This window comes from Centroberyx gerrardi, chromosome 18 (assembly GCF_048128805.1).
Source record: "Centroberyx gerrardi isolate f3 chromosome 18, fCenGer3.hap1.cur.20231027, whole genome shotgun sequence".
Taxonomy (NCBI): Eukaryota; Metazoa; Chordata; class Actinopteri; order Beryciformes; family Berycidae; genus Centroberyx; species Centroberyx gerrardi.
The window spans coordinates 19,077,567-19,221,745 of NC_136014.1; the positions used below are offsets into that span (position 1 = coordinate 19,077,567).

At 42.3% G+C, this 144,179-nt stretch overlaps 7 protein-coding genes across 8 annotated transcripts; 4 read left to right on the forward strand and 3 right to left on the reverse strand.

Annotated features, from left to right (window-relative positions):
• Positions 1–19,395: 19,395 nt before the first annotated feature.
• kcnk13b (potassium channel, subfamily K, member 13b) lies at positions 19,396–28,059 on the forward strand. The gene is made up of 4 exons (XM_071924924.2): positions 19,396–19,732; positions 22,048–22,254; positions 22,288–22,838; positions 27,904–28,059. The coding sequence occupies exons 1-4, from the start codon at positions 19,396–19,398 to the stop codon at positions 28,057–28,059; spliced, it is 1,251 nt and encodes a 416-aa protein (XP_071781025.2).
• A 10,157-nt stretch (positions 28,060–38,216) lies between these two features.
• On the forward strand, positions 38,217–50,263 carry LOC139931400 (26S proteasome regulatory subunit 4). The gene is made up of 10 exons (XM_071924890.2): positions 38,217–38,265; positions 40,081–40,177; positions 40,848–40,972; positions 41,553–41,738; positions 42,100–42,228; positions 42,954–43,050; positions 45,206–45,395; positions 46,205–46,356; positions 47,125–47,279; positions 48,606–50,263. The coding sequence occupies exons 3-10, from the start codon at positions 40,913–40,915 to the stop codon at positions 48,738–48,740; spliced, it is 1,104 nt and encodes a 367-aa protein (XP_071780991.1). The 5' UTR covers positions 38,217–38,265; positions 40,081–40,177; positions 40,848–40,912; the 3' UTR covers positions 48,741–50,263.
• A 3,827-nt stretch (positions 50,264–54,090) lies between these two features.
• LOC139931398 (calmodulin-1) lies at positions 54,091–67,573 on the forward strand. Its single transcript, XM_071924889.2, has 6 exons — positions 54,091–54,217; positions 59,286–59,316; positions 60,216–60,359; positions 64,844–64,950; positions 65,460–65,595; positions 66,496–67,573. The coding sequence occupies exons 1-6, from the start codon at positions 54,215–54,217 to the stop codon at positions 66,522–66,524; spliced, it is 450 nt and encodes a 149-aa protein (XP_071780990.1). The 5' UTR covers positions 54,091–54,214; the 3' UTR covers positions 66,525–67,573.
• A 22,071-nt stretch (positions 67,574–89,644) lies between these two features.
• On the reverse strand, positions 89,645–96,494 carry LOC139931405 (breast cancer metastasis-suppressor 1-like protein-A). The gene is made up of 10 exons (XM_071924904.2): positions 96,296–96,494; positions 95,950–96,040; positions 94,997–95,124; positions 94,083–94,162; positions 93,555–93,651; positions 93,331–93,420; positions 93,124–93,188; positions 92,971–93,010; positions 92,442–92,571; positions 89,645–91,917 (listed from the first exon to the last, which is right to left on the reverse strand). Exons 1-10 carry the CDS (start codon positions 96,429–96,431, stop codon positions 91,800–91,802), a joined length of 975 nt encoding a protein of 324 aa, XP_071781005.1. The 5' UTR covers positions 96,432–96,494; the 3' UTR covers positions 89,645–91,799.
• Positions 96,495–105,341: 8,847 nt separating this feature from the next.
• LOC139931396 (NF-kappa-B inhibitor alpha) lies at positions 105,342–108,114 on the forward strand. Its single transcript, XM_071924887.2, has 6 exons — positions 105,342–105,626; positions 106,144–106,249; positions 106,439–106,646; positions 106,848–106,936; positions 107,093–107,353; positions 107,620–108,114. The coding sequence occupies exons 1-6, from the start codon at positions 105,391–105,393 to the stop codon at positions 107,647–107,649; spliced, it is 930 nt and encodes a 309-aa protein (XP_071780988.1). The 5' UTR covers positions 105,342–105,390; the 3' UTR covers positions 107,650–108,114.
• A 1,959-nt stretch (positions 108,115–110,073) lies between these two features.
• On the reverse strand, positions 110,074–114,105 carry LOC139931397 (proteasome subunit alpha type-6). The gene is made up of 7 exons (XM_071924888.2): positions 113,931–114,105; positions 113,311–113,405; positions 112,381–112,462; positions 111,921–112,076; positions 110,999–111,177; positions 110,648–110,742; positions 110,074–110,278 (listed from the first exon to the last, which is right to left on the reverse strand). Exons 1-7 carry the CDS (start codon positions 114,004–114,006, stop codon positions 110,221–110,223), a joined length of 741 nt encoding a protein of 246 aa, XP_071780989.1. The 5' UTR covers positions 114,007–114,105; the 3' UTR covers positions 110,074–110,220.
• Positions 114,106–133,100: 18,995 nt separating this feature from the next.
• Positions 133,101–136,303, reverse strand: LOC139931415 (protein FAM177A1-like). Of its 2 annotated transcripts, none has more exons than XM_071924919.2 (5): positions 136,174–136,303; positions 135,510–135,722; positions 135,204–135,270; positions 134,633–134,730; positions 133,101–134,504 (listed from the first exon to the last, which is right to left on the reverse strand). In XM_071924919.2, exons 1-5 carry the CDS (start codon positions 136,240–136,242, stop codon positions 134,292–134,294), a joined length of 660 nt encoding a protein of 219 aa, XP_071781020.2. In that variant the 5' UTR covers positions 136,243–136,303; the 3' UTR covers positions 133,101–134,291. The 2 variants fall into 2 exon arrangements, with proteins under 2 accessions (XP_071781020.2, XP_071781019.2); XM_071924918.2 differs by having other exon boundaries at positions 135,504–135,722.
• Positions 136,304–144,179: the final 7,876 nt, after the last annotated feature.

Here is a 144,179-nt window from a genome sequence, read left to right on the forward strand (position 1 = left end):
TTCACCTGACAGGCAAGGGCATGAGTGTGTGTGCGTGTGTACATGTGTGTGTGTGTGTGTGGGTGAGTGGGTGGGTTCGTGCACACCACCTATGCCCCTTTCCTTTTCTTTCTGCCAACTGTCAAAGTACGCTGTTGAGTGTTTCATTTAAAAACCGCTAAAACTGAAAGTGGAATTGCTCTTTAGGGCAGGAATGGGCGATCCTATTTCCTGGATCACCTGGTGTAGTCTTTGGTTTGAATCGAAACCTGCACACTCTCGGCCCTCCATGACACATGACTGCCTGTTCTTGCTTTAGGGTAATACAATTTCAAAACTAAAATTCAATTATTTTATCGCTTTAAAACCTAATACAATCTATAATTAAATTCCAGACAAGCATTTTTTTTTTTTTTTACCACTTTTTAATATGAACATGATTTTCTGTGGACACAATTCTTCACAATTCTGCACACAGAAACATCAAAAAATGGCATTAGTGTGTTGAGTCAACAATATGGATAAAAGTTACATGTGTTAATGAGTCTTTGTCGGCGGATTCAACTTGCTTCTTTGGCAGGTAACCTACTTGTTTTCATTCAGTCTATTTTATTAAAAAAACTTGGTGAAACTGGTAAGTTTGAATAGGTGATATTCTGGCCCCTGTAACCAGCTGACCAAAAATAAAATGTTTCTTATGCCCTGTAGTGCAGAAGCAAACTTGTTTCTTATCTTCAGCCTGCCATTTCCAGAGTCCAAAATGTCACAGTAACAGAAATATCTTGGCCAGAGTTGTAAGGGTAAACTAACAGTAAGGTGTAATGTAACAAGTGTATGAAAAGCCCTACATCTAGAATATACAACAATAATAAAACCAGGAAAGAGTGTGATGTTGGTGATGCATAATGAGATACACCTTCGTTGCTTGTCATTACCTTACTATCTGGTGCACTGTATGCATTTGACCACTAGATGGTGACAGTATCCTACACACTTCTACTGAGCGGCTCCACTGGATCAGCAGAGGGCCGACTGCCTGGAGTGGAGTCGGGTGGACAGTAGATCATCAGTAGTCTGGAGATTAAAGCATGCAATCTTCTGATCTCAAGCTTGCTTCCCTAACATTATACTTACTATACTATAGCATTACATTTAGGAGGATCAAATAATGGACATGACTTATTATGACAGCACAACAGTTTATTTAGCACGCCAATCCATCTGACACCCCCTCCAAAACCACATTAGCCAGGAATACAACACACAAAAATACAAAAACTAATTCTAATAATCACAACTTTTCAAATGTTTCAAAGTGCTAAACTGCTAGTATAACAGCTAAAAGTTTGAGCTTAAAATTTTGACCTTTAATTATAGTGCCCTCATTAGGCCAATCGGTGTAATTTGTAAGCATAACTAGATGTGTTTGGCAAGTTTTGTGTCAATTGGACTTATGGTGTAGGAGTTAGGGCCTTTCAAAGATATACATTTTGACCTTTAATTATATTGCCCACAAAGAAGTATTTTTTTAAACACCAGGACACAGTGCCAAAATGCATCATCCCTCCTCCAAGTTTCCTCCAAATTATAGCACACACATTTGGCCAATATCAGTATAATTTTTTAAATGCTGGACCAGAGTGCGAAGATGCATCATCACTTCCCAACTCATGCGGAGGTTACGTATCTGCTGTGAGTGGTTTTTTTTTTTTTTTCTACCAACACCTCATCTTAACCTTGACCAAAGCTTCTTTCAGCTGGCCATCAAGAATTTTCGTAATATATCTTGTGAACATTGAATGAGAACACTCTTAAACTGATTGGTTCTTCCTCCATGACCAGTGACACAGTGATCAATGATAAAAATCTATATTCAGCTGGTAACATTAGGCTACCTCCTCTGCTGAGCTGAAGGTACTTCCTCATTCTAAGAGACCGATGCCATTCAAGTTTCCTGTGCTGCATCCATGACTGCACGACCATGATGGCTGTCACATGTCTAAAAGTTTAGTCGCCTTATGTTCATAGTTTTGACTTAAATTATGTTTGGTTGGTCTGAGACATTATCACCATCTTTTCTCATTTTCACAGGTCAGATATTGTTTCTCCAGTGATGGAAATGTGGAGTGAAGGAGCAGCACTCCTCCCTTTGTGCCATTACATGCCAACATGATGACACTTCAAAAAAGAAATCTAGCAATTTTTGTCAGTTTTGCCACTACGCTTCACTTGTCTGTCATTTTTACAAAAGATTTAGTTGGGTTTTTGTTTGTCTGTGTTAGTATTAGGGAAGCATGTCAGTCCCTGGGGTACCAGCATCATTTCAGGGTGAGCTCTTGTTGTTAGCCTAAGGCACAGTTTCTACTTGTTGGGGAACTGCCAAAGCCCTCTTTTTGTGTCTAAAACAGCCAAAAGACACTAAGCATTCCTCAGTACACACTCCTAAAAATGGCAGTCCTCCCCAAGTTTCCCCATTGTACCCATATGCCTAACCCCTAACACTAGAGAGGCACCAATACCAGTTTTTCTACATGTCCATAATGAGTACAAAACCAATCTATTACTTTTATCAAACGATATTAACACTATTCATTTAGAGTGACTGGGCAAAAATGATAAAGATATCATACATTTTCTCCATTGGAGAGATCTACCATGACTTCTTACATGCTGCATGTGTCACTTATTGGATTTTAGTATTGGAAACACTCTCCAATACTCTTACTTAGCCGCTGGTAACAATCAGATGTCTGATATGTGTAGCGGCCTCCATATTGGACAGCCATGCTACATTTACATCCACTCATCCACTCAAACTAGAGGCAGTGCTTCTCTACTGTTGTCGCACTCACAATACCTCTCTCTAAATCATCCTTTCATTTTCTTCCATACATCATGTTTCCTGCCCTTGTGACATTTCCTTTTTTTGTCAATCTCTCTCCCAGGATTTACCAGCTCCTAAATGTAATTTGATATATTTTCTCTGGTCTCTGACTCACATTCTCAAATCAAATAAGAATAAATAATAATTTGCAAATCATATTTCACTAATTCGTGTCTCACCCTGCCTCGCATTCATACAGTTACATTCAAACCTTGGAGCTCCCCAGTACAACCAGTTTTCTATTGGTGGACATTTAGCAGCTCCAGCAGTGGGGAGTTGTGTGTCTTGCTCTTGCTCGTGTCTTGATGGTAGCTGCCGAGGGAGGGGAGAGTGTTACTCAATCACTTTCCCTACCCAGATCCCAGATGGTCCGGGTATTGGAACCGCTGACCTTCTGGTCACAAGAACATCTATAAAAACACACCCCTCTCTTCCTCTCTCTTCATCTCTATCTCTGTCTCTTGTCCTCTCAGTTCTCTTGAAGCATGAATGTTAAATCAGCATGCAATCAGTCCCCACTGCCAATTACTTAAGAAGCTGAGAAGCTTTGTGAAGACACTTCAGACTCCATAAGCCAATCATGAGCCTTATTTGCTCCCTCAATGTCACTAAAAGATGTTAATTAGGCAGGCAGTATAGGTGGAGGCCTAAAAATAGCTATGACACAGTAACACCATTGCTAAATGTGCTGGGCCTACATATCGGCTCCTTCAGGAACAGGGGCTTTGGAGGATAAGGAGGAGATCAAAATAGCAGTCACGGCTGAAACGTGAACTGGCTTAAACAGTGCAATCATACACACATTTTCATCACTCATCATGAGAGCAATTTTTGGTCCTTCAGCGGCCCAGGCACAGCAGACTAATTTCTGTCTGCCTCTAAGCTCTTGCTCTCTTTCTCATCATAATGCCTTGTTATCTTGTTCAATCCTGTTTCTGTTCATCTTTCATCCATTTCATTTCTATTCAGTTCTTTGCTATATTTCCCACTCACTCACTACATTTTTTTTTGTTTCAATTCAGCACTTCTCTGCAACCTCCTCTTAGACCTAAACTGAGTTTTAGAGCCAACTGGTGTTTATTTGCCAAACAGCCAGTTTATGTTTGAGTGAGGCTGACTGTATGCTATAATGGAGCCTGTAGTCGAGTGCATGGAGTATCCCAGTTATCTTTTTCTCCTCTTTCTTTCCCTCCTCATTAAACCGCTGGTATCACTTTAGTCTGGTTTCATGATAAAGGCAGACTAATTTCAACATACTGTCATGTACTACCCGTTTTGCCCCTTGTACTCTGACACTTTCCTCCTGACCCAACCCTACCCTCAAACCCGTGGACCACAATTTCACAGGATGGTTACCATGACACCCTTAAAAAGAGCAATCAGTGATTGAGTTTATCTTCAGAGGCCTTTGACAAGGCCACAGACCCCCCTTCCCTCCTTAACACAGAAGTGTCCGGCCATTTCTCCCCCCTCCTCCCAGGTTGCCAGGGAACGGTGACTCCTTCAAGTTGTGTGGGCGGATGTCTGGACAAGTGGAGGGGTGGATGGAGGCAGGAGAGTGAGGTAGGGGGAGATGAAGAGCTGCTAGCACTACTCTCTACTGCCTTTTTCCTTCTAATCCCCTTGTGGTCTTATTGGCCAACTCACAGTGTGAGCCCAATTAGACACAGGCTTTCTCTCACACTTCACATCTGTGGATTTCTTTGCTCCCGTTTCCACATTATCGTACAATTGTTCTGCATGTGTATGTACATATTCATGCCACTTCGAAGAGTTCACAATATAGCTAATGAGTCACTTGCTTCATCAGAGGAATCTGTGTGTCGTTTCGATGTTCTGCTCTATTGCATGAGCAAGTAAGCAACAGATTTTCTCATACCTTGTTATGTTGTTCAGTCCTGTTTCTGTTCATCTTTCATCCATTTCATTTCTGTTCAGCTCTTTGCTATATTTCCCACTCACTCACTACATTTTTTTGTTTCAATTCTGCAGTTCTCAGCAACCTTCTCTTAGACCTAGACTGAGTTTACGAGACAACTGCTGTTGATTGCCAAACAGCCAGTTTATCATCAAGGAGGTACGTTAATCTGGCTGGACTACAATTAATCTGGGTTGACTGTACTGCTCACATACCAAACCAAGTGGTCCTGTCTATCTCAAGAAGTAGAGCATGAGTTAACCATTAACCAGCAGCAGTGACAGGGTTACAGGCTCAGTCCACAATGGGCCACCCACACCAAAAACATATGCACTCATGATACTGTAAGGCACATTGGATAATAAGCTCAAGTTGCACGCTTGTTCTGTATGTTGTGCACTACAGCACTTTTGAAATAATGCAAATCTTGCTCAAAACTCCACTAAACATTAACAGTGTGCTCAAGCATCAGCAGGTACTGTAGCAATCTAAATTAATAATAGTGGGCACAGAGGTGACACTGCTGCCAATTTTCATGTTGCACAACATTAAGATGATCAGCAAGCTTATATATTTTATAATTCCTACCAACTTTAAAAATAAATGTCCCATTTATGCCTGCCAAAATATGCATAATATGGAGCTACAATGTTTTACCCTGATCAGTTAAATTTAGCAGTTAAAGCAGCTAATCCCAAACTTTTTATTTTTCTAAAAATATGTTTTGTTGATTTAATTTCGCAAACACTTACAAATGTAACTGTAGAGGAAGGGAAATACAGGGAAGGAAGGAAAGACCTTGTTGTGTTGTGACATTGTTGTGAGTATAGTACATCTAGTGAGCACTTTCCCCTTTTGTCATATCAATCCAATAGCCTGAGATCCCTCGGTCCCTGAGAAGGTTTATTGCAGCACGGCGCTGGTGGCTAAATGCTGAGAGACTGGATGGGAAAGGAAGAACTGTTAATTTGCAGCTCTTGCAATGCCAGCACAATCATTGTGGGGAAGGGAGGGGATGGGGATGGGGATGGGGTGGGGGTGGGGGGGGGGTTAGTGCATAGACTGCTTCCATTCTAGCTGATGATGATGCTTGGCAAGTGTAAAGTAATAATGCAGCTCTGCACTGTAATTGATTTGTTAGCGTTTGATTACTTGTTTATCATTCAAGAAAAGGCTGTTTGAAGCATGTCCAAGCTGCTATACGCATCAGTGTTTGGTTAATGCAACATTTCTGGCCTAGTAGTGTATTAATGACATTTTAAATCTCATTCAAAATGCATAGATATTCTCAATTTGAACTCTAGAGGGATTTTGACTGTCATGCTCCAGCATGTAGTTTGTAATTACATATGTCCATACCAGTCTTTGCTGTTCTATAAGCATATTGTAAACATAAATATGTTATTCTTACAAGTTTTCACTACAGAATTTCCCCTGCATTGTTACTGTTTGCATCATGGCATGCATTATAATAAATTATGAATCTGGTGTTTGTGTTTAGAGATTGTTATTAATTATATCATCAGTCCAGAAAGTATCAAACTCTTTTAAGTTACTTTGCACATTGTGTGTATGAGAAGACATCATATAATATTCTGTTTATTGTCATTATAAACCACTAAAAGTTCTTAGGGTTAGGGTTAGGTATTCCTTGTAAGCAATACTTCAAATAAAGTGCTATCCAGTCTTCCCTCCAGTCCCCAGTCCTAGCAACAACCTTATTCGTTATGTTGTGTAAGACATCAAAGGAGATCTTTTGGGACTACTACTCCTTTCACCTCATCCAATCTGTTAGTGGTTGCTGCAAGGCTTGCTGTTGACCTAAAACAGATTACTGCACAAGCCTTACTTACACACACTGATACACACATTACATCTTTGTAGGAAACCAGCAACAATGAAATCCTGGTCAACATCTTTATTGCAGTAGACCAAATGCAAATGGCCATAGTTTCACTTCAAAAAGAACTTTCATGGCCATGATTGATATAGTGAATGTGTATGGATAGTGCTGGTTGGCTGGTCTCAGTGAGGCTGTTTGCCAGCTGATGTGACGCCAAATGGGAGTCAGAGTGTCCTAAGCTGGAAATGTTACTGAAAGGAGATGATATGATTAGCCAGGTCTCTAAATTCACAATGACATTGAAGGCAGGCAAGGATAATAGGATACGTCGCAATTGTGTGATACATTTGATTCATTAAAAAACATCTCACGCCTATAATTTGCTATTTATACTTTACAAAAGAGCCGTGTTTCAGTCCTGTACTGATCTTCGCCCTACAGGACTATTCACATTAAGAATGGGGAAGGAACCATTGTTACTGCACATGGAGGGGATGAATTGGCCCACTTATCTTTTTCCACATTCAACAGGAATCACTATCATCACTATTTGAGCTAAAAGCCACTTCTTTCATACAGTATCTGGTATATTGATTCCTGCTTTAGGCTTAAGTCTGTTGAACACAAACTGTCAACTCTGAACCACATGAACCACACTGGAAGGTTCTTGTTAGTAAAACTGTAAGTGCCTGATACTGTTGGTAGTAAGCCAAGCCTGCTGAGCATTTTATGTTTGGTTTTGGTCTCCTGTTTTTGTCTATTCAGCTCGGTTTATTTCTCATTTTATGTCTATGAGTCTATTGTGGCCTCCTGAGTAATGCTGAAATACTTATGTTGTTCATGGGGGGTGTATTATGCAGGAACACACACACACACACACACACACACACACACACAAAACACTTGCACAGAAACACACACGCATAAAGTGTACAGAAGCACACACACACACACAAAACACCTGCACACAAACACACAAAAGCATAAAACAAGCGCACACAAACGCCCTCTCTGATGGTCGCTCTAATAAAGTGTTTATTCTGCTTTGCTTTTCGCATTTCTCGGTGTAAATGAAGAACTCACACCATCTGCTACCTCTAAATTAATATCAAATTATCAGCATCAGTCCTCAACACTTCTGCTGAGTAAAAAGCAACTTCGCATTACCTCCTACCATACATGGGTTTTACCTAAAAACCATGGTGATGGTATCTATCTATCTATCTATCTATCTATCTATCTATCTATCTGTCACTTTATGACTCTGTTGTTCTCTCTGCCTCCCATCCTCCATACTAGCCCATGCTCTTTGACAGCCAACCCCACCCACCTTTCACCAACCCTTCAAACCAAAGGCAACTGCCACGAAGTGAAAAGCAAAAGAAGGTGCACCTTTCTGAACACATCATCATCATCAACAGTCATTTTTATGACTTTTATAAGACAAAAACAGTGTGACAGTGTGAACTTTGTGTAGGCCTAATCATGATTAGACATTGTTTGTCATGGCATGTTTGTCGTGTTTTTGTCAATGAAAAGACTAGCAGAGACTAATTTGATTAAGCTGTTCTATCTCCCTTGCCTCTCTCTGCCCCCGTCCAACTCTGACACACACACACACACACACACACACACACACACAATTGACAAAATGAGAGAAATAATACAAAAAAATGTGACAAACATTGATGCAAGTTCGACTAATCTAAAATGTCTAAACATTTAAATGACTGAAAATTTGCAAGAACTAAAAACAGATGAATGAATCAAAATTAACAGTTAACAAAATTAACCAATCCTTCTCAGATGATCATCAAATATTTTGTGTGAGCAGGTCCAGTTCAGTTTGCCTAACCAGGGCATAATTTGCAGAAAAGTGATAGAAAAAGCTCTCAGTTCAATACTAATGACTATGTAGTAGTGTACTGTGGCAAGATGAAACGCAGGGGAAGGCCAGTGTCAGAGACCAACTCTGGTTGGTTGCTACGCTGGGCGGAGTGGTACAACATGGGCGGGAAATGCTGCTACGACAGAACATCAAAAGGCCAACCACTGGAAATAACCATGGCAACCAGGCCACCCCACCATGGCATCACCAGGGAGGCAAGACCGCTGTGTGTGGTCTTTTAGGATGTTTTATAGCACGTCTGCTTCATTGGTATAAAGGGAAGATAAGATAGAGAGAGGCAGGCGGGCGACAAACCCTTTTAACTTCAACCTCTGATTGTTTGTTTACATGTAATTAGTGGGCTAATTAAGACTGACGGCCCTGGGGCTCATGACATCCATTAAAAAAAAAACCCTTGTACAATATCAAAATTGCATGGTCATCATATCTGAGGACAAGGTTTTAATATCTTAGTTCCTAAAAAAGTTGACTTAGGTTTTCATTTGACCACAGTAATGAGCCAGGACTCAGACTGAACGTCACAACATCACATGTAGAGACCATTGCTACTGCCATCTCACTATGCAAATTAAAAATGCTTGATGAAAAAGGGCCAAATCTGTTTTGTAATGCAGGGCAGCCATCATTATTTAATCACTATTTATTATTTAATCACAATACTTCAATCAACCTTTCAGTTAAAATAGTTCAGCAGAAATTAAGAGTTGTTTGTGGCCCACCAGGGGATCCACTATTGACTACTGATGGATCCACTATTGTTGAATTCTTCCAAATGCAATGCAAACAACTTCTTCAAATTTAAATTGATTTTATGTTACGGTCTCGGCATCAAGACTGGATAGATTCTGTCTGGATGAAATCTTTTTTTTTTATTTTCTGGGGCATTGACCCACTCTTCTGATTTAGGAGGCATATCATAAGATATCAATAGTCATCAATGCTAATATTGGTATCAGACTAAAATAATGTAGCAGAATGTAACCATTTCTAAAATCTGATACCAAGAACTAAACGTATCAAAAATAAAAGCAAACTATTTTTGATACAAATACCTCTATGTAAAAACTGATACTGATACCAAATGATTTTTTTTAACAAATTGAAAATAATACAAAGAAACACTATACTGTATATACTGTATATATATATATATATATACACATATATTTATAAATTGTATAAATTAAAGCATTTTAATATTTTAAGCCTATTCATGTTTTTCCAAAATCCAATTAATCATTCAGGGTAAATGTTTATTTATAATGTAATTAATTACTATTTGTTACATTTTATCTTTCTCACGACACTAAATCCCTGTTATGAAGTGTGCCATCTCGTGAATCAAACTTCTGTTGAGAAAGTGCCCTGAGATGAAGTAACGGATACTTGGGTTCACACCCAGTGTCTGCAGGAATCTGCCCTGCTGAAGTGTCCTTGAGCAAGACACTGAGGCCCAGATTCACTAAATAACTGCATAGGGAGGAGTGTGTGCTACATTGGCCAAATCAGTCATTAGAATTCACTGAGTGGGCAAGCAAAAAGAGAATTTTCCTATGGGGATCAATAAATTATCACACTGTCATTGTTATGTGTTATGCATACAGTATCTATCACATCGCTGACAAATTGACACAGTGTTGGAGGCCAGTTGTGGCCAGTTTTACAGATGTTGTTCATGGTAGTAGGTGCTGCATCTTCTTCCTCCTGGGGTGAGTCGCATGCAGTTGGGTCAGTTGGGCAAAAGACAGTGTTTCTACCAGAGGACTGAGTTTATCCAACCCCACAGAAACATGTCAAATGAACTATTCTAGCTGGAGGTGTAATAGCGAGGAAAACAAATCTTATTAAATCAATGCAGGTCCCCCACTGCCACTGCAGCAATCATTGACTTAATTTGCACACCACTGCTGCTTCCAGCTTGTTGTAAGGAAATAATGAGTTGCATATTGCAAGCTCTCCACATGTTAAAAGGTGAGCTTGGCACATGTGATTACACATCCAGCATGTGTTTGCTGAGGAAGAGATATTTAAACATTCCTGAAAGCAATGTTGGACAATCAACTTTGGAGCGGGAGACATTTTGGAACCCAGCTTAGAGAAGATATTAAGAAGCAATTGCACAGCGATTTCTTCTCTTTGAAACATGCTTCTAATGTGTGATATATCTTTGAAGGATAAACGCTTTGATGTAACTCTGAAGTTTGCTTAAGAGCGGGCAAAGAGCACCGTTATCAGTGTGAGCTCATTTAACAGGGCATGGAAGGAGAGGGCCACAGGACGATTCTGATTTGGATAACAGCATTTATCAATAGAGATACATGTAATTACCTCCAGTGCTGAACAGGACGGCAGAGCAGGAAAACAGAGGGATGACCTTATACTCAAACCCCCGGGACATCAATAACACACATGGAGAAACTACTACACAAAAAACATTCTCAAAAATAACCCCCAACATAAACCTGACAAACCTACATCAAAAGCACAAAAAACCCAACATATATACCAATAAATATGAGCCACTACAGTATCATATGTATTAGTTTGCAATAATACTGTGCTGATGCATGTAGGCTAGTCCTACTTGGCATACTGACCAGCTCCAACTATTAAGCAGATCCGTTCCTTACCTTAAAATCAACTGAGACATGTTGCAGAATTAAAAAACAAAACAAAAGAAAACAACTTCAACAGAGCTGGACAGTGAGATAGTGAATTTATTCTAATTACATGTTACACCACCACTATCAGACCGACCACAAATCAATTGTCACCGCCTTTCAGGAACCAAGTAATTTCTTTGACATCCTTGATAGCATGGGGGCCGAAATGAAGGACAGGTCTTTCCAATTTATCGTTGTTATTACAGTACAGCTCTTCCGTTCCTCCGGCCCATCACTGATTCTCAAATGGTGCGAGCTCATTATCCCGCCCAGACCAATTACAGCGGACCTAAGAAGCTGCTGCCTCCACTGGCTTTGTGAGAGTCACAGTGCCATTTCCCCTGTGATTCACAACACACTGCAAACGCTGCGAGCATCAAAGCATTGGAGATGAAGGCTGATCTTTGGGCCTTTTGCACGCTCGCCAACACACACAAACTCAAACACTTGCACAAACCGACGCACAAAATAATAAACTCATGCACGTGGACAACCATATATATAAATATGTAAAGAAATGCACAGAGGCATGTACACACACAGACACACACACACACATATAAGCAGCCTCAGCCCTTGAAGCAGTTAGTTGGCTCAAACCTAATCCCAGCTTTCCCTGTCTGCTGATACGACTCCTGTGCAGCGGAGATGAAGCCTGCTGCTTTTCAGTGTTCAGTCCCACACAATGGGCTAGGTGGCGAGGATTGAATCCTTTCCAGAGCAACACATTCAGACATCTGCATGAGAAAGGATGAAAGTGGAGGGGAGTTTGTTCGGGAGAAAGTCAAACTAATCATATGAAGTCGGAGCAAATGTTAAACCGGAAATAAAGTACTTTCCCCCACACACCCAGCTTTATTCTATTAACTTTCAACCAATCAGGGTCAATCTGACATTTTCAAGCTTTTACAGACACCAAGAAAGTTCACATGAGTTCATTTAAATATATTAAAATATTAAATATTCAATTCTCTTTGCAGCATTTTGCATTTCAGTATATATTTATGAGCATGCAGCAATGACTCTAGCTTTGAATCACTATGTAGTACATATTTGGTATGTATACTCCTGCAACAGTACACACACTCAGTATACTCCTGTGGCAGAGTTTCAAGACTGGGATGTACAACTTTTTCATCCAATATGGCCGAATCCCATCAAAGTGAAATTTCACTGTTGGTTTGCCACATAGAACAACTCAAGGCTTATGGCTACCAGAAGGTCAGGAAAGTGTTTGAAATGAGACTGACACCTAAATTGACACAATCTGAATTCTGCTGGTAAGGTAAATCCAATCTAGCAGGTACAACTACAATTTCACCCAAGTCTGGGTTGAAAAATTGGTTGAGGAAGGTGGAGAGAGAGCGTCAGAGATAGCACACACACACACACACACACACACGCACGCGCACACACACACGCACGCACACGCACACACAAGAACGTGCAGAAAGAGAGAACATACCATTCTTAAACATTTTTCTCTCAAGCAGACCTTGTTGATGGAATATTGACTTTCTCTGAATGTGTACTGTGAGCTCGTGCACTTTACTGTTGTTTACATACTTTATAACCTAGTTTCTAGTTACCATGGTTACCCTGTGCTCAGTGATTGGATGTCGTCCTACGAGAGAGAGATGTGTACTGTTAGAGGATGCATTCAAGAAAAGTCCATTGTATCTCACGGGCTACTTGAAAGAGAATTTGATTTTCATTTGCCATTGTCTATTAAAAAGAAAAACAAAACTCGTAACTCACTCTCACTGACAAAAGCAAAGCCAATATATTAGTCAGAAGCAGAGACAAACCAATACCGATGCTGGTGTTGGAAGCTGGGCTGATACCCAGCTAAAATGGTACAGTGGTATTACATAATTTCCCATGTAATGAAGGCCAATAGAAAAACTATTTGTAACATGTCAAAAATCAAAGCAAAGCAACTTAATTCTCCGCCTTAGAACAGCAAGGATGCTACGCAGATCTCTCCAACAGAGAAAAAGCCAAATGACTGCTAACTGATAGTCCATATTGTTCAGTACACTGAACAGAACAACTTGAGAGGAGAACACAGGCAGGTCAGAGGTCAAAGGTCAGGGTTTCAGCTACAGAACAGCGTCCCTGCAGCTGGTGGGAGCCAGTGTCTTGCTTAAGGACTCTTCAGCAGAGCGGATGCAACCATAGACCTTATGGTGTGTGTGTGTGTGTGTGTGTGTGTGTGTGTGTGTGTGCGTGCATAAATCATTAGTCCACAAGCCTAATGGCGCTGCTCATAAACCAGTGCAAAATGAGGTGAAGTGGCCACTTACAGATGTAGAGGCTGATGACAAATGGCTGTGACCTTGGCAGACTGCATGGTAATAATTGTAGCCAGGAGTCAAGCTGCAGCCAGTAAGGAAAAAGTCACAAGTGAGGCTGTGACACATCATGCACAGCGAGATTTATTACAACTGGAATAAAAAACAGATTGACCAGATTGTTGAAAAGTTTCACAAGGTTACAGTAAGTGTGTTTACTTCTAGCTCATATTCTGGTTAAGGTGCTTAAATTCATCTTCATATCTTGCTCATGAATATTCCCTTATACTTCAACAAACAGAACATTCCAAATATTTCCATGGAAACAGATCTTACACAGACCAAAAAAAAACAACAACAGTAAATGGTATAAGGTGTTTACATGCCTTGACATCCCATATAAATTAGCATATCCCACATGTCTTATTTAGGCATCTCATAATCAATATAACTACTTATCAGAGTTACTGTACTCAATGTATTCCATATTCATATTCCTTTTTACAGGTATATGGATAGGACAGTTACTGCATGTTTATTTGAACAGCTTATCCCAAATAGGACCTTATCTGAGATACGGGTCATGTTCAGAATATTACTCTTCATGTAAATAGACTCATTGTGTATGTGTAACACTTCATTGATTGCTATCAAAGTAATAATTGGCTCGGCCACAGCTTATATTGCAGAGCGTTTAACTCATCAAGCACTTGCTATCAGGATCCCTAAAATAACAACCTGCCTAAGGAAATATGAGGAGCAAACTGTATCCTCTTTTAAGAAGCAACTGAAAAGCAATTCTGTACATTTGCATTTAATTTGTTTTTGCTTTCATTATGCTGTAGTAGTATTGTTAATTTGATGCTGCAAGTGCAATATAGTTTCTGAATTTTGGCTACATTTTGATGATGATAATGACATTAAATAGAATATAAAAATGACATATGGTTTTGAACTACCAGGGACTACTTTGCCTGTTTCCATAGGAAGTAAAAGTTGAAGACAACAGGAGACTGTGTTTTTCAAATTTATGAATAACAACTGTTCAATACTAAAAGGTCAGTTTTGAACTCAAGTCAGCAGGGCATTTCTTCCCTGTGCTATAGATGATTGTTTGTTGATATGATTGATTTGTTCTTGTATTCAATCTTGCGACTTTAAGAAAAGTGCTCTACAAATGCAGCAGTATATACACTGTACGCTTATATTATGCATTTCACAATGTGTACTCTCATTTCCAACAGCAGCTTGGATGGAAAGAAAGGAGACAGATAGGGGACAACATCAAAACTCCATATACTATGGGTCAGATATATATCTGTGTGTGTGTGTGTGTGTGTGTGTGTCTGTGTATAAATAAGCAAATGACATGCATGTGCACTTACAAGCTCATGCATACCCAAACACTGTCATAATTAATCTCCTGCAATCAAGAATGTACACACGTGCACAAACCTGAATGCATGTGCACACAGAGTCCTATTAGAAATCACAGGGTTATTTATAAATCAGCATTTTATCCTTTTTTTTTTTCTTTTTTTTTTTCCAATTTACAATCACTTGAGCCAGTTTCCAATCTAACTGAAGTAGAGTGGAGTTCAGTTCTCTTCATTCAATCAATTCATAATGTGTGTTGAAACAAGAAGTCATATACTACTGATAAAGCATTGATTGAATCGAAATGAGCTATCTGAAGTGAACAGAGGGAGGCTTTCAGAGTGTAATGGGGACTAAACAACACCCGATGCCCATGTATCTAGCAATGTTATGTTAATGAAATAACCAAGGCCTCAATAGTCCCCAGTGCTTCCTGATATAGGAATAGAATAGTAAATAACCTCATGTTTATATGCAACAAATACAGCTAACCCTTTACTAGTATTGCTTAGCAACAAAATCTAGTCCCAGGAAGGAAAAACTTAATCACTAGGAGCTTAAAAACAATCCTTTAAGGTCCTTTTTTAAAAGAGTGAGGCTGTAGATCCAGACAGAGAAGTGGGAATAAGAAAAAACATGCTTGTCCTACACTTAAAGATTCTCATCCAAACCACTTTAGATTGTCACTGAACCAATTCTAAACAGATCTATTTTCTATTTTTGTTAGCGTCTGTTAGGAAGTTAGTCATGTTGATGGACGTTTTCACTGTCAGACAGACAGAATTCATAACTTTTTAATGTAACGAGCATCAAGAGAAACTGGAAGCATCAATTCGCCTGGGAGTTAGAGCACCTGCTAAATTAGGCTGCACTTTAAAGAAATACATGTGGACAAATACGGCTTAGTGTTTCCACAGTAATGAGACTTGAATTTGAAGCATGAATCTTTAGAGGCCACACAGACCATATTCAATGACCCAGAACCAAGTGGAAAATAACTATCTGCTTGTGCTGTAGTGCTGTACTTAAGAAACGGCTTCAAGGTACTTGTATATTCTATTGTAGGGATACTTCTCTGTTACATTTCAAAAGAAATAAATTTGATTCCACTCCATTTACACCACCAGCTAGGAGAAACCCTTAAGAGAAAGACTTTACGTACAAAGCCTTTTTAGCATTTCATAAAAATGCTACATGTTTTTACTTTGGGCCAGCCATCTTTAAGAAGAAGCAATCAGAGAAAGAACACAGCTTTAACTTCATAAATACACAGCAAAATCATCAGTGGTAATTTAACCGATTTATCTAATTTAACTCCAATCAACACTTGTCAACTCCACATAATTGTCACTGAAAAGTCAACACACATTTGTTGTGTCGTGTGGCTTTGGTCCGATCTTGAAAATCAGTCATGATGCCAAATCATGGCTGTAATCGCCCCATAAAGTCATGTACACATGTAAATGTTCCAGTTAGATTTTACTTTCATCAGATTATTATTCTATCATATTTCCTACGCGTCAACCATTGTCCACTCCTCTATAACAGGGCCACAAAACCCTCACTGCTTTCACCCTGACCGACTGTATCTGCAAAACCTCTTACTAATCTCCTCTTTTTACAACTGCCAACCTTCAAACACACACACTCTGGTTACCTTCCTTGGTCACTCTGCTTTCCAATTTGCTGCACACAATGAGCTACAAAAACCTCTACGATTTGAAGTCACCCCTGTAAAAGCTTTCAAAAGCTTTTATCATTGACCGTGTAACAGACACCAGCAACTGCTTTGCCTCCTCAGTTGTTAAGATTACACTGCATTTTGTGCTTATGTCCTACTGGTTATACTTTTATTATCCTGTGTTGTCACAGTTTGTTATATCTCACAGTGTCAAATGTCTTGTTTTTTTGTTGTCTTAAGTGTTGTTTTATTCCCTTTTCTTGCCAGGCCATTCTTGTAAAAAGGAATTGGTTATGAATTTTAAGATTTTATTTGTTTCTCTCCCATAGTATAGGGCAGTCAGATCCATACTGGTGAACATGAAAACCTCTCCGAAAAAGGAAGAGAGAACTGAGACTCAAAGACGATGCTGTGAAGATGTAAAATCTGAAAATGATCCTCAGATGATGAATGAGAAACTGTTTCTGAAAATGTTTCTGCCAGTTCATTCTCTACAGAGCAGCTCCAGATTTTACATCTCTACGGCATCACATTTTTGAGTGTTAAGTCTTTGGCTTTGGAGAGAGCTGTTCATGTTCACAAACAGGGATTGAACTGTCCTGTAGTGTATGAGATACTTTGGTTCTATAGTATACAAGATATTTAAATTTATAAAAGCAATGACATGCCATTTTTTTTTTTGCATGGACTGACACTGATTGGACAGCTCAACAGCATAAGAACGACACACATGAATGAAAAGCAGTAAGTGACCTGCCTGCCTGGTTAAATACAGGCTAAATTTAAAAACATAATTTTCCCAGCACATTTATCATGTTTTAGCCCAGAGCCAAGAACAATCACTGGTAGCTGTCCACGGTCCTGAAATGCTATTTAAAATGAAAAAGGTGGCTATTTTGTTGTGCAACATTAAATCCAGATATACAGCAGCCAGAAAATGATCCTGAGGATACAAAAAGGCAACAATTTATAAAATGGTTGAATTAGAAGGTGTTTGTTCAAGCATGAACTAATGTTTAAGTAATACTAAGTCATGAAAAAATGTATTAATGTTTACTGAGCTATTAACATAGTTGTAGATGCTGTAATTACATCCTGCCCATAATGTTCTCCCCTTGCTGCAACTTCTTTTTTTGTTTCTAGTTAACTATTTATCAATGCTTCACATTAGTGCTCATAATTCAAACAGAAAGGCTGTTTCACTTTTCTTGAAGTTGTGCTTATGTGTAGAAATCAAGAAGTAATGTATTTACAATGCATGACCACATTTTCTTTACTTTAGTTACTGTTTTGCTACATGCCAATCATTCTTAAGTTCATGTTATATAAAGAGTGTGAAAACGTGTTTCATTGATGCACACCCATCAGTCCTCTATATTATAACTCACATTAATAGATATGTATGCTTCACTAATGGTTTCTTTATATTTGCAGACATGAACTCATGTTTACCTTAAAAAAAAAAAAAAAAAACATTCTACATTACCTGTAAAGTGGCAGCTCTTCCTGCCCTACCATTAGATTACTAGTCCATGTTAAACATTAGGCTGCTTCAGGATTCGGTAGCAATGTTGAGTCAATTTCTCAAAGATACTGTATGTATGATATTTAATAATAAATATTTACATATTTACAGTGTTAATAATTAGCCTAGTTAACATGAGCATAGTTTTTGGCATGCTTTTCTAATATGGTTTAGTAAAAAAAGAGGAAGTTCTGGCAAAGTGAGAACGTTGTCATGAACAGGACGTAGTTGCAGCATTTAAAACTGCAGTAAGTGCCTTAGTTAAACGTTCAACATTAGTTCATGCATTCCCTAACATGAAAGTTAGGTAATGCATTTCACCTATGAAAAGACTCGCTGCTTCTCTCCATGGTCCTGAAGTGGCCTTGGACACGTCATCATTCGTTTCATTCCCAAATTTACAAAAATAGCTCTTTTGTTGTCCGTGTGATTCTGAATAATTTATTTTGAACCCTTGTTCCGTGGTGACATTTGCTCAAATCGTCCCCGGGTAAGCATGAGCAGAAGCATGAATCCCTCATCCCAGCTTCGAAAGGTCAAGTAATATTGATCCCACTATGCAAACGCGTTCTATATTGTCAAATTCAGACCTCCCAAGTTGGAGTCATGTCGAGCATATTTGGGCGAGTTTTGTCTTGTTCTCAGCTTCGTTTCTGGTGCTGTATTTAAAAAAAAGAAAAAGAAAAGCCGAGGTGAGGAAATTGCTGAAAGAAATTTGGAATATTTGGCAAGCGAATAATTTGGGGGATGAAGGGGGCTCATCCTGCAAGTTTGTCCATGTGCCGGTGGTACATTCGCGGTGCGTAAAACGTGCGCTCTGGGGTGGGGACTCAGAGGCAAGAGGAGGATCAGAGAGCACAGCAGCACAACACGACTCTCTGCATCCACAGGTTGCAGCGCTGCTTACCTGCCTCCTGTCTTAGCAAAGCATCTGTCAAAGCATCTTGTGACGGATAACTCTGGTTATAATATAATAATATATATATCTTCAGCAGAGGTGGGTGACGTTAGAGGATGCGTTTGGCTGAATGGTATGGACTTGGACTGGGCACAGATGCTCATATAGGGAACGAGCAAAAATGCCAAGCGCACAGCCTTGGACCAGCGGAGGTCAACTTGCTCCAATTGTGGTACGACTCGACCAGGCTGCCTCTCCAGACCCTTTAACTGTATTGCGCAGGAGTTCTTTTCTTCTTCTTCTTCTTTTTTGGTCGTGAACGGGCTGCTTGTTAACGTTTCTTCCGAGGATTGTGTGTTTGATTTGAGATCACCATGCCACAGGTCCTTCGCTGCACCTGCACCACGGTGACAACAGCAACATAATGGCATGTAGGAGCGGTTACTGCTGCGGCTCCGGTCCACTAAACGAGGATAATGCGAGGTTCCTGCTGCTGGCTTTGTTCATCATCATCTATCTCCTGTGTGGGGCCGCTGTCTTTTCAGCGCTGGAGCAGCCCAAGGAGCGCGAGGCGAAGGAGCGCTGGGCGCAGCGGTTTGAGCATTTCAGCCAAAAGTATAACCTGAGTAAGAAAGACCTGAATAACTTCCTCAGGAACTACGAGGAGGCGAACGTAGCGGGTATCCGCGTGGACACCATCAGACCTCGATGGGACTTCACCGGCGCCTTCTACTTCGTGGGAACTGTGGTTTCGACCATTGGTGAGACAAAGACATAAAAATAAGTCGCGGATTGCAATAACAGTTTCGTGTTGCTTACAATCAATCACAATCCAGTTTATGGACATGAGCAACTCTCCACCAAAGCAAAATAAGCCGAAAATAAACGATTGACTTTTGGGATTCATACAATTGTTCACGTGTTTCAAATTATATTATAGATTATTCAAACTATATTATATTATATTATCCGAGTCAGAAAATGCATCTTTTGCCCCAGAAAATCACCCTGACATGGATGTCCTACTGACACGGTTACCTTTTCTATCCTTTCCAGTTCATTCGTAATGGAGATGTAGGTCTGTGTAGATTCGGGCGCACGAGCTTTAGGAATAAAAGCACCAAACTTCCATGCTGTGAAAGTCAGTTTTTACAGACGAAGAGTAACAAGAGTAACATATTTAAAGGCTGAAATTCAACGGTAAAAAAAAAACTTTAATTAGTAAAAAAAATAACTTGTTTTTTCACCTTGATGATGAGATAGGCCTATGTTTTTTTATTCAAATCTTACATCCGGGCCTGCATCACAAGAATAAAAGTAAAAACTGTAAAATCTAGTCCATTAGGCTTTATTGTTGTGAGTCAGGTAATGGTTCTTTGGAAGAAACTTCCACCTCAATTAGCACCTTGAGAAACAATCAGCATGTGGCGGCAATCAAATCTCCCCCAAGAAATCAGCTTATTGTTTAGTGGCAATGAGTCATGTAGCTAGCAGAGTATGTTTTTTTATGACATGAGATAACACTTCTTATCTTTGCTGTTCTGTAGCTCAGCAACACACAGCAAAGAGGCTCTAATGCTGCATGAATTTACATCTACTATACCTGTCAACATTATCTGCGGTTTGTACTAACCCATCTAATCAGTCTGATTCTGAAATGGGAACTAAAAGGTAGCCATATACATGTCATGTCACCAAACATGTACAAAAATTACTGCAGGTTTTAAAATGTACTGTGCAAACGTAGCATGCTGAGGAGGGTGAAAGAGAGAGATAGCGAAACACAGAGAGAGAGAGAGAGAGACAGAGAGAGAGAGAGAGAGAGAGACAGACATTGATCATTGATTCACCCCTGAGCAATCAGTGTTAAATGAGGGGTGAAAGGGAGACATCGCTTGGATGGACTGGTGCAGTTGATGACAAAACTCTCACTTTAATTCCCATTTGCCAGGCTACAGCAGACCCAACAGATGAGAAGTCCTAACCCCCAACACCAAACACACACACACGCTGTCATCTCTATGGATAAAGCCAGTTTGAATGTTGAAAGTGGGAGATAGCGAGGAAATTGAGGAGTGAAATGACCCCATCGCTGAGTGTTGTATTTTTGCATATTAACTTCATTGCATAAAGCGATGCCTATGAAGTCCACGAGATCGGCGTGGGTGTTTGGATCAAGAGAGTCACTCCACAACTGCACAAATGTTAAAAATTTACATTCAAATTATCACCCAGCAGCCACTGCAGGGTCAGACGTGGCCCTTTGTACATTCCTTGATGAGAAGGGTAGCTACGATTTTCCACTTGTTTTAAGATGTGCTGTATAAACCCATTGACCTGCAAAATAATTGGGGAGGATTCAATAAAAAACCTAAAACAAAACAAATCAATACTTTGGGACTGATTGTACCGATTTGCATGGACTGAAAACACATCACCTCTTGTGAGTGAGTGTGAGAGTGAGAGACACAGAGAGAGAGAGAGAGAGAGAGAGAGAGAGCGTCACCAATAGCAACCTTTTGCTGGTGGAGTGTGGCAGACACTACAATGCTTTTGCATTGTGGTGTCTGAGTAGGGGTGTTCACTCAGTGACAGGAGGAGGGGGCAACAGTAATTAGCCATCTAGGTCAATGATAGAGAGGATGTGAGCTCAGTTCTTGTAAAGGTAAATCAAATCAGCTGGAGCCGATGACTGTGCTCCCCTCCTCCACCACACATACCCCCACTTCTCCAAACAATCCATTCATTCACTGGCACTTGCTTTACCGGGATGCTTTGTCGGTGTATGTGTGTGTGTGTGTGTGTGTGTGAGTGAGAGACAAAGAAAGAAAGAAAGAAAGAAAGAAAGAGAAAAGAGGGACAATGAGAGAAAGAGATTGTATCTTGTGTTAACGTAATGCTTTTATGTGAAAGAAACACACTTTTATTCTTCTATTCAAAAAATGCCTCCTGCTTAGAGCCATACATGCTAAGGGCAACAGCAATGCTTTATAGCTGAGGAATTCAAGTAATAGTAATATGTATCAAGAGACCCAGGAGATTTCCCCCCATTGCTTTATCTTCCTGTGTGTCCCAGGGTTTGGGATGACCACTCCTGCCACCATTGGAGGGAAAGTCTTCCTGATGTTCTACGGCCTCCTCGGCTGTGCCGCCACCATCCTCTTCTTCAACCTCTTCCTGGAGCGAGTCATCACCGTCATCGCCGTCGTCCTCAAGTCCTGCCATGAGCGTCGCCAAAACAAGGCCGTACTTCCACAAAATGGCCGCCGTACTTCTGAGGGAAGTGGTGGAGGTGGAGCTGGGGGAGGTGCAGGAGGCAAAGGCGAGGGTCTGGCTGGCTGGAAACCCTCTGTCTACTGCGTCATGCTGATCCTCGGCGCGGCGGCCATCTTGGTGTCCTGCTGTGCCTCGGTCATGTACTCGGCAGCTGAGGGTTGGGGCTACCTGGACTCGCTCTACTTCTGCTTTGTGGCCTTCAGCACCATTGGCTTCGGAGATATGGTGAGCAGCCAGCGGGCTGCCTATGAGGGCCACGCCACGGCCGCCTATCGGCTGGGCAACTTCATCTTCATCCTGACCGGCGTCTGTTGCATCTACTCCCTCTTCAATGTCATCTCCATCGTCATCAAGCAGGTTCTCAACTGGCTGCTGAGGAGACTGGAGGCCCCCTGCCGCTGTTGTTTCCCCGGAAGGGGGGTTCACCACCCGCACCGACACCCCCGACGGAACGTAGTAGCACCGGGCCACCTGCGTGCCCGCCGAGACCCCTCCATCGAGACGGACGCCGTCAACGAGAGTGAGACTGACACTGGGCGCAGGATGTCCGGGGAGATGATCTCCATGAGGGACTTCCTGGCAGCCAACAAGGTGAGTGCTATGGGCTGTCAACACAAATTTCAATATTTGAATTTCAGTCGAATGTCAAAAAATCATAAATTCGAACCCCAACCTGCCCATCGAATATTAAAAAACACATTTTCATCTAATTATTTACTGATTTAGTAGCTGATTGAACTGAACGCATCACTGGCTCCCCATGACTTGATTCCACAGACTCTCATTCTCTGCCGCTCTCGCGATTTCTTCTAGTAGCCGGTTAATTTGTTTTTAGCACACACATGCTTGCTAGCAGCATAATGGCAGAAAACTCCTGACTACTTCTTCAAGCGATGCTTGGAAGATATTTGGATTCCCCTCAGTAAAAGGCAAGATTCAGCAGAACACCAACTTAAATCTAAAAAAAGGCTGCATGCTGTGAATCAACTCCGGGTAAAATCTCCATCGGTTTAGAGTGCTTTGTCCGTTCATTGCATCCTGCTTTCATTAGTCAATTTTATGTAAATTTTATATAATATATTTTACAATATTCTAATTTCAGTCGAAATTGACAGCCTTTGAGTGCTGCAGGGTGAGAGCACGATGTGGTCCGCAGCTTGTGTGACATTCCATGTCTCTGTGCTGTAGTGTTATACCCCTTTCTCTGTAGTCCTTTCTACTTTTTCATTGGCTGTGTTTACAGGAAAAATCAAATGTGTGATTACACACAAATAATCAATTATTTCCCTGATTGAGAATAATTTGATTAAAATTGCTCATGAGTAGTAGAAAGAGAATGTTCTGTCAATTTTTCTGTTTCCATGTAATATCACATACTGCAATCATTGATTGAATATGTCATTCACCCTCTCTTGTATAAGCTACATGCCACAGCAGTCATCTCCTTCTGTATAAGCTGCAGTCAAATTGCTCATGTGGAATATTGCTCCATTGCATCTATTCTGCACGTCTGTCAATATTGAAACTCCTCAGTGTGTCAGAGTGACAGCTGGATTTGAATAAAGAGCTGTGAACATAACATAATATAACATTAATAATAATGGTGCGCAAAACCTACCAATAATCATAATTGTATTTAGAATAGAGTCTTGGTGTGTGTCTAAATAATATGGAACAATACACAAGGCAGATGGGCTGCCTGCCGTCCTTTAAATCTATTATCTAGTCAAAGTTTGTAGACTACCAAGTCTGATGTGATCAGTGATAGTTTAAATCAGAATAAGTGTGATGTATTCAAAAATGAGTAGGTGATGGAGGGTAAACAAAAAGGTATCAAACATTTAGTCATACTTTTTATGATTAAATGTTTGATAAGGTTCGCTACATACATGTTATCTGTAAAAAAAAGCTTGAACACCAATTGTTATGCCCCATCCTGGGGAAGCCAGGGCACCACATGAAAGGTGGAAGCCTCCCTTCAGCTCGCAACACCAACCCGGGACACGGGACGGAAATACCGCAATATGAGTATTTATTTACAAAAGAATCAAAAGGAGAAACAATAAAAAAAAAATAGGAAGCAAAGTCATCAGGTGCGAGCCACAGCCAAAATAACAAGCAAACTATCTGGGAGAAGAATCCATGTAACCTAAGAAAAGAAAAGAAACCAAAATAGGTACATAAGTCTAGTTTACCTCCCTAATTAGAGAAAAAAAAACAGGAGAAGAACAGGAGAAAGAGGATCCCAAACAGGAGAAAAATAATTAACACAAATGGCAGCTCGCACCTACAGCTTCCAAACAAAGACATATATCAACTTACATGTCCGAGTGGTCAATAAGTAACAACCTAAGAACGTAAAGAAATACTGATCCACGAGAGTGGAACAAACTAATATGCTATAATCTCTGAGTACTAGCAGGGACAAAACCAGTCAAATGGGTTGGGAGTTCTGCTCCGATCTGCAGGTCCACTGGCACCGCTTTTACATTCCAATCTGTCACTGCAGAGCCAATCACCTGCCGGCACACCTCCGCCCGTCTCCCACGGTCCAGCGACCTGTCAATGACTGGCGTGCAACTCAGACACACGCACACTAAACAGACGCTCAGGAAGAGAGAAAGAACGGAAGAAAACAGATCCACTGACTAGGGTCGTCGCGGTGGGCGGTGTTACCGGTGGCATACGGTCTTGGAGTCCACACCGGTGTTATTAGCCCCACACCGGGTATACTGTTATTTTGTATTTTGTAAAATGAAAGCACATATTCAGAACTTCCATGTTCAAATTAGGCTACTAAATGATAAAAGGACATACTAATCACTAATATCTGATCACTAATGACAGATTAGGATGAATAGGATTAATTATTTGTCCTTACCTAGTGACAGTAATTTGTCCAGTACAATCACTTTAGTAGCCTAAAGAAGGGCAATATGCCAGAATCTGCACTGCACTCACATTAACTCTCTGAGTGTTGAGCAGTGTTATAAATTGATTAAAAAGTGTTAAGGCAGTGGAATGTCCAGTCTCCCCTCCGCCACAAGAAAGAACAAACCAAAACTTAGATCAGTTCTTTCTTTCCTTTTCCCGGACGAGCCCCCATTTGTCACAAACTGGCTCAGGGAATGCGACAAGGAGGGAGTCCACGCAAGAGGTTTACTTAAAACAAACATAATTTATTAGAACTAAGGTTCACACAAATTAACAATGGAGTGTGTAGATCAGCATGGTCAGCAATGCAAGCAGTGCATGGATGTGTGGTTGATGTGCTGTGGTGGTGTTGAAGGCGCAAACCAAAAGGGAAGTGATGCCGAGTGGATGTCAGCTGTAGGAAGGGAGAGACAAAGTGAACACATGGGCCAGTTTATATAGTCCAAGGGCCCAGGTGAGCTTAATCAGCTGACGACCCTCCACTGTCAATCAATTGTCTGCTGAGGTTGGCCAGGACAGCCTCCAAGACAGTGGGAGGGGCGTCACACCGTTTACAAATGCCGTTAACACACGTGAGTTTGGAGAGGACGTAGTGACGCTGAGTTTGACAGCGCTTAGACCCCCTAGTGGCGACAGGCGGTATAACCGGTATGGCCGGTGTTGAGGAGGGAAACAACACCGGTGTCAAAATGGCACCACCGTGACAACTCTACCACTGACCACAAAATTACAACCACGGTCGTGACACCTCCCTTCCTGAATATCAAATATCCCCCGAAATGTTTGATAAGGAACACATCAACAGGCAAGGAACTAGAACCAAGATAAACTTCAACATTCTGCAAGAAACAATGCAAGGGCTTCCTTCTCGATGGTACTGTAGTTTAGCTTGTGTTTGTTAAACTTTGCAGAGAAGTAGCAGATGTTAGGATCAATACCCTACTTGTCTTCTTGCAGCAACACCGCATCTACACCACACGCATTTGCATCCACCTCCAACTTCAAGGGATGCGCAAAGTCAGGGGTAGCGAGGACAGGTGTGCTGCAGGGCAGTGCCTTGGCAGAATCAAGTGGCCTGACAAGCAGGAGACCAAATAAAGTCCTTAGAAGGACTGACCAAGCTTATGAGAGGAGCAACTACATCAGCAAAGTTTTTACAAACCCTTGATAATAACTGCTCACCCTGAGAAAATAGCGGAGTGCCCGTTTTGTCTGTGGGACGGGAAATCTACACATATCTACACACACCTAGCTGAAATCATTTACTAACGTTCCAGGACCAGAGGTATTTGTGTGGTGGAACAGAGCACAAGAACACGGATGGTTCCACCAGGCAATCTAAGCCCTGAATTTCTGAAACTTCTGACATAATCTGAGCAAAAACCTTGGACATAAAATTTGTACCTTGATCCCCCTTTGATCCCTTGATAGTTTTTGGTAAATCAAAGGTGGAAAAGAATTTGGTTAAAGCCTTCACAACAGTCCTGGCGTAAAGCGTGCGTAATGGTATGGCTGTGGGGTAACATGTAGTAGCGCACATGATTGTCAGGATGTACTGTTGACCAGGTTTAGATTTAGGTAATGGGCCGACACAATCTAGCAATATGTGCTCAAAGGGTTCCCCCAATGACAGGGATGAGGTGCAATAGTGCAGGCGAAACAATCTGGTTGGGCTTAGCAACTACTTGGCAAGTATGACATTAACGACAGTACTTCATTGACATCAGCCTTTAAACTGGGCCAAATGAATTAAGGGAGGACACAGTGTTAGGTTTTTTTAACACCTAAATGACCAGCAGAACTGTGATCGTAAGCGAGACTCAGAACTTGGTAATGGTAGTCTTTTGGTACCACCACTTGATGAAAAGAATACCATTCACCAGAGTTAGGAGTCCACTTATGCATCAACACACCATTGTCAAAGAAAAAAACATTAGGTTGAGTACTATTTTTCTGTGCTACAGCAGATGACATACATGTAACCAAGAAACAGTCGCTCTATGGCGCACTGATAAATGTACATCAAACGACAAGTCTGCATCATCAGGCAACATCTCAACAGTTACAATCCCAGATTTATCTACTGAGCCTAGCTGAGAATCTTAACAGTCCTCAGGCAAAATCCTAAAAGAATCTGATGGATCTCCTATATGCCCAAATTTTCGGGCTTGCATACATGACAACTTGTGGGCATCGGCATGGCAGTTTTAGTGCCGTTTCTAAACTTTTGTCTGTAGGCCTCTGGCACAAGTTCATATACACATGAAACAGTAGCTTAATTCTTAAGGCTCTGGTCAAAAACTTCAAGAAGCTTGAACAAGCTTTTCCCACGAGTTTACATTGCAGTAACCAGAGACCAGACTTCTCTGGGCCACCGCAGGGTAGCAGTGATTCGTTCAAAAGCATTAAAATATGAATCTCTTTCAGACTCTTGAAAAGGTGGAAAAGGTGAGTGTGTGTGGGAGAGTACATGTCTGGTTCATGTTGTTAACAATTCTTCAATGTTTGTCTTGTTTGTTCACTTAAAAAGACACACCAAAAGAGAGCCAAAATGCCATCTGGTAGCTTTGCATCTCATCTGGTAAAGCAGGTGTGCCTACCGCCAACGCACTGTAGAAATCCTTGTCTCTCGTGGATTCACAGGATCAGGTAGCACTACCAAAAACAGACTACTTTAAATATTAAGTCGTCTACTGATTTCTTCATTTCTGCCCTCCTACAGGTGAATCTGGCCATAATGCAGAAGCAGCTATCGGAGATGGCCAACGGACACCCACGCCAATCCAGTTCCAGTTCACGCCAGAATGGTTTCTCTGGAGGGGTGGGCGCCCTTGGCATCATGAATAACCGGCTGGCAGAAACTAGCGTGGACAGATAGAGGAAACAGACTTAATCCATTTCAAAGGATGCAAAGGCCAAGAGGGAAAGACTAGTATGGACAAACAAAACCAAAAAGGTTATTAAGGCTAAGAACTACCTTCCTTGGAAATTAGATCTCGGTGGTATATAAGACTGAATACATGACATAGCTTTTCCATCACTTGATACTGACAAGCAGGCTGACCCCCATGGACTATATGTTAGAATCAAACCATCGCAGCCTGCTTTCTTGAGAAGAACACAGATACATGAATGATGCATGATAGTCCACTGGAGTCTAACATCTGGATCAGGCCCAATGTGCCGGTATGTTCCCCATTAGAAATTCAGTTTCCATGGTGACAGAAAAGCCTGCCTAAAGACCTTGTATCTAAGCTTTAAAGACCTGATGCAGCACATAGTACTTCACACCTGACCAAACCTTCAGCTCATCTAAGGTACTCTATAATTCTCACTCTGTCCCCTGCTGCCTTCATACCTGTCACTAAAGAGGACATTAATAAGAAAAACAGCTTTAATAATAGGCTGACAGTCATCATGCAGTAGTCATATACAACAGATCATCATTTAGAAAATTAAACTGGCAATTCTCTAGCACAGATCAAGAGAAGTAGAATTCATGCATTGTTGAATGTTCATCTTCAAGTCAATACAGAATACACCAATTTACAAGCAGACTATCAACGATACTCTGTGATTCACACAGTGCAGGACTTAGCTGAACATTTCAGTCTGTGAGTATTGTCCTCTCTACATGAATGAGTAGAGGCACACATCTATATTATATCCTACATACTGAATAATTCTCTATCTATGGCACTACTTTTATTCTTTATCACACCAGACAAAAACAGACAAAGAACCTCATTACAAACCAAACAGACCTATCTCTGGCTGAAGAGGTAGTACTCCGTTTCAGAACAGAAACCTATTATGTGAGACTGCTGTTTGCTATTTGGTTCGCTGCACATTATTCAAGCAACACAATGTAGCGCGGATGCAACCAACAGTGGACATTTTCACACCCTGACCTTGTCTAGACTATCATTCCAGGCCTGTCTGCAGCTGATATTTATATTAATGCAGTGAAACAAGTTGCACTAGGCTATTTTATGGGATTTTAGCTCAGTGTTTCAATGGAGGTGTTAGGCTTATGTTTTTGTTTGTTCTATTCTGGATCCACAGCAAGTGCAATACATGAAAATGACAATAGGCAGAGAGACAAGTCTGTGAAAAACAGCATGCGGGCTTGTGGGGTGGTGACTTGTGTGAAAGCTGCAAGCAGCACAGAGGGAGAAAGACTTGGGGATACTATATTATGCATGGTTGGAGATGATATAGACCTCTTCATGCTCTTTGTAGACGCGCCTGAGAAGATGCTGAAATTACAGGGTGAGACTCCTTCAGGCCCCAGCTCTGACGTCACTAGCTAGGCTTTAGTGTATTTCACTTCAGTGTGTCTGGTTTCCAGAGAATAGAAGCAGAAAACCAACCTTCTTCCCTGTTATCTCAGTTACCCTAAAATGGTAACAACAGCCAGCAAAGAAAAAATGTGATACAATATTTTTGTATGATTTGCTATGATCATTTCCAGTGGTTGTAGAATACTATATCTGTGAGTCATCTGAATGTTGCAATATCCTTTTCAGTTCACAATACAAACTGAGAACATGGTGGTGAGATCCAGATGGCTCACAATGTTAGCAAAACTATGCTGAGCTAAGTATGTATTAGTTTGTAAAAAGAAAGAAACAAAATATGATTGCTGCAGCTTTAATTCATCCATTTCAAACAAACTCTATGTGACTGTATTTAAATATTCTACTGTTGAGAATCCATTTCAACAATTTGTAGAGTAATGCAAACATTGTCCAAATAAATCAAACTCCACTTTGTCTTGTTGAGTTTGTGTGTTCACATAAGTATTAACATTTCCTGAATGCTATTAACCACCCACTAACCATAACTTGTGGTTATTTCCATGGTCTCATGACACAACAATGATAACAACAATCAAGCTTAATTTAATGACATATGGTCTCCTTTTGGCCAAATTGCATGAAATTTGTTACACGTTTGAAATGCCTTCTCAGACAAGGCTGCCAAGTTTGATAATGATTTTGCAACTGCACTTTGATCTGCAAGCTGTTTTATGCACTCCAAGATTCTTAAGGGCTAGACCACACATCATGACTAAACTTTCAATTTTGACCAGTACATGGTCCTTAAGCCTTTAAACCAAATTTCATTCAATTGCAGTGACTGGATTAATATTTACTGTTTTGTGCCCTTTGCTGCATTCTCTATGGGTTGTTTTCAGAATGCCATTGCAGTATTGCTTGCTTAACCTCTCTTGAACATGTTTACCAAGATTTGTGTTGATTGTACGAATGGTCATTGAGTTATAGCCACTTTTGTGTTAGGCCACACCCCATTGTCAAGTTCATTAGTTGATGGCGGCCATATTGTTTATCCGAATGGACCCGTTTATAGATCATTTGAGTATTTTGGTCCCTTCTGCATGTGTACCAACATTAGTGTTGATAGGTCTTTAATTGAAAAAGCCTTAGGAAAAAGCTGTTGCTAATGCTAATAAGCAAAAAATCCAATTGACTTTGGGCCAAATTTGAAGAGCAAGGACAGCTGGAAATGTGTACCAAGATTCTTGTCAATCAGACTTACAATGTAGGAGTTATGGCCTTTCAAAATTTTAAATTTTGAACTTTAATTATAGTGCCCCCATCTGGCCGATAGGGGTAGTATTTGTTGGGGGGGCACTTGCACACAATTTAAACCAAGGCTCGGATCTACTAACAGCATCACAATTCCAGGCACAATGCAAAAGCGATTGCGGGTGCAATTGGTCCCACCTGTGCAAGGTACACTACATTGCCAAAAGATTTGACACCTTCTTATCGAACATCTCATTCCTAACTCACAGGCATTAATATGAAGTTGTTCCCCCTGTTGCTTCTATAACAGCCTCCACTCTTCTGGGAAGGGTCTACTAGATGTTGGAACACTGCTGCGGGGATTTACTTCCATTCAGCCACAGGAGCATTAGCGAGGTCGGGCATTGATGTCGGGCGTTTAGGCCTGGCTCGCAGTTGGTGTTCCAATTCATCCCAAAGGTGTTCGATTTAGGTCAGCGCTCTGTGTAGGCCAGTCAAGTTCCAAACCATTTCTGTATGGACCTCACTTTGTGCACGGCAGCATCATCATGCTGAAACAGGAAAGGGCCTTCCCCAAACTGTTGCCACAAAGTTTGAAGCACATAATCATCTAGAATGACATTGTATGCTGTAAGATTTCCCTTCACTGGAACTAAAGAGCCTAGCCCAAACCACGAAAACAGCCCCAGACCATTATTCCTCCTCCACATTCTCCTGGCATCTGCCAAACCCAGATTCGGTCGTTGAACTGCCAGATGGTGAAGCATGATTCATTACTCCAGAGAACGCGTTTCCACTGCTCCAGAGTTCAATGGTAGCTAGCTTTACACCACTCCAGCCAATGCTTGGCATTGCAGATGGTGATCTTAGGCTTATGTTCGAATGTTCGGCCATGGAAACCCATTTCATGAAGCTCCCAACGAACAGTTCTTGTGCTGATGTTGCTTCCAGAGGCAGTTTGGAACTCAGTAGTGAGTGTTGCAGCCGAGGACAGATGATTTGTACAAGCTACACACTTCAGCACTCACCGGTCCCGTTCTGTGAGCTTGTGTGTCCTACTGCTTGCTGCCTGAACTGTTCCTCCTTCTAGATGTTTCCACTTCACAATAACATTACTTACAGTTGACGGGGCCAGCTCTAGCAGGGCAGCAATTTGACGAACTGACTTGTTGGAAAGGTGACATCCTTTGATAGTGCAATGTTGAAAGTCACTGAGATCTTCAGCACGGCCCATTCTACTGCCAGTGCTTGTCTAGGGAGATTGCATGGCTGTGTGCTTGATTTTATATACCTGTCAGCAATGGGTGTGGCTGAAATAGCCGAATCCACTAATTAGAAGGGATGTCCATGTAGTGTATTTACTAAAGTAGGGCACACAAATGAGCAAAGATGTAAATGAGCAGAGGTGCAGATAGATAATTAGGATTACAACTGCGCAAATATAAGGGCCAAACAATGCGCAGAATAGCCCGATTGCTGCAATTTCCCCTGTGGGCTGCAACTTAATGATGGACAAAAGAAGAGCAAATTTCTCTCCAGTGTAGCTGGAAGTGTTGGTGGCAGAGAAAACCCTAAAGAGTTCTCAGCTGCAAAGAAGAGATGTAAAAAGGCAGTCTGGGATGACATAACAAATAAAGTGAATGCAGTTGGGCACCAGAAGCATGATTTGGCGGAAGTAAAAAAAAAAGTGCTAGTATGATATGAGGAGGCAAACCAAAGCCAAGCTTGCCACAAATAAAGCCTCTGTGCGAGCTGCCGGTGGTGGCCTCTCTGAAGAAGTAACGCCATCAAAGGAGCAAGTGCAGGAGACCCTGACTGAGACGCAGGTGACAGGTGTGGGTGGGATGGATACTACTTGTGAAGGTATGGTTAAATATAGCTGGAGAAGTCGCACACACCTTAAGCACAAATATTTCAGCTGCATTGTTTTCATCAAGGCAGTGTCGCAGAGACATTGCTTAATTTATGTCAGCAAATTGAGAGACATGCATACGACTTTTCCTTTTTGTATATTTAGGTCTAGTGAGTAGACATAATGAGTGCACTTTCTGCTACTCTTGACAGTGAGGCTTAAATGGTGGATTTTTAAGTTAGCATACTCATTTAAACATAATTATAATAGAGATACAATCTAGTGAGTGCATGTTATGTTCTGTAGATGACTGTGTCACCTTGATCTTGGAGCCGGTTCCAGAGATGGATTCGGGGCCAGGGCCAGCCTCGGTGGAGCCACCCTGTGTGCAAAGTAATTACACATGCTTTACCTAAGTCTGCTGCCAATTTATATAACGACTTTCCTTTATTTTGCGCCTCAGCCTTGGAACACCCACTAATGCATATGCAATTAGGCCAAAGTGCAAAAAATAGCATACCCAGATCAACCCATGATTTCAAGTGCAAACCCCCTGTGCACTGTCTTAACACATGAGATAAGGTTTTTGCGCCCACAATTCATTGTTCAGTCCCTCTAGTGAATATACCAAATTTGGTGATGATGAAGGGTTGACAGGTTATGGCCAATTATGCATTAGGTCACACCCTTTGTGAAGTTCATTGGTTAATGGCGGCCATAAGTTTTATCTGAATGGATACGTTTATAGATCATTTGTGTATTTAGGTCCATCTGCATGTGTACCAAATTAGGTGTTAATTGGTCAAAAACTGAAAAAGCCTTAGGGAAAAAACAGTTTTTCAAAAAATGCTCTCTTTTAAATCTATTATCCAGGGAAAGACTGCAGACTACCAACTTAAGTCTGATGTGGTCAGTGATAGTTTAAATTAGAATCAGTGTGATGTATTAAAACATGAGTAGGCATATTCACTGAGAGAGAGGATAAACAAAGGTTAAAAAGTATGATTAAATGTTTGATAAGGCTATCTTGTCTATACAAGTATGGGCTCTATTTATGCTCCCCTTTTTGTTGGCTGCATACATGTTATCTGTAAAATTAGCCTGAATACCAATGGTCTTACTCCATTGCTATCACCCCTTCCATAGTCCTTCTAGCGACTGAGAGGTGTAATTGTCCATACATTTACATAACTGCTACCCTACTTTTCAAACAAGAGGAATGAGCTGTGGGCTGTTGAATGCCAAAATCATGCTCTCTCACCCAGGGATTTTTTTTTAACTGGACCACATACAAAACCTGAATTTTTCCACTTGATGATCATTCTAAATTAAAGAGCCCGTTTTGCATGATGTCTTTGTCAGCCCAAGAATATTTTGACAGAGAAAATGGGATGATTCCACATTACAATGCTAAAAAAAACAAAAGAAAGGAGTGTGTGTGTGGGAGAGTAGATGTCTGCTTCCTATTGTTAACAATTCTTCAATGTTTGTCCCATTTGTTCACTTAAACAGACACACCAAAAAAGAAACAAAATGCCATCTGTTATCTTTGTATCACATCTGGTCTCATCTTGTGGATTCACAGGATCAGGTAGTACCAAAAGCAGACAGCAAATATTGAGTCGTCTACTGATTTCTTTCTCTCTGCCCTCCTACAGGTGAATCTGGCCATTATGCAGAAGCAGCTTTCGGAGATGGCCAACAAACACCCACGCCAATCCAGTTCCAGTTTACGCCAGAATGGTTTCTCTGGAGGGGTGGGCGCCCTTGGCATCATGAATAACCGGCTGGCAGAAACTAGCGTGGACAGATAGAGGAAACAGACTTAATCCAAGGATGCAAAGGCCAAGAGGGCAAGACTAGTATGGAGAAACCAAACGATAAAGGTTATCAAGACTGAGGACTAGCTTCCTTGGAAACGAGATCTCGGTCGTACATAAGACTGAATATATGAATAGATAATATTGCTTTTCCATCATCTGATATTGACGGGCAGGCTGACCCCCATGGACTATATGTTAGAATCAAACCAACACAACCTGCTTTCTTGAGAAGAACACAGGTACATGAATGATGCATGATAGTCCACTAGAGTCTAACATCTGGTTCAGGCCCAATGTGCTGGTATGTTCGCCATCTGATATTCAGTTTCCATGGTGACAGAAAAGCCTGTCTAAAGACCTTGTATCTAAGCTTTAAAGACCTGATGCAGCACATAGTACTTCACACCTGACCAAACCTTCAGCTCATCTAAGGTACATCTAAGGTACTTTCATACCTGTCGCTAAAAAGGACATTAATAATAAAAAATAGCTTTAATAATAAGCTGAGATGGGGTTTCTCAGTTTTGTGCCGAACAGTAGTCATTATATAAAACAGATCATCATTTAGAAAATGAAACAATCAATTCTCTATAGCACAGATCAAGACTAGTATTTACGGATTGTTGAATGTTCAACTTCAAGTCAATACAGAATACTACTTTTATTCTTTATCACAGCAGACAAAAACCCACAAAGAACCTCATTACAAACCAAATAGACCTATCTCTGGTTGAAGAGGTAGTATTCTGTTTCACAGCAGAAACCTATTATGTGAGACTGCTGTTTGCTTCGATGCGCGTTAGTCAAGCAACACAATGTAGCGCAGATGCAACCAACAGTGGACATTTTCACACCCTGACCTTGTCTAGACTATCATTCCAGGCCTGTCTGCAGCTGATATTTATATTAATGCAGTGAAGCAAGTTGCACTAGGCTATTTCATGGGCTATGTCATAGGCTTATGTTCTTTTTCTATTCTGGATCCACAGCAAGTGCAGTACACGAAAATGACAATAGGCAGAGAGACAAGTCTGTGGAAAAACAGCATGCGGGCTTGTGGGGTGGTGACTTGTGTGAAAGCTGCAAGCAGCACAGAGGGAGAAAGACTTGGGGATACTATATTATGCATGGTTGGAGATGATATAGACCTCTTCATGCTCTTTGTAGACGTGTCTGAGAAGATGCTGAAATTACAGGGTGAGACTCCTTCAGGCCCCAGCTCTGACGTCACTAGCTAGGCTTTAGTGTATTTCACTTAAGTGTGTCTGGTTTCCAGAGAATAGAAGCAGAAAACCAACCTTCTTCTCTGTTATCTCAGTTACCATAAAATGATAACCTAAATAACCAGCAAAGAACATTTTGTATGATTTGCTATGATCATTTCCAATGGTTGTAGAATACTATATCTGTGAGTCATTTGAATGTTGCAATATCCTTTTCAGTTCACAATACAAACTGAGAACATGGTGGTGAGTTCCAGATGGCTCACAATGTTAGCAAAACATATGCTGAGCAAAGTATGTATTAGTTTGTAAAAAGAAAACAAACAAAATATGATTGCTGCAGCTTTAATTCATCCATTTCAAACAAACTCTATGTGACTGTATTTAAATATTCTACTGTTGAGAACCCATTTCAACAACTTGTGAAGTACTGAGAACATTGTCCAAATAAATCAAAGTCTACTAGTGTTTTCTGACAATGACAATGACAGACCACTGACGAGATATTCAGTAAGTGCATTCATAACAGTTGAAAATGAGACAAATAACACTGAAATGAATCCTTGAATATTATAATAGCAATTAAAAATTAACTTTAATCAAGCACCACCCACCCTTAACAAATACATGTTGTTGCTATGGAGAAAATCACACCTTCAAACAGAAATATATGATGCACAGACTGCAAGAGAGTAGCTCGCCAATGCTCTCTCTTTTCACTGTAACACACAGATACACACACACACACACACACACACACACACACACACCCACACACACACCCACATAATAGCCTGATGGAGTATCGGAGAATATGTGCCTACATAGATAATAATAGCTGTTAACAGACGCTACCCGGCCACTGTGTATGTGTGTGTGTGTATATGTGTCTGTGTGTGCATGTTGTGTGTACATGCATGTATGAAAGCATGTGTGTGTGTTATTGGGAAGCCTCAGACACATGCAGCCATACAAAGACTCTTTGTTGAAGCTCCTCGCTGAGTCACGACAACTCCCAGAGAGTTACTGACACCGCTGCCACGTCCGCCGCATTGGATACAATACCAAGTACACTCTGAGGGAACAGTGATGTGGGATTTGACAATGTGGGTAATTCTACACTGCTGAGGAGGTGGGCACACTGTTACCTCACCATTCATGTGTCAGTGGCAATCAGGCTAATAGCTGGATATTAATATTATATCCACAAGAAGGTGTGAAAACTCTGTGTACCTGAGTATAGGCCTATTTTTGACTACACTCTGGGCAATGTTGAGAAATTATGAAAGAGGATATAACTGCTTTATTAGCACAAATATGACATACTAGTCCTGTTTGGTGGAAAATGAGCAGTGCTTTACATCTCCATCATCCCCCTTGTTAAACTGAACAAATCAGCAAGTGACTAGTACATTATAAGCTACAGAGACAGTAAGCAAACTGATATTGGCTTTGCATCCAGGTCAAAACTCAGTGGCTGAAAGAGCCTGAATGCATCAATGCCTCTACACATATACAGACATATCTGACCAGGGGGATTAGCTACACAAACACTGCCAGGCCTGCCTAATTATTTAATTACCTTAATGCCCTAATGTGGATGGGTGGAACGTGCTTATTTGAATAAGTATTGAGTCATTATCAATGGGAGTGAGCAGGCTAAATAACGAGAAAGCCAAATTAATGTGACAACTTGAGGTGTTACCTTTATGATTTACAGTCGAACTCACCTTTTGTCTTGTTGACATTGCAGGAAGTCAGTTGGCAGTTTGATTGTTGACATACTCAGTGAAAACCCATTACCAATTCATTATCAGCCAACTTAAGACATTATTAGTTGATAAGACGTGAACCTGCACGGCCTGTAAGAGTGACATCTAATGTAATGACACTGCAGCTTCTTAGCTTTAACCATAGACCGTTTTACTGGCGCAACATAAAGCATTTTCACGTGTGATGTGTGTCCTACTGAGTTGCCGTACGCTCTGACGTCATTCCAGAGCGACAACCAACAATGGTAAGTGAGCAAGCAATTTTCTGTTGGGCTCATATTTTCATTACACTAAAATGTATTCTTTGCCAATAATCCGTTGAATATTGTACTTAAAACGTTAAGTTGCATACTGTCACATTGTTTCAAGTGTTTGATATCTTGGATGCGAGTGAACGGCAGAAATAAAAGTATATTATAGCTTGCTAGGTGATCGCTAGCTAACGTTAGCTTTTTGCCCGGTTGGCAGCAATCGTCCCATCTCGGTCACATAAGCTAAATCATTCATTCGTTGTTGTGACAACTTTCTCCCTCTTTTGTAAAATGTTTATACTTGGAAGCCGTTATCCATGTTGCTACTGAGAAAGTATGCCATAGCATTAATAAACGAGCTAACTGCCAGGCTATGACAGTTAGCGAGACGGCATGAGCTAAGTTGCTGTAACAGCTCTGTCAGTGTAACGTTAGCCAGCGCTAACTAGCTAGGTATTTGGCATGGGGAATCAGTTTAAATACATGATGTACTAGTACTTAGGTCTTAGCCTATATGTACACATGTGTCTCATGAATGACGATGTATGTTTTCTCAGGGTCAAAGCCAGAGTGGAGGCCACGGTCCAGGAGGAGGCAAGAAGGATGACAAGGTGAGAATGACACAGCTTCTGCTAGCAAATGTTAAAGCTATCTGGTCCCGTTTGTTTTGGTAGCCAAACCATGAACTTTTCAGTGGCCTGTGGACTGTATACATTTGTTTAATTATCACACTGAATCATCACGACAGACAGAATTACATTTGCAATTATATTTGATATTTAGAGAAGCTTTAGTGGTTAAGTTGCTCGTTGGATGGGTTTCACATCTGAATTTGGGCAGCACACTGTGAAGAACACTGCAGTCACCACCTCGTATTTCATTGCTATAAAGTCAAAAGCATCTTCTCAGTAAATTATGGCACTACACATACAGACAACGACTTGTGACAAGGGAGATTTTCCAGCACAATAAGTTGGCCTCCTTATCAATGCAAACACACATACATACACACTGTCTAAATATCTGTAGAGTAGCCTCATGGGTCGCTTGTAGGGTCACTCTATCTTTTTCAGATGGCCTTGTGTACATCCTATTTTTGTGCTGAAAAACTGCAGTTGTGTCCTCAATGTGGGTTTCTAGTCCACTCTTTAGTTTTGGGCAGGTGTAGAAGGGGGCAGGGGTTCTGGGATGGCCCCAATGATAACCCCAATGACACCTGTTCCCATCCTTCTGTCCTCCGAACATCCAAGCTAGGTTTCTACATAGGTGCTCACCCTAAATAGCATAAGGGATGGTTGCATCATATCCTGTGTATTGGTAAATGTCATAGTTTGACATTTACCACCAATAAAGTTAGATAGAGAATTGTTTCATTTTCAGGCAGTGTGCTAGTTCAGGAAATCTGATACCCAGCTCAATGGGAGAGACGAGGAGCATAGAATGATACACTCACCGAGCACTTTATTAGGAACACCTGTGCACCTTCATATTCATGCAATTATCCAGTCAGACAATCATGTGGCAGCAGTGCAATGCATAAGATCATGCAGATACAGGTCAGCAGCTTCAGTTAATGTTCACATCAAACATCAGAATGGGAAAAAATGTGATCTCAGTGACTTTGACTGTGGCGTGGTTGTTGGTGCCAGACGGGCTGGTTTGAGTATTTCTGAAACTGCTGATCTGGGATTTTCACGCACAGCAGTCTCTAGAGTTTACACAGAATGGTGTGAAAAACAAAAAATTTCCAGTGAGCGGCAGTTCTGCGGACGGAAAGGCCTTGTTGATGAGAGAGGTCAGAGGAGAATGGCCAGACTGGTTCGAGCTGACAGAAAGGCTTCAGTAGCTCAGATAACCACTCTTTAAAACTGTGGTGAGCAGAAAAGCATCTCAGAATGCACAACACATCGAACCTTGAGGCGGATGTCACTTTGGTAGCCGGTTTACATTGAGCTAAAAGCTGATACCTACCCAGTATTAGTAAGGTGTTCCTAATAAAGTGCTCGGTGAGTGTATGTTTGTGCATATGTAGGTCATAGCTTACCAGTATCACAACAACTCGAACCATCTAGGCTATGGTCCATTTGTTTATTATAACCTGCTGAAGCATTCAAACGTCATTGGAACAATACGGCTGTAATGTTTTCGAACTGTTGTGCTTCAACTCCTTTTCTCTCACTCAACCAGCCACATATACAGTCTGTTAAATGCTTGTTCTTATGATTGGCTTCTGTTTAGGCCTCATTCAGAAGGGTTTTGTAAAGAGTAGATGCAAAATAAATGACGTTTAGGGGTTTGGATATTTCATATTTCCCTTTTAAGGTTATCAAAAAATAATGTATGTGGGTCAGCTAAAAAGGTAAAGACTGCACTTGATGCTTTTTTTGCCTACTCTGACCCGTGTCATCCCATTATGCTCACGACAGGACAAGAAAAAGAAGTATGAGCCTCCAATCCCCACCAGAGTTGGCAAGAAGAAGAAGAAGACCAAGGGACCAGATGCTGCCAGCAAGCTCCCATTAGGTAAGGAACTGAAAAGGCAAAGAATTCTGGAGATGTATTCTCTCTCTTTCTCTCTCTCTTTTTTGTAGTTGCCACACAATGTTCCTTCATTTGTAATAGAGGTTTAGCCTCTATTAGGTTCTCCTACCCATTTTCCGCTTACATCTTTCTTTTCTACTGAAGTTTGTCTCAGGCTTTGACTTGTATTGTCACATGGCGGTGTATAGTAGCTTATTGGATGGCTCTGACCAGAATAGATTTGTTAGATTTTGATTTTGTAAGATTGTACCAGGCAAATATGCACAAGGCATGGAACAGCAAATGAAGTGAAGCTCACACTCAGCTATATAATAGTGTCCTATTTTAGCTTATACATTACAGGTAGCTTTAACAAGACAGGTGCTCTTGTTCATAATTCCTTTGAGCTATTTGGCATTTTCCCCTGCCATTCCTGCTAGAGAGACTGAGGTAGTCTCTCCCAACTACTCCCAACAATGTGTTATTCAAGGAAAAGAGAATGAATATATATATACAGTATATATACTGTATATAACACAGTCTGAGAAAGCAAGCAAGAAAAGTTCTGATATATAGAATGGCTGTGATTGGATCCAATTTGTGTTTATCCAACATTCTTAATGACTGTGTTAACATGTGCTTACCTGTGTCTGTCTGTCTGTGTGTCTTTCAGTCACCCCTCACACCCAATGCCGTCTGAAGCTGCTAAAGCAGGAGCGGATCAAGGACTACCTGCTGATGGAGGAGGAGTTCATCAGGAACCAGGAGCAGATGAAGCCCCTGGAGGAGAAACAGGAGGTCAGCTTCTGCAACCTCAGTACCACACTAGCCTTTTCTCTGCACATCTGGGCAAAAGAGAGGCAAAATCCATTTTTAATAGTTAAAAACAAACAAACAAGGAGCTCTTGACTTGTCCTGCAGGCATTGTCTCTGCTTTTCAGCTTGTCTAAGGGAACACTCAAACGTTTTTGGCCACCAAGCTCTTTGCTCACACAGTTCCCCCTGTGTGTCCAGTATTTTTTGTTGTTGGCTATGGACACATTTTCTGTGTCTAGCTGACATTTGGCAAGCATTTGAGCAAACATCCTTGCTATTCATAGTATTCTGTTACATCACCACACGACCATCTTGGTAGGAAAATAACAGGTGATTGTAATAAATTAACAGGTGATTACAATCAAATGACAAACACAGCCAATGAGCTGTGTGTATTGTACAGTGCCATATTGGTAGGAAATGCATGTGACATTATGGGAATACTATGAATATCATCATCATCGCAAGTCAGCTGTTGGCAAAGTAGTGCATGCGACATAATGCACCTATTCCTTCAAGCTGTTCAATATCTTCCCACATAATCTGTTTCCCCGTTTTCCAGGAGGAGAGGTCAAAGGTGGACGACCTGCGGGGGACCCCCATGTCAGTGGGCACCCTGGAGGAGATCATTGATGACAATCACGCCATCGTTTCCACCTCAGTGGGCTCAGAGCATTACGTCAGCATCCTGTCCTTCGTGGACAAGGACCTCCTGGAGCCAGGCTGCTCTGTCCTGCTCAACCACAAGGTAATGGTCAGGGATGCTGCTTATTTTAGGTTTCTGGCTTGGCTAGGGATTACCTTTTAAAAATATGTTCACTTTCATGTAACTACCATGGCTAAATAAAGTCTGATTTAAGAAAATAAAAAGGAAATGAACACAGCCATAAAACTGTTAACTGGTGTGTTTCTCACTGAACTACTTATTATGGAAAAGATTTGGTTTTGCATGCTGAAACCACCATGTGTCTCAATAGTAGCCAAATACTATCATACAATGCTGTCAGACACATCAACTGAAATTTTCAGAAACTTCACCCGCCTCTATTAATTATTGTGTTAAATATAATCGCAAATTGTCATTGTGATTGTCTGTGTGTAACCCGTAGGTGCATGCTGTGATCGGGGTGCTGATGGACGACACTGATCCCCTGGTGACGGTGATGAAGGTGGAGAAGGCCCCACAAGAAACTTATGCTGACATCGGAGGACTGGACAGCCAGATCCAGGAGATCAAGGTACAACACACATACATACATACATACACAAACACACACTGGTCTCTGGTCTGAAAATTTGAGACTGGCCCGAGCCAGTGCTTTACAGTTTTTCCAAACCCAAACCGAGCGCAAGGGTTAAATAGCTTTTGAGAACCCAAAGCTGAGTAGAGCGCAACATTTCAAACCCAAGCCACACTAAAAACCCAAGCAGTTACGTGAGAAATTCACTTAATTGTCTGATCCAAACCCGTATGGCCCAATGAGGACCAATTTGGTTCGACATACTGAACGTTGGAGAATAATAGTGTTAAGAGTCAAACCTATGATCACAGTAGTCATTCTTGTATATTCTCTAATTAGGATCATTTGTAGACTTTTAAATTATAGTGAAAATAAACTATTCCTCATTTTGATGGGACCCGTGGGAACCCCATCCAGAACCCCTGGCAATCCCCAGACTGTTGTCCATTATGTGTTGAGCTCGTGAAACAAGTTATTAGTAGTGCAGGATTGAGAGATAGCATTGTTTGGATATCAACTGCATCCACCTTGTTATTGACAGATTTTTTTGAAAACATTAGATGGAAAACGATATCTGTCCATTATCCACATGCTAAATATCAACCATTAACCTACTGATTATTGCATGTGATTGTATTGGTTCACAGTTTGGTTCACAGTTTGGTTCACAGTGTTTTCCTGAGACACTAAGGCTGACTGCTGTTTTCTGTTGTTTTTCATAGGAGTCAGTGGAGTTGCCCCTCACACATCCAGAGTATTATGAGGAGATGGGCATAAAGCCCCCCAAAGGAGTCATCCTATATGGACCACCTGGCACAGGTGAGTGCTTTCACTAAACATGTTACCGACAGTTTTCAAACTTTCAAAAGGTATTAGTCTAACCTTCCAAAACTGAGACAGTTTCGCGGGGCTACTATGTAACCTACAGTATTTTTATTCACCCTACCTCATGTTGTAGGGACTCTGGAATGTAACAGCATTATAATGGATTCATACAAAATTTGGATTGCCCAAGCCGTTTCGTGGAGGCTGAAGCAATCAATAAATTCTTACTTTCAATTTTCAATAATCAGTCATCAAAAATTGATTAGCATTCATAGACAATCATCCAAGATTACATGTATGCGGCAGTCCACCCACTACTGCTTAGGAAACGCAAATATCCTATTTTATGAATATGTAGTATTGGAATTATACATAGCCTAACCTTTAATTTTCCAGTTCTGTCACATTAGTATCAAATCTTTTTCAACTGAAACCTAGAAAAAGGTGTAATCATGCGGGTTTGACAGCATTGGCAAATTCCATTTGGCCATTAGGGACCTTTTTAAAGGGCACTACAACAGGGAAGGTGAGAAATTATCACCAACCTACTGCAGCCTACTGCAGTGTATCTACTCTCGTAGATAAGAGCGCTCTGTAGTTTCAGAGTCAGTGTTACACAGTTGTAATGATTAAAAACACTAATAGCACTCCTTCCTGAGCAATTCTCTTATGAAATGTGCCAAGTTGGAATGTACGGCATATTATACTGTGGGTAGTTTCATTCAAGCCATCTAATTGGTCATTGGACATGTTCCATCTGGGCTGATAATTTCCATATCGGTTGCTATGCCAACTCTTAGGGTAACCATCGAGCTAATTGGGGATCTTCTGTTTTTATCATGGTGCTCTGGTCCTCAAAAGGCAAATTCAGGTCACTCAGTCAGGACTGAGACACTTCTCTGCACCTAGCAACCCCTGAGAAAATCATTTTCTACAAATCATGCCTGTTCTTTATTGAGCAGGATCTAATTAATAAGAGGAAGTACATGTTCACTTATTAGGAAATCTCTTTGTGTAACCTTTTTGTGTATTATACTGAAACTACACATCATAATCGCTATAAACATATAGAAACAGAGCTGTGTTCAAACCCATATGTAAAGGTAAGGGACAGAACCATTGGTGGGCTTATCCAACTGGATTTTAATTGTCATGTGTGCGTGTGTCTTAAATAACAAAATATGTGACAGAGGTCAAGACAAAGATATCATATTTTTATTAGAAATATTACATATCACAATAAAGAATGCCTTCTAGGGTATTACTGCTATAAAATTGATCGTATTATTGGCCACTGCTGCCATGAGAATATGAGTGTGATCTTCATCTCACAAGTGGAGGATCTTTAATGTCAAAAGCATAGAAGTACAACAATTACACATAAAAGCAATGCAGTAAATATTGCAGAAAATGCAGATTGTCTCATTTCTTTTGTTGCCTGTTAAGAATAGTTTTGTTGTGGAAATAAGCACTTCCTTTTTTTTTTTTTTACTCATCAGTGTGAGTATATGGTAGCCATAAGGTGAGAGATGTGAGAAGAGGGTGTGATGTGTGACCTCTTAATTAACTGCTTGTAAGTGTGGATTTCGCCTGCAGGGTTTGCAAATTTAAAGACTAGATTTCCAGCCATGGAAAATACATGAAAAATAAAAACTGATAAATGCAATAAATTAGATTGTCACGGGACACTGGATAAGCCTGGGAAAATCAGGCTTCTCTCATTTCTCCCCTAAGCCACAAGAAATGACATTTTGTTCATAATCTCTTCCCTGTACCCTGTTTTACTGATGTCCAAATTGATCTGTGGTCATGAATTCATTTAAATATCTCAAAGATTGTAACTGTTCCGTGCCACATGCTGGTTTTCAGTCCTAGCGGTTAAGTTAATTGCATTGAGCTAGTGTCCCAGGTCTAAATCAGTTCCTGTCAGATGGCTAGAATGAAAACCAGCAGTACTCAGGGGGTCCTGAGGACTGGAGTTGGGAACCACTGAATCAACCTTTGTTTGTTTTTTTCCATTGTTTTGCCAATGGATATATATTCTCATGCCAAAGACGTACATCAATTAATGCATTATGTCCTGGAAATGTCACAGAAAAAGATTTCCTGAAATGAGTGATAACCTTGGCTTGCATTATGTGCTCTCCAGGTAAGACCCTGCTAGCCAAGGCGGTAGCCAATCAGACATCGGCCACTTTCCTGCGCGTGGTGGGCTCGGAGCTGATCCAGAAGTACCTTGGAGACGGGCCCAAGCTGGTCCGAGAGCTCTTCAGGGTGGCAGAGGAGCATGCCCCCTCCATCGTCTTCATCGACGAGATTGATGCCATCGGGACTAAGAGGTAGAAGGGCGTCGGTGTGTGTGAAAGTGTGAGACCGAGGGCATGTGACAGACTGAGAGCACTGGAACAGAGTGATAATGTATCACCATGTGGTGTTGAGGAGTCACAAGTAGAGGTTTTGGTGTGATCGCACAATTTTTTTGGACATGCTTTCATATGTATAATTTGCCTTCATGTATAATGGTTTACTGCATACTGTAACAGTTCAGCAGATGAGGTTGATTTATTGCTGCAGGGTTATTCCTCATCCAATTAAAAGTGATTCTGTTGTGAAAATTTAACATATCTGATGCAAACGTAGCTAATCTCAGTGCATGTTCATTAATCAAATTTCAGCATTCACATTATCCAGAACTTTCTGCTTATCCCTCCTGATCTATTTCAGTTAAGTCAAGTTGATGCAATAGCCTAATGCAGTTGCTGTAGCAATAGCCTTTTCCCTTTTCCCTCTCTTCCATGGCAAGACAGGTGGGAGTTGCCAGGGCCAGAGGCAACTGAAAGTGTGTAGAAGCCAAAATCAAAAGCTCAATTTGTCAGTTTCTCATCCCTGTAGGTAACAAGATACAAATAAACAGTGATGTTGTTAGGCAGGATATTGGCTGACTTAAATGAATGAGCTTCTAGATGACTTAGGCGGGATATTGACTGGCTTAAATAATGAATGAGCTTGTGGACTTGCGCAGGCCTTTTTACATCAGCCATATGGACACGGCAGAAAAATAACATTTAGTAATAGACCGCCTGTGTGATGAACCAGGTTGAGAATGTGGAAACCACGTTAATGTTTCTTTCCTGTCTGTGTCCTATAGGTACGACTCCAACTCAGGCGGGGAGAGGGAGATCCAGAGGACCATGCTGGAGCTGCTCAACCAGCTGGACGGCTTCGACTCGCGGGGAGACGTCAAGGTTATCATGGCCACCAATCGGATAGAAACCCTGGATCCAGCCCTCATCAGACCTGGTCAGTAGCTGACCACTCTCTCTATTCAGTGGTATCTCTGTCTCGATCTGTCTGGGTGTCTATCTAGGTATCTACCTATCTAGGTATCTCTGATTTACATTAGTGAAATGGCTTTTCATATTTTGGCTTTCACATCATTTCACACACAGAGATCATGTCAAAGATTTTTTTGTTTTGCTTTGAAGATTGATTGTGCCTGTTTTCTTAAAATCTCTCTCTTTGGTTAGAGCTCTCTTCAAAGCCAGATGTAACAGCACAAATAAATATTGTGAATTTGCCTTTTGCGGAGTCTCTCTCTGCCTCTCGAAAATCTTTTTGTTTTGAGACCTTGTTTTGCTCTCTGACATCCTTTATTTTCCCAAGAAAGAAAATAAAATGGACTTGTATGTTTTAAGTGGTTATTAGTGTACTAGAAATGAATATACTATACGCACTTCTCAGTGCAACTTTATTAACCTGTCTTGCTCTCATACTTATATTCCAGAATTGCATTAAGATGCTATTAAGTTTTTGCTTGTTTGGAAAACCTTGTAATTTCAAAAGTTAATTATTGAGTTAACTTTAATACATGTTCTTAACAGCAATGTATTAGGGACTTTTAGGGAATATTTAGAGAAGCACCAATCAGGTTGTCTGGGACTGATTCTGATGAAATGCTTATTATTATTATTATTATTATTATTATTATTTTATTTTTATTTTATTTTTTTTAATCATTTGGTTTCATTTGGTTTCCCTCTATCATGTGTTTCGTCCTGTCCTCCTCAGGGAGAATCGACCGTAAGATTGAGTTCCCGCTGCCGGATGAGAAGACCAAGAGGAGGATCTTCCAGATCCACACCAGCCGTATGACAGTAGCAGACGATGTCACCCTTGATGATCTCATCCTGGCCAAGGACGACCTATCAGGAGCAGACATTAAGGTATGGGCGAAACCTTCGAGTCACAGACGAAAACTGGTTCTCCCTCTGGTCACAGTGGCTGGTGGATTCCAAAATTAACTAGCCACTCTCACTGTTTGTTCTTTAGAACGGAGAGGAACCTACAAACGATAGGTGATCACTTTCAAAAGAGGCTGGTAGAGAACAATCATTTACCAACCATAGCCAAAATGTACCAGCATTGTGTGTGTTTTTTTTGTGGTTTTTTTCTTAAGCTAGGAGATTGTTCCCTTTCTTTGTGCCCTTTGTTTACCACACCTGTCTAGATGTAATGGTATTTGCAGGACTATACTCTCTGGACATAAAAGTGGGTTAAGGTACATGTAAGGGGGTTTGCGCAGTTGAACTGCATCCTGGCAATCGAGATGCATTCTGTCTGTGCTCTTAATTTGCTCCAGCCTAGCTCTGTGACTGCAGCCATTTATTGATTAGGTTCAAAAGGTGTTGGCAAAGAGCCAATCCACGCTGGGGCTGAACAGAAGGGGGTGAACTTCTATTTCATTACAACATTAAGCTGTCTGAAGGAGAAACACCAGGGCAAGGTTTCTGAAGTATTCCAGTGTTAAGGTTTGTTTAACTGTAGAGAGTGTTCTGTTTAATTGTAAGCCAGTGGACAGCGACAGTCACAGCCTTAAGATGCCTCAGGGAAATCTGGTCCAGAGGGTTTCCATTTAGATCTTTACCTCTCACCAGCACAACTCTGCTGCCCTCTTGTGGGATCTTCCAGACTGACACTTTGAGCAGATTACTAGCAAGTGGTTGGTTCTTAAACTTCATACATCTATGGTCTTGTCCAGCTTTAATTTGTTGACCTCATGAATTTGAGTGGTGCCTGTGGCAAATAATTATTAATTGTAAATTACATTAGCTGGTAAAGTTCTTATGAAAAAAATGGAAACGTACGATGGCGCTATTGGCTCTTTTTTTTTTAAATAACTTAACTTTCTGTGAACTAAAGATATAGAATATACTCTAAATCCATCATTTTCAAGTAAATTGATAGCAATTGCAGGAAGTACTGAGAGGTTGCTAACTATCTGTCGGCATATTTCATTAGTTTCCTTCACTGCTGATGTTTATGCGTGACTTACCAGATGGGATTTTGCAGCGACCTGAAAACTTGAACCAAATGAAAACACGAAGCGAAACATTGGGACTGCTCCTGTTTTTTTTGTCTATTAGAATGTGTGATCACAACCAGTTTCACAGCATTAATGGCAGAATGTTTTTCACTTAAAGGTATGTATCTACTTTGAGATCAAACTTGAACAATATTTTTTTCTCCTCTCCTCTCCCCCTGTCCTGCAGGCCATCTGCACAGAAGCAGGCCTCATGGCTTTACGAGAGCGCCGTATGAAGGTCACCAACGAGGACTTCAAGAAGTCCAAGGAAAACGTCCTGTACAAGAAGCAGGAGGGCACACCGGAGGGGCTTTACCTCTAACCTTTAAACTTTTACCTTTCTCTCACCCCTCCCACCCCTATCTGCCATCGCCGTGTGAAAGAGAGGAGGCAGCAGTCGTATTGTCTGTCTTCCCAGAGAGAGTTTTGATATATTTTGTGCATGTTATGTCTGGCTTACCCCACTCTCTTGTTACCGTTATGTGATATGACAATAAATAAAACAACAAAAAAAAACAACACTTTGACTGTAAAGAATCTGGTCATAGTTTATTAGTCATCGCTTTCATCCATTTTGTTTACTGAAGCAATTTGGCTTGCAGAACCCTCTCAAATCTTGTTTGTATAGAGGCGGCATCTGTTGACGTCTGCTCCTTATTAGATTACTGTATATTGAGTTCATCTCTGTACTTTAATAACTTGAGATAATTAATCACATGAATTATTCAATTAGTTCAATCTCTCTGTTGTCGCCCTTGGTGTCGCAAACAGAATTAATTGTGGCATAAGTCAATATGCAAAGTCATGTGGTTTTCCTTACCTCTGTATTACTCATCCTTTATTTCTCCCTCTCTCACTCACTTTCACACACACACACACACACACACACACACACACACACACAGTATGAAGTACCTGTTATTTCTTATTGCAGAAATATGCAAGAGCCCAGAAATGAGATAAAGGAAAAGGCCTGAGGGAACTGCCTGTCCTGATGCTGAAATTAATTCCTCCCTCCCTTTAAAAAGAAATGTTCTCCTCTAATTACTAGAATATTCCATATGACTCCCACACACTTGACAACGGCGCAGATGCACATAATTAAATCTTGGGGTTACAGAATGAGAAAAACTCCCGTACTGTAGCATTTACCCGGACATCGCTTCCAGGAGCTGCATAATGTCAGTGCACTTCTCGCATTAGTGTTCAGTGTGTAAGGGGGAATGTTACTAGGGAATACATGGTCTTAAAGTGAATTTTAGTGCCTGTTTGGGTTTCTGTATGGGGAAAGCACATTATAATACATCCACGGCTGGGGGAGCCGGTGACTTGATTTCGGCGTATTCAAGAACGGCCCTTAGTTATTCCAGTGTGGTGAGCTTAATCCAGCTAAGCCGCCCTCGCAGTTGGTCTGCAGTTTGACATGTAGAGAACAGCAACATTGATTTAATTCCTCTTGATGTGGAGCCATGTGTAACTCAGTGCTCAGCAGAAAGTGGCCCCATGCAGCAAGCATCTAGCCACTTACAGGATCCTGTTTGGGCTCGAGTGAGAATGCCGCCGCCGCTGCAGCCCCCCTCCTCGGAAACTCTCTCCCCTTATTAAATCAGTCACGCATTTCAACTGCAACTCGCACATCGCAGCACATTCAGGAAATGGTAATAAAAAAGAAAAAAAACACCATTTAAATCAAGCGTGCCGTGTTGGGCCAGGGAGACGGGGTGGGTGACAAGGAGAGGGGTGTGTGTGTGTTATAATGAGGCATTTGCCCTGTCAGCTCCAGGCAACTCTTGGTCGGGTATTTCTAAGCCGCCCCCGCAAGCACAGAGATACTGATGGGGGATGATAAGGCAGGGCTGACCATGTTGTTGGCATTCTCTGAAATGTCACATTCACATTACTATTCATTCATGTTGATGTGTACAGATTGTGCTTTACTAAACGGCGCTCTGCTTAAAAGCGAATAAAGTTATTTATTATCTTATTATCGAGATCATAAATTATCTAACATATCTAGATTTGTGTGCAAGGGCTTTCTAAAGAAATCCAAAAGGAAACCTAACTAGGTAAAATACTGTTTTGATGGCAATCTTATTATGGCATTAGCTAGTAAAAGCCAATCCTCGATCTAAACATAAACAAAGCATGAAATATGTGACAGCCATACAGAATTTTAAAATACGAGGGTATGAAGAGCCTCGTTTTCATTTGCATCGGTTGTAAATAGTGGTAAAATTGACAGGTTTTAAGAGACAAATGAGCCACAATACACACAAAGAATGTATTTGCCATGCAGAACCTAGTATCGAATAATCTTTCTGTATATACTACAAACTGATATGCTCAAGATCTTGTATGGGGGCTTTAAATTTAGTAGCCACCTTTCAAAACAAGAGTTGTGCAGTCTGCCTCAGCATGACTGATCCCTATCGACTGCTCTTCTTCTCTTCAGCCTCATTTATCCTTTAAAGGGGCAGCAATGGCCTTAAGGTTAGAAAAGTAGGCTTGTGACCAAAGCGTCGCAAGTTCAAATCCCCAGGTGCGCTGGAAAAGGCAGGCAGGGAGAAATGAACTAGAGATGCCCTGACCTCCTTCACTGGAGCTGCTCAGACTGAATAAACTGGGCAGCTCGAATGTGTGTAAGGCTGTGACTGGCCGTTGCTGGAAAGAGGGCACTATCTCGACTTCCCTGGATAAATAAAGATTAAAAATGTACGTGTGTGTGTGTGAGAGAGAGAGATAAGCTTAGCACTAAGGAAAACCATATGTAACTTTGTACTTCAGCTGATAGTCATTTCCATCTGTGAAACAAAAAAAACTGATTGAGACAAATTCAATAATGCATGTGATTACTTATGATGAATTATTTAATATGTTAAAATGAGTTAGTCTGAGTAACTTGACCTGGTGAGAAGACATCAAGCACATAGCCTGACCTCTAAGTGCTGAGCTGCAGAGATTTGCTGCATTGTGCTAAAACTCGGCCTTTCCACAGTTGATTTGGCCACATAAGTATTAGGTATCTTCATATAGATTCTTGAAGAGTTAAACAGCATGAAAATTTTGATTTTTGAAACTTTCATAAGCCATCACAACTTCAAATACAAGTTTGTTTTACTTCAATGTTTACAAACAACTGCAATGCAAACAAACCTTTTACAGCCTTAAATAAGTAGCTTACAGGTAAAACTCAAGCTTTGTGTGCATTGTCAAATCTTGCATCAAAAGGCTCAATGAGTCAGTTTAGAAGTGAAAAGTTGTCTTCTGGCCACTAATTTCTACAGACGTCACTTTTTTATTTTTTTAAATTTAATACTTCAATCAGTATTCTGCCTGACTGCTATGTGAGCAGTTGTTCAATTCCACACTTTGCCCACTGGGTGGCGCTTTTGTCAGCTGCGCCTCACTCTCACACGGGCTTGAGGACTTGTGTGTAGATGGCAGACAGTTTATTATAATTATGACAACACTGTGATACTATCTGCTTTACCAAATTTTTGCGTCGTCATCCTATCTACCGAATTTCATTATTGAGTTGTATTCTCGAGGCGCAGCTTTGTCAGCCTGAGCCGTGGTGTGTGACCTGAGAGTGAAAGCCATGAATAAGCTCTTTTATCCTTTACTACCCCAGCTGTGTGCAGCCTAAATAAGCACAACAACCCTACCGTGCTTCATTCTTAAACTTCACGTAGGCCTAACTAGAAGACTTTCTGGTAGCCAATGGCAAGTCTCGCACTTCCCATATCGAGCCTATCAAACAACTACCCTGCACTAATAAAACCTGTCACATTTTCCATCCCTCTCAGCCAACCAAATTTGAACCCATGAGATAATTAACGAGGCAGTAGAGAAACGACGGTTAAAGATGCGCTGGTTTTTTAAGTTTCTTGTATTTATATTTATTATATTTCCATCAAGTGCCACTGCCTGGTGCAATGCAGGTCCCACGTAGCCAATCGCTGCTGCCGATACATGGAGTATAATATTGCGGGTCTGCAGCGGCCAATCAGAAACGCCATCACATACCGGCACAGCAAATTCTCCAGTGTCAACCAGGCAGCTTCCTACACTATTAGTATCCTTCCGCGGCGGTAAACTAGTGCGCTGTGTTGGGAGAATCCAACTCTATTCTGAATTCACAAAAAAGGCCAGATGTTGTAGATGGCAATTTCGTATGAATATTTTCCATACAACTCTAACGAATTCATGTTTTTATATGAAAACCATCATTAGAACCATGAAGTGAAGTTGTGAGGTCTCTCAATTATCTGTTCCCACTTAAAGGTGCAGTCTGCATTTTTTTTTTGTTCAAGTCTATGAATTTGAAACGGGCTATGGTTTTCAAAATTGTTTCATATGGTAATAAAATCAATAGAAAATTACATAATAATAGATTCTTGTCCTAGGAGTAGACCTTTATTGAATAATCTGGACTGATAGTTGTAGTTTTAACTGTCTTAACTGTGGTTTGGAGCTATGAATGTAATGTTTATTTCTCTATGCTGTTGTTTGTGGTCTTTTTAATGTGTCGTAACTTATATAAAACCATGTGCAACATAACTTAACGTAACCTAACCTAATGTACACCCTCTTACAATTCAGCATAATTTGGCTGTTGATTCTCCTTGCCATGATAAGGATGAGAGGGCTAGGATAAGGATGATAGCCTTCTTATTGATCATAGTAATAGATGGTGATTGGTTATGATCAGGTAGTGGTAGATGGGTAGGAAGTTAGCAGACCAGCCTGCACCATATTCAAGTCTTACTAGGCGAGTGACAATTACCAAAACCCGGAAAAACAAATTAGTGTACTCTCTCAATCTATCTACCTATCCTCTTCTAGACCTGTGACGATGATGAGGACAGTGATGGTTCAGCCCAACTACAGGCAATTGTATTAGCCTATGTGAGGTTAATTAGGGTGTTTTTGAAACCATTTTGCTTAACTAACTATTTGGGCTCAAGTTGAATTTGGCCCCTCAGTGCTATCTATGTTAAACTGGGATAAATGCTCCCAAAGGCCTATCATACAAACTCTCAACTTGCAAGTCATGGTAGCCTGCAGTTTACTGTAGCTACACAAAACAGACCTGCAGTGTTGTACTAGTAAATAGAAAGGTGTGGAAACTATGACCTCCAGTCGGTGATCATCATAGGGCAAACACGCACCATAAACCAAATCAGTTACATTTTTAGAAGCATTCATTTATGCATTTCTTTTTTCCTTAAAATACGTTATCTATACATAACTTCCATCAGTTTGATAGTGCTTCCAATGATGTAGTCTATAGCTCAGTGAGTTGAGCATAACACTAACACTGGGTTAGGGGTTTGATTCCCCATGGAAAAATGTATGTAGCCAACTGTAAGGTGCTTTGGATAAATATGTCCACTGAAATGCTATTTATTATGTACACTCTTACTGTAAATCATAGTCAAGACTTATGTCAGCCTAAAGAAGTGGGTAAACTGAGATTTTGGTGAGTTTACAGTCCACTACATCCCTACTCCTATAGTAAAAGTAAGAGTTTCAGGATGCTCAACATGCACTGCAGGCGTTTTAGCCAGCGTGATTGGCATGTCTCCGGCTGGAGGCCTGCGCTGCTGCAACAGCGCTGAATTGAAATAAGGAAGTGAGTGATCAGTGCTAGTGTGGCGGAGGGATACACAAGGCAATCCCCATTCTGGCCACGGCCAATATACACACTCCTAACCCGCTAGTGGAACTCCATCTAAGGAACGACCACACTCCTAGTCTGCTTCCATAGACCAACAAGCACACAACCCATCCGACATGGTATGTATCCTCATTCATTCTGAATAGTTAGGAAAATGCATTTTAATTGTAGAAGAGATGTGACGGTTAGAAGTGTAAGCCTGGTGTAGCTTACTGCCTTTCTTTCCCTGTATTTGCGACTCATTCATTGATTCCTCTTATAGGCTATTCTTTTACGCAGAGGAGACAGAAAACGCCCGCAAAGCTCATATTTTTATGGTTATTTAGTTACCGCATGGGATAAAGTGAAGCCCTAATATGGATGATGTTTTATTTGGCTTAGTGGATTTATTTCTGGGACGATGCTCCTCTTCAAAATGGGACAGTATTTCCCTATAACTGCGCAATTCTTACGGCATTATTGGCTATATGGCTATATCGGGTCATGTTGCTGGCCCATAGCTGCATGGTGCAGATCGAATTAATTCTTGGACTAGATTTAATGGTATCGGGATAACTAGCAAGCTATTCTGGGTTATTACAGCATAATTCTGCAGCCATAAGTGCATTAGGCTACATTTTACAATCCGCCTTAGGAGCGCAGGCGTGTTGGGAAGCCTACCTATTAGAAAGATCGGACGAGAGCCCCATGCTGACATTTTTATGACAGACCGAACATGTTACAATCCATCTGTTTGAAAGATATCCATGCTTTATTGTCTGTCTGCTGCTGGTCAGCCGTGTGTCTGAACGGACACTTGAGGCGAGTGCATGAAGGGCGCTTCTCTCGTTTTGAGGAAACGAGCTGGCTCCATTAGGTTTCCCTTTTTCTAGGTTGCACCATCTTGCTGCCTGTCGAGCCGAGCTGTGCCATGATGGGGAATTGCAACATTGTGTCTCGTCAGTTTTCCGCAACGGAAATCGACCATATTCTGTAATTGCAAATGTTATATATACTGTATCGCCCGGCCTGTATGGGCTGCTTCGGAAAAAAAAAAACGATATCAGACGCAGTTCCGCCTTTACTGCAGGCACTGAAGGTTTATCTTCATGTTATGCTGGCTGATTTGGTTGCCTCTTTGCAAATTTTCGATGGTATGCAAATTCTGTGCCAGTGTGAGTTGTCTAAGAAGCTCTTTATGGCTCTGGCTACCACAAAACATCAACAGCTGTAAAGTTTGGTCGACTTTTTCCAAACCAACCTAACGCCAAATATATGTGGATATGAATATTACAGGACCCTCATGCTGCACTCCAGCCCATATATTTTTTGTAAGGCTACACATTACTCTGTAGTGGCTAAAATGCCAGTAAATAAGTATGGATTCCATAGGCCTCAGAGACTTGTGAAATAAAAGGTGAATTACCGTACTCTTCTAACCAATTTCACCAGATGTTTGAGACACACACACACACACACACACACAGTTCTGTGCTGACATCTGCATCCAGCTAATGAAACAGAGTCTTTCCACTAGCTACGTCACATAAGGAGAAGTTACCCAATGGAAATGATCTGGAAGTGGAAAAGAGGCCTTCAAGCTAATCCATTGATTATCAACCTTGATGGATCATTAATGGCCCAAGGGAGTCAAGAAGCCATAGACCTCTTTTCCCCCCTCTGCTGTGATCAAATATCCCATATATGGTATCGAGCTGCGATGCAGTTTCACGTTGCAACGCCGCGCAGTAATTGGAGTGTAAAGCAGAATTGTTATGGAGTTAGCCTGCGTATCAGCATCTCTGAAAAGTTTAATCCACAGGCGTAAGCCCCTTGTCCGCATCAATACACCCATTGAAGTGGAAACAGCCTCCCCCATTGAGGTGGAAGTATCGAATAAGTAGTCGAACCATGCTAAGGCCCTATCCTATTCCTGTTACGCTCTTGTTTGCTGATGCATGTTTAGTAACTCGGAGGACATCTGATCCACTGCAATGAATAATTGATATGCTTGGTGGCCACCCCTAGCCATGTCCCATGTTCCCAGTGTGTAGAAGAGGTAAAGTGCTCCCTATGGTGTGGAGGAGTGCACCCAGCCGCCTTCCACCACCAGGCCATATGGTGGACTGGCCTTGCCCGCAGGGTGCAGTGAGACTGGTGTTGTTTACACCCATCTAGTCTCCCTCCTCCCCTCCAGTCACAGCCCGGCCCAAAGCCCCCTCTGTCTTTTGTCCGGGCTCAAAGAGAAGAGGCGTTCAGCACTCTGTTGAGCTCAATGCCCCTATAGAAAGGGAGTGTGTGCCTGTGTTTGTCACACTGACTCTTTGTGCGTGTCTGTGTGTCACTGTGAATGTGTGTGTATGTGGGAGTGTGTGTGTCACACCCATCTGTCAGAGTGACAGCTGGCTTTGCACCTTTTGCGTTGGTGAATATGGAGTAGCTACTTCAGTAATTGTTTCTACACCTCACACTAACGGACCGGCAAGTCACAGGCACATAAAGCAACGGCTTGGAGTTGTTAAAGGACAAGATATCGGTTGGCACCATTTTGCATCCCCAACCAAATTAAACTGGGTGCTTGCTGGGAAGGAAGCAGAAGGGCGCTATGACATCAAGTAAGAGCAAAAGATACAGCTCAGTGGCCCAGTGAACTGCTGCCTTCCTCAGCCCCGCTTGGAGCTCTGCTGGGGCCGGCTGCCGGGCAACAGTGGGAGTGGTTGACCCACTCGTGCCAGCGAGCCACTGCCAGGATCCCCCCACCTATTCCTCTACAAGCTGTCGTTAAGGCTGGAAGCCTGGCAATGTACAGCCCTCTCCATAGGACAGCGTGGACTGTGAATCAGAGGGAGTTTCCTCTGAGCAGTGTGTCAGGGAAAGAGAGAGAGAGAGAAATAGAAAGACACACAGAGGGGAAAGGCCTCGAAGAGTAGGAGTTGGTACAGGCTGAGTTCCAAGAGCCAGGGGAAGAAGGAGGGAAAGGGAGAGGAGGAAGGGATGGGCCGGTAGTGGGCCTGGTGGCGCAGCAGCACTGTGAGGCCCAGCAGCCTGGGTCGTAGCCAGGGGAGGATCCATAGCACTGAGTCACCAAACCCCACACCCAGTCCTCTTAGAGAGACAGCAGGAGACAGCAAGGCAAAGGAGGAGAGACACAGCGAGAGATGCACACCAAGACAGAGAGGGAGAGCAAGAGAGAGATAGAAGGGAAAGGGGGGGGAAGGGGCACAGGAAGATGGAGAAGGCGCTGTAAGAGCAAGGAGGAGAGAGAGAATATTGGTCAGAAGAGGGGGCATGTTAGCAATGTCGATCCCCCCCTCCATCCCCACCCTTCAATGACAGCAGAGTCGTTTTGTCTCTTGACATTTCACAAATCTCACAGATGGAAATAGAGACAGGAAAGGGGGCAGGGAGAGAGAAGAAAAGCAAAGGCTATTGTGTGCAGGACAGGTTATTGAATCATGTCAGCTAATCGTATGAGGGCCGCTGAGGTTATCCATGAACCCTCGCTGGCCGGATCGATCCCTCCCGTGGCTACTACTCAAGCCAAGAGCAGCAGCCTATTGTTTTGTAAAGGCCCAAGCTAAAGGGCATCTACCCGTGTGTCATGCGGTGATCTGATAAATTCTATCCGGTCTAACTGAATCGAGTCATTACGCAACAAATTCAATTTTCTGTCTTGATTTATAGAATAGAAAACCCTCTCCTCCGCACAGAGACTTGGCAAGGCTCAGGTCCCCACAGCCATGTGATATAAGTATGGCTTTGTTATTTGGCGTGTGCTTAGCTGTATCCAAAGCCAGATTGCTTGTGCAAACACATAAACACACCGATGGGCTGTAGGAATTTGCTTTCAGGCAGAACTGGCTCCTCTGACTAATTCACAGGAAACATGGGGATGGAAAGTAATGGTGTTGAGGAAGAATACCATTAATAGGGACTGTGTGTGTGTGTGTGTGCGCGTGCGTGTGTGTGTACACATGCATATGAGATGCACAAGAGTACATGTGCGCTTGTGTGTTTGCGTAGATGTGTGTGCACGAGTGTAAAGATTCAAATACATCTGTGTAAGTGTGTGTGTGGGTGTCTGTCCATTCGTGTTCGTCTGTGTGTGTTCCTGTTTTACTGCCAAGCAGAATGACGTCAGTGGTCTGTTAACAATAATAATAATAAGCTTCTCTTTTCTCAAACGGGGAAGGGAGGGCACCTGTGGGAGGTGCCATGTGTACCACAAGCCTCGCATTCACACTTTACTGCTGAGGATGTTTGTTTGAAATCAGTGGCTCCTTCACAAAGCGCGATCCGTCTGTGTTAAATGCCTGGCAGTGGATGCACACTTCCAAGCCATTTAAAGCCTGTGTGAGTCACTCGCAGCCATTAGAGAGCCTAGCTAGTGGAGGGAACAGGCTGGGAGGGGAACCAAACCGCGCCAACCCAGCAGGCCCTTTTCCCTGCTGGTGGGCAGCAATAGGACCATGGAAAACACTCCCATGCTGATATGTCCTGAAACAACCCCGCCTAAACATTCTCTGCTGGCCTGGAGACAATCCTTTATCCTTTTTATCACATTGTCTCGTTGCCCTGCAGTCCCTCTTTATTAATGGACCACTTGTGAAGACAGCAATATATTCAGTCATTCTACTCTTTGTACATAGTGTGAGTCAGTCTCTAGAAGCCACTCCTCGGGTGAATGACTGGAAGTATTAGCACGTCGTAAAGGCAGTTTCTTGCAGTCTAACAAACAAATGAAATCTTTCAAAAGTTCCATTATGTTTGAGATATCTTGTTAGCTTCCAATGGGCATTCGGGTCTTCAACTATTCTAATGGCATTTCTAGGGACAAAATCATTTGAGCATGCTCTAATTCTGCTTAGAAAAGAATGACATTTGCAAATGATGCACAAAAAATAAATTGCTGCATATGTCAATCCAAATATTGAAAAAAAGGATTTCATTTGAGGTATCATCATCATCGAAAAAATCTTGATACCCATTGGAAAGCCAAGAGTAGATTCTGGCTGAGGCCTCTGGTGAAGTCTCAGCACTGAGGTCGACCGACCCCTGAACACTGCTCTCAGTGTTGAGATGTTTGGTTGGTGGGTGGGGATGATGTGGGCTGTAATGACGAAACAGTTTGGTATTTGGAATAATTGCGTGTTGAGTAACTTGTTTGTTTGTTTCCCCCCCCCCTCCCCCCTTTTTTTCCAACCACAGGCTGACCAACTAACAGAGGAGCAGATTGCAGGTAGGAACAAGAGAATTTTTGCTGCCTTCCCTCCCCTCACAACCCACAGTTTACTGACTTTTGGTGGATCAATGACAACCTCACTTGTGTGTTATTCAGTAAAATCTCTCCATCGCATGAGAGAGGTTACAGAGGCACCTCTCATTAGCTGTTCTGTTCGCTTCTACGTCAACTGACAGAGAACATCATGAAAGGGAATATCGGAGAGTTTGGAGGCCGTCTTCCCTCGGTAGTTCATTAGCTTTTCAGACTGCACAGTGAAGATGCACAGGAAATGAGGAGAAAGAAATATTTACAGCATAGCATGAGTCAGGACTCAAACCCATGCAGCCACAGCGCACAGACAGTTTTCCAGGCGAGCATGCAAGTCCGCCTTGTGATATTCTTGATAAATAAAGTGATGTGGGCTTTGTACTAAATCTGGAGGCTGTTCTGTTTCTTCTTAGTCAAACCCCCTCTGCAGCTAATTAGTTTGTGCTAAGGCTCCAAGGCTAATGCTCGCTCTTGCCTGCACTTCAGATATCGTACCCTGGATGGGCTTCTAGGGCCCTTTCTTTAGAAGCCCGCCGGTACCAAGAGACAGCTCATACACACATTGAAGTACTTGGAGTGAAATCTGTTAGCTTTTTTCAACTTCCAATCTTCTGCTTTGCTGTCTTTTGTCACAGTATGAGATAAGATTCCTCTATAGCTTTAGAGCTCAGCACATTTACAACTACAGTTTAGTTCACACTCGTGAGCCAATTTATAGACAGCCATCCACTTAGTCACCACAGCCACTGTAACCACATCCCTAAAAGGATTGATTAGCCTTCATGACCTGACCATCAGGTCCTAACCTAACCCATTTTGGTAACAGTAATGGTAATCTAACCTCTACCCCTACCCCACCCCTGCAGAGTTCAAGGAGGCTTTCTCCTTATTCGACAAGGATGGCGACGGCACCATCACCACCAAAGAGCTGGGCACCGTCATGAGGTCGCTGGGCCAGAACCCCACAGAGGCCGAGCTGCAGGACATGATCAATGAGGTGGATGCTGACGGTCAGTATACACACGCTCGATTGACCCACGATATAAAAGCAGAAGCGACAAAGCCACTTCTGATTGGTGCAAAATGAGGAAGCTGTAAGACACTCATTTCTGATTTATCAGAAATATATAAGTGCTGTGTCAAAGAGGTCACATCAGGTTGGTGCCAAATAAGGAAACAGAGTTAGACAATCCCTCTTGATTGGTCCCAGATGAGGAAGTTGAGATAGGAATCAGAAGTACCTTTATTATCCAAATACATTGCTAATATCCTAATTGCTAATACTTTTCACACAACACAGATTTCCCATTGCACATGGTACACAGATAGAACCTCAAATACGGTGCTAATAGGACAATTAAGGACATAACCACTCAGTCATTCCAAATTTGTGCCCAATCCTAAGGGACAAAATGAAGACTGGACTGAGTCATCATGAGGTGCTAGAAATGTCCTTATGTTACATAGGCAGTAAGGATTTTCAGCTATCTGGTGGATCTTATTCACTCTAAGTGTGCAAAATATGTCACTCGACTTGTCTTGAAAGTCCATTTCTGGGTCTATTCACCGGGGAATCTGTTTAAACTCAACAGAGTGGAAGGTAAGCAGTTAAACTGTCCTTGCAACGGCTTACCAACCTGCTTAGTTGTCATTTTAAATCTATAGTTAGCAAGAGGGAAGTATTTAATATTGTGTCAACAAGGGGGATGTCATCCCTTTGCCATCAGCCATCAAATTGGCCCTTCACTGTTTACTCTTCCTTTTTCTTTCAACTGAATGAACTACAACTGACACTCCTAACTGGAGGACAGTAACAACTATACACTTGTCACCCATTCCCTTTCCAGTGGCATCATTTCCATCGCATTAATTTCCTCTAACTAGTACAAGCACAAGATGACAAGGACAAGAATTTGGGAGATCAGTTTAGGTCTTGAACCATATTTTCAGATTCACATTTTTCTGCAGGATTTCAATCATAAAACCTCTGTTACAAATGCGCACGGAATTACACTGAGCGTCCATCACCGCCCCATCTCGAAACACATTTCAGTGGTGTTGTTGCCTACCTCCCTCCCTCTGTGCCAACTGTCCGCCAACTGTCCAAGCCAACTGTCCAGCCAGCTACTTTTTCAGATGACGTGTCCCTGTTCTGTGTCAGCAGTTTAGTCACTGTGCGTTTCACTCCATCATAGTTGACAATGTCAGAGATATATATGAGCAGGAGGTGCTGCCAGTGCTGGTGAGTAGAGCGGGCTAAGTGTCAAAAGGCTGTCACAGTGTTGGCACCAGTGCTGAGAGGCCATCAAGGGCCATTATTCAGACAGACAGACAGATTCTACTTCTACTCACCCTGTCCTCCTATCCCACCCTCCTCTATTCACTCAATCTCTTTCCTCCACTGCGCTACGACCGAGAGAGAGACAGATATGTAGAGAGACAGATAGGGAGAGGAGCCCAAGGAGTTGGCTCGTAGCTCACTACCTGGCCGTCCTTGGGCTTTGGGGTCGGGGAGGTTAGCTGTCAGTGGGCCTCTACCCCAGTGGTGCGCTGTCAGCTTATAGGATTTCGTAAATGGGGCCACATTGATCAGGAGAAATCAATCGCACCGCAGCTTGGCAGCCCCTTTATTGAAACGTCCTCCCACTACCACCCCCCCCCCCCCCCCACCCACCCCCCCACAACCCCCCCCCCCCCCCCCCCACCCACCCCCCCCCCACACACACACACACACACACACACATACACACACACACATAAACACCTCCCCCCACTTCCCTGTTACACCCAAGTGCAAGCACGTACACTCAAACGTACACACACAAACACACACGCACGCACACACACACACCATCACTAACATCCCCTTGTTCTGCCTCTGCCTCCCTTGGCTGATGCAATCTAGGTCAGACAGCAATGAAGCTAGTAATGGAAAATAAAAGTGGTTACATAAGGCCTCTCTGCGCTTTGCACATCCAGTACCCACATAGGCAGCCATGGGTTGTCAGCTTGCCCATTGAAAATCAGCTTTATTTACCAAACAAGGACGCTGTGGCAATGAATGACAATGAATGAAAAACAGGATGGTTGGCTTAAGCCAGATAAAGAGAGCTGTTAAAAGGAATGGCCTCTTGGCTATGTGATTAAAGCCAAGGCACAACTTATCAACAGCATGGATGATGGTATGAAATTATCTAATAATGGGTCGATTCAAATCATAGGCGAAATTGCTGCCGTTTATCTTAGAATTACACAGACTGGGATACTAGCAAGCCACAACTGCTTAAATTTATACAAGGCTGTCATTGTTCCACTTGGCAGGCTTACAGACCCAGGTAAAAATATATTTGAATATGGTTTCAAGTTAAGATGTGCTTCAATTAAAACACCAGATGCATTAACATATAAAAATAACTTGCAAGACAAGTTAAATGATTTAATTATGGATTCAATATTTATTTTGCCCAGGTCCAGACCAACATACTACCTTTAGCCCAACCACAGCATTCGTCATCATTACACAAGCCTGCCATTCTAACCTCAGGCACGCAAGGTTGCTTTATAACGCAGGAAAAGGATGACCACACACACAAGTGCACCGAGATGCCTCAGTCTTCTATAGTTTGCGTCAGCACCTCTTATGTGTAATCGCACCGTCTCCCACTCGGTTCACTCCTTATATTCTCTCCTCTCCACATCTCTCTCATCTCCATCTCTCTCTACCACCCACTCACTCCCTCCCTCCCTTTCTCTCTCTTTCCCTCCCACCATTTTCTCTCCCTTCCCGCCTCCCTTCCACCCCGTCTTCATCCCTCCTTACTTCTGTCCCTCCCCTCCTCCCTCCTCCACAGCAGCAGCTGGCCTAAGGTTCAGTTGAGCACAGCAGATATCACTCAAGGGCCCCCTTCCTTCCCTAGTCATTGTTCCTCCGGTGATGGTTTCCCAGCGGTAGTGCTGCCCTTCTTGAAGACTGGGACTTCCCCTCCACCCTTCCTCCCAACCCCCAGTGGCAGCATGTGTTCCCTCGGCGCTGCTGGCTGTCTCTCTGTGTTAGATAACAGGTCCTTAGATCGTTACCCCGGGCCATTAGATCACCATCTGCCCCATCACATTACCGCTTGTCTGCTCGTTCACACTCTCTCTCTCTTCATTCTCCCATGCTCTTGTTCCCTCTTTCTCTCTCTCTCATCCCACCGAGGCTTGCTCTTTCTTTGGTTAATCCGAGTGTAGCAATCCCCCCCCCCCCCCCCCCCACCCCTCTTTCCCACCCCAAGGCTAATCCTGCTGGGTGCTTTGCCCTCAATGTCCCTGACCTTCCCTTCAATCCTGACGCAAATTTCTCTTTTTTTTTTCAGCTGTTAATTGTAATACAGATTCCCCCCCTCCCTCCTCCCACACACACACACACACACACACACACGCCTACCTGCCTCTTACAACGCAGCAGTGATTAATTCCTTTATCACTACAATCCCACCCACTCGCAACGTCTCCAGGTCTACATGAAAGCAAGGCTTACCACCATCATCGAGCTCACCACCACCACCACCACCACCATCCCTCCCTTCCTCCCTCCTGTGGGTGAGATCACAGATCCTTCCCCCCTGTCAAGAGGGCCTGATCCCCGGGTAATCCTGCCTTGACAACAGCAACATGGATATTGATCCCGCCACACGCATACACACGCCACCGACACAGCGGCTGCCATTTACCACCACCAGTATCACCACCTCCGATTCGTCTATCCGACTTCTCCCCCACACACACAGACGTGCGAACGCAGTGAAGCGAAAGAGGGATGAAGAGAGGGACTTTGAGGATGGAGAGAAGAGGTAGAGATGGATGAAAGGAGGGTAGGAGGGAGCATCTGGATTCTTGCAACCTCCCCCCCCCCCCCCCTCCTCCTCATCCTTCCCCCTCCCTCTCCAGGCAGGGTTTGTGACAGGGGGAGCAGGAGAGACGAGCCTTTGATTTATGGAGGCTCGCAGAAGGCCAGGCTGTATGTCTGCATTATGGATGACTGGCCATGGGTCCTCCCTGCAATCCTGCTGCGCTGTGTATAACATACGCAACCTCCTCCTCCCAGGGCTTCCCTGAGGAGGAAGGGGAAACACACACTCGTACACATACATCCACTTCCTCCGCCCCCCCCCCCCTCCTGCGGTAGCTGTGTTTACGGCAGGAAGGAAGGTGTATACAGAAATGATTTGAGGGGTGTTTCCCTCTCTGTCTCAAGTTGCACTGTCATTGCCAGGAATGACTCTCAAGCGGCTGGAAAAATGATGTCCCATAGTATAATGTAAACAGTAGAATTAGGTTTCACACATGGGGGGGAGGGGGGGGACACCTGAACATAAGGACCGGTGGACCGAATGAATATGTCAGGTGCTTTTCATCAACTAAATGCTCAGTTATTTTTATCTGTATCTCAATTTGCTTTTAAGTAATTGCAATTTCAGCTGATTAAATGTGCCTGTGTGATCTCCCGTTCCAGGTAATGGAACCATTGACTTCCCTGAATTCCTGACCATGATGGCCAGAAAAATGAAGGACACAGACAGCGAGGAGGAGATCCGCGAGGCTTTCCGGGTATTTGACAAGGTAAACCAGGTTAACACTTTGTAGTGCTAATTACAGGAAGTTCACACAGTACAATGGCCATCAGAGGAAATCGTAGGAATTTCATGCTTGGCAAGTCCGTTTTATGCAATGTCACAGGTCTAACTTTTTATATCCATTTTTAAGATTTTTTTTATGTGACCCCAGAAAGACTAGCTTACTGCTTTGGTATCAGCTAATGGGGGATGCTTTAAATAGACATTATGACCCTTAAGAAATTTCACACTTAAGAAATTTCACACTTGCCTTGACAACAGCAACATGGATAAATTTCACACTTGACAGGCCAGTTCAATACTAAATAAAGTCACCCTGAGGTAAGAAACATCGTCATCAGATATACCCTAGTGTTCCTGACTTCCCGTTCGCTTGGTGCCTGTTGCTACGTCGGCTCATTAATCGATCTGGTGGGAATTCTTTGCCCCGTCGCTCATCAACCTATGGGATTTTTGCATTTCTCACATTTGACGCCGTGTTGTGTGCGTTTCCAGGACGGAAATGGCTACATCAGCGCCGCAGAGCTCCGTCATGTCATGACGAACCTGGGGGAGAAGCTAACAGACGAGGAAGTGGACGAGATGATCAGAGAAGCAGACATTGACGGAGATGGACAGGTCAACTACGAAGGTAAAAAAAAAAAAAACAAGGAAAACAACAACCAGGGGAGCTAAAAGATGGGTGTTTGTAGGAGATATTTCTTTGAATACGAGCTTGAGGAAAGGAAACTAATACCGAATTTTGATGATGCACATAGTTTTAGTGTCTAGTCCATGGTCTGATCCTTTATTAAAGAGGGGGACCAGGACACTTCATTTTCCAAGCTGTGTATTTCTCTGAGGGCGACAGCAAGCCGCGGAGTGCAGGACAAGCCAGCCACACGTAATATTAGTTATTAGATAGGGGCTATAGATGGAGCCTACTGAAATAGAGATGGGAGAAAGCCATCCTTCTGAATTATCATCACTGCGCCAGGAGCCTTTTCACTCTTTCTTTCTCCCTGCCTCTCTCTCTCTCTCTCTCTCTCACACTATCTTTTTGCCTTCCCCCTACTGTCGGTCCCTCAGCGCATTACACGAGAGACTGCGCTCATTTTCTAGAAGGCTGTTGATATATTATGAACAGTCCATAAGTCTTGGCTGAAAAGTGCCCTACTTTTACACTCCCATTGTGCTATGAACAGAATATGTACTGTATGGACGATGAAAGCCCTCCCTGTTATTTATTTATTTATTTATTTAGTGTGTGTGTGTGTGTGTATCATCATTGCTCCACAACTGTAACCACAACGCAACAGCTTTTTAATCAAATGGGCTTAATGAGATGAACATGGAAGCCGTTTGGAAAGGGGACACTAATTAGGATGTGTGTTCTGAACCTGCTCAAGTTGATTAAAAAATTAATAAAGCATTTAACAATTTAGCAGGTGACTGCCCCTCCTGGCGACGGGCCAAAGTCTCTGCCCTAACCCTGATGTCCTGTTGTCTTTTTGTCCCATCTCTCTCTCCATCTCTCTGTCCCTCTCTGCAGAGTTTGTACAGATGATGACTGCAAAGTGAAGCTTGCCCGCCCCGTCCTGTCCCCTCTTAGAAGAAAAAAAAAAAAAAAATCAAAATGTTTTACTTACCTCTTGGAAAAAAAAAATGTTCATTTATTCATACTGTTTCTGTATAGAAAATAATTGAATGTTGAAATAAAATATCCTTCTGTCCACACAGGAAAAATATAAAAATATACAAAAAATATCTGCATGAAAATGATGGTTAGTGATCCTGTCCCCTCCCCCCGGAGATCAGTTTAGCATCAGTACTTAACAAGAAAAAAAAATAACAACAACCCTGTAACTACTACCTTCAAACTAAAGCAAAAGCATTTGGCGAACTCCTTCCAGTTCCATTTGCTAGTGGTAAATGTCTGGGCTGGCCATCTCTTCTCTTCTTTCTCTCTGTTTTCTGTTCTTCATGCATGCAGCTTGAGACCGGAGCACTAACCCCCCGCCCCCATCCTCCCTCCGGGCTACCAGAGCGTGCTGATTCCACTATAAGCTGTCCTCTTGTTGGTTTGGTACAGTTTTTTTGTATTTGGAGAGGAACCCTGTACTGTTAAGATGAGAGAATATACCAGGTTCTAACTCAAGCGTAAAGTGGAATGGGACTTAATTGTATGCTAGATAAAAAGAGAAAAAAAAACAATGTACAAAAAAAAAATACATTTTCAAATGTTTGGCATGTTCTTTTGTTTTTGTTATGTTATTTGGACGGCCATCTTACTAGTTGTGCGTCCTGCCCTTTTCAAAGGGGGGGGACATAAGAGTCTTACGGTGAGCTTTTTCTTTTTCTTTTTCTTTTCTTTTTTTGCTGAGATGGAGTGTCTGTCCTCTTTCTGGCAAGAGAGAATCACTGGCCTTCACTTTTTTCTTTTTCTTCTTCTGTTTCTCGACTCAGACACGAGCATAGTGAGGGGTGTACTGTGTCCGCAGCGCATGCTGTTCAGAGTGTCAGCACACCAGTCTTTGCGACTGTTCATCTGAGTTCAGTTTACATTCATTCCAAGTTGTACATGCTAGTCTTTATTTTTTTTTTTCAAATAAAAAAGACCATGAACTTTATCGTGTCTCATGTCATGTCGTTATTCTGAGTAATTCAAGTCTGATGCCCGATTGTCTAAGATGATCTACAAAGATAGCATCACAGCCTGTAAGATATGGGTCCAATGGCGTATTGTTTACCAAATAGACAAATGTGTCAACAATAAATCATCATAAGCATCATTCTTTCAATCTGTTATTTAGCGTACTTGATGCTGAGCAGAGCTAGCTGCAGAGACAGGTAGGGCCTATATATAATACTATGTGTTCCATTACATGGCAGGGAGGCTGCGGAGAGAGAGAGAGTAGCTCACAGGGGAGGGAGAGGCAGCAGAGCAGTGTTTGCTCTCGCTCAGCCGTGGATATACATACACATCTATGACGCCTCTCCTCTCTCTCAAGACCCAGCTGGTTGCTAAGCAACAGGAGCATGCTGTAACTGGGGTGTCGGGGGTTTTTGAAAAGGCAAGTGGGAGTTTGAATAAACCCTCCTGCTGCTGCCTATGACTCCATGTTGGCTTGTCCTAGTAAGGCAAACCAGGCCACAACTGGCGTGTTAACTTTCCAAAAGCACACGCATACACACTTGCACACACACACACACACACACACAGTACAGGACAGACGGGCAGGTCGCAGCCATGCCTCCAACATGATGCTGCCTAAAAGTCCAAAAAGTCAAGTAACTGCCACATTGTTTGACCATATTTGGGCTGTGATTTGACCATGTTTGGAAAGGAGTAAAGATAGGCTGAGACGGGCCTCCACCCACCACACACACACACACCAGGCTAGTCTAAGCATGAAGCTAACCAAAGGTGAGCATTTCCCTTCATCACACCCCTACACATGCACACGCAGATAGTCTTAACATAGAAACATCTTTTGTTTTACATCTAGATGGGGGATTCTACTTTCTGTCGAGGAGAAAGTACATAAAAATTCCCTGCATTCCTGATACGCTCATTATCTCTGTAGATCTGTTTTGAATTATATGTCATTTAGCTTCGGTAGAACGAGCCTGGACAACATTAAACTGAGGTTAAATGAAGGGTGGGCAACAACGACCAGGGTGGGAAATTACTACCACTACTACTACTGGTAGTTACTGGCAAGTTTGCTGTCAATTGTCATGAAATACTTTGGCATTCCAGAAATCAATTTGGCTTGTCAAATAGTAAAAGTTAGTTTTCCTCCCTAATGAGGATGCTGTCTGAGCTCCTCTCACCACATCAGATCACTGTGGCACTACCCACCCCACGACTGCAGCATAAACACACACACACACATACATTATGCAAGGCTGAACACATGCAAGGTGCACATGCCTACACTCTGACATACACATATCAACCCATACAAACACACACACGCCACTGAGCAGAGGACAAACCCACTGGGACGTGGCTTCGCTGGTAGGTCCGTGCCGCCGCCCAACACGTCAACCGGCCAATGAGGCGAAACTAAACACGCCCTGTCGACCAATCCCTGGACAGAGAGAGAGAGAGAGGGGGGTGTAGTTACAGGGGTGAGGATAGGGCGCGGAGTCTGTGGGTTCCCTGCAAAAGGCCTCCCCTCCTCTCGGGGGGGGGAAGGGACACCTGAGCACCCTGGGGGTTAAATTAAGCACATCAATATTTCACGTGTAAATGAAGCAGCACACTGCGGAGGCAGTAAGGCGAGAAGGATTGACCGGGCAGAGAGACCGGGCCCTATCACGTATCAGCGCCCCTGGAAAGAACAGGCACACTGATGAGACGCCCCGTGAAATACAGCAGGAGTGTGTGTGCGTGTGTGTGTGTGCATGCATGCCTCTAGTACAAGAGTTTGTGTGTGTATGTGTGCATGTGCTTGTATGGGTCAATGTGAGTATGTCTATCAGAGAGTAGGTGTGTGCATCCTGCATGTACTCAACCTTGCCTAACATTGTGTGTGTGCATGTGTGTGTGTGTGTGTGTGTGTGTGTGTGTGTATGTGTGTGTGCACGCATGCTCTGTGCATGTGTGTGGTGACACGGAGCCCTGTTTGTTGGTGTAGTTGCATTAGCAGGTTAGGGAAGTAGACTTGATGAGGTGAGCTGAGCCAGGAACAACATCAATATGGGGAAGCTTCTAGCACTTTCTACCAAGCACACACACACACACACACACACACACACACACAGTAGTAGCCATTGTAGAAGTCCATTAGCACTAGCCTATTCTTTTTTGGATGTTGTTACACAGAACTGAACAAGCATATTGTAACTGCCAGGCCATTTCTTGTGCCTTCTGTTGGCTGTAAAGACGATAATATTTTAAAGGGAACAGACCAATTCTCTCTAAAATGAAAGCTAGTGTGTAACAAGCACTGTAGTACAGAAAAGGGAGTTTTATGAAGGCTTCATCTTTGTGTACGCACATGCATGTACACACACAAACAAATACACATCCACATTCAAACACGCACTTCGGCACACACATACACACTACCCTACCCTAGAGCTCTCTGTATTCCTTTGTCTCTTGTGTATAATGACTGCCTGGGCCTCACCTGGGGGGAACACAACAACTTTCTTCTTTCTTCATTATTGTATTTGATCTTATTCTTTAAAAGCCTCCCTTTCCCAGTCTTTATTTCCCTGTATTATTCATGCCGAAGAAACAAAGACACCTACAGTAATTAGGTCGTATGGATTTAGCCATAATGTTTTTGCAGCCTCGCTGCTTATTATGGGCCTTGGAGGGTCATTCTCACCGTGTTGCGCTAATGACGACTGTAGAGGTGGTGGAGCAGAGCGCTGCAGGAGGCTCGGCTGTTCCTGCTCCTGGCACTCTGCGTCGAGTCCCCCCATCGTATCCCATCCCAACACAACCCAGCTAGCTCCCCTCTAAATCAGCCCCGCGCCTTTTCAATTACTGGGAGCAGCGTGGGTCTCTCACTAACTCTCTTTCTCTCAACCTCTAATAGCCCCATCTCTCTCTTTTTTATCTCCCTCTCTCTCTCTCTCTCTGTCATTCTCTCCATCTTGTTTTCTCTCTCTTCTCTCTCTCTTCTCTCTCTCTCTCTCTTTCCCCCTCATTACCTTGCTCTCTCTCCTCTGCCTGCCCCGTTTGTCTTACGGTGCATTTTCATTTTTATGGACTCCCATCACTCTTCTGTTTTTTATTTGATTTTTTTTCCCCCAACTCCCTTTATGGTGCGTCAGTGTCACCGTCACCGTCTTTGGGCTTTTCCTCATCGGTGCCAGCCCCCCCCCCCCACCCCCCCTTCTATTTACCTAGAAGAATAGGCTCATCCATCTTTGATTGTTGTGAAATATTACGGCGGTGTCACGACAACCAAGCCTCCCCGAACCTCATGCAATATTCAGAGGCGATGATATAAGATTCCTGCTAATGAAAAAAACAGCAGGCAATACAAACAGCCCTTTAATAACAGCCTGGCAGAACAGCCTGCTCCCTGTTGAGCTCTGAGACTGCACTCTGTCAACTGCTTGTGACCAGGGGCTGTGAGACCCATACATCAACACCAGGACCCTGGGGTGCAGGCACCAGCACCCATGGTTCTCCGCCTGTGCCAGCACCTGGCTGCACCGTGAGGCCCGCCAGTCTGCGCCGTGGGGCCCACCTGCACCGCGGGGCTTATCTACGTCACAGAGACAATTATGAGCATCGTAGGGACAATCTGTAGCACGGAATTCACGTCCAGCCATGCTAAACCTCCCTTTGAAATGCATATATTGTATCGGGTATAGTAGGGATGGGAGACATTGTCAACATGATGCTGAGAGGGACAGTAAAGCTGTGCATGTAGGGAGTTCAAGCGGGGGAGTTTACACCTCCCCCGCTTGTGCTCTGGATACCCCTTGCCTTGCAATACACACACACACACACACACATATATATGCAAACACGCACACATCTGAATGCAGAACAAATGCATACACATGCAGAAAACAAATACACCCACTCACTTGCATACAAAGACACACACACACGCACACACACACACACACACACACACACACACACACAACACACATGGGGAGGGGGCTGACTTAGTGGCAGTGGATTGCGTCAGCGTCAGCAGCTCTTCCAGGGGGATAAACCCCCGGGCTGAGAGAGAGAGAGAGAGAGAGGCAGAGAGAGAGAGAGGCAGAGAGAGAGAGGGGGGAGGGAGAGAGAGAGAGAGAGAAATAGTGAAATACATCAATGCAGAGAGAGCGATACAGAAAGAGACAAGAAGGAGACGCAGAGAGAAGAACAAGAAGGAAGGAGGCAGCGAAGGGGGAGGGAGGACAAACGAGGCAGAGGGAGTGGAAGGAAGGAGGAGGGAGTCAAGAGGAGGAGGAGGAGAGAGAAAGTGCTGAGCTGGGATCCTCCTGCTAGGGATTTCCTCCTTCTGATGTATTTCCCCTTTTTTTTTTTTTTTTTTTTTTACCGCAACGTAATCTTTCCTGGTCGTCCTGGTGTACATTCCCTGCCAATAGCCCAATGCTGCACACCGCCGCCATCACATCAAACACTGCTGCTTCAGACCTGCTGAGCCTCGTCCTGCCCTGCCCTGTCCTGCCTTGACCGCATTTAAACTCACGGCCAACCGCCGCAGATTGGCACCAGCCTGGCACCGGAGAGAGGGATGAGGGGGAAAGAGAGGGAGATAAGGGCAAGAGAAGGAGGAAGGGGGGGGGGGGGAGGGAGGGAGGGAGGGAGGGAGGGAGGGGGCGAGGGAAAAGGGCCAGTCTTGCAGAGGCAATGCAGAGGCAATAGAATGCAAATGCAACATAATGCAGTGGTGTTGGTGAAGTGGAGGCATTGCAGATGGGACAGGGCAAGGACGTCCAAGAGAATACAGTTACGCCAAGCCCCCACTGGGCCCCGAGTGATGGTGTTTGAAATGCACCCTAGACCTTGATGGACGTATGAATTATGTGTTGGTACGCAATGGAAATGCGTAAGAGTAGCCGCAGATGAAACTGAGAATGCCCAGAGCTTGTTGTGTGGCACAGCATCTAATCTAGCTTCTGCTCCCTCCCTGCTGTACGCACCGGCACACACGCACACACACACGCACACACACACGCACGCACACAGACACATGTACATGCCCACACTAATGTACAGACAGACGGAGACACACACGTACCCCACTGTTCAATTATTCACAATCAATATACGCAACGTCTGAACAAAACACAAACACAACAGCTCAGATGTACCTCGACACAAAAGAAGTCATTACTATGGATAGGCCGGGGCTTGAGTAATGTGGACACAGCAACCCACATTGACGTAGTGCAGAGTAATACAATTTTCAGAAGTAATCTTGTTTCAAGTCTTGTTAGACTGCGTACACTCAGAGACTCACAACACCACTCCCTCTCCCCTCTGCTGCGAACAAGTCTGGAGAATGTTCCCTTAAATGTTAACGTCCTCCTTTTCTGATTTAATAATTCAATAAAGCTAAACTTAAAATGGTCTGTGCTCTCTCTGGGCTGCCAGGAACAATTCAATTAGCCAGACAACGTGTTGTGACAGCCGGATTTATGCTTAGCTCCCTTATTTGTACGTCTTGTTTGTGTAACCCCCCAGCCCCAACCACCTCTCTGTCTTTTTCTCTCTCCCTCTATCTCTCTCTCTGTCTGTTCTTCCTGCATTGACAGTATATTTGAGTGCCAAGCAAGCTGAGGCAACTAGCCGACTCAGAGTTTTTTTTGTCCTGCTGTGACGAGCCGGCGGTCACATTTTGTGCTGTGGAAAAAAAACCTGCTGTCAAGTGGTGGTTGGGAGAGGCAGAAAGAGCTACGGGGCTATGTGATGGGAATGGAGAGGTTCTCCGCACTTGTATAATATCCTATGTGAAAGGTGCTGACAGGCGACAGTGTTAGAAGGGCAGCACATTCATTCCCAGGATGGGTCAGTCAGCCAACCATCAGGGAAGGCTAATCCCGAACTGTGTTGAATGACAGAGGGCCGACTGTCAGCAAGTGACAAAGCCTCGCTCTCTCTCCGCACCACACTGAGGCTCCATCACACAGCAGCCCCGCCCTGCTGGGACATGTGTCACATATGAAGCCCCGGGCCTGAAGCAGCAGCGGGAAGTGAGCATAGGCAGGTTTGAGTATAGCCAAGACCTTACATGACCTTGTATGATAACCAATACTTGAGTCCCAATCTATAGTTCAAGTTGTAAACTGTCAGTCGTACATATTATTTGTTGTATAGTTCATTATGCTAAGGATAAGGTAAATAGAGATAGGAAGAGAGGAAAGAAGCCCGAACGGCCTCAAGATGTTGCTGTAATTAATTTGTATTTACTTGCATTTTCAGTCTGAATGTGAGCAATGTAAAACTTGGAGGAAAACTTAACCACATATTGAGTGGCAAGAAGCATCAGGTCAAAAAGTGATACTGATACCACACCTTCCTCCATGAGTATATACACTACCAATGAAAAGTTTGGACACACCTGATTGAATGTACTATGTTTTTCATTATCTTAAAGCCATAAATATATATAAATAATGAAGTTGATGCCTATGTATGAATTTCATAGGCAAAGGGTGGCTACTTGGCTAGTTTTGATGTCTTTACTATTATTCTAAAATGTGAAAGATAGTAAAAAATAAAGAAAATTTGTGTGTCCAAACTTTTCACTGGTGGTGTACAAAATAGATACAGTATATATGAACAACACTCAAAAGTTTGATTTCATTATCAAAATCAACATAGAGTGTCTCAAAAACAAACCTATCCAAGTCCAGCATTTGTCCTACTGCGCAAATGTGATACGTGGGCCAAGCAAACCAAACAAACCCCATAAATAGCCTTTGTATGACACAGCATTGTGGCCTCGGTTGTATGTAATACGCGTGTCCGTACATGTGTGTGTGTGTGCGACCACAGAGACGAGGCTGATAAGCAGCAGTGTCTTCTCCGCTGCGTCCGCCCACACAGAGGCCTAGTCACCAGGTGGGCGGCTGGCAGTCCACTCTCATTGGCCAGCTGAGGCCGCCCGGCCACTGGAAACACAGATAAGATGGTTTTCCCAGCCAAAAGAAAATGATTTCCATCTCCTCATCTCCCCACACACACATCCCCGCCGCAGCGATGAGTAGGGGCTGATTCAGAACAAGAGAGAGAGAGAGAGAGAGAGAGAGAGAGAGAGAGAGAGAGAGAGAGCACATTACCTTGATATAAATAGTTATGCCATCATCCGCCTTTGATGAGTCTTTGCTGAGAATTTAAAGTGATGGTTAAGAATTTTAAGAAATGTATGTGATTCACCGTGAGCTGCGAGGCCTGTCAGCCCTTGACTCAGGCTTTGATTGTTTAGACAAATGGAAACAGAAGCTGTTAGCAGATGTTAGTCAGTGGGGTTAGAACAGTTTCTCTGAAAGAAATCACATGAAGCACCATCAAAACAGTTAAAGAGCCTTTGGTTGAACAGAAGTTGATTCTTAGAAACTGAACAACTCCTTTGAACACTTAGAGCATTAGTGATTCATTGCAAATGAGAGAAGCACTCTTTCTCTATACTCATATTCATAGAACTGCACATGCTCTAAATGGCTCTATACTGCTATGTGTGAGCAAAAATTACTGGATAAATCCTCAAATGTGCTGTGAGAGCAGCCTACTGTCATTCCTTGTGTCAAAAAGAGTGAAAGAATATAATATTAATGACATAAACATAATCAAAAGGAGTAGTGGGTTGATTTTCCAGTCGATTTTGCAACATAGGTCAATGGTTCTCAATGTGGGGTCCGGGGACCACCAGGGGTCCTTGAGTGGTAAATTGATGAATTGTTGAACTTCACCATTATTTCATTTACAAGAAGTTAACACAACTAGAGAATTAGAATCTACCAACAATACAGATAGTCATAGAATTCTGGATAAAATCATATCTAACAATAAAAATATTTGGGTTTGGGTCTTTGCTTTGTGTCCGAAAAAATCTCATTAAATGGGGGTCCGTGGCACTAATGTGTACTAAATTAGGAGTCCTCGATATGAAAAAGGTTGAGAATTACTGCCATAGGTGACACCACACTCTGGATTGTGGATCAGGAATTTAACGGGAAACAGTCACATTGGTCAAACAGTCGTGAAAACATCACTGTCCTACACTGCCTTGTGCTGAGCAGTCAGGAGGAGGCGACGACTGTTGATTTATGACTTCTTCTTCCCCTTCCTCTCTCTCCCTTTTCCTCTCTAATTACTGCCTGGCAAACTAATGAGGAGGATTCTCTCGTTAAATACAAACAGCAGCCTGGCCCTTAATTAGCAGCCTCTCTGGCTTGTTTTTTGAAAACACTGTGGCAGAGAGCAGAGCATCTAATAAAGGCCCAATCCTAGCTGACATTCAAACAAATAAAGGCAGCGCCAACGAATATCTAAATGGTGGGAGAAATCATCAAAGTGTGTGTGAGTGTGCGTGTGTGCGAGTGAGTGTGTGAGACCTCCTCTTGCTCAATACTACATCACCACCGGCTGGAAAGGGAGAAGAACATTCTGTGAGAAAAGGAGGAACAACTTGCTTTGAAGAGAAACTCTGGGAAAGAAGAGCTTCGCTGGAGAGAGGACTAAAGGAGCTGGTAACCAAGAAATATAAAATGTGGAGAATGTTGAAAGAAAATGAGAAGGATGGGTCAAGTTGCTGCAGCGCTGCGCTGACCAGGATATAATCAACCACCAAGAAAATCCTGTAGGTCAATGGAGCGCCTGGATCAAGGAAGAAAGAAGAAAGAAAGAAGGCGAACACCATGATGACAAAAAAATAGAAGTATCCTTGACAGCAAAGCAAGCTTTGACAATCGTAGGACACAGGATATGCAAACAAAAGTTCATATGTCATCTGCATATTTCAGTACAGTTTGGAGACATCCCGCCACATGTCCCACAATTCCTTGCTGGCGAGAGGCAGAGGTGAGCGAGAAAACACCCTTTATGTGTGGATTGTATATGGATTGTGTCATTGCGGCGGTGAGCTACATAGAGATTATTTTTTAACAAGTGGCGGTAAGAAAGTTGCATATTGAGGATGTCTCCAACATGCAGCGTCTCTCCAATTTCCGTTTACATTTTGCAGAACTGATGCATCAACCTTTCCTGTGTATTCTTTTTGCTACTCCCAGCTGAACAATTTCCATTCAAACAACAAAGCAGTGAAAAGAGAAACAAAGCGTGACACACTTGAATTAACGCTGTAGGCTGCTGGTTCCAGGTCACCACAGCGAGCTGTTTACATCCACAAACTTCATTAAAACTGGGATGTTTAAGCTTAGTCGATGCAGCGAAAGCAGAAGGTGAGGAACAGAAGAGGAAGAAGAGGGTGCAAGTGGCAGAGACTCATCAAGAATTCATTAAATAATGGATTATTATTGGATATATTCTCAGATTTTTGAGTTTTACTTGGGGATGGAAAATAAACTTTTTTCATTTTTTTAACCCATGCCAACTGATATGCAATAGAGTTTTCTGTAGTAGTGTAGAAGCAATTGCACATCAATATGCCATCGTGTGTCTTGCGCTTTGTTTTGCTTCCTTGTGTTTCATTTTGTTTGCACACTATATTGCATCATGTTGTTTTGTGATTGACTGTTAGATCTAGGTAGGCTCGCTCTCTGTGAAGTCCTTTGAGACATGCTTGTGATGAAGGGCTACATAAATGAACCTGACTTGACTTGATACACACACACACACACACAGCAGCAGGCCATGGAAAAGCATCAAAGCATGCTGTATTTAAGTGCCCAAGGGAAACTAGAGAATAATGGAGCTGCTGTATTTAGTGTGTCAAGAGCCCAATCTAAGCGGACACAAGGCTGGCCCAGTGAAGCCAGTCGAGAGCTAATGGAAGGTCAAAGGCTAAGCACACGTAATAACAGATGCATGGATTGTCGACCTCAAAATATCCTTTTATTCTACATTCCTCTGGGTTATGGAGTGTTGCTTTGTGTTCCTGAGAGTACACCTCTCACTTTTCTCTCACTTCAACCAACCCGCAACCCTGCTCCCTCCCCGCACAGCTTGGCTGTTTGCTAAATGCCACTGAGCTGAGCGCAGAGCCTGGCGGATGGGGGGCGAATGAAAGAAATGCACTTCATCCACAGTTACCAAGGAGACCTGACTGGGACTTTAAAGCAAAGATGAAAACCTGAGACGCCTGCAGCGGCGCGCTGAAACTCGCCACCGCCGGCCGAGGCGTCTTCAGTTTCCGCCACAGCACCTCTTGTCAGATCTCCCCGATGAGGCCCAATGACAACGGCTCGGCGGCTCTGCCCGCTGAATGACAAACGGCCGCGGGTCGATCGGTCGGGCGGGGGCGGCCTGCTGAAATCGCAGAGGTAATAACTGAGGAAGCTGAATGGACTGCTAATGAGACACTGGATCCTAAATGATAACAGAGTGTTTATGAGAGGTTACCTGAGATGGCTGATTAATAATAGACAGGATATAGCCTGGTGAGTGCGGCCGGACCGGCGGTCAGAGCTCAGCTCCGGGCTGGAGCAGTGACAGGCCAACGTTTAGAGGCCCCCACTTAGCCTCAGGAGAGGGGCAACAAGTGAGAGGGGCAAACAAAGGCCACTGGGCACCGGGCCCTGGCCAGCAAGAGGCACCAGGCATGACCAGGGTCACTGACACAGAGCGGTGATGAGGTGGATAATGAGACCCAACAGTATACTGAGCCACAGACAGCATCATATCACAGCAGTCGGCAAATAAACAGTAATTTAGGCTATATTTCTTTATATTAAGGACTTCTGTTCTATTCTCAGCAATATAATAGGTAAATAATTACATTTGTAGTTCCAAATATATGTCCAACGCACTCCAACCAAGCTTTAAAAAAAGGAGGATTTGGTGTTTGACAGTAGAGGACAGTAGGTAAACATATTTAATCACATTTACACACATTTGTAATTATTCCAGTCCCAGGAGACTGCAGTGTGGCATCACCACTAATACCAACTATTTAGAGAGGTGATCTTTATCGTAGTGGTGTTAAAATAGTGAAATTGATCCTTGGACACTGTGTTTGGCTGCCAAGGTGGGGATGGTGATTTTGAAGTTGATATTGAGCTGATATATAATTGTGGTATAGTGATGAGTTTTTGCCTATAGGTGTTAAGTTGGGTGGTTATGGGTAGCTGGAATTTTTGATTGATGCCACTGTTGGCCCTGCCTTGATGAAACAATGATGATGGCAGGTGTACTTAATAACCCCACCAGCAAATCCGGCACTCAACCCAGCTACAGAAGTGCTCACCAATATTATTATGCCATAATAAGACATAGTTACATCAGATGGTGTGCAGTTATAATCGCCTCAAAAGCAGAGCAAATTCATTTCTATAAAAAGCCTATTGGAATGATTTGGACTTGAAAATGATTGGATGATGGTGAATTCCATTAGTGGCTCCTCTCTCTCCCTCTCTCTTTCTCTCTCTGCATCTCCCTGTTTATACAGTCTCTCTCCCTCACTCGCTAAACCCAAGCCCATTAAAGGTGAGTCCTTTTCACAATAAAAGCCCTATTTACAACCTTCCTCAGCCCCCTGCATTAGCTCGCTGACAGATAAAGGGAACACAGCGTTTCCTTATAAAGAGACGCGGATGCTTCGGTCTATTCATTTCGGCTTTAAACATGCATGTGGATGGATGGATGGCTCGGGTGGAAGGGGCCATCCCGGCTCTCAGGGCGCTCTGTCTTTATGTATGTTCCAGTGCGCAGTCTGCAGGGCTTAACACGCACCCCGGGGCGTCGCTGAAGCTCAATGAAGCCAGCTCATAAAGACAGAGCAAGCGAACAATGCAGAAAGTCCTTTTTTCTCCCTCCCTCCCTCCCTCTCTCTCTCTCTATCTTCTGCTTCCCCTTCTTCTGAGCGTTACATAAGAATGGAAGATGCAGGCAGGAGGGCCGGTGCTGTTGCAGCCGGAGGTGAAAGTAGGCCTGCTAAGCCAAAGGGGTGTTAGGTGTGCGTGTTAGTGTGTGTATGTGTATGTGTGTGTGTGTGTGTGTGTGTGTTTGTGTGTGTGTGTGTGTGTGTGTGTGAGGGCCAAGAACAGCCCAGCAGCGACAGGCAGGGCTGAGGCAAATGGAGCCACTGCTGGACAGGAATTTCTATTTACTTATTCATAAATAGAGTGCTTGAGGGCTGGTATTCAACACATTCAGATGAAGTGTGTTTGTCATGTTGGTGGAGCTGTGTATTTGTGTGTGTGTGTGTGTGTGTGTGTGTCTGTATGTATGTATGTAGGCTACACATTTTTGAATGGGAAACAGGTATGATCTAGATCACACAATTAACAATGAACCCCGATGTCCATGTCTTCCCAATGTCTTCCTAATGTGTATAAACCTTAGTATTATTATTATCGCCATTATTTTCTTTATTTATTTTTTCTTATATCTTTTGAATTAATAGTTGAATTAATAGATTAATTAAGCTGTCATGTTTGTAGCTTGACTGACTTTAAAGTTTAAAAAGAAAAAAAAGAAATATATATATGTTTCCTTTCCCCTATCAGCCTATATGATAGAGACAGGACAGAGACCTAGACAGAGAGAGACAAGGAACACAGACAGATATGCAAACTGTATGCAGGACGTGACCTCTGCTCCTCTCAGAATGGGAGCTTCCCATCACTTCGGCACATTCTTGAATGACATTACCTCGCCCCGCTGTCCCAGACACCAAAAGCTGAACCTGTAATAAAACATTGATTCACCCCTGCAGGGCACAGAAAGGCTCTGGGCTGGGCCGCACCCCCCAGGCCCCCAGCAGCCTCTCTGGAACAACGCAAGGCTTTTACCAAAGACAAGAGGGCCTCATGAATATTCATGTGGCCAACCCTGCTCGAGACGCTGCAGAATTCGCTGAGATCAGCGCTGAGAAATCCCCATTGTGTGAAAACACACAAGTACACTCGTGCTGTACAGTATGCATGCGCGGTGCTCTCTCTCTGACAACCCACCCGCCCACACACATCCAAATGTCGAAACACACACACGGACAAACACACATACACTCAAACCCACCCACATGCTTTCACGTTCACACAGTCTGGCTGGTGAATGTTATGGACCACATCTTCACTTTCCCTTCATGGGGTCCACTGGTTTACACAGCCTGATCGCTCACGTAGTACATCCTAATCTATCTATCTATCTATCTATCTATCTATCTATCTATCTATCTATCTATCTATCATCTATCCAACATCATCCGAGCAACTTGTACGTCAGCTATCATTGGCAGTGTGCGTCTCTTAGTTCTAAGTTTTTTAAACTGAGTTTGCATGAGGGAAAATGTAAGTCTCATTCACAGAAGCGTAGCTGAGCTTGTTGGATCATTTGTGATGAATCAGTTTGTTTCCACATTCGGACAGCTCTTCCTCTTGTTCTTTTACATTAACATTATCAGGCTATCAACCACATATACTAGAATTGTAATGACGGTGACCTGTGCACAACTTAATAAATTGATTTGAGAAGGCGTACACTGTGTTCTCACTCGGGCTTGTGAGTCAGTGCTTCTCATCATGTCCTCAAACGGCTTCAAACCACGTGTGCAACACCTGCCTCTCAGCTCTGCAGCAATGGGACAGTGAGTAACTACAGTACGACGTAGTAGCTTGCAGCTATAGCAGCTTAGACAGTATAGCAGCAGACTCTTGATCATAAATCAAGATGACAACCAATCTGATGTCAGCTTTGGAGTGTTGTGACGAGGCCAAGCCCATGGGTGCAGGCATTGACAAGCACCCTCAGAGTGCTGCTGCACCCCGTGATCCTCTGGCGGCACTGCTCAGCTCACAGCTTCTATGTTCATTTGATATCAGTGAATTGTGGGTGATGTGGAGTGCAGAATACACAGCAGCATATTTGGAATTTAATGCATTGTGTTTAGACTTCTTTTACACTGGACTAATTGGTGCGCCTTAAAGGTCCTCACGATCTCAGCTAGCATAGCTCAGATGACAGTTTGAACATATTAATTGGATATGGAAGTTTTAAAATAATAAGCTGTGACATTTTCATTTAAATTTTGCTACTCTTTATCACTGATTGATATAATAGCAATTCAAACTATATCCAGTTCATGAAAGCTTTTACATTTGCTGTTCTAAACACCCGGTGTCTGGCAGGTTTTTCCGGGACCAGTAACAACAGTTTGTTTGGAATAAATAAAATCAGAACTGGGTAGTTAGCATGAGCAGCGATAGCCACCATGGCTAAACTAACAGAGAAAAGAGCGCCAACTACAGAAACTCAAACTCCATGAACAGAAAATCCAAGGAGGACTGTTTGATTGACAGGTGATCTAAGTGCAGTGCAGAAACACCACAGCAATGACTGCATAGCACCAAAGATGTTATGCTGTGATAGTGGAAATGCTATCTTAAGGATGAGTTTCATTAAATTAGAAGAAACCAGAAATAATACATGAAAAGATTGGTCATCAATGCACTAAAATGAGGCCAATTGGGGACAACGCCAATGAAATACAGACAAATGTGGTGGATTATGGTGTGGGCAGTGCAATCCTGAGCCAGTGCACTCCTTCGCCGTGACTCTGGTCTGCATATCTGTAGACAATGAATGCAATTTACTGCAGCACATTCCAATGGCGTTATGACAAATGCTAGCTGTCTGGATATATTTCCGCTGAAGGCTTTTTGATTAAACCTAGTCCTAGTCTGAATCATTTCTCTCAGGGGAGAACTGCATTGTAATGAGCATTTTAGTCTTGGGCCGGCTTTACTCCAGGTCTGTGAAACCCCAAGAGTTCTGCTGGCACTCCAGCGGAGGAGAAATATGAAATGCTGTGGACTAACAACAACAGTTATGATGCATAATGCAAATGCATGCACACATATTTTATGATGCTACTGGCTGAATATAATGTTATCTACCTTTTTACATTTAGTTTTACAATATTAGGCATTTAAGAAGTTGTAATATTATGGGCTGCTACACACCTCAATGAAAACCAAGGTGGACAAGCACTTTCTTTTCAGTAGCACTGTTTCCTTTTAATTTACACACAGATCTCTCAAAAAAACAAAAAAACAAGCAAGGGGTCACACACTGGTTAAACTTATCTCGACATGAGGGAAACTCTCTGCACTTTTAAAATTGTTGAACTTGGGAGAACCTGCATTCTCGATGTTGTGGGTTTCAATCTGGTCAACAAAACTCCGTCATGTCTTCTCTCTCTCCCTCCCATCTTTCCAGGCACTCTCTAGGGTGAAGTATCTAATAAAGAAAAATACTTTAATAATAACCTTCAGGAATAAACAATAAAAACTCTATGAGTAACTGTTCTTTATCATAACTGTCCTTTGCCAAGTCATAAAACCTAAGTCAGGGAGGGAAAAATAAGTGTCTTGTAAGTTCTGGCTTTGGCCGTAGCAACTTGTCAGATAAAACACTAAAACCTCTGTAATTGCCAACCTCACCGATATCACAGTTCAGCTGAATGTTGCTCCTCTTGGGAAGGGAAATGTGCATCATCATATAGCACTGGTGAGGGATTTAGAGCCCAACCACTTAACGCTTAATTTATAAACTAAAAATGTGGAGAGGGATTGGGATTGAGGAGCAAGAGAGAGCAAGAAAGAATGTGTGTGTGTGTGTGTGTGTGTGAGAGAGAGAGAGAGAGAGAGAGAGAGAGGGAGAGAGAGAACATACAGTATGGAGAAAGTGATGTAACATTAAAGAGGCAGTTTGAGAAGAAAGAGAGAGGAGAGAGAGAGAGAGAGAGAGAGAGAGAGAGAGAGAGAGAGAGAGAGAGAGAGTATAAGCCTTTTACCACGCTTTGCATTGCAGTGTCATCCCCTGACATTCGGGTCTAAGATTCCCGCCTGCTTCCCTCCCTGCACTCAGCGCCACAGCACTTCCCCCTCTTAAACTCTCCCTCCAGTTTAAGGGAATTAAGGACGCTTCAATTCCTCTCAATGGAGCCGGCATGAGCCTCAAACATCAGTCTCTCTCTTTTTTTCTAGAATATTCCTGGAAAGAAGCAGTTAAGCATATGTCCGAATATCTGATTTATAATGTTCTGGTGTGACACAGTAATAAAAAATACTAATAAACTTTATTTATATAGCACTTATTTAAAAGCGGAGTAACAAAGTGCTTTACAAGAAGGAATATAAACCACGAATGATGAAATACATAATGAGGAGATATAAGTAAGAAGCACGAGCAAGAGAAAACACATTTAAAGAAGAATAAATAAAAGAAAATCAGATAAAAGAAAGCATAAGAAAGAAAACAAGATTAAAAGCGGCCAGGATCAAAAGCAATTGCATAAAAGCAAGTCTATCAAAGAGCGTTTTAATACTGGCTTATTGCCTAAGTTCCTAAGGCTCTACAGTTTAGGAGCATTGATGGCAAAAGCACAATAACGTTTATTCTTGATTTTAGACTTGTGTTATTTTATGTGAATATGCATGAGTGGGTACAGAGCGTCCACACTTCTCAAAGACATACAGCACAGGGCACAACTTCACATCAAGTGGACACAGAGTGAAAAACACCTGAAGGTATCTTAGATTCAGTGACTGTATTTATGAATGAGAGACAGACAGAGAAAGGAGTGCATTAAGTGAAATCATCCTGACCCGTTAAAGTAAAGTGTTGGGTAAAAGCAGCCCAAGGCAGCAATCTTTTCTGGATATGATTCTTTGGAAATGCTGGTTAAGTTTTCTTCCCCCCTTCTCTCTCTCTCTTTCTCACATCCCAGTGACCTCTGCTGCCTATCAAAAGCCCCGTGTGTGTGTGTGTGTGTGTGTGTGTGTGTGTGTGTGTGTGTGTGTGTGTGTGTCCCTCACAGAGTCAAGTATGCCACTGTGACATGTGGGAGTCTGATTATCTGTACCCAGGATGTCTGGCTCTCTAGGTTTGAAGTACCAAGCTAATTAGCTTTTGCGGCCGTGTCTGTGTGTGTGTGTGTGCATGCACATACACATATCCTTATACATACAAAAAAAAAAGTGTGTTTACATGTGTTCACAAGCATGTGTGTTTGTGTGAATGCTTATTTGTGTCCGTGAGCATGCGTGGGTGTGTGCATGTGCGCGTGCACGTGTGTCCACATGCACTCAAGAGGCCAGGCAGGTCACCGAACAGCAAAGCACCTAGGCCCGATAAGCACAGAACAATCTCATTAAGGCTGGCCTATCTCCAGCCTCCCCATTCCCTTTTTTCTGTATCCAAACACTGGAAAAAACAACAAGCGTTGGAACTTGTCAAAGGGCGCCACCAAAGGTTTTTTTTCATGCCTGAAAATGAGTAGAGCGGGGAATTCCTCTGAGGAGATATTTTCACAAACCCAGAAGATGAAACAGAGAGAAACAGAGTACCTGTCGGCACGATGTGCTCTGTCAGCATCCTGTCAACAGCGCACAGCCAATTAGGACTGCAGCCAAATGGCTGGGTGAGCTTTCCGTTTCTCACTTCACTGATTCTGCGTCCAGCACACACTCACACACACACACCCACACATACACACCCAGATATGCACTGAGTTATACACACACACACACAGTAAACAAGCCCGACACATTCAAATATCGAAACACGCACATATGTGCATGCGTTCACACACACACACACACACACACGCACACACACACACACACACACACACACACACACATACAGTAAAGAAGCACAACCTGCATCCCAAAAAGAGAGGAAGCCCATATCTAAATTCTGATGCAGGAGAATCGCCCTGACCAGCAAAGCCTCTGTAGTCTCTTATCCAGTGGCTGATGCCAGTTGGCCATTTGACTACATTTCCATATTGAGGCTGGTCTGGGCGTGTGCCTGCTAGGGTGGTGAGGGGTGTGTGTGTGTGTGTGTGTGTGTCTTTGGGAGGGATGATGGTCAACTTGATACCTTGTCTGTAAAACCATAGCTACAGTGTTGCCACTGGTCTGGTAGCCCAGCCAGACACACAAATACAGACAGGGAGAAAAACACACACACACATGCAGTCATCCTTACTTACGCACACGCACACTCACAGGCAATGCCCCTGTCCGCCACTACTATGCTACAGTGGCTCCCAGTGCTACTTTCCATATCAGACCTGACATAATGAGGAGATACGGTATGGTGTCCGAGGACAATGGGTGTGGAGGTGGAGGGTGATACCGCCACCTCGTCTGGTCAGCTAAACACACCCGACACAGACTGTCCCGCAGGCCAGTCTGAGCTCGTCACGTTCAAACTAAGCTAAGTCAAAATCTTCAGAAACCAATGCTCACAATGCCTTTTCTCTCCATTTTAAGTTAGGGATAAGGCCTCCAGTGAGGTTAAGGTCCGGTTTAAGGTAAGGGCAAAGTTTTTAACCAAAGTGGTAGGCAAGGGGCAAAGGTCAGTGTTGCAGAGTTCCAGTGTCTTGGGCAAAAAGTAACGATAAACATTATTTATACATGTATGTCTTCAGTGTCAGCTATCAAACAGGATGGTGATACTGATACATTTAGAACTGTATTCTGTTATTTTTCTTCACCAGGCATTTGACAATCTTCTCATTAGGTTATTAGCTTGTAGCACTTATTGCATTGGTTTTAATGAGGAATAGTAACAATGCTGTGATATGACTTATGACATCAGAAGGAGAACTGTACTGTATATTCCTCCCAGTATCATCAGTTGCCTGGTGAATAAAAACAGACAAACAGACAAACTGAAACATTAAGGACTCCCTTCAGGCCTCTCAGACTGTGAGAGGTCTCCACCATGCTTTTAGTGAGTTACTCCATAGATTTTCAAGAACTCCACTGAGGAATGCCAAAAAATTAACATGATGCATGGTGAACAGCACTCATCTTTGTCCATATTGCTGGTGCTACCTGATCTCACTGTGGTTTGCATTACATCATTTTTAATGACTTATAATTAGGTAAATAAATATTTAAATAGGTAAATAAATATTTTATCTCCTACCTCTCATGATTGGAGAAATTGATCAAATAAATACTTAAAGGACTACACCGACTTTTTGGGAAATTGTCTCGTCAACTTACCTTTTATGTGTTACAATAGGAATAGCACTAAAATCATCTTGTGTCTCAGGTAGATGTGTGTGTCCTGTGCACATGCTAACACATTAGCATACAGTAGGTTAAGTGCCTGCAGGCAGCTAGCATTGTCTAATGTAAGAAGATAGACCTGTTAGTAATCCAGAGTTGCCGTTGATTTTTCTCTGCAATTCCTCCAAGTTGGCAGTTAGCCTCTTGATCCACGGGCCAACTTCTCAGCATAGTCCTTTAAGATGTACAACTAAGGGAAGACTTTGACATTTTGAACTTTAGCTGGACATTTTTCTTTACCGGACACTTTGTCACATTGTTGGAGAAAAGTTACTCCATTTGTCCTCGAGTTTCCCTAAAAATGAACAGCTTATTAGCATTACTAGCGTTCTTTTTTGAAACCAAAGATCACTGCTGGCTGCAAGCAGGAAAACCGGGCACATGGAACAAATGTGGGGAAAATGCATAAACTTTTATCGTACAGTGTGGTGAACAGAATTGGCCAACTAAAATTCTAATTTTCAAGGTATTCCATTAGGTGTGGTTGTCTTTCCACTGCCCTGTCCCACTTGGAATTGCTCTGACACCATGTCAGGCCAAGGGTTAAAGAAACTCTTTACTAATGCAAGTTGTACCCAACAGTTCCAGGAGGTTTTGTCTTTGATGAGTAGAGTCTGGATTAACATGCCAACTCTGGTATTAAAATAAGTATATAAAATGTTACTGACACATTATCTAAACCTCAACGTTTCCACAATTATTGCAGTAAATTCAGTTTGTTTTCAGTGTGGAGGGAAAATGAAGCCTGTCTCCAGTGAAGCAGCAACTCAGTACAAGAAGAGTCTAGACAGTATAGGATGAAGACACGGCTATACCCTGAATGCTAATGGCGAATTCTAGGGCACTGCCACAGTGCGATGGACACACCTAGAGAGGCGATACCGGGCTAATCTGGAGCACAGGTTGCCTCACTCTGCCACTAGGCCAAAAATAAATGACCCTACAGGCTGCAGCATTGTCCAAGAGAATCCTCCTCGCTCTCGGTTTGTTGCTCTGTGTCTCTACGTTTCCCTCTCTCTCTCTCTCTCACTCTCTCTCCCCATCCATCCCGATGATGAGCAGCTTGCCTCGTGCCTTTGATGTTAACTTATGGATGTATGCATTTAGCATTCTCTTACACAATCAGCATCAAACGTATACGCCCACGCATCGGCCGGCACAAAGCACACACATGCATGCACAAAGAGATACACATACACAATCTCCCCCTCTCTCTCGCATACACGCTGACACGCACACATACATTGCACAGAGGGGCAGGGATATAAGTAATTTAGCACAGTGTGACACTTTCACGGTCTAATTAGCCCCAGTGTTGCAGTAAACACGTCCCAATGACCCTCCAGTTCTGGTTACTCATAAAGTATAGATGGGGCTGAAGATGGCCCGGCCTCTCTCATCCGTCAGGACCTGACTTATCACAGCAGCAGCTCCCCAGAACCATCCAGAACCCCAGGACAAGCTTCCAGATCCAACCAGCGGTGCAGTACGTCCTCTTCATCATCACAGATAAAATCAGAGACAAGAGAGCAAACAGGAGAAACCTTTACCCTTTCTTGTGTTTGTGTGCTTGTGTGTGTTGGGGAGGGGTAGCGAGCTATGCGAGAGAGTGCGTCTGTTTCTGACCATATTCATACGTACACAAGTGTGTGTGTATGCGCATTCATGCGAATACGTGAAGAACAGACGGATTCAAAGACAGCTCTAGAGAGATGCTGCATGGTGTGTAGAGAGACAGACAGCCCTGTTGCCTGCTGCTGTTGCCTTTGACGCGGTGATGGGGATTTTCCTCTTTCTCTCTCTCTCTCTTTCCCTCTCTCTGTTGCGGTAGCAGACGTGGCCAGCGAGCTGTGATCAAACTGTGCCTTCATCCCTCCTCTCTCTCTCTCTCATCAGCTGGAAGGCTTCAGCAGCAGGGTGCCCCAGATACACAGACCACCTCCCTCCTCCCATCTAGCGCAGCGCTGCGGCCACTCCACAGTGGAGCACTACTGACACCTGCTGGCCGGAAAACTGGTACTGCAACGTGTAGCTGCAAAGAGGCAGTGTTCGGTGGTTTGGAATTGGGGACTTTCAAATAATTCCTTTTCAAACACTCATGGTATCGGCCTACTACAGCCATCTGGTACTCCAACTGAATTCAAACAAATTTAATGCATTTAAAAATACCATTTGACACAGAGCTGGCTTTGGAGTTATACCTAAAGGAGAATTTTCCCCAATGGTCCGATGAATTCCTTTGAATTTGTGGACATACAGCCACATCTGATCAATATCACCCAATGGCTGAAAGAGTTAAAAATGTATTAGATCAATCAATCTCTACTTCTGGTTGCAGTGGTTCTGGATGAGGTATCCGCACAGGCCCCGGGTCAGTCGAATGGACAGTGAGGGGGCAAGAGAGCGGTAAATCAGTGTAGATCCTGAATCGATCCCAGTATGTGGTGTTAATCTAGTGAGTGGCCCGCTGGCAGAAATAAGTGACTGAAAGGTTGAACAGCACAGCAGACTAAAGAGCCATTATCAAATAGGACCAGCTCAGCATTTTTCTTCCAAATAAGCCACTTTTCGTCACGGTCCCGTGCAGCTAGGGTTCAGCGAACCTCGGGGTGACTTTGGGTTCAGCATTGTCAGGGAGTTCTGCCTTTATACAGCGGAGCATTATAGAAGATTGTATCTGGGGATTTTTTTGCAAACCAGGCCAAATCCAATGGGAGAGTTAAGTTCTACTCAAAGCTCTGATACTTCTTATGAAAAGCTCAACTCTCCTTTAAGTCCAAGAAGAGAAAAATCAGCTTGATGATACCCCCAGCTTGGTTGATACTGTAATCACCTAAATGCATAGATATATCCAATTTGCTATATATGCAGGCAGATGGCAGCTTCTGAAAGTACAATAGCAAAAACAGCAGGCATATGACTTCCACTCAAATTAAGACTCTGCATATGTAGCATGCTGAATTGTATTTCAATGTGTAGGTTAAACAAGGCTCTTTTCAAATGATACAAATGAAATCTTTTATTAGCTGTGCATGCATTGGCACAATGTCACATGTATTTCTCTTTACCTCTCACACAATGTGGAAAAAGAACCGTAATGCATAAAAATGTTGTTGTTTTTTATGCTAGGTAAGTAAACACAGAATACAAATAAAAAAAACATACTTGCAAGAAACTATTAAAAATTCTACTTTACAGTTGATGTCAACGCCACATTAGGCTTCACAGACACTTTAATATCTTTAAGTTTATGACATAATGTCCCAAGTACCTCTCATTACAATACTGTTGGCAGGTAATACTTTGAAACAAATATGCAATGTTGAAAATATGAAGCACCAAAAATACAACATAAAGCAACGTCCACTTCATCAAACCAAATGTATTTACACATACAAACATTTCTCTCAACCTGCTTCACAACCAATAATAGTTTAAGGTTCCATAGGACAGATTGTACACAAAAGAAATCCCCTCAACATCGCTTTCTCATTGTACTGTTACACACAAATGTTGAAGAACATTTATAAAGACAGCAAGGATGAAGACAAAGGGGAATAGGGAAAGAAAAGAGTTGGCTATCGAGGTAAGGAACAAAGCCAAAGACAGAGGACAAGGAACAAGAGATACTTTTGATTTTCCAGCATCAGATGTAACGTTTCCACTGCAGGACTTGACAACCAATCCTTTCAGGTATTTTATTCGTAGCAGACACGAAATAAGAACAGAGAGGACGAAGAAACAGAGAAAAATGGCACTATGAGAGCTGCAAATTTGAGCCTGGCCTGACCCGAATCCCCCACACACCAAAAAAAACAATGACCATCCAAACCTGTGGAGTATAGCCTGAAATTGTAAATGATCCTCTTATAAACTACAAACAACATTAATTTGAAATTAATATTTTGGAGCAGGAGCCCGACACAAACCCAAGCAATTAAATGAGAAATTCAGCCCGACCTAAACCCATCGGGTCTTGCCATAAATGTCAAGCTCTAGGCACTATCAGACACATGGCAACGTGACAGGAGACAGAAGGAAGAGGGCTACAGGGCCGAGATCACAGTGAAGTAAACACCAAACACACCATCATCTTCATCAGCATTATTGTTATCAGCTCAGCTCTGTTCTAAACAGAGGGTAAACCCCACTACTGTATGCTTGTAATACAGTAGGCTTCTTCGATTTTTTTTTTTTTTTTTTTTGCTGAGTGCACTGGGCTGGACTGGGTTCTGAAACATTAGATCATTCAATCATTTAGTCCAGTGGCACCCCAAGTGGAGCCCAACGAACCCCTTGAGGAATAGTTTAATCACATTATTTTCACAATAAATTCATTCACTCGAAGTTGATTGATCATTGCTTTTCACCCTCCCTTTATAGTATCGACAGTTGTGCAATTATGTACTAAATCATATCAAACATTTTTTTAGACTGGGCTCCCAGGGGATCTTAATGCAAATTTATTTGGGCATCTTGGAGAGTGTAAATCAAGTCTACCCGGTGCGTCTGGAGGGGCGAATCAAACGCACTGCTGACGGCATCTTCACCTGGATCATACGTGCTTAATACAGTAGATTTTCTCACTCACTCACTCATTGACCCGCTTTGACCCGCTTTCAATCCTCTTACTGCTAGCACAGTACAGAGTAAGGCTTCACTGCATTGATAGTTCAGGACTTCTTCAGCCTAGGCATCGTCTTGTCTCAGAAAGGCACGCGACTCAGCTCCGCGGTTCACAGTTCACAACTGCTCCGTTTTTTTCCCCTTTTGTTTTTAGCAGCACTTTGCATTGATCTCCGTTCCAGAGAAAATGACACTTTGTGACCTCGTCGAGAATATCAACATACGTACATATTTACAGAGAAGATCGTCTCCTTAGACAGCATCGAAGGGTCAGTTGATATTTGTCAGTTGATAGATAAAGTTTTTTTTTTGTTACTCATAGGAAGAGGGTGTGAGGTGAGGTATATGTATGTGTGCGTGTCAATTTTATAGTGAAAATCCTTTTGGGATGTGTGTGTGTGTGAGAGTATGTGTGTTTCTGTATACATGGCAAGCTTATAGCAAGATTCCATAGGGGGGAGAGAAAGAATAAGATGGTGGATGGGGTAGTGTGTGTGTGCGTGTGTGTGTGTGTGTGTGTGTTTAGGAGTGCTTAATAGTGTATTTGCCTTTCTGCAGCTGGGAGATGTAGAGCTTGGACTTGGTGCCATCCAGTCGTTTGAACCACACCTCGTCGTGGTTGATGGTGGTGATGATGGCACTGCAAGACACACACACACACACACACACACACACACACACACACACACACACACAAACAGAACAATGTTAGAACAACGCAAAACTACAATCATCACAAACAATATCCATTGTCCATCCACTCTTGATACACACACACACACACACACACGCACGCACGCACACACAGAGAGAGAGAGCAGGGCACAGAAAGAGCAGTGTGTGGAATAACAATCACCAAAACCAATACTCTTATTGTCTCTCTTTTTTCTATCGACACACACACACTTCCTAGATCCATCCATGACAAAGCATTTCAGTTTAAAAACACCACATGCCCACCACCTCTCACTCACACAGACACAATGTGTCATAAAAGCCATTCTTTAACACAATACAACAAATTTACAGATGCGAACACACACATCATTTAGTGTCAAAGCTTGGCTGATGTCATTAGCTGTAATTCAAAAACATCTCTCACTCACACACACGGCAACACATCCAACCCCCCCACCTCCTACACACACACACACACACACACACCTAGTTGGGTACTCGTCCTTCCTGTTGATACAGATGGCCTGTCCTCTGCAGTACCACTGGTTGTCATAGAAGAGTCGGCCCTCCTCGGAGCGCGCCACATGGTGATGCCTGTCAGGCTTAACGGCAGGGGCTGGAGGGACCAAAAAAAGACATATATAAATAAAGGGGGTGAGGAAGAGGAAGGGAGACGGAGGAAGGAAGGTGAGACAGAGCAAAGTCAGAGGAAAAAGAAAATACAGAGAGAGAAAGAACAAAAAGTAAAGAGGAAGAGGGAAACGGGAGGGAGAAAGATTAGATTAGTAGGGGAAGTAAAGCAAGCATGCATGCAAAATACACAGACAGACAGTGCTGTTGGGTGGGGAGAAGACAAATTTCCAACATTAGCCTCTAAATAGCAGTGTGCAACAACTGATTCAACAGTGAACTTTTGTACTTAAGTCTTTGAATCAACTCTTCCTGGCTAACTGCGGGTCGATATCTGCTCTGAGCCAGATATTGACTGTAATAGAGGAGGAGGAGAAACTCTTACCGTCGACCTTCACCCTGTGCGGCCCTAGTGATGCCATCGCCTGTGAGAGGGGATACAGACGCAAACTCAAAAGGTCAAACTACAACTTCAAGACAATCGATCAGTATAGATACAAGCACCCATTCACTAGTTTCTCCGTTTTCAGACTGATACCTTTCTTATTGCAGTCCAGTCTTCAAGAATATCCAGGTCTTGCAGCATGTAAACAATATAGGGACGTGATACAGAGGTTAAGGAAAGCGCACCCTGAGGCAGCAGAAAACATCTGTCTAAACGGCCCGTCCTTGAAGTGTTACACCAAAAGTAGTGGGGATGAGAGATGGGAGGGACGAGACAAGGACAGGAGAAGGAAAAGGATATCAGAAACGACAACGGGCTTCTTCTTCTTGACAGGGCAGAATGGATCTTTTTTCTTATTTTTCCGTGAGTGCAATCCATCATTCCACAACTCTGTGAAGCAGAAAGAACAGATTGGAGAAACACTGGCTTCCATGTCACCTCCGTTTGTAGTGCATTTCATATTGGTACAAGGACATCCGCAATGAGGAGTTTAGATCTTTTACTATATATCTAGGGTATGGTACCTGAGGTAATGTCAATACTGTGCCTGTCTTCCTCCAGTCTTCTTATCTTCTCCTCCAGTTCGCTCTGTACCGTGTCAAACAGCAGCAGCTTCTCACTCTGGGAGACAGAAAGGAGGGCAGCAGGACACTAGTCATCCAACACAGATAGAAAAGTCAAGAATATTCTCCAAAAGCCAAGACTGGTGTTGAATTCAACCCTATCAGATAGTGGATACTGTTCAAAATTCAGACATTATAGCGGATTTTCTAAATTGTATTGTTGGTGAAGATAAAGAAGCGAGAAGCATGTGAACAGGACAACACAAAACGGAGGAAATGATGCAGGGTGGGAAGGAGAGAGAATCTCCATAGGAAATTAATGGGAGTTGTGTATCAAAACAATTGAAATCCTCAACAGAAAACAAAAATCACATCCCTCAAGACTCTCTAAAATCATCATCTGTTTGAATAGAAAAATGCAGTATTTTGGTCTTGTAAAATATACAGCTTTTAAACTTAAACCCCACGTAACACGACTTGACCTCTCACCTCCCAGTGTTGGCAGGCGGCCTGGATCTCACACTCATACTTGTTCTTCACCGACTCCAAACACAGCTCCCTGTAGATCCCTGCAACAAACAACAACAACAAGTGGTAAATCAATCCTAGTCATCCAGTTGGGACCTGTGCAGGGCACGACACAAGAAAGATGAGAATTTTTTTGCCAAGCTACCGTAGCCTCTAAGAAGCAGCTTCATTAGTTCTGTACTATTCCCAACACTGGTATTTGTACCAATGCCAAGAGCCGCTCCGCTTTGCCTGTTCTTTATGGAAACACACACATGGAGTGAGGGCACAAATGTGATCCCCCAAAAGAATTTAGACCGGGAGAGCATCCAATTATTTTGCTTTAGGGAAGCAGAGAGCAGAGAGAGCAGGTAAGCCACTGGAGTTATCAAGTTTGCTTTAATTAGGCGCATAAGACCTCATGAAGACTCGACAGTAAATTCTGGCATCCCAGAACCTGTAGAACCAGAAAGCCTTGAAACTCTAGTGAATCATCCTTATTGAAGTTTATGTTCGCATAGACATAACCCTTGTTTCTAAATCCTCCTACTATAAGACAGCTGACATGTATAGGCTATAATCAACTTTTCAAAAAAAGGGCCCAAATCAGATCTACATATCACTGTTGTCCTTCAAAATCCTTTTCCCGTTTTAACTTCAGTTTAAGGATTCCCTGCTCCTCTATAGTTTGAGAAAATTCTACCACCCTTGGTCTTATGAAACCCTTTCAAAAACCCATTGGATAAACTCCCAAATGTATGGTGGTCAATTTGAAAATAAGGCTGTTTTTCTTACTTACTATTAAGGTGACATTTTGGAGATAAGTAAATTTCACTGGACAGCGACAGTATGTATGTATGTATGACAGAGAAAGCTGCAAGGTTACTTGGACCCACCAGCCACTTTGGTCCTGATCTGCATGTTCTCCTGCAGGTTGGCTAGAGGCTCCAGGTATTCTTGGGCACAGCCAGCCATTACCTCCTGCAGCTTGATGTCCACCTGGCTCAGCCGCTCCTTGTACAACCTGGACAGCAAGAAATAACAAAACTTCAACTTCAACCATTTCACTCTATAAAACCTAAACTGGATGAATCCTCATCGTCATTATAAGCTTATTGTGTGCATACTAACTCACCACAGCGGTGATACAGAAGAAACTCTGATTTTTAATACAGAATCTCACTTCCAAATGATGGTTTGTTACTTGAGAACATGGCTGGTAGAGCAGACACACTGAGAGCAGCCAAACACATAATTTACCAGCATTTGATTGGTGGCTGGTGTCAATATCTCACCCTGATTACAATCTGATACGCCTTTCCCACCAGACGAAGGGAACACATGGGTTGACCGTCAGTGTGAAAGGGTCTAGCCGGGTAAGCCAACCCCGCAAAAAGACCCTGATCAAGATCAGTGTTGAGAGCCAGGTCAAACTCTGCTCCGTCTGGTGTGAAATTTCAGTGGTAAACCTGTGTCACTGTGTGTAGAGCATCATGTTGACCACCATGTTGAACACAGAATGCAAACACAGCATAGGACATTCCTGCGTACGAGGCTTAGTCTGAATTTCCTTTTATATGACATGGACCCCGATCAGCATGCTGTAATATTCCCTAGGTTGTGTGTGTAAGAGGTATAAGGGGGAGGGAGGGGGATGCTTATTGGAGAGCAGCCAAAATAGGTCAGATAACAACCACTCAGCAACATCTCAGAGACCCACACCAGTCCTTAGCCCAGAGTTTAGGAAAAGTTCAAATCCAGTCCAGCTGTGTTCAAAGTGAGTCTCATTATCCATTCAACTTGGAGAAGAGCAAAGAGAGGTTCATTATTTTTTGAGGAGGAAACTTACTGTTCTTTCAGGTCTGTGAACTGCTTCTCCAGGGTGGTCATCTCATCCAGACACTCCATCCGCCTCCTCTCACAGTCTTCATCATCCATCTCTGTTCACATGGAAACATGAAAGCTGTAGCATCACCTCCATCTCTTGTCTCCACACTCCCAACTGCATTCAGCTTTTGTATTCAACCATCAACATCAACATGCCATCATCCCCCCATCACCATCTCCCTGGTGAACATATCGGCTAATTTTCACTAGGACCCGCATACTCTGTTGAACTTAAAACCGACAGATAGCATGTTTATTGAAGTTAGCTGTGGACTGGTATTTTAGGCCTAGCTTATATGATTTCCTACCCGAGCTGTCTCCATCTTCAGACACGGACGAGCTAACGGTGTCCTCTTCGTCTGTGCTGCTGCCGTCTTGCTCGGGAAAATCCACCTCCATTTCTTCGTGGTTACTCTCCTTCTTCTCCCGGGAGTGAACCGGCATTGCGACTTTACAGATAACCCGGTATGAACGGGGTGGCGAAGCGGTACGATAATTTACCCCAAAATAAAATAAACAGGCAAATAAACAGCTCCGACAGCTAACCGGCTAGCTAGCTCCACATCAAGACAGCTGGAACTGCAAACATGGCCACCCGCGACCAATCACAGGAGTCTTTACTGAGTCTGTCCAATCAAATGTTGGCAGGGCTGACCAATCACTGAAGGGAGATTGTAGGGATTTGTAGTTCTTTTGCCCCAAACTTGTACATATCTACACAGGTCTGTGTAAAAAAAACAGTAAGATAACACCCCATATATTGTGATAAAGAATCGGGTTACTCCGCCAAATACTGACTGTTGAAGCCTTCCTAAGCGAAGACATTGTTATTTTTACGATTTATTTATGGGTATAAACTCTGTATTATAAAATGTCTATTGTGTATATAATTGAGTATAATGTGTATTCTTTGTTTTTTTTTTTTTTTTTTTTTAAATATTTTCTGCAAATAAATGTTCTGATTGAGGATATTTTTGTTGAAATTACAATCAAATGTGATCAATAGTTCATATAAAAGTTCGATTTTACAGATACATACCCATGAAATGCAAAACTTAAAATTTTGATGTGGTCTCTTCATTTTTTCCAGAGCTGTATAGGCTACACATTAAACCACTGACCCCAATTTTATAGGATTTTGTCCCAAGAAACCCCATCTGATGTGTGGAATGGAAATTAGCAGAACATGGATCGAGGTACCTACAGAGAAAGTGTCATATGTGCTGACTTGTGTTAGAGAATATATTGGTCCAGCAGAGAGCAGTCCAGTCTTCAGCACTCTCCTATGTTTGCTGAGACTGGGGCTGTTTGGACAGGAGGCATTGAACAGTCAGTCTAAAGGCAGTAAAAGGAGCACCTAAAGCCCTCCATGTTGCACTTCTGGAGGAATGAGGCGGAGGGTCATCAGGTTGCCATAGAGGGTGTGGGAGGTGTCGTCTGGGATGAAGTTCAGTTTAGTCCTTATCCTCCCCACTGTTACTATCTCCAGGGTGTCCAGGCTTTGCCCTACAACAGAGCCAGGTTGTGCAACCAGCTTGTTAATCCTGCCTAGTCTGAGGCAGCAGGGTTACTTGAGTGCTGAGTAGAAAAAAAAGGGGGGAAAGGAAAATAACAGGAGAATAATAAAAAGAGGAGAACAATAGAAGAGTGCGAGAGCTACAGCAACAGTCATCCATTATTAGCTACTAGTGCCATGTTGGCAGTTGATTTGTTGATCACCTGTAGATGGGATGATAACCACAATGGAGAGAGCGAACCACATGATCAAAACATATGATCAAAACAGTCATCCTGATAAATTCTTTCATTGTGCTCACTTATAGGGAGAGAAATAATCATGACATTAAACCTTAATTTACTGGGGACCACGGCACCTGGAAGCCTCTCAAGGACCCCTGGTGGCCCCCAGACTTCATTTTGGGAACCGCTGTACATGCAGTAAATACGACTGTCATTTCCAAGAGTTTTGTTACACAAGTCATTTTAAGCAAGATGATGGCACTTGAGGAGTATCCCATTGCCTGCAATTCAGATTGCAACCACAGGAGGGCAATAAAGACCTTCGCTAAGTGGTAAAATTGTAGCTTCTCAGATCTGGATTATTATCTAACCCTGAAGAATATGATTCATCCCACAAATATCCCTAGTTCGTAATTGAAACTAGAAAAATACACGATAATGATGTAATGATACAATATCAAGTGTAAAAATCACAATGATCAAAGAAACATAATTTAAGAATGAATGAATTAATGAATGAACTAAATGAATGAACTAAATGATTGATTGATAATTTTTATTTCCAACATGTAAAAAATAAAAAAACAGATAAAAACAAAACAAGAATAACAATAAAATGAAATAAACAATAAACCTATACAACAAACTCAATAAACAAATTCTCATAAACTAATAAACTAATGAACTAATAAACATAATCTAACAAACAATAAACCTATGCAACAAACTCAATAAACAAATTCTCATAAACAACACAAATTAAATATTACATGTTCGAAAAGGAGTAGGAAGAAGTATACACTTATTTATTCCTACCCCTTTCTCAACTACTCATCCATAAACTCATATATACAATTTATAAACAACGTGATTGAAGGGGGATTAAAGACAAAGGTTAATGGGGGAAAAAGTGAACATACATATAGGCCTACTTCCTAAAATGCACATATAGTCTGTGATGTCATCAAGAGACAAAACCGGGAGCTGTGCGAGAGAGTCTTATTTATTGCTCTTCTTTGCTTTGTTCTTCTCTCCAAATCTAGGCTGAGCTTTCCCAGACCAAAGGAATAGCTTGTTTGAATTATTTTTTAGAGTGGATTTTTGCCTTCAAGAGGCTACGTGTGATAACAAGCATGCTGACAGAACACGGGCCCTACTGAAACCTCAAAAAAATGGAAAATTGGATAGAAAAAAAATGAAACAGTAAAAGGCTTTGCTCGGTTGATTGTGGTTTGCCTTTGCCTCACTATTTCCGCAGCGTGTAGCACACTGCCAGTCACATCCATTTTCACACTGCTACTGTGTCAGGAAACTTTGGTGGTCTAATTTGTATTTAGGGCAGTAGAGAATGTACCTTTTTATAATATTAACTAGCAGAAACTCTGAGGTGTCTTTGTGGCAGATTTTATAGTAATGAGCTGTTCTCATGGTCTCATAATTATTACAGTGCAGAAATAGAAGAAATAGAAGAAAATCAATAAAGTCACACACAAAGGAAAGCAAGAGAAACTCAAAGACGAGAAGAAAACCAAACTGAGAATCACAGCATATGATCAACTGGAACACATTCCAGTCTCTTCCAATTTGATCACTTAATCACTTAAAGCTAAAACTAAAACTGCTGCGTCCAAAGAATCTGAAAGTGAGGCTGATATTACCAAACTCAAACTCCTTGTCTACCTTACGAGAATTTATCTTAGCACAGTGTTATTTGCATTGTTTTAACTTTACTTTGCATGTGCAGTCAAATGACAGCCAGCCCTGTAATAACTATGCATAATCAATGTAGATCTATGGCCTCTAACCATGCTTCCTTTTACGCCTTAAGACAAGGCTGAGATGAGATGATATACTTCAGAGTTCACAGTCATGCAGGCTGCATACTGTCCATCCTTTCGCAAGAGGTTTTTTCTGCTGATAGCAATTTTAGGGTTAAGGGTAGGAAAATGCTTTACATACTTGTCATACATCTTGGTAATCTATTCTCCAGCACAAAGTCAGTGGCCAGAAACTTATAGGAGTGATTTTTTGACTTTGACTTGACTTTTAAAGAACGGGCAAAGGGAGTAGTGCAGTCTTGCTTCCCACAGTTGAAAAACAACAATGATAAATCAAGTCGTCTTCATCCTCCATAGATTTGAAGTAGGTCATCCACGCTTTAATCTCATTTTATTTCGAGTACTGCAACTCCCTCTCTTCCTGCCTCAGTTAAAAGTCACTCTCATGTCTCCAGCTTGTAACAGAATTTGAACTGGTGCCAAACAAAGAGACCATGTGTCCCCAATTTTAGCAATCCCCCCACTGGTTATTATCACTTAGATTAGGAACTCATTTTAAGATTTTACTGATAATACATAATTAAAGCTCAAACTGACCCCTATAGCTACATTACAGACCTGTTAGTTTCCTATGAACCAGACCACAGCCTGAGATCCTCCGGGCCTCCTGACTGTCCCTCAGCCTAGACTCAAGACTGAAGGTGATTTTGCGCACATAGGGACCCTATGTGAATTGACCCTGTGCCTGAGGAATTCATATTTTAAATCATGTCTTAAAATGCATCTATAGACTTTTAAGAGATTATTTAAAACATGATAATGCATCTATAGACTTGCTTTTATGTATTTGTTTTTGATTTTGCCAACTTTTAATCTTGTGTTGTTTTGTATGTTTTTAAAAAAAAAATCTTACTTTTAGTATTTTGTAACCAATTTTCTTTCTTATTCTTATTCTTATTCTTATTCAGGTTCCAGGCTGGTTAGAGCAGCCACCTAGTAGTTTAAGGGCTGCTGGTTCAATTCCCAATGCCATCAGTGCTCAATTCTGCCAAGGTACCGCTGAGCAAGGGCCTAACACCTTATGGTTATGTGTGATGAAAACTAGCAGGTCTTTATAATACTAGTTATATATTTACCTGATGGGCCTTTGCTTGTGATATGCCATTATTGTTATATTTATACAGTAGCCTTAAATGTAGTTTTATGCTGCTATCATTGGACCTAATGGTGATATCATGACCGTGAGAGATGCCTGGAGGCAATAGGACAGTGGGACAACGGATCATATCACCTGTCTTCCTGTGTGTGTGTGTGTGCGTGTGTGTGCATGTGTGTGTGTGTGTGTGTGTGTGTGTGACACCGTGGGAATGCCTGTGGAGCGAGAAAAAGAGGTATTACCCCTACTCCGAAAAACACCCACACTTCCCCGAAAAAATATGCATTTGCACATTCAGCACGAAACCCCAACAACAAAGGGGAGTCTCTGAGAGTTTTCACCTCAGTTTCAATCAATAGCTTTTGCCTCTGATGTGCACTTTTTTAGTAACTTAGTTTTCCAGAAGCTAGCAAGAGAAAGAGATTGAAACAGTCTATTGTCCCACCCTTCGCATTCACAAAAAAACCCCACCAACATCAGTAAAGGAATAACTTTGTTCTTTTCACAGGTATGGAAACCTGTTTGAACGGCTTTTTTCATTTGTTCTGAGGAACTCAGTACAAAGAGAGAGACATGATCTAATGTTTTTTCACAAATTGCCTCACTCCAAATATTATCGTAGCCTCAAGTGATTCATTCACACTGTATGATCTTTATTCATTTCTAGCCCTTATCACTCTCATCCTATTCATTCAAACCATGTCACATGTAATAGAGGATAAGATAGGCGTGCACACGTTACGTCACACATGTTGCATGTTACATCCAATTACATCAGATAACCACCCTATGAATGTTTTCTTGCGATAGCATGGCTGTGGTGAAGTCCCTTTGACAAAGAACAGCCATATCATGACTTAATAAGTGACTCATATCATTAAACGTCCAGTATGCCTCCCTATTATTTAATACAGGCCATGGAAAATGGACATATGTCAACTTGCCATATTAAAATACTCTTTTTCACGTCGAGCCACACATCACTAAAACAGAAAGTGGGAGTAGTCACTGTAAACTTTGGGTGTAGAATTGCTGTGTCACTAAGCCCACACAAGCAAGGTGCCCCTCCTCTCAGAATAGAAAAAGGAAAGTATTTTTCATCCAAATCATCAAATCTAGCTTTGAGTTTGACTGTCAGTGTCCACTTAGTGATTACTGAACTACTGGAGTAATATCTTCCTGTTCAAACAGAAGGCAAGTTGTCCACAACTTCTACGAAGCTAAAATGTGATGTGATCAATCTATTTTTAGACAAAGTTTACAAAGAGGAACTTGTCATATGTTATTGGAAAAGAGCACAGGAATCACATTATGTGCGTTAAACTGACTGAGATATACTGACTTATAAATAAGTGATAATTGATAAATCAGCTGACTGTATGACCATGTCTCAGACAGCATGGCCTCTGTTCAGAAAAAACACAATAAAAATATTGTATTACTGTATTACTGCTTGAGTAAACTTAATTTATCTTATGCTTTTCAAAATGTGTTTGGTCAGGTGTTGCAAAAATTCAGATTCAAGTGTAAATGATAGATGCTTTCCAGAAATTACTGAATCAATGTTTTTATCATTATTACTTTTTTTTCTCTCCCCTTTTCCCCCAATTCCCCATTAAGACGGATTTGCCAGGCCTTCGTTGTAAATAAGAATTTGTTCTTAATTGACTTGCCTGGTTAAATAAAGGTTAAATAAATAAATAAAATGTCAAAATCCTGCATTAAGTACTTGAATACTACAGTACCCACCACTTGAAAAACTTAGCACCTATTCCTGTAATATGATTGTTGTCATGAAGGTTAAGCTCACTATGGAAAATTATTGAAGTGGTTAACCTTCAGACCTTTCCTCAGAAGATAGTAATCTTGTTATGATTATGTCATCTGCATTTTTGAAATACTGAACAAAGATTAAGTAAGTTATTCTTTCTCCAAAATGGATATACAACATCATGGAATAAAACCATTCGATTTCATTTTTTGTTCAGAGATCTGAAAGTAGGCTGGGTGGGACGTATGTTGGCGTGTTTAGTTGGTCAATAAGGAAAATCTCCTGAGAATTTCAGGAGTGTTTCTTAGTACTTCGCCAACAGGGTGTGATGCTCCCTCAGGCATTACTGAGTCAGATAACTGGTGCTTTACCAACACACAGATAGAGGGCAATATACTTTACACTGAGCTGGCTCAGTGCTTTCCCAGTGGTCGGTTGTCCATGGCAACCACCAGTAAACACAAGGCAAGTGGAGGCAAGAGCACTTACACAGTTCTACATAAATTTCTCAAAGACGTAAAGTGGAAGTCCCAGTATTTCCCGTGCAGGGAAAATATTTGACCATATATACACACTAGTGCACGATTTTGGCAGACATGTTTGGGAGGGGGAAAAAACAGACTGGAAGTACAATTTGTCCCCAGATGCCTCATTTCTCATGCCTCAGAGATGAAAGAATGTGTGGAATTCAAGGCCTATACTTGAGACATACAGAGTGCGCCTGCACAAGTGACGTTTGTCCAACATGACGCACATTCACAGACTGAGATACATTAGATGTTACATCACATCCCTGCTGGGTGTGTATGTGTGCGTGTGTTTGTTTTGTATAGTGTCATATCAAACTGAGTATCGCCCCATAGAGGTGTGAATGCTTTACTGCTCTTGGATACGGTTGCTATGTTTTAGTGGCCCTATCTCTTTGCAGTGCAAATAGAGGCGGTCCTGGGCTTTTCATTTCAAATGTCAGGGGAACACACAGGTAGGAGCTGTCACGCACTTTGCCACGACGTTATGCAAGAAACAGGAGTTTCCTCTTTGAGGCTCAGCTAAACATTTGGCCATGGCTCCGATGTTGTGCAAATTAAAAGCTCACACAGAAAGTTACAGAAATCATTCATTTTTCCTCAATACAGGGAATGCACTGGGTGTAAACTGTATACAATGAATGTTTGGCAAAATCCCCAAAAATCCACAAAATTCCCACCAAAAAAGCCGAGAAAAGCATGACCTTTTTCTGCATTTCTTAACACAGTGGTTTCCAGGACCTCCAAACCTAAGGCGTACAGTATTTCATTTCCAGAGGCACGTTAAGCATTTGCAATACTAGAAGGGTAAGTCCAGAACATCCTATTGTGGAACATGCAGTGTTGGTTTCATTAGGGAGTCTCCATGAGGAAACTTTAGAATGTTTCCTCCTCCTCTGCGCTCAACATCCTGTGAAAATTCGCCCTAAATTTTAAGCACGTGTATATTGTGTAATTCCTCTTGTCTCTTTCTTCTCCCGGCCCCTTTTGTAGTTGTTGTCTCTAAGTTTTTGTTGTATTTGTTATGTGCACCAATTCCCCAAGGCAAACTTAATTTACATGTAGGTCAGCTTGCTGGTTTAACTTGATTCGTAAACCCTAATTATGGTTCAGGGTTACAGTGACACATTTGGCAGACCTGGGCATAATAAAAATATTATTTGAGGCTGTGTACGTGTCTGAAGAGGACAGAAAATGCACACCTCAAGTACTTAAAATGTGAGAGAAAAACAAAATTCAAAGGCATTTTTCCCTGAACTGTGAGGGAGGCACCTGAGTCTTTTCCAAACCCCAGCAGCTCAAACTAAGTGGAATGCATTTTTCTTCTCGCCCACTGGATGCTGTGAATTCAGACTTCTCTGGAAAAGAGAACACAAGTCTGATTGATTGGCTCGACTATTCAAGCTCAATAATGACAAATGCCGGAAGTTTTGTGGTAGCTGCCAGTAGGAGACTTTGCATCTATGATGGAGAAATAATGTGCTTTCGCTAATAGATTTTGATTTGTTCATTGTATGGCAATGACAACCACAGAATACAATGTAGCTGTGTAGGATATGGAAATGATAACAGAATGTGGTTAACTATGTACACAGTCAAAAGCTTGGACACACCACATCAAAACTGTGAAATAACACAAATGGAATTATGCAGTGACCAAAAAAAGTGTTAAACAAATCAAAAATATCTTATATTTTAGATTCTTTAAAGTAGCCACTCTTTGCCTTAATGGAAAGGCAAAGGCTTTGGAAAGAAATTCATACATAGGCATCAACTTCACTATTTATATTTATCTAAGAAACAAATTTCAAGCATTTAAGCATAAGCCTTTAGATCAAAATGGCTTTAAGATAATGAGAAACACAGTACATTCAATCAGGTGTGACCAAACTTTTAACTGGTAGTGTAGATGTTCATTGCACTTTGAGTGTGAGAAACAACCTTGAATTGATCTTCACATTGAACACATGACTGTCTCTCTCTCTAGCCGGCTTTAAATGTGGCTAACTAGGCCAGTGGCAGTGAATGGAAAATATGCAATGTCAATGGGTTACCCAGTTGAAACCGATAATTTCCCCAAGTGGAAGGGAATTCTTCAAGAGTGTGACAGGGGCCGTCTCTCATTCATGCCTATCTTACCTCACTCATTGAAACAAATCATGACACGGCCCCTAACCTACATCACAGGTGAGAATAGGTGTCTAATAGGAAACTACAAGTTTTCATTCTGAGACTTTTGGGGGGGATTTTTGTCACAAAAGCACGGCTAGATGTGATTTCCCTACTTTTACAAAGATAAGTCAGCTGGAAATCCCCCGCTTGGCTCCGCCCATCGAGCGCACAAAACCCAGGCGCCTCCTCCCTCTGCACCGCACTCTGCTGTGACCTTTGAAAAGAGGAGCCGTGTCGTGTGAATAGTCACAAACTTAACATGGACGTCTACAGAGTGTCTAACCACAACCAAATGGATTATAACTTCGACAATATGGAGCCCAAACATGGGAAAATGTTGCCTTGCCAAGACGACCGTTTTGACAGCGGCCTGGATTCCCTAAAAGAGGACGAGTTGGTTAACGACATTGAGGAGCTGACTATGGACGACTGCTCCTTTGACACTCCGAAGGATTACGAGCCTTGGAAAACTGCAGTGACAGAAGATGGGGACACGTAAGTGGACTTTATATATTATAGTTGCACAAAAACTCTGCAAACCTAAGAATTACGCTCCGTGAATTAAGTTAAATCGGGATTTTGCAAGAGTCCAAAAACTTTAAATATGCTCTGAATGCAAAATCTATTGCATTCAGAGCATAGTTAAAAACCTGCAAAAGTGCACATCAAAATGTTCGAGTTTGCACGAAAACAAGAGGTCTTTAAAAGTGTGTGTGCAGCGCGTACGCAGACTGTGTGTACTTTGGCAGAGAGCGCAGGCTGGGCGGTGCTAAAGTCCGCTCTGCGCATTCAGGAAAGTCCCTGGCACGCTGCCAGTAACTGATAAAGCATCAGATGTGTCAAGCCACAACTGGTGGAAATAACCCGACAAAACTCCATTCTTGCGAAACGCTCTACTGCTCGGGCTTTGTTCTTTCTTACTCGGCTGTAACCACTTCCCCCGTGCGTATTTTTGAAGCGCACTATTTTAACAAACCCAATTTTCTCTCTCTACCTCCCCATCAACCCACAGGTTTCTCCACTTGGCCATTATTCACGAAGCCACTGAACATGCCATCCAGATGATCAAGCTTTCTCACAAGCAGCCCTTCCTCAACGTACAGAACCACCAGAGACAGGTAATAACCAAAATCAAGCCCAACTGATTGATCATCATTCAAAAACAACATACACACACAAAAATGTGATATTATGATAATTAATCAAATAACCCACAGCTTGATCAGTGTGGGTATAAACACTGCTCACACTCATATCAGATAATTAATCTAATCAATCATCTTCTCCATCCTCCCTCCCCCCCTCAGACTGCACTCCACCTGGCAGTGATCACAGAACAGCCCCAGTTGGTGGAGAAACTCCTGAAGGCCGGCTGTGACCCGCGGCTGGTCGACGACAGCGGGAACAGCGCCCTCCACATCGCCTGCAAGCGGGGCTCCCTCGCCTGCTTCAGCGTCATCACCCAGAACTGCGAGCGCCACCTCACCTCCATCCTCTCCTTCCCCAACTACAGTGGTGAGTATTGGCTTTAGATTAGGTCAGTTTTTGGTTACTGCTCACATATGCATAAATACAGTCCAAATACGGGACTGTAAAAAAAGCACACATCAAATATGTGAAAACACGCATATACACACTTTTTTTTTTTTTCATTTTGACAGTGTCTACTTCTTGAATTTGGTTGTTAACTGACTTATTCTTTATTTTCCCTCTCAGGACATAACTGCCTCCACTTAGCATCCATCAACAGCTACGTTTCATTGGTGGAAAGCCTCATTCAGCTCGGTGCAGACATCAATGCACAGGTAGGTGTCATTAAAGTCCCAAGCACCATGCAACCTATATATCTAAAGAAAGTAGAAAAGAGGGTAACCAAAGAAGAATAAATGCAATTCCTCAAAAGGCATGTCAGTCACGTGCAAAAGGGATCTAACATTATTCCCTCGTGTTGTTTCGTGTAGGAACCATGCAGTGGTCGGACGGCGCTCCACCTGGCCGTGGACCTCCAGAACCCCACGCTGGTCTGCCGTCTCCTGGAGCTCGGCGCCGACGTCAACAGCCTGACGTACGGGGGCTTCACGGCCTACCACCTCACCTACGGACGCCAGAACGAGGAGATCCGCTGCCAGCTGTACGAAAAGACGGCGCAGGAGCTGAGGGAGCTGCCTGAGAGCGAATCAGATGTGAGCGATATGGAGGAGCTGGACCTGTCCGATGATGAGGTCAGTTGGTGCTAACAGCAGAATTATTTCATACACTGTATCATCTGAATGTAGTTTGCACATTATGCCCAAAACTATTGTGTCCTGGGTGACACAAGTCATAACTTTCATCTCAAGATACAATAATGTATAAATAATAATAAAAATATAAAATTCAATACAATTAGATGGAATCTCCCCATTATAATTAGGGATTCAAGTGGTTTTTAAATGAAAATTGGCAGTTGTATGGATTATTAAGTGTTTTTTTTTTTTCTTTTCCACAGATGTACGATGACATAAAGTTTGGGAAGTAAAAAAGCATCATCCCTGTTCTGGTGGTGTAAAAGTCAGTGAAGCTGCTACTGGGTTGCCAAACCACAGTCCAGAGGGACGGATCAGTTCCACCCCACACCCAGGAAGTCCACAGGTCCTGCTAAGAGGTCCGGCGCTGGTCCTGGGACCGCATCCAGGAATGAAGACGGCGTCCAGTCTGGTCAAGTCCGGTCCGGATCACAGCACTCACGAACGATCAGCAAAGATCCAAGGCACCAAGAATCATAATACAGCAAGACCATGACCTCCGTATAGTCCTATCTATATATATATATATATATATATATATATTGATGTGTATATACCAGACGAGACATGTATGTAATATATTGTAAATACACAGAGATATTATTTTTGTACCTGTGAATATGCTTTTCATTGTGAATTTAAACACTATTAACAAAAAAAGGAATCATTATGAATAAAATGACTTCTATGAATATAAACGGCTTTGACTGGTGTGTTTCCTTTGCCAACTACACTCTTATGATTTAAATTTCCTTCCCAGTGAGAACAGTTTTACGGCCCTTTCACATTGTAAAACACAATATCTGAGCCTCACTACACCGTCACTTCTCACAAGTTTTACAAAGTGACGAGGAGGAAAGGAGTCATCGCAGTTTATTTTACCAGACTTGTGAAATGTGTTTTTTTTTTTATCACACTCAGCCTCTTGGAACAGTCTGGGATTTCCTTGTTGGGGCGAGGTCATTGGGTCTCTGAGTCACAATGCTGAAAGTCCCTGGGCGGCATAAGAGGAACATAATGTACTGTGTATTCCACCCTAGCCTGGAACTACCAGTGAATAGCTGCTTGGAATCAGAACTGAAAAATACCAAGGAAATTTTGTAAGGAGGAAGTGTTATTTACTAAGATGGGAATTCTAAAATGTATCAGAGTAATCTTAGCCTTCCTACTATGTCATGATGACCAGGAAACTATGATGGAGTCTGGGAAGTACAAGGTTTCCCTGTCAGCTGATACATTCACTGACAATAGACATTGTCAGTAATTTGGTCAGAGTGGAACTGCCTGAAGTTACCTTTTCCCCATCTCTCCAAAACATTGTTTACTTCTCTGCTGTGTTTCCCAATCCAATGTGAACCTGCAGTCAACAGTTTAGTGGTGCAGAGAAAAAGTCCCTGAGCGATCAGGTTTAATAGTGGTGTAAATCTACCCTGTAATTGTTGTCGGGGCTGTAAACATCAGCTGGTGTATAGACCTATACAGTACGCACGGGGGATTTTCCGAGGGATCTGACTCATCCGGATCCAAGGACAAAGTCTGAGCGGTTCCTCTTCCTCAGGTGACCTGTTCTTTTCCAACAGGACAAGAAGTGAGTTGTTATTCCGGGATTACCTGAGAGTCTGAGTCTTAAAACCTTCATCTGAGCACATATTTCCAGAGATGATTCTTGCACATTAGGGCAGGAGAACATGTTTTATTCTCAAAAGACAATTGGATTTCTCACCGTTTCACCCATTTTTGAATACGACAAAGGGAATCAGAGATGTAGCAAAAGAGAGGATGAGGAGGAGGAGACGGATGGTGAAAGTTTGAGAGAGAGAGAGAGAGAGAAAGAGAGAGAGGAGGAGGAAGAAGGGGGGGCAGGGGGTGACGAGACTTATGGGAACTGTACTGAAAACCCCAGACCGTAACTTGCTGAAGACAGGTTAATAGCCAAACATCATCTCTGATCACATGCTGATGACAAAGGCCTCCCAGATGCTGAGCTAGATGGGGCCATTGACAGAAATGCTTAGCCGGTTTTTCCTCCCCTGACATGCATTAACGGTCATTGTATTCATCAAAACTGCAGAGCCTAGGGAATTACAGTATATGTCAGCTATGTCAAAACCATTCTTAGGTGTCAAGGGGAACATGTTTTCCTTTGCAAAGAGAAACCACGTGTGTTTTATGATATCCGGTAAGTTGAAGTAATCTATTTCTGATATGCTACATGTGCGTAAAATATGCCAAAATGTTGAGAAAACGAGGTCAAATCAGGTCTACATCACAGTGTAGTAAAGAACACCCAACACAGCTCCCCGGCAGGTCATGTGACTCGGTGCATTCAGAGCCACAACAGGAAGCTCAGAGGTACTGCTTCGCACGCATCATGTCCCCATATACATTTTCCCCTGCTTCTAAATATGACAGATGGAACAGGACTGATCAGAGTTTAGATTACAAGACTAAAAGTTCAAAAAGTACTGTATCTTAGTAATGCATTTGTTCATTTTCTGAGAGTAAAAAAAACACAAATCTCAACTGGAATGTACAGAATGATGCATTAAACAGACTAAATTCTGTAAAAATGCAAACCAAACACCTATGAGTGCAAAACTAACCATAAGCTTTACAATGAAATGGGGAGAAAAAGGAAAAGGCATGAAGTACAAATGGTTATTTTACTCCAAAAACTTTTATTGTTCAATGAAACAGTGGGGGTAAATGTACAGCAAACAAAGATAACACCAGTCTTCATCTGGGAACTGCATGTCCCATCATGCTCTAACTTGATCCAACAGGTGACACGGGTCTCTGCTCGCTCAGTCCCGCTCTGCCAGGGACATCAGGTGGGAATCCACTTCAGTCTCTGTCAGAATCCTGCAGAAGGAAGACACAAAGACGGACAATGATTATGTTATCAGAGAGACGTTTTAAACACAAATATACAAAATGTGAAACATGAGCTTCAATGTCATGGATCGTGAATATTTTCTAAAATGGTCCTTCTGAGAATTTAAACTAATATCATGCTGAATGTGAGACGTTTTGACCGACTCATGCACTGGAAATGTTAATCTAGACGGAAAATATGCTTTCAGTATAAAGTGAGTATGCAGAGAGATGATTTTGGTACCGCTCTTCTCATCTTACTAGGGGTAATTTCAACAAAGCAGATATTTACCAAATTGTCGTGTATCCCTATACTGGCTTTCATTACTGGTGTAAGTATCTAGAGTGGTCTTTTACCTGAACTTGGGGTCCTGTGTTGTGACAACTCCCACTTCGAGCTCAGAGGGCTTGAAGTCAATGGAGAGAACTGTTGACAGACAGGAGATTGCCGTCTGAGGGGGAGAGAGAGGGGGACAGAGGGAGAAAATATCATATTTAATATGTAATCAAATAGCTGATTGATTGTTGTTTGTTTTGTTCCTTTTATTTTATAGCACTTTGAAATTTTAAGAAAAGTGCTATACAAATAACGATAAGCCACATACAGCTGGAATCTTCCGCAAATCACAGAGGTTGCTTTCGGTTTTCTGTTCCCTCATTATCAGCTTGTGCTACATCTGCGCATCTATTCTTAAACAACTTTCGTACCTCAATAGTTTGTTCAAAGGTCCAGTCCAGTTTCTTTTTCACTTTCTTCTCCAGGAAGCTGGTGGCTTCTGTCTGCTTCACTCCTGCGGCGGTGGCCTTGAAGCCACAGTAGTAGCCCGCTGGGTCACATTTGTACACCTGGGGACCCAACTCCTCGTCTACGCCGATCACTATCATACCTGGATGGAACAGGCAGAGACAAAATTTAAAGTGGCATTTGGTTTTAGCAAGATGTTCTGATTTTTTCTGATTTATTTTTTTAGTGCATGTAAATCTACAGATCTTGAATTTTGAAAACACAGTCTAAAATTCCATTCTTCTAACATTATACAAACAAAACAATGTATATTGTATATAATAAATACAATATTTTATTTTGAGTTCAGAGAAATACTGAACTAAGATTTAATTTTGCCCATTTTCAATTACTAGTGCAGTGCCCGTTCGCTTTGAGCCCCGCTGCTGCACAGAGCGCTGTTCGCTTGTTTATTCAAAGTTTATTAATACTGAACGTGTCGCGTGTCCAATCCGACACTGCACGTCCTCGGGTCCCCAGCAATACACCCGCCAAGTGTGAAGTAGATCGGATGAACGGTTCTCGAGATATGCGAAGGACACACATACAGACAGAGACTCCTTGCTTTATAGTATGATGATTCATTTTGAGAATGAGGAAGGAATATAGTGTGAATGCTGCTGGTGACAGTGGTAAACCGACGTTGGAGGTTGACTGCTCCTGAACCCCTATGGAGTTGTGCAAGCTAAAAAGTTACACAGCTGATACCATAAAGGTATCAGCTGTGTCACCGCTTTATGGTAGTATGAATTTCCATTTTTGCATTCATAAAAAATAACAATTAGGCAATGAAATCCCCAACAGGCTTGTGACCAGACATAAAAAAAAAATCTGTTAAATACTTACAGCAGCCCAGTGGTCTCATCTCAGCATTCTGCGTGTAAACCTGTGAGATGTCAGCAATTCTCTTACACAGCATGTCCACGGGAATCTCATAACCGTACTTGTACTGCCAGTTGGCCGCCTCGTAGCGAGCTCGCTGGACTTGAGACCTGCTGTCAGCTGGAGGAGACCAGAACACGAGGGAGAGGGAGAGATATGTGGTTGATTTGATCCTACTCAAATGTCTTATCCAATGTTTGCAGTTAAATGACAGCGAAAGAGCTGTGTTCATGGCAACGCATCATAGTGGTGAGAAAAACATCTTATCATCAGCTAAATGCTATAACTAAAGAGAACAGAGATGCCAAATGAGCCATAACAGTGCTACATTTAAGTGCTGATTTTGTTAATGTCTTGGTTGCGTCCTCTATAAAAAAAAAACATCATAATGGTTCTCCTGCAAAGTGAGAAGTCAGTTTTTTACCTGTCATCCCAGACATTACGCATCCAATATTGTCTGTTATTCTGAATAGGTGGGTGACTGTGGAGGAATCCAGAAGCTTGTCCTGTTTCAAGGAAGAAAGGGGACAAAGGAATGAACTCTGGTGCATTTGATATTGGCCTCCTCATTTGATGTCATTACTGATCCCATAGATCCTCTCAACACTTGACATTAATATGCGTCCTGGGTGTTCAGATTGTGTGCGGACTTGGGAGAGAACTAAAATGCATAAAAATCCAGGTGTAAATGCACACAAGAGGTACTAAGCATAAGATCCCCCACACTACCTCTGGAGGTGGTTAGAGATGCATTTGGCCAAGTTAGAAAAAGTGTAAATGCAATTATGTCTCCAATCCACATACAACTATGTCAATAGAAATAAACATTTATATGTGGAAGCAACTAAGAAGTGCATGCAAAACAAAGAGGTGTGAGGCAGCCCGACTGGCAGGGCAAAACCTGCTAGGAGTGCTGAAAATATTAACTTATAACTATTAACAGGATAGATAGTCAGGATCCTCATGGGTCAAGTGAGTGTTGGAGTCTGTGATCAATTTGGTTCGGAGGAAAGTATTGGGAATGTCAATAGCTGCATAAAAAAGGTAAAGTGAGATGCGATGCAATCTGTTTTGTGAGACTATTCCAATTTTAATGTGGACACATGACATTGCATTTTAATGCCAAAAGTAGCCATAACTGCCATAAATTACTAAATCACATCTAGGTACAATAAAAACATGAGATGCATAACATTGCCATGTGTAACGAGGCCATAGTGAGTGCATCCAACTGTCAGCATTGCTCTTGTCAGTTTGGGAAAATTAGGTCCACTCCAATTCATTGTAGGATGGGTAAAAAGGACCAAGTGACATTGACCCAGGAGGATGCTATATCAACTTGATATCAACTTACCGGTACTTTTCTCTGTGTTACGACAACTGCACAGTCCTTCCCTCTGACTGCTACTGATGTGAGTCCACCTTGGTTTATGGCCTTGAAAGCATATTCTGCAAGCAAGAGACAAGAAAATGTGTCTATGTGTTCCTCTGTATACATGATCATGTATGTATCATCTGACCACTGTAATTAAAGTTAGGGAATCGCATTAAGTCCAACCTGCGCTTGCAATATCAATTAAAAAATACATTATCATGTAGCTTTCACAATAAAGAGACATTTAATTTGTTTCATAAAAGCATAACGTTCCGCCCCATGTAGAAATGACACTTGCAGCAATGAATCAGCTTGCTTGGTTACAATGCTAACCATGCTAACTAGCCTAACAGCTAGCTAGCAGACCGATTTGTTTCGCTGTTTTGTTTGATAGTAGCTTCAACAAAGTAGACGTATAATTACAACTAACACACCGCCAGTAACACAGTGGTTTTATATTATACAACAACTTTCGCTTTCGCTAGGTGTTGTTTATTAGCTAGCGGCTAAGCTAAACGAACCATGACAGAGCATTTAGCTAGCTAGCAAGCAAGCCAGCTTGCGAGCCGGCTTTTGTCTGAAAAAATCCTCATACTCACCAACTTGATAGAGTCTTCCTTCAGGAGAGAAGATAGTAATGTGCCGATCAAATCCTGCACTTGAGCCTCGGGACATTTTACAATATTAAGTTGGCCGAGAAGTTCGCCCAAATTATTTTGCAAGCAGATTTCACTTCATGCAGAATATTTACACCCGGAAGTTGAACTACGGGAATCATTACTTCATCCGGTGTGAGAGGCTAAACGCTTTTGTTTCCATGGTAATACGGTAACTCTACGGTTTCAGACCAGACGTGGGTCATTCTCAGGCGTCTCCTTGGTCTGTGTTTCTCTGCTATCTATCTTCTTACTTATAGTTGTCTCAACAGTGATACAAACAGGCTATTATATAACTAATATAGTCTATACTAAATAGGTTGCTTTCCCTTCCTACAGACTCCAACATAAACAGAATTTCTGCATAATCTGCAAGGGTGAGCTAACGCTTAATAGTGTAACCATAGTGTAACACTATACTAATGTGAACCTGATGAAACTTGAGCCCTACAGACTGGTTGTCAGGTGGTTAACACTATAGTTGGTCTTATGTTACCATAGGCTAATTATTCCTCATCACATAATTGTCACCATGCCAACTGGAAATTAAGATAATCATTGGAAATGGAATGAGCAAGGAAGAATAGGCTACTTTTGGTTTTACTTGGGGAACTAGATCACAAAGTTGTCGTTGAGCTCTCAATTCCCATAATTTAGCTATTTAAGAATGACACGGAAGGATCTTTGTTCCTGAAACAGAATGTAATCAGGCCCACTGTCTGGCTATAACATTCATTGACTGTGCATGCGTCATTAGGGATTTTCCTTTTGTCCCAGGTATCTGTAATACAACTTAATAGAGGATGTTTGCTTCCTCTTTATAAGTTACTAGCAGCATTTAGATAATGACTCAGGGATGTATTTTATGACCATTTGTGTCTATTTTTTCAGAGGATCTGAGTGAGTCAGATCAGTGTGGTATCAGTGATCATCAGTGATTAGGAGAAAGTGAGGTTGAACATTTGTTTCACGTCCTTGGTGGCAACTAGGCTTATCTTGTGAAATTACCTGATGATTATTGCATTATAGCAAAAAGTCCCAGTCTTTCATTGCCACGTCGTTATCCCATACAAAAAATAAATAAATGAGTGAGCACGCCACTGTACACTCAGTAAGATAATCACAAGTGACAGGAGTGGCTGGCAGGCACGCATTTTCATACTTGTATTGAGACACACATTTCTTAATTATGTAAAAATCACACACTCATTGTAGAACAGAACTGAATAATGTCTCACTCCCCATTAAATACATAAACAAGTTACAAACTTGATTCAATCTCAGGCACTGGGACCAATCAGTTATGAGTAATGAGACACAGCACACAGCTAAAAACCAGTAAAAAGGTAAATACAAATAGAAAAGGGAAGATATACAACCATACAGCAATGCAATATAAAAAGTATAGTGGGCAAAATGACAGAGGATATACTGTATATAATCAGACATTCATAAAGAGCTGTTTCATTACTAAGAGTGTGATGGCAGGCTTTGGCACAATCATTTAAACAATAGGTGCCAGTTAAAATAATACACAGTTTATTCATTAAGACTATAAATGAGAGGACAGCTGAGAGAATAACTTGTGGTGAATGTCAATACAATGCACAATGCAAAAGAGCATGTGCTTCAGACAATAGGGGCAGAAGCGTTCATTTGCTGGTGTATTTGTGTGTCTACTGGTTTCAATTGCAGGAGGGGCAATGCCACACCTGAACTTAGCAATACAACTTCTACTGCCTTGACAAAATACATTTCACATACAGTGGCAGGAGGCCGTTTAAAAACACAGCAAGTTCTCAGGTTGTTATTGAAGTATGTTAATAACAGTTAATCATCAAAAATTAATGCAAAACCCAGTGTTGCAAAACGTTGTTTGTCTATTCCTGCTCAACCGCAGGCATGCCTTCTCACAAAACAACGCCGCAGGTTTAAGAAGAAGTTCGATTGAGAAAGCATGCTTCTTTGGAAAGACAAGAGCGCCCAAGCTTGGATTTCACAACTCCAGGTTGTCTGGAGCCATGCTGCTGTTTCAAGAGTACCTTAGCATATTTATAAGTTCATTGTACAAGGAAGACACCTTTAAATCACTTTGGAGGAGTTGAACTAGAGACTTGAATTTCATAAAACAATAATCTATCAAACATATTTTCAGGCTGTATCATTTTTGGCACATGTCAGAGTGTTTTCAGGTGTCTTGGTTGAAAGGTTAAAAGACAAAAGACAAAAGTGAAACACACTTTTTGGTTAAGTTGCTGAAAAGCAAGTGCCTCCCTTGCTTTGATATTTCAGAACACAGACAGTAAACCCCCCCACCTACGCCTTTGCCCCACCGTCCTGATACCTCTCACTGTCCTCCCCCTTTCCTGTCTCTCCCCACCTCTGTTCTCTCTTCTTCCTGCTTCTGTTCTTGCTCTATTGAAGCATTACTCACTCATGCTTTATCAGAGCAGTATTCACATTTAAAAAAAAAAAAAAAAGAAAGACCCCCACCCCCAGTCCCTCCTAGAAAGGCGTGGGACCAGCTTCTCGGGGTGTGGGGGGGATCTCCACCATGTCTCAGAATACGTTTTGACTCTACAAAGCCACAGTTTGGCTAATGTTTTCCAAACACACAAATTCAGATGTTACGCAATATGGGAAACATTGTTGAGAGTGTGTTGCTATGATGAGGCCTTCCGGTGAATCGTATCGTAAAATTAAAAATGAGTCGTATCGACTCATTTTGCTTAATTTTTCACGTTACTTTCCCAGTCTTAATTTACATAACCTAGGATGGACTAACAAATAGTAGTGAACAGAATATTTGGAAGCATTCAGTTGCATATCAATTGTCACATATTGCCTATACTCTGTATGCAATGTGAAGTTTGAGACATAGATCTGCAGAACTGTCTTTTATATGGAGCTTAAAGGCTAGAACTATGGCCTTAATGGCTGTTTTATCTTTTCATATTTTTTTTGCTCAGTGCTCTGTAATGCTGTGTTGATGGGGCAACTTGAGCTGCATGACATTAAAATACAAATAAAATCAAATTAAACAGTCAAAGACCAGGCTCTGTGCAAGTAGCCAGATTTCATTCAACCTTTATTTATACTCGAGAATCATTGAGGGCTGGCCCTCATTTACAATGATATCGAGACAAAGCAATGCACATAAAAAACAAAGAGAGTCAGAGAAACAGAGAAAAAGCAATGTCCATAAATAGTTAAAAATACAAGATAAAAGTGATTTAAAAGTGATTAAAAACTTTTACAAACAGAGTTAGATAAATAGATACATTTATTTACATGTTGCCTAATTGGCTCATTCATTGCTAGAAAACCCCAGACCGCATCACAATGAAAGAAAAGAAAAAGAATTCATAAAATCAAAATGATATCTACAGACAAGAATCTAACCTCGTTTATGTTTGCGTCGTACATTAACCGCAGTTTCTAAGAAACTCTGAGCGCTCGCAGGAGCTTCCAAGAATGACTTATCTGAAGTGGACTGAAGTAATGTGTGATGCAACAGTGATATGTTTAGTGAGTGTGTCTGCGATAACAATATCATACTGTCAGCTGTTCTCCTTTAACTACACACATCTTCCTCAGAATATGTTGCCCGATGTCGTTCCTTGTAAACTATCTAGTGGTTTATCATGGTTGCAAATGAACAAATGATTGCACACTATAGTCTACGGTGTGTTGCCATTATAATGCAGTACTTGTCTGGACATTGTTTTTGTCTTTGGTACTAGACCTAAATGTTAAATCTAAAACTTAATTAAAATACATTAGCACCCTGTAATTCTGTTTTTCTGTGGCTGGTTATGCGACACAGAGACACGCAGCAGAGTGCACCCGTCTGTGGGATGGTGTAGTGACATGGGGCCTTTGAGCTAAACCACCCAGGGACTTTACATAGATTAAGATTAACATGCATGCAATGAGTGTACTTTTGGGAGTGAGGAGAGATAAGATTTATTTGGTTTTTACACTCTGCAGCACAGAACAGGTGCTAGGCTGTTAACAAAGGAATTACACTTGTATTACAATATGGATGAAACAAGCTCAGCCTCCCTCCCTGATCTCATGATCTAATTTTGTACATTATTGGTGTTTGACCCGTGAGTAAACTTTTAGTTGAGCAAACTCTTCACTTGTTTGAGAGAGACTGTTGCCTACACAACCTGGCAAACACATCGGTGTGCTCTGTGTGTTTAGACAGGTAAACAGGGTTATCATTTTTTTCCACTAGATGTGTATTACTGAAGCTACAAATCCCCAGTATGTAGGGTTGATGAGTCGGGCCGGCGCCAGCTAGGTCAAGTCTACTTTAATACACATTTTATTTACTGAACTGTTTGCCAGGGAGTTTCACTCCTGGCCTGTATCTGGGGCACATATTGGCACAAGCTCTGTTCACGTACTGTTAAGGTTATATCTTTCCTTTTATGACCCCTCAGTGCTGTGATTATTTTCCAGCTAAATATTGGATGGATGTGTTAAGACCTACCGACACCAGAAAACAGGGAAAACAGAACTGAGTTGACTTTGAAAAAAACCCACAAAAAAACACAGGCAGGTCAGCAGCACTCTATGGACTTTGTCAAGATCACTTTCAAAATGAAAACTCTAAGCTGCTATGTGTTAGGAAAGCAAAACACAACTCTGCACTTACACAACTTTTCCTTTTTTAACCATTGCAGAGAAAAGAAAAGTGCAAGCCCAAGCCAGGTTTTACAAACCACAATGAAAGTGAAATCACTGCTATACATGTGGTTACTGCAATATTTAAGAAAATAATAAAAATAAATTGATATCCACATCTGCCTGCACAGGGCATCATGCCAAGTAGCACCTTAAAAATAGGGCACGAGATCATTATCAGTGAGTCTCACACAAGGAAAGATCAAATATTTAACACTTAGATAACACAGTTTAGAGTTGAAATACCCCAGCTTCATTGTTTCAACTGGATCCTTTTGGGGTGCCATATCATCTAAACCTATCCAAAATTCACCTGGTGCTGGTGAGCAGAGGACTTAGATTACACAGTGATCACTGGTTGGTGTGGGGTAACTTTAGAGGGATGTGCTGAAAGCAAAGAGCCTGCCAGTAGCCAGTGTACATGAATATAACACTTGCTCTTCTCATGATAGTAGCTTCAGTGATTATGTGCTTTGACATTTGCCTTTTCTGCTTTTTGTCAGAGACAGATGTACAGCAGATGTGGCATTGCTAGAAAGTTATGGCTTTCTCCCTTTGCCTCTCGACTCCTGTTCTACTTGCTTTGTTTCTGAAATTCCCCGGTGAAGCACAATGTCAGTGTACACAATGAAAAATAGAGCTATCAGAGACACTATTTCAATGCTTATATTGCCCAATAGAGCTTTCTTTTGCATAGCGGCCAGTATTCACATAGCAAATGTCTGGGTGTAAGGTTATCATGATCATAATTAGAAATGTATGGTAAAGTTCAGAGAGACTGAAAAAGAGTAGTGACAGTAACTTGACCTTAACTCATTATCTCTGCCTCTCCTTTCTGAAACGACTTCATCTCTCCTTTGCCGCCACCTCTCCCTTTTTCCAGTAAAAATTTTAGTCTAAGAAATGACTGAATGAACAATGAATGAGTAATAGCTGACTGGGTCCGCATCGGCTGGTCTTATGTGTGATTGAACGATGACAGTATGTGAAAGAACAGGTGCCTGCGGTAACAATAGGGCCGGCATGGAAGGGGGGGATATCCGTGGTTTTAACCCACATATCCTACTATAAATGTTGCATGAAAAAAAAGGCCTTAAATAACCTGCGCTTGAAATCCCCGAGACAGACGCAACACAAAAGACATTCGTGGTCAGGCTACCTGGATTCAGAATAGATGCACTCCCTGTTTGTTCACAGCCTGAAATGAAATGGCAAATATAAATATGCAAAGAAAGCCACATGCCTGGACGTCAGAGTGGTGGGTGAGATCAGTAGCTGCTTCAGCCAGCCAGCCTACTCCCACGTTTCCTCATATCAAATCACCACAGACCTGTCCTGTAGGATATGAGGATTAAAGTCTAGGCCTATAAGCAGAAAAAGCTATTGAACCTACATAGTCCACAGGAACTGGGCCCAAAAGGACTTCAAACACTTCAACAAAACATGTTCAACTTTTTCGAGAAACATCTAAATGAGGGTTTCAAAAGTTAATGTGCACTGTAAGAACAAAAACAACATCTCTTAACCTTCACGTTCACATCAACAAGCCAACCACTTGAGGAAGTAAACACGTCTCGCTCTGCTGTGCCACAGGGCAGCAGGAAACCCAAACCCTCTTCTTCTTTTTCTCTGTCTCTCTCTCTCTCTCTCTCTCTCTCTCTCTTTCTTTTGGTGGCTGAGAACCTTTCGGAGCGTCTCTCGGTACACGCCAGGCGTATTCAGACAGGCCTTAACTATCAGGTTCTACTGGTGAGCTTTGTCAGCCGTGCCTCATACCCAGCTCGCCGTATCATCCTCTACAGTAAATTATGCCTCATGTTGAGCTATCTCATCATGTACACCATTAACACCCATCATCTGATAGCTGTCTGCAAACCAGACATGCAGGGTTTTACTCACTCGCTGACACTGAGTGCAGCTTTACTCCTCACCCTCCGGCTCTGCTCTGCTCTGAAGATCATGCCTTTCACTTTGCTGAGCTCAAACCAGAGAAAGTAAGAGCTTTTGACAAAACTACTGCATGGGGGAAGGGTAGAAAGACATTTGAAGAGACACTAATTATATTTGCAACAATTTTATTTAGTTAACTGATACATTAAATAACTGCTTTTTAGGACACAATGAAACTTAGCATTTGCAGTGATTTTGAAGACACCATTTAAGGACTAATTTAAAAAATAATTCTTCACATTGATAAGTGTAATGTTTCTTCATTACGTTTGAAGACACAGCACCTCTTAGATGCAACTGAAAGTAATACACTCAGACTGGAAACTGGAGAGGTTTTCCAGCTCAAGGGGGATGGGCAATCCAAAACTTGGAAAATCCATCTATGGAGTAATTTTAGAGACCAGTAGTTCCTGGTGGCTCAGTAATAACAGAGGGGAGAAGTCACTAATCTCCTGAGGGCTTATGAAGAGGGGGAACACCCTGCTGAGTTGCAGCGTTGCCAACTGTACCATGCAGAGGCAGCCAAACCAACCGTGCTTTGGACCATTACATACATGGACCACAGTGCCTTAGATTCTCGGGATGATGAAAGCGATACATCAAACCAGCATATGTCAAAAACTAGGAAGAACAATGATACTTGTGTGTTACCCACCAGTGGGCAACCTTGGAGCAAGGCCATGGCCTGATGGGCATGCTTGTGGTGCGCTAGGAGGCCGATTGAGAAGGATCTTAAGTCACCAGAGAGCATGACTCATTTGCTGCACACTACTGTACGCCTATAAAAATCCCCCCTCTCACACACACTTATGCATTCATTAATTCAGTGATTAAATTGTCCGCAAGAGGAAAAAATTTCCTCATCGACCTTATTTGGTTATGTTAGATAGTCAGACTGGATTAGATAGATGTATAATAAGCATCAGTGAATAGGTCAAAGCAGGGAATGGTAGGGGAATTTGGAGTGAGAAAACTGCTCCAATGTAAATTGCAACAGTTGATATGAGTATTAAATAGCTGTAACAGTCATGATGCTATTTTGTGTTTTGGCTATACACACCAGTTATTTACTGTCTATTTTAAAGTGTGACCCAGTTAATTATTTGACAAAACACAGAACAAATTATGTATTTTCTGAGGGTTTAGTAAAACACTACAAACACATTTTTGGAAGACAGTCCATAAAACCTATAGAATGCATTTTCTCTTAATCCTTTGAGATGAACACCTCTTCCCCCTCCTTCTCCTTTCTACTCTATTCTTTCATGCTCCTCCACGTCTCCAAAGGGAACTGCAACAAGGGACTTTGGCGGGGATATAAGCTTACATGCAACATATTCGATCTAGGAAGATTTATTGCTTGCTTGGGGCTACGCTAGATCTTCAAAACTGCTCCACAACCGTAAATTCAGCTTTCATTTCAGCAGTGAGATGTTGTGAAAAACACAGGAATGTGCTCGCAGAGGGACTGCTAGAGCGGAATTTTGCTGGGAATTTCCCACTAGCGTGTGTGCGTGCACATGCGCACAGCTCGTCTCCAGCTTGGCTGTGCTGTGTGGACGGCCAGTCGTCTGAGGAGCGTGCATGTGAGCACAAACAAGTCTTTCTGGTTCAGGTGCACATGTCTCCTTATGAGAACGTAAACAGCAAGCGCATATCAGATGAGATGTCACATTGTCACATTGTTTGTGACATTAATAGTGGAAGTGATTTCAGTTCAGTTATGGAATATTATGAGTGGCTAGTGAATTCCCCTGTGCAAGGCTTATAGATTTAAGGAGGAAGGCATGCTGTTCTCCATACTGCCCACAAACACGTGCTCACTCACCCTTACTTCTCTTTTACACTTTAGCCTTTTTTTGGAGTTAAACTGAAAGGACATATGGACTCTGTGTATTACAGAAAATGTAATCGTATTCGGTACAAAGCTATATCTTGTTTTTGTCGTTTTTTTCTGCAAACCCTGCAGTATGCGAGAAGCGCAGTTTCACAGCGGCGGCAGACTACTGCGTGACCTCCAGTAGCACTTTTACTTCCCGATTCAGAGGCTGCAGCTCTCCCTTCTGAAATCCCCCAAACTTTCCCTCCGCCAGCTCCTTCCCAGCCGCCAGCTAATGGGCTTTTCAGGCCTCCCGTGATACACCCATCGCTCTGGGTCTGCAGCCGGTGAACTGACTGCCCGGCTGGACGGTGAAGAGTAGTTTACAACGGCCATGTGTTCTTCTAAATTGCTTTTCCAGGGTAGAGCAGAGGGCAGTGTTATAGAGAAGAGACATGGAGGAGGGAGGATGGAGGGGAGGGAGAGGGGAAGGCTTCTGGCCCAGCTGTGTGTAGTAGTAGTCGGCCAGGCACACATCTGCAATCGTTTGAACTTACTGGGGGAATTCCTCTCTCGCTGTATGTCTCCCTATATTTTGTCCACTGAATCCTAAAGTTGGGACAATGAGTTACTTGACTGCCTCCCTCAGTCCTTCCTCCCATATTTCCCTCCATGTGTCATGCACTGTTTCCCCACAGACGGACAAACAGGCCGGTCTGGTAGCGACTCCATGGGTGTGGGATCCTTTTGTGTTGAGGAAATTAAAAGAGAAGATAAAAGGGCCAACTCTTTATGTAAATATACAGTTCTGTGTGTGTGTACTGTATAACAAGCACTTAGCTATGAAGCTGCAATGGGTATGGCGGGCTTTGAACACACCTCACCCCATGTGTCCTCACAATGGCAAAGGAAAAATGCAAAGATTTCAACCACAAGTGATTTGTTGGAACAGCTAGAAAAAAGGAGACAAGCTTGTACTTGCTGCAAAAAAGCCAGTACAGTCCCAAAAAAATGTAAATAGCAATTTCACTTCAACGGTTCTGGTAAGTGGGTTAAATTTACTACCTGGGCTAAAAATATCTATTGTTTTGCTGCTGCGTGGGTTGGCCAGAGGACAACAAAAGACAGGGAGTTTCCTCTCCTGCAGGATGTTTGGAGTTCCTTTCATTAGCGTTTTAAAAGACTCTGGACAAGATGTTCTGATTGAGAACGATACACGCTGAGATGCACGTCAATAGCTCGGCCTCTTTGCGGTCGCCGCTGAGTTGAACATTTTCACATTCTCTCATTTCTCCGGGGACTGATGTTCTGTCTGACTGTAATCTGTTTCTCTAGGGAGAGCAAATAAACATGAGATTTCAAGAGTGATCCGGCGTAATTAGGCATTCAAAGATAAGGCTTAGCGCTGAAAGAACAGATAAAGCGTGAAGATGTGGGTGTAGAGAAAATGAAGTAATTTGGGGATGTGAGGCTTCACAAGTAACATGTCCTGGCTGGAATGGCCTGTGTGTTATCTTGTGTTTGTGTGCATATACAGTATGTTCTTGTGGTTGTGTATTTACCTCTCAGCAAATACTGTATGTACACTTTTGACAAGCTTTTACTTTTGAGACACTTTTACGCTTTTGTACACCTTATCTGCACGTGCACATGTACAGTACGTGTACTATGTGCATTTTGAATATTTGGATGTGTTTGTGTGTGTGTTTGTGTTTGTGTGTGTGCATATGTGTGTCATATCAGTTTAGGTCAATAGGGGGTGTAGTAAGACACTGGCTGACTATCAAATTCAACAATGCCAAGTCGATACTTGTGGAGAAAGTTCTTCCGAAGTTGTCTTGGAGAGAACAATCTTCTCATGAAAGTAAGTACATCTGTAAAGTAACATCTTTACAGTTTGAGATGGGCTGTGTGATTGACGCCGCGTGCGATCAATTAAGATGCACAGCTACTCATTTTCCCATCTGTTTCAGCCAGCTCTGTACCATAGACTATAACGCTTTTTGGACATGATGTGTCGAATGTTGGAGCTTCGTACTTTGTTGGTCATGTCACCATCTGATGCATCGTCAGTTGGCAAGTAAACTTCTGGGATCTTCATCTGTCCTCCGTCCTTGCGTTCTTTTAATTTGGAGTCATGCTTTGGCTGTTAGTAATTCTGCCAAATGTGAGGACAGAAGAACACAAATTGAGAAAGGACCACTGTCTTCTCATTGTTGGCATGATAACATGTGACATGTCTTTTTAATGGAAAGACACTGGAGACAATCCTTCTGTCCATGTTTCAGCACTCAGATAACAGAAAGAAAAGTACACCATCAATACCAGGGTAAACGTTCCCCTTTTGAGACAGTCCAACAGTCTAAATATATAAATAAATAGCCTTTTTTCAGGCTTTTTTGGGCTTTGTGTGGTGCCTTCTGCACATGGGCTCAGTCCAGAGGCTCATCTGCCAGCAGCTACTGAAACAGGAAGATAAAGGTAAAGGTCATGGGCTCAGGTGCTCCTCATTGTCCTGATGGGCTGTTTCTGGCTCTTTGGGCCCTTTTGCACCTGCCATTAACATGGATTACATTTAGATCTGACATTAAATCCATCTCTGGTATATCAAATGGGATTTCTCATGAAATGCTGATTAATGCACATGCCACTTCCTTTTGTGTTATTTACAGTATATCCTTTCAAATTGACAGTAAACACCTTGTTTTACTAGTTTCTCACCCATGAGTATCCTAACAATCCATTTTGTGTGTTACTATCTGAGCTGCCTGCCACCTGTTTGATTTGCGTTAGCTACTCGGTTGGATCTGGCTCAAAAGTTTATTTACGTGTACATACTTGCTGTATGTGAATTGGATACAGCGTCTTGGTGCACAATTACAACCGGAGTAGGTGACTGTCCAGCACGCAATCCCTCTGTGGCGCGCAACACATGTTTTTATCCAAAGTGCCTTAAAGTGCCATAACAGCATACTTTTTTATGGGTGGCTTCAGTGGAAATAACAACAGCTGTGAGTGGGGAAAAAACACAGAATTTTTTTTTAGGGAGTAGAACCAATGGAGTAGAAGAAAAACACTTTACCCATTTCCAGATTTTTTTTTATTTTTTATTCTTTCATCAATACAAAATATATTTAAAACACTGCACAACACAGATGGAATGGCTCTTAGCATCTTAGGCCTTCCTCAGTGTGCAGGCTCCCAAACATCGTTTTCTGAGCATGGATCATTTTTCTTTTTCAACAGTGAGAATCAAACCCCCAAACTCTGGCAACGTCAGAGCCATAATCAATCCATTGAGCTACTTAGGCCCACTATGCATTACATATTTAGTGTTAACAAGATGGATGCCATCCTTTTCCACCCCCCTGTCTAAGTCTAGTTGTCCCATACAATGAAGGCTACTATGGATCAGTCTCTGGCCATTCATTCATTTGTTTGTTCATCCATCCATTACATGCAATATCTCAGACTCCAAAAGAAAGAAAGAAGAAATTATGCATCTCAGTACTGCGTTCTAGCATTTTCAAAATAAAAATTAAAAAATAAACCAGTCATATCTTCCACAAGTTTTAATGACATGAAATGTGGTGCACATATCCAGCCATCCCCTACAAATTTGCCTCCATGACCATCAATGCATGCCAATGTATGCCGTTTTTAGCTTCTTGAAAAACAGTTTTCCCCCCTAAGGCTTTTTCATTGTTTACTTATTTGCCCAAGGAGTGACTGCATTCCTCATGAGGCCCCACAAAATGCCACCAAGACAAGACAATGCAAGTGGCCCTACAAAATGTATTTGCATTTATACATAACAGACTTGAAAATTCAACCTTTTCCATATTTGGTTGGTTTTAGCAACAGTTTTTCACAATCCCTTTCCCATCCAAACTTAACCACATAATCACACTCATTAAAACCAGTCCAGTTGCAATTAATCTGTACCGTGCTTGTCCTCTGACATAGAAGACGACACCACTTCCCCATTCTTTTTAGCTGTAACAGAGTATAACAAGTGCTACTGATTATTTGTTTGTCTGCTTTTTGTTATTTTTCCCTGATTTATTGGAAGACAGCTGTAAACCACAGGATTAGCTTTTCTAGGTTTCTTTAATTCTCCCTGTTCTTTTATATTTTCTTGTTATCTGTGAATGATTAAATAAAAAAGACTACTTCAAAAGGCACAGTCCATTGAGTCACGGCTCCCTTTCAGTTATTCCTGTCCCACACAATAAAAAAACCACAGTGACATATTGGCCCACAGGGGGACGACATGTTTACTGCTGCCTTGTTTCAAACCGAATTCACACCCACCCCAGTACAGAATATCGGACTGCAGAACATGAGTGATTGACTGGGGGGCTTCTCTTTAGAGAGGAAAGTACCTAAAGCATATATGTTTGGGCTTGCATGTCCTTTACAGTCCCACACTACGCCCATGCACATTATACTAAAGAGGATGTTTCACTACCGTTTCACTCTGACCCACAGTTACATAAGCCATTCTCAAAAAGGGAGCAGGCCTCCACCCTGCAAAACAAAACACTCACTGACCAGTCAAGGTTTCTCAGACAAAGTCAAAAGGCCAAAGTAATCAGCGCAAGAGGAAATGACATGTGAGGCGTAGTCCAAGAGGTCACTTTAAGACAAATGTGACAGACGCATATATTTAATTATTATTACCTCATTACATATATACTACCATATTAATTCTGTTTTTTTCTTTTTTTTTACCTTGTGAATGCACATTATTACTTTGACTCCATAGATCTACGAGATACAGTATATGTTGGTCTAACATGCAAGTAAGTCTGAGATTAGTTTGATTTCAGGCACTGATATATGAAGAAAAATCCGCTCAGTTTCACTATGAGTTTTGACAAACTGCTACTATCCGTCTTCACCAGTGACCAGGTGAGACAAGGTGAGAGATTGCGATCAAGGACACTGTATCTGCTGGTAAACAGGAGCTGAGTCATGACACTCACAGCAAACCATTGATAAACAAGAGATGCTCTCTGTTGTTTCTATTGATCACAGAGTTGAACCCTCCACGGCTGACTCACACATTCCATTTACCTTGTGGGCACTTTTTTCTGCAAAGAGATTCGCAAATATTCTACAGATGGATTATTTTCTACTTCAAACTCTCATGCTTGAGTTCAATAAAATTCACAAATTGGCCACCATTCACATTACTTTTAATTTCAATGTATTATTTATATTAATTTTGCCAAATATAAACATACCCAAGTAAAAATTAACACAATGCAGTCACCAATAAAAAGCAATATTAATACCATTACAGTAATAGTTTCTTTAAGACTTTCAGGCACAGTGGCTACTATTGGATTTAACATTTCAACTGACAATTTATTTTTGGCCAAAGTAGTTTGTAGAATAGAGGAGAATGACTGAACACACACTGGTAACCTGCCAAAGAGCATAGTTGAACTGACTTACCAGCTACAGGCTGGTGTTCTCTTCAAGCCCTGCATTGAAGCCAATATGTTGATAATTCCCATAGAAAAGACATAATTCAATTCATTTCCATTCAATTCCACAACCTTTATTCAAACAAGCAGCAGGTCAGTCAAGGTGTGAGCAGCTGTTGGAGATTCACAGGTCATGTTGTCTTAGGATTGTTGTCATTCTGGCAGCCACCTGTACTAGCACCCTTGCAGCTGAGATAGGAGGCAGTGCAGTGCCAGGGACTTTCCAGGGCCCAGCGTGTGTGTGTGTGTGTGTGTGTGTGTGTGTGTGTGTGTGTGTGTGTGAGTGTGTGTGTGTGTGCCTGTGTGCCTGTGTGCCTGTGTCTATGTGTTTGCATGTCTGTCAGCTACTTTATTGATACATGTTCTGACAGCATAGAGTCAAATGTGTATGCATGTGTCTGCATTTGTGTGTGTGCTTGTGTGTGTGCATGTGTGCTTGTGTGTATGTGTGTGTGAGTGTGTGTGTGTGTGTATAAAGGGCACTGTGTGCAGCCAGTCAGTGTGACTGTGGTGTGAATAGGACCACACTGCAAAGTCTAAGGAGACATGCAATAGACGTCTTGCAGAAGAGACTCTCTTGGTTCCAAAACATAATAGACCAAACATAAATGAATAAAACATACTGTAGCAGTTAGCACCAAGTAAAATAATGGAGGTGGTGAGATGTTGGACTGCTGGAGAGGGCAAGGGGGTTTTCTGTGCATGTACATACAGTATGTGTGTGTGTGTGCATGTGTGTGTTTGAGTCAGAGGGGGAATGGAGGCATGGGGTGATTTTCATATTATGGGGTTTGCGAGCTGTGGATGTGATTTAATTAGAATTCTAACAAGGATGCCAATGCTCCAGGGAGGAGGTGTATGAAAAGTTGAAAACATCAGAATATCACAACATAGCATGCAAAGCAAATGACAGTAACCTGACGCTCTGCAGCAGAGAAACCCAAACTTCACCATCCAAGACATTCTACTCCATTTCACCCCCAAAAGGGACGTGGTAAATCCGTTTGTCATCTCTAAAACGACAATGCCTGGCATTCCAGACTGACGGTGTTGGCCATAGCGGCTTTGTCTCACAGCAGACAGGCTCTTAGTGTGTTTTTAAGCTGTAGCCCTGAGAGGAAGCAGGGGCTAGGGGGTGAGACGGGAGACCGAGCAGCGCTGGAAATCCCCTTCCCTCAGCAGGCCTGCCTCGTCTGAGACGCACAGGGCCCCACTGAGGCCCAGAGCGCAGGGGCTGCTGCTATTCTCATCATCCTCCTTCCCTCGCTCTTTCTATATGTCTCACCGTCCTGCTCTCTCTGCCTCTTACCCTTTTCACATCTCCCTCCCTCCCTCTCTCTCTGTTTGCATGCCTGTCTGCATTCATGTGCTTGTCTCCCCCAAGCTGCATTGATCTTTGGTCTTTTCAAATTTTATTGTTCTGCAGCCTGAGGAGAGTAGATTGTAGAGATCAAACGTGCCACTAGGCTTCCAGGGTCTTTTATATTAACCAACTTAGTTCAAAAGGCAGCAAAGTATCAGATCTGTTGTTCTGCAAGGCGTGTTGCAGGTATAAATAGTATGTGAACCGAGTAACATGTCGCCCATACTGGGTGTGAGTGACTAAACTGCGTGTTTGTCTTAATGAATCATAAAGCAGACACACCAGCACATATGGCAGTCAGGTGTGGTGTGGCACATTGCTGGGATTTGTGGTTAGACTCGTGTGCAACCTTTAAGTGAGTCAAAGGAGAAAACGCTTGCTAAACTGGTCTCCCCACAGCAGCAAACACTCCATGCCCCCACCCACACTCCCCAAAGCCTCTCTCCTCCCCAAAATATTCCAGGTATGCTTCAAGCAACCGACAATTAGGGGCCGGCGCGTGGACACACAGGCATGGGGGTTTACACATGAAAATGCAAGCACAAATTGGGGACTCACGCTTTTACACGGGCTAGATTGAGTGCACGAATGTAAATGCAGACACACACACACACTCACCAGTGAAACACTAAGTCACAAGGAATGGCATTGTGAATCCTTAACTCTGGATTTTCCCTCTTAATCACTGATTGCCCGATGACTGTTGTGTGTCTCACAGTCTCCCAGAAGGAAGCCGTTCAAACGGATAAAATCCGTTTTTTATTTTCATCCTACCAATTATTTTTGTCAGAATAGGGGTGATTGTTTTCAAATGTTGTACCATCTGATTTATGAAGTCATAAATAAAATAAAAAAAGATGTACTATGAAATAAATCTGCTCCGCACACACACGCTGTTTCCATTTCAATGGGCTGATTGGCCTTTAGTAACCCTATCTGGTCTCTCCTCCTGTTAAAATACAATACTACCCTCTAGTGGATTCACGGGACACTGCTAAAGTAACATTATTTGGACTGAGTTTTCCTGATGACAGAGTAGAACATTAATTGGACAGATACTAAACAACATTACTTGGCTCTTTTGCTTGAAAATATAGTTAGTCAAATTGAATTACTAGAGATGTCTGCCTACATAGACCACACAGTAGGAGTATATGGGCCATATAGATACACAAGCACTATGTGGGTACATGTGGGGTACAGCTAACTCACGCTCAGTAGCAATGCTTCCAGTCTCCTTTTATACCTGCTAATTATAAAGGTATTCATGCTTCCAGCCTTTCTTTCTATATACATTATTAGTCTGTTGACTTTGGACACATACATTTTCTTTGTTAAGATGACATGATGTTTGTCATGTCATGTTAAAAAACAAAATAGATGTTTAGATTTGGTCCACCAAAAACATAAAAATACTGTATGTGTTTTGGATGAGGATCTATGTGTGGGGGACTGTAGTGTGTTTTTCTCCCTGACTGTAGGTCCACTTCTCAGTGTGTCTCAGCAGCATCTGACATTATAAGGTATATTACATGGCTTATGCTAAGTGATCTAAGAATATAAACAGTAACAGAGCTCGATCAGGCCTTTAAAGCCTCCCACACTAAAGGATTTTAGAGCTGCCTCCACCTGCTGATGCAACTCCTGAATTCCAATTCTATAAATTATACAGAGAACAGCCTTCTGTTTCACTGAGGGACTGAATGTGGCTCTGTTATTGGCAGCATGGTGGCACAGTAGGTACGGAGGCTGTCCTTCCACCAGAGTTCAAGCCCTCCGAGCATTCACACTGCTGAAGTGTCCTTGAGCAACATACTGAATGCCTACCAGCTCCAGGGTCACTGCTCTGCAGCTGATCCTGACCTCTGACCTCCCTGTAGAAGGGAGCAGCAAAAAGTGATTTTCCTACTGGGAGCAATTAAGATGAATTATTCCCCCTATTCAACCCAGCCAAGCCCCACCTGTTAGCGTAACCTGATACCTTAAATTTGGCAGCTTTTGTGAACAAACAACTGTTCAAAAATCTATTCACACAAAACCCATGCAATCAGAAAAGAAAATCCCATTTGGGGCTTTGAAAGTGTACATAATTGAATGAAAAGCTAATTAATAAATAATCAAGACAAAAACAGCCAGGAGCTGTTTTTCAAGGATTTGAAGAGGCTCTCTCAATTACGTCTGGAAAAACACTGCGACTTGGCCTTGCCTTGAGGCTTACATCTCCATTCATACAAAAACATTTATCATTTATATCTCAAATTCTAAACATAATTAGGGAATCTGCCCTATCTCTCTATCCTGGGGTTCTTTCACTGACATGGTGAATTATAACCAGTGTTTCATTACTCTGTGTGTACTTGGCTGTGCTGGCTGGCTGTGGGTGGCATTGTCTGTCTGTCTGGACGCTATAAGGCTTTCCTTGTGCGGCCTGGCTGTGGCATGGGTTGACTTCACCGACACGCACGCATGCACGCACGCACGCACGCATGCATGCACGCACACACACACACACAGCTGAGTATTAGAAATGAGCAGTCTGATCATGGCACTACCACTATGACGTGGTATAAAATGTAGCAAATGGATCTACTAAATGGGAATCTCAACAATATAGTAAATAAATACATTTTGAAATCTAGAAAAAGAGGCTTTTCTTTCATATCTTGCTGGTGATGTGTACTCTTGGGAAGATTTTTAGGTGTCTGCAAGATAACACACCTTTTCAAATCTTTTAATATATTTTTCTACCTGAATGACCAGACTGTCTGAATGAGCAGCAGGGACAGACAGTGGGGGCTCTGTTTTCTGTTTTTCAGATAACTGATGTGTGTGTGTGTGTGTGTGTGTGTGTGTGTCAGTTTGACTCCAGCAACCTACAGTATATTTCAATGCCACCCGCTCTTTCCCACAACACGACGTCACGCTCTACTATAAAGTTCTATTGAGCAGGACACTGCACACCCCATAAATAAATAAATGAATGGATAAACAGACAGATAAATAAAAAGAATAATACAAATTTTTATATAACCACTGCAGCAATCGAAGTTCAAGTCACCGTGAAAATGCAGCCATTGTTCGGGGGAAACTCTGTAATGTGAAACCAAACCAAAACACTATATTCAGCAAGCACACTGTATCCTAGCCATACCACCTTCTCAATGAGTCTGTTTACTGTACAGTGTGTTCACTCCAGTATAATGCCATACCATAATTACTTTGCATGTTGTCCGTTTTGGAGCTGGAACATCATGTTTCACTGTGGTGAGGCCGTGGCTGCTCTGGAGGTCGTTCTGGACCAGAGAAGCCCACTCGGACCTGAGAAAGGCTGCTTTGTGGAGCGAGTTGACAGGGTCTCTGACCTCAAACCACTCCGGGTGCAGAATGACACAGGCTCTTTGTTACCACTGACAAAGACAATCCCTCACATCACTCAAACTGTACCACCACTATGAGTCTTTCAACAGACAGACAAGACAGCATATCTGCCAACATTGACTTGTGAAAATAAGGGCGGGATTTTCCATTTGGACCTGTTTTTCTTGTTAATACCTATTCAAAAATCCTGTTAAAATGGAACCTAAACATAATGGAAACCTCTTGAGAAACAAAGCAGTGTTGGCAGCTATGAAACAGACCGATTCAATGCGCACAAGGAATCCTAAGTCATGTCTTTTGATGAATGGAGACAAAGACAAGTAAAAAAGTTAAGCAATAACTATGATTTTATTAACAGTTCATTAGGGTGTCACTTACCAAAACAATAGAAAACATGTTTAAAATAAGTGCTCAGTCAGTTCAGTGAAATAAATACATAAATATTAAAAATCGTAATAAAAACAATTAGAAATGTAAGTTTGTATTTCGTTACGCTGACTTACAATGCTCCCTGCCATTATCAAAGGCTTAAATACCGCATCTACTATCATGACAGCTTATGTCGGTAGTAGATAAGGCAGATGAAAAGAGCAACATAGAAAACCGAAACCTTTGTTCATTGTTTCTCAACAAAATATCAATCAGTCCCATGGTCCAGAGATGATTTGACAACCAATAAGTCCGTAAGGCTAAATGGTGTCTGTTCAGTGCTTCCACAAAGACGTTCAGTGCGACACAAGCTTCATAGGCATTAACACAGACAGCAAATAAACAGGTGAGGGACATATTAGTGTTAAAATGATCAGCTCTTTGGTGCAGCCACAGGCTTTATTTGTATCAAGAGTGCACCATTTTGACCAGATCTGGGCAAAATAGCTATTGAATATGCTCCAAATATTTGAAAAAAAAAAAAAACCTGATCGGGCTCTTGATGCAGGCCGTTTACTCAATTTTGAGGGTGCTCAAGCATCTATTAAGCTGAATCAAGGGCTATTCCAAGACTTCAAACATTTGAAATAATTTCCAAATATGTATTAGGTCTAGGTCTGGCACTGAGTTGGCTGTATTGGTGATTTAGGCACAGTGTCTGGTCCATCAGAGGCACAGGGGAGGAACATTAAATCTTCACTCCACAGAGAACATTTTAATTAATGGAAGGCTGCTTGTAGCAACTGATAATGTAATATGTGCCACACAATGTAATAACTGGCCAAAATGTAATAAAATGTCCCTTTAAATGGGTCAAAAATGTAATAAAACCTGTTATTGTAATACCGTGGATAACTTAATACCATTTTCAGACTGCTATTATATTTTTTTAATGTCACACCCCATGTAATGTATTAATTATAAGGGTCTGAAGACATCATCTAGCAATTTATTACATTATCAGTTGCTACACCGCTGCAGAGGGACACTTGGTAGACAAAAAAGTAATTTCACCACTATTGTCCTTGCCATGGAACCACAATACAGTAGCACCGCCCACCTAAAGCTGTGTCTTACACAAAACCAAACAGTGCTTGGTGAAACAAGATGGTGTTCCTTCTTTAACAAGTCAAAAAAACAGACATTAAAGCGTGAACGTCCATTTCTGGGGATGGTTAGGTGGCTGTGACGATAGCGGGGACTCTGATGGTAGCCGAAGGCGCGTGGTTTTCATTCTCGACCTGATAGGTCACGTCAGGGTGGGGGGCGGCGACCTCGGGCTGGTCCGTCATGGTGATCGGCTCGTCCTCGTCTTCCTGAGATTGTAATTGGTCGAAGGATCGTTCCGCCTCTTCTGACAAGCGGTTCTCCTCGTTCTCTTCCTCCTTCTGATGCGGGGAGATCAGGAGGGAGTGTGTTCAGCTGGTTAGCAAATACACAACACCTGAGACACATGTTACTAACATGTAGGCCTCTATACTACAGAGCTTCCCAGCACCTGGTCATGATCACATACCTCTTTCTTCATCCTGTAATATTCATCAATGGCATACTGATATTTGGCTGATGTAATGCCGAAGAGGGAGGCCATCCTCTCCCCCAGGTAGTCGCAGGCTGCAAGAGAGAAATGAGGAAGTGGAACAGCAGAAAGTGGAAACAGTTGAAGCACTTCGTTGGGACCAATCAGTGATGACACTTATAGTTTCCATTATGTATGATACAATATTTCTGGAAATTAAAAGAGTAGCAAGAAGTAGCTTTTCATCTTTATGAGAAATTGCATATCCTTGTTCCAAGTTCTCTGCTAACTTTTTAAATGCCGGATATTGAGATTCATCACTCATTCAGGTTTCATCTACATCTGGCCATCAATTTTTGAGATCTACAGCCCTCTCACTGATATATTATGAAATATCATTACAATGTATCAATGACAATCCCTATATGGCCCATTTTGAGACAGGGAAATTTTTCATAAATCTGAACTTTGGCGTTGATTTTGTGATAAGAAATATGTAAGGACTTTGCATGAGTCCACATGGTTTTTAGACAATAACCAGATCAAACAGACTTTTTCTCCAGCTGACCTGAGATGGTGGATGTGGCGGCTCTCCACATGTGGAACCAGAAGAATGGACCCCAGGTCATCTTCGACTGCAACATAAAGAAGGGAAACATCCAAGATGAAACTTAGAATGGACATTCGAAGGGAAGATAAATTAGAGAAGGATTAGATTCATGCAACATACATATTCTCATGCTGAATCATTTATGTCAATGCTCAAATGCACAAATTCATGCACACACACTGTTCCTCATTCACCCTCCGGCATACACTCACACACTCTGTCCCCCCCCCCCCCCCCGTTCCCTCCATCATTCCTCACCCTCACCGCATCAACCGGGGCGGACAGCAGGTCTTTCTTCTCCGGCTCCTTGTCGTCGCCCTCCTCCTCGTCGGTGCTGTACTCCTCCATCGTCTCCCCGCTGGAGAAATGGATGATCCGGCGAGGAGCTTTCTCCCTCTGCTCCTGCTGCTCCTCTCTCTTCTCCAGCTCTCCCAGCTCCACGCTCTCAAAGTCCTTGCCCAGGTTTGGGCTTTGACACTGACAAGATATTACAAGCAAACAGAGACAGAGAGAGAGAGAGAGAGAGAGAGTGTCATAATGGCATTTTTGTTGGACAATTTCTAAAGGGAGTCAGTCCATTAAATGTGAGATCAAGATGAGATACTGTGAACGAAAAAGCACTGTTGAATGGCTTGGTCTGTTGAATGTTTAGGCCTAATTAACATGCCAGTTAGCCAATTATAAATAAACAACAAATTAGCTTCCATTATCCACCAAGCTCTTGGTTGCACTGTCCAGAAAAAATGCATTTCCATTTGCAGTGTAAATCATAATAAGCCAGACCGACATGACACAGCTGACAACTGGAGAACAAGCTGGCTGCCTCTAAGCGACATCACACACACACAGTAAACAAAGGTGTTACTGATGCGCGCGGCGACAAAATTAAGACACGAGAGAATCGTAACGACGGCGCTGTTTCACCTACCTGATCCACGTCCATGTTTTGCCCTATCGACACATTAACGTTGGTGAGATACAGCGATATATCGGCCATTGTCGCTCTTTTTCTTTGTATCTCTGGATGCTGCGCCCACAACGCCTCTCCTCCTCACGGCCAAACCCGGAAGTGCCGTGCATCCCTGTCAAGGAGGCACGCAACGTCAAGTGCGCTCCTGCTTGACAACGGGAAACACTAATTAATTAATATTTGATGCTGATAAATTGGCTATAACCCTTATAACCTTGAAAAATCACTCAATTGTAAGTTCACAGTGATTGTATTGCACTTAATGGTGTTTTTATTTTTTTCCTTCTGTGGTCTTACTATAATATTCCTATAATATTCCTACTGGGACTCCTATTTTTTGTGAGTATCCTTAATATGTAGAGAGAAAACAGCAAAAAAATATGAAGTAACTATATCAAAGCTGACTAAACTGGTAAACTATTATGATATCACTCAGAAAAGGTTTGTAATTCATGTAAATCTACGTTTCAGCATCATCAACAAGGAATCATAAGAAGAAGAAACATGTGAATAGCCTCAACCAGGATTTTACTTCTCTTCACCACTAGATGTCAGTAGAGTTCCAGCTAACACCGACAACTGGCTGACTCCTCTGAGCCACTTGTGTGTGTGTGTGTGTGTGTGTGTGAGTGGGCAGGTGATTAATTGATAATGCACGGTCTAATCCTGATTTGCACAAACGACCAAGGGAAACCTATATATTTGCAAATTATATAATCAGTTAACCCTGTTTGGTTGCCTGCTCCCTGGAGAGCTGCAAATAACTTCAATTGGAAGAATTCACTCAAAGCCATAAACCAGAGAACTAAGACTCGGGACCTGCGATGTCATCAAGATGTAAAGGCTGGAGCTCCTTCATAAAAAATGCACGGCGGTCTCATTTTGTGGACCCACACAATGTTTGCTCGAGGTTTTATAACAAGAGAAAAAATGTTTCCTCACCCCCAGAAAATCCCTGGATGCTCTCATAGTTAAGTGTTTTCCAGGAAGTAAAAGTGAAAAAGGAAGTAAGTAATTAACTAAGTAAGTAAATTAAAAGTACATTTCTTGGCATTTATTGTTAAATAGGTGTAAGCTATAATTCATTTTTCATTTCATTGTGACTTTAAAACCAAAAAAGTGATGATCTCCATTTGAAGAAGTGTGGGAGAATGCCAGTAAAAAAACAAAACAGACAATCAGCTCCATTATATGCAGGACACAGTATTTTCCTATCTTTGTTCTGATTGCATTCTCACCTTAAATTGCCCACTCCAGGATTCACTTGGAAGTGGCCTGAAATCACCTCTGTCAGGCGGTCCGGGAGGAGCTGTTGTTTCCAGCACATCTGATTTGATTGGAGTATTCTCGCCTCCCGGAAGGAGCCAAACTAAGAGGGTAAACAGTCCAGGATTTGATTCAACTGCTCCAAACAAGGCAAAGTATCCTCAATGGTAACAGGTCCGTGTATTAGTTCTCCGGTTACGGGCTTTGGGAGAAAGTTGCTCATGTTTACAAATAGGCCTACTGATTGGACCGCCATAGACTGGATAAGAATATAATGAATTCATGAAATCAGATGTATTCCCCTTTAAGCAGATCCATTACAATGGCTGGCTGCCAAATTATGGCGGTATGGCTGCGCATATTAGGATAGCATGGAGCTATTATTCGTAAGCCTTGTGCAAAGTTTATTCAGGTGCTGCCATGTGTCTCGTGCAAGCTCTGAAAATGATGGAAATGCTGAGAGAGAGTGTATGTATGTGTGTGTGTGAGAGAGTGTGTGTGTGTGTGTGTGTGTGTGTGTGTGTGTGTGAGTGTGAGAGAGAGAGAGAGAGAGAGCGAGAGAGAGAGATGTGCGTGTGTCTATATTTCAGTGTGGTTGCGTGGATGTACTGCATATAAATTTGGTTGTGTGTATGTGTGTAGCTGTGTGCGTTTTTGTGCAGTGTGTGTGTGTGTGTGTGTATATGGTTGTGTGAGTCTCATGTTTCATGCTAAGCAGAGCATTTTCCCAGCTTTTAACGATGGCATCCATATTATGGTGCTCTCCCTTCCAGCGATGTCCCTTCTCCACTCCGGGTGATATGAGCTTTGCTGTCGGCGTGAATCACCCCTCTCTCACTGGCCCATTGCTCCCAAACAGTTATAGGCCTATATGGCCTCGCACATCCGTTTCACTGAGAGCAGTAGGAGTGCTGTTAACAGCTCTGCAAAACACAGCCAAAGACTTGGGAGGGCTTGGACTTTGAGAGGTGGTGAATCAATGACAACAACAGCAAAAAACAAAAAGAAAACCTTGTATATTTTGCATGCTTGTATCGAGGTAATAGGCCATGAAGAGGCTCCACAGAAGACAGCGAAAACTTTTCTTTTCAAAGTTTCTTTATTTCTGTTTTGATCCTCCATTTCCTGACCTAATGAAAGGCAAATGAGTCAGATACAGAGTGAATCATAGCTATGGGCTTTTCTCCTCTGCAGCTATTCACACAGGGTGATACTCTCAGTAACGTCTTACGAGTGCCCAGCGAATACTGTGCGTTCTCTGTGCTTCTGCTCAAGGTTAGCCATACTGAATGGCTGAATTCGCTAAATCATGTCATTACTTATACTTGTCATATAGTGAAACTCCTTTTGCGCACTGGATATAATATTAATCAAACACAAGAGCTTGTATTCTCAAGAGACGTGCCTTATCTGTGAATTGGCATTAAAAGAAGGATTCAAAAGTTCTGCATTGGAAAGAGCCAGACAACCCAAGTTATTCATGCAATGAGCTTAACTCTGCAGGACTGTGATCCAGTGCCCATTTCTAGACTTAAGATTGTGATTTAAGACATTTCAGCATGCTGGTTGCCAAATTGAGGAATCACATGTAAATTAAAGAGCCTTTAAAACCTTGGAGTTAGAGCAGAATGTGACAAGCCACAAGACCCTTCAAGGTAAGCATATAGGCCAGCCTGACTTCCTGCATTACAGCGACACAAAAGAAATGAGGTGGCATCTCTTTAGCGAGAGAGAGGGGGAGAGAATATTAAATACTGTTTCACGGAATATTTGGGCACCAGCTGTGCTGATAAAAGGCTTCCATTGCTTACTCTGCTTTTGGGTGGTTTTTGCAAGAAATGTAACCACAGCGAACTGGAAAGCTGCGAAGGACACAACAGTATCAAGTGTTTATAAGCCTTTACAAATTTGTGGCATGCCTGCTGCACCAAATGCATTTGCATTATTAATAGAGCACAAACCATGGTGTAGAAAAAACAATCTAACCTACCATTGTGTGTGTGTGTGTGTGTTTGGGGCATTTGTGTGTGTGCGAATGTGAGTGCCTATGTGTGTGGGTTTGCACTCAGCAACATCTAAAGCTTATCTCAAAAGAAAATGTGCATGAAGCATATCTGTGTGTAGCTACATGAGTGTGTATGAACGTGTACTATGTGTGTTTGCATTCATCAACACACAGTATTTACCGGGAAAAAAACAAACAATTCAAGCCTCATCCTCTATGTATCTTAATCGCCGTCTCTGACTCTTTCAGGTGTTTATCTGCTCTTATCAATTCCCCTCTGATGGAAACTCTACCCATCACACAAATTCATTTTCCCATGTTTGCGCTCCCTGTCTGGACATCAATACTCGGGGTCTCGGTGTTTGTATGGGCATATTTAAGGCAGCTCATTACAACTGAATCAACAGAGCAAAAGGGCAAGGATATATATTCATTCTAAGCAGAAAAAGCCACAGTGAAATTCATGCGCTTTGAATTTTTCCGGGGTCAAACATCTTGCCTCAAAATACCTCTTTGAAGTCTAACTTAAGTACTTTTCATCTATACACTCAGTCATGAATGAGTCATTGATACATTCAGTATGTTCCAGACAGGCATTTATTGATATACTGTATGTGAAAGGTATAAAAGTTTTCCACAGGCACTGTGTACTGAAATTACTTGCACAGCTGCTGAAGCTGGGCCAAAAAGGTAGCAAAGTGTAGACATCATAAATACACTATTTTTGTACTGTATTGCATGTGGAAGATTCTCTCAATGTTCAGCCTATAGCTTTGCATTTCTGTTTTATATCTTTTACAGTATTTTCAGTTAAGAGGGCTCCTCTTCAATGCTCCTGCTACACGGTCAGCGTTGCTTTTGAAAATTGTTGCTGAAACGAAGTAATTAACCATCCAAATCGATTTGATTGATTTGGATATGCTTTAACTGTATGCAAGAGTACCACAGTGATTATAGAAATGCAGGATAATTAGGATACATGGTATACACTATATATATTTTAATCACATTTTGGCATGTTTTTATCAAATGGATTAGGACGCTTTGCAGCTTCAGAATGCAGTGCTTAGATTTATTAGCAAATGCATCAGTCTTATTTGGAGTAATTTGCTGGTTGTTGATTGGTTATCTCTGGTCAGATGCATTCACAGATGAATTCGCAAGGTCGACCTATTAATTTACTCATTTTGCACGTTGGTGCCAAAAGAGAGATTAAACTTGTCATGTTGGAATATATGAAATACGCCTAGGAGCTGAAACTGATAGTGACATCCTCTGTAAAGTGGATTTCACCAGCCTGATCAAGGCCTTTGCAGCCAACACATCTGAAGGTAATCACATATATTTTGGTAATGCTCCATCTTTCATCTTAATCACTGTTGTTGGTATCATATGGTGGGTGTCAAAGCCAGAATGATTTTGAGCTGTTAGGATGATAGCGGGCGCCATTTCTGCCGCTTTGATGGGATTCTGTTTATTCTTTTCACTCTGGTACACTTTGTAAAGGGAGATCAGACTGTGATGTATACATTTGATTCCTTATGTTGACAAGATCACACTTGTTATACAATCATTTGCTATTAGTCATGAATGTGGCTGTTCATTCATTCATTCATTCATACATTTGTTATTCTAGATATTTGGGTATAGGGAACTACAAAAGTGCACCAGTGGATCTATGATCACTTTTCAACTATGTCAATATTTGCATTTGGCATCAATGTGCAAGTGTGTCTCTGCATGTGTACATAGGTGCAAAATAGTAAACAAAAATAAGAGAGAGATGAAGAGAGAGAGAGAGATAGAGAGAGAGAGAGAGAGAGAGAGAGCGAGAGAGAGAGATATCTCCAATCTTTCACCGTTCTGGTTTCTGACATCTATAGCTTCTGTGCTCTCCACAGATCTGAACATGCTGGTTCTTCCTTAGACAGGTTGGAAGACTTGACTGTATGCTGTCAGAACATCTATCAATAAAGTAGTTCACACACACACACACACACACACACATGCACACACACACACACACAAGCAAACACACACGCGCCTTTACGCATGCCCACACGCACACATTTAGACAGGGATGGTCGTGTATGCACACAAACACACACATAGACACACACATAGACACACACACACACACACCCACACACACACACACACACACACACACACACACTCCTGACACAAGATGAATCGCACACATCAATGTTTCCATCTCCTGCTCACTCTGCTGCCCGACACCGGGGCCTCTGCTGCAAAGAGGAGCCAAGTTCCCCTCGCGCTGCTCTGTCACGCACGTAAAAATGACTTATAGTGATTTATATGACGGGACTGTGCTTGAAGTCGGAATTTTGCAACATGTTGGAAATTTTCCGCAGAGGAAACATGGGAAAAGGTGGAAGGAAACTCAAAGCAGGTGAGGGAGGCTTCAGAAGTGGCATTTTTTATGATTTATTCTCTAAACTCGGCATCCAAGGCTAGAGCATCGTCTACTGCAGACTCTCTCTCTGACATCCTTGAGCGGTTGGGAGGGTTTTTGAACATAGAGGAAAAACACACACACACACACATACACACACACACACACACACACAGGTCTAAAGATTGTTTTCATTGCAAGTCTAGACAGACCTTGTTACCTCTGAAGCTACAGTGAGGTTTACAGATTGACACAGTCCACAGTGATTGGCGAATGAAAGAGTGACCTGAAAAGACGAAAGAAAGGGAACGGTGGTTTGAAGGCCGACACAGATTTCTCTTTAGATGGATTCGTGTTCAGCGGTGAGCCTGTACCACAACAACAGCAGAGACGATCTGGTAACCCTTCTAATCACGGCTCCCACATTTCCGTAATTATGCCGAGGACCTATTTGTTGGCTCACAGTGAAAGCACAGCCTCACCATTACTGACATTTTAAGCTTGGAAATTTGACTTATTTTTGCTCTGCTGTTTAGTTTTCAATTTTTTCTCTCCCCCTTTTTAATCACACTCTCATATTCATTTCAATTCCCTGTATCATTTGTTTCATGTTTTTATTTCAGGTCAATGGCCATCTTCTAAAAAAAATGAGTTAATAATTAGGCTGCTATTGCTTATTGATGACTATTGCTGGTTATTTAATTTTGCCTTTTACCTCCAGCAAAAGTTTTCTAATTCATGTGTACAAATTGTATCGGAAAAACCTCTATCACAATGAATAATTCCAAAAAACAAATCATCATTATTGATATTTTTACGTATCATAGCCGAAAGCACTGTTCTTTTGTCAGAGGTCTTTTGTTCTTTTTATTTAAACACTGCACAACAAGTGAACTCGTCACCCCGAAGGCGAACTTTGGTAACCTCTGCATGCAAGGGAACTATTCCCATGGAAGCTCATTGAGTTGTTTACCTTCCTAAACCAGACTCAGGCTTTGAGAGGTTGAGAACCTCTCTTACAACAGAGAGACCCGAGGTTAGAGGAGGATACAAACAAAGACCTCAGAGTTCAAGGGCCCCAAATTGAGGCCAGAGAAATGTTTTTGTCGCTGACCAACCACAGCGATGCGGTTAGCCGTGTCATTTTGCTGTCCTGTCCTTATTATAGCTGGATAGCGGTGAACCTCAGACGAAGTTCTGACATGTGTGTGTGTGTGTGTGTGTGTGTGTGTGTGTGTGTGTGTGTGTGTGGTGGGTGCGCATGTGTGTGTGCTTCTGCGTGGTTGCGTGGATGTGGTAGAAGAGAATGTACGTGTGTGTGCGTGCGCTCGCCCGTCGTATGAACGCTGGTGTCGGTGTGCGTATGCCTCTCAGCACGTGTGTGTACAAATGAACGTGTGGGCACATCGCGTTCCTCTAGAGGCAGGATGCCGTTTCCACATCCCTCTCTGCCTATAATTAGCCGTCCTGATAAAACACCGGTTTGCTGGCGCTTGCAGGATCAAACAGTGATGAGCAGGCAGCTCTCTTCACAGCACACTGCAGACGCCAGGTGGCTGTCCTTGAGTTGAGTGCTACACTGTATGCAGTAGGCATCTGGAGGGCAATTAATCAGAAATGGCAATTGTGATATTATATGATGCCACTTTTGGAATCATGATATCGGATATTAATTACATTGGAAGTGTCCTCATGATTTGATGTGATCTTTTATTCGTGATATTAAGGGGATTTGCAATGTTTAGGAGATTGTTTCCAATTTTTTTGCATTTTCAGTGTCTCAACTCATTACTGTGCAGTCATAACAGGCCTGTAGAAACTGACTCTATTACAGTATGTGGCGCTCTTACCCTCTCTCTCTCTCTCTCTCTCTCTCTCTCTCTCTCTCTCAGTCTGTCTCTCTCTTTCTCTCGCTCAACCTGTCTCATTTTTCTCTCTCCCTCTTCACACACACAGACACACACACAAATACACACACATAACGACATACACAGACACACACACACTCGCACACAGCTCTATCTTAATCACTAGGAGTTTAGTGGCAGAGTGTGAATGTACTATTAAGCCTGTCAGACTAGTCAAGCATCAGCTCTCTCCATGACAAGGCATTGAAAAGTGAGGAGCACATTATGTCCAGAAGGTAATGGGGTTACCTTTAGGACATTATGTGGTGGAGGTGGCATAGATTTGGTTCCTTGATTACACTTTTGTGTTTAAATGTCAAGTTATCCCTCTGGAAAGATCCAAGGTCACCACGCCCTAGGATACTAC

Excerpts from the sequence above, each read along its gene's own strand:
- kcnk13b (XM_071924924.2), top strand. The coding sequence starts at position 19,396 with ATGGCATGTAGGAGCGGTTACTGCTGCGGCTCCGGTCCACTAAACGAG. Across the intron at positions 19,733-22,047 it reads AACTGTGGTTTCGACCATTG|GGTTTGGGATGACCACTCCT; the intron begins GTGAGACAAAGA and ends TGTGTGTCCCAG. Across the intron at positions 22,255-22,287 it reads CCGCCGTACTTCTGAGGGAA|GCAAAGGCGAGGGTCTGGCT; the intron begins GTGGTGGAGGTG and ends GAGGTGCAGGAG.
- LOC139931400 (XM_071924890.2), top strand. The coding sequence starts at position 40,913 with ATGGAGGAGGAGTTCATCAGGAACCAGGAGCAGATGAAGCCCCTGGAG. Across the intron at positions 41,739-42,099 it reads CTGTCCTGCTCAACCACAAG|GTGCATGCTGTGATCGGGGT; the intron begins GTAATGGTCAGG and ends TGTAACCCGTAG. Across the intron at positions 46,357-47,124 it reads TCCAGCCCTCATCAGACCTG|GGAGAATCGACCGTAAGATT; the intron begins GTCAGTAGCTGA and ends TGTCCTCCTCAG.
- LOC139931398 (XM_071924889.2), top strand. Across the intron at positions 60,360-64,843 it reads CAATGAGGTGGATGCTGACG|GTAATGGAACCATTGACTTC; the intron begins GTCAGTATACAC and ends CTCCCGTTCCAG. Across the intron at positions 64,951-65,459 it reads CTTTCCGGGTATTTGACAAG|GACGGAAATGGCTACATCAG; the intron begins GTAAACCAGGTT and ends GTGCGTTTCCAG.
- LOC139931405 (XM_071924904.2), bottom strand. The coding sequence starts at position 96,431 with ATGCCGGTTCACTCCCGGGAGAAGAAGGAGAGTAACCACGAAGAAATG. Across the intron at positions 94,163-94,996 it reads GATCAGGACCAAAGTGGCTG|GGATCTACAGGGAGCTGTGT; the intron begins GTGGGTCCAAGT and ends TGTTTGTTGCAG. Across the intron at positions 93,189-93,330 it reads GAAGCCCGTTGTCGTTTCTG|GTCCCTATATTGTTTACATG; the intron begins ATATCCTTTTCC and ends CCTCTGTATCAC.
- LOC139931396 (XM_071924887.2), top strand. The coding sequence starts at position 105,391 with ATGGACGTCTACAGAGTGTCTAACCACAACCAAATGGATTATAACTTC. Across the intron at positions 106,250-106,438 it reads TACAGAACCACCAGAGACAG|ACTGCACTCCACCTGGCAGT; the intron begins GTAATAACCAAA and ends TCCCCCCCTCAG. Across the intron at positions 106,647-106,847 it reads CTCCTTCCCCAACTACAGTG|GACATAACTGCCTCCACTTA; the intron begins GTGAGTATTGGC and ends TTTCCCTCTCAG.
- LOC139931397 (XM_071924888.2), bottom strand. The coding sequence starts at position 114,006 with ATGTCCCGAGGCTCAAGTGCAGGATTTGATCGGCACATTACTATCTTC. Across the intron at positions 112,463-113,310 it reads TAACACAGAGAAAAGTACCG|GACAAGCTTCTGGATTCCTC; the intron begins GTAAGTTGATAT and ends TCCTTGAAACAG. Across the intron at positions 110,743-110,998 it reads CCTTTGAACAAACTATTGAG|ACGGCAATCTCCTGTCTGTC; the intron begins GTACGAAAGTTG and ends TCTCCCCCTCAG.
- LOC139931415 (XM_071924918.2), bottom strand. The coding sequence starts at position 136,242 with ATGGCCGATATATCGCTGTATCTCACCAACGTTAATGTGTCGATAGGG. Across the intron at positions 135,723-136,173 it reads AAAACATGGACGTGGATCAG|TGTCAAAGCCCAAACCTGGG; the intron begins GTAGGTGAAACA and ends ATATCTTGTCAG. Across the intron at positions 134,505-134,632 it reads ATTACAGGATGAAGAAAGAG|AAGGAGGAAGAGAACGAGGA; the intron begins GTATGTGATCAT and ends TCCCCGCATCAG.